The following is a 107,500-nucleotide window of genomic DNA, read 5'->3' as shown; positions in this document are numbered from 1 at the left end:
TAACACCTAAGATCGAAAAGGCGGAATAGACGGCCTACATGGTCAATGTCAACGATTTATTACAATGATATACTAAGATTTTGCTTTATTTCTGCTCCATAAGACAAAATATTGTCCTTTACGCTTCTTCATTCTTCAATTATCGAGTTCAATACTCAAGTTCAGCTCCACTCAAGACAGTTTTGGATCAATTGAAAACAATTAGGTCCACTGCAGTTTCGTGTGAGTTGATATAGCGAGTATTATGATTAACTGAATTATACGGGCGTATTTAGATCAGTCTCTACTTATGATCTATAGGAGGAAAGACTCATAGATGACGTCTCAACAAACAACATTTTACTTTTTATTACATGAAATAGATAGATTACATGTTGCCTCGCATTCTTTCTCTTCCACTCCCCATAATGGTGAAGACGACCACAAAGGCCTCTCAATCGTCATCAGGTATATTTTTGGGCTGTTGTATCTGTTGTAGTCCCTCTATCTACGTCCAGGTCTAGCCGGCTGCCTTTACTCGCCTCGTTCCGTTTCCGCTTTCCTGACCGTAAGTCATACGAGTCCGTCGGACGAGGGCTACCCGAAGCGGTTGACCAGAAAAGAGTCCACAATCTAACCTGCCGGTCGTGATGGAATTGAAATGGGGAAAGAAAAGTTGCTTTCCTCAGTGCAGAAACTCTACCTTCCCCAAAATAACAAATGGGGATTCTTCAATTCTGACCCCACTGAAGACATTTTCGGATAAATTGAGACCAATTAAGTCCAAGGCAGTTGTGTGTAAGTTGATATAGCTAGGAACATGATAAACTGATTTATACGCTCGTACACGTATTTCCATTGGTTCCTACTTATGATCTATTGGAGGAAAGACTCATAGATGACGTCTCAATTAACAACCTTTTACTTTTTATTACATGAAATAAATAGATTCCATGATGCCATGCGTTTGTTCAGCAATAGATTACCGAAGACATCAAAATATGGCGAGAATATCAGTGACGCAAGCGCACTCAGCTGCGCCTGAGGCTACTCTTTTGTTCTAATCCCTTTTTACATCATCTCTGATATGACTTTTTTATGAACAGACACATGGCAACATGAAGTCTTTTTGCATGGCAACCATAGACACTATCCTAAAACCTGTGTAAGTCGGTAATGACACAATTGAATATTCGGAGAGTTTCTCGATTAATAAAATAGAGGGCAAAATTACTGAATGCTGATTGGTCAATGAAGAGGGTATTTTTTTCTTAATTTTGCTTGGGAAGAGGGCAAAATTACTAGCTCATGATTGGTACTCAGGTTGCCTAGCAACAGCTTATGCTATCGAAAAGTTGTTGGTGAAGATTTTCTGTAACAATGGCGTCTCGTTTCGAGATAGTTGACGAGGAACTTGATATCGAAGAATTAAAAGACAAGAGTGAAAACGAAAACACGAGGAAAAGCACGGAGTACTGGAAGAACGTTTTTAAAAAGTGAGCGAATGAAAGAAACTTCCAAGCAAATTTAGAAAAGTACGAGAGCAATGTCCTCCACCGAACACTGGCGCAGTTTTATGCCGAGTTACGAAAAGAAAACGGGGATGAATATGAGCCCGACTGCCTGAAAGTAATGCAGGCATCATTGGAGAGATATCTCAAATCAAAAGCCTATCCAAAGTCCTGGTATCTTTGTGCAAAAATAAAATTTCATTCAGCTCATTCGTGCGTTTGTGGCCATTGATTCTCTGTCGCGAAGCGACGGGGGCAATTTCAGCAACTTCTGAAAACACGCGTGATATTAATCCTTAATTTTACTCGGACCCATGTGATTACCTATACAAATAACTGATCGAGCTTTGTCATGGTTTCAAAGTCAATTTTTTTTTTATCAAAATAATTTTAATTTCGTCAAAAAGAAACACGTACTGCCATAAGGAAACGAGTTGAAAGACTTGAGGGCGATCAGATAAAAGAGTGGAAGAACTTGTTATATTTGATGGGTAAACTATTTGAGGTGGAGGCGAACCTAGTACAGGGAAAACTTGCAATGGGGCGAAACCTCCAGATACTATTTACAACTGAATACAATTTATGAAAGAGTAATTAAGACTGCAATAAAAATTGAGCATAATGATTCAAAAAGTCGTTGGCAAAAAATAAGAATGCTTCAAGAAGCATGTGGTACATGAGGTAATAGGGAAGACAAGTCGAATGGCCGGTCAGCTAGGCAGCAGTCGCCTCGAAAGAACTTGGTGATGGAGAGTTTTAAATCTGATGCAAGTTTTATACGGACTTTTCTATGGCGCGACTGAGAGGGGAACGCGGTTGGTCTGAGGACTGTGATTGCTAAAGGACCAGTATTTATTTATCTCGCCTGCGGTGAGCGGGGGTAGAAGATTTTGGGTGATCACATGGTTTTCAGGGGAAACGGAAGGTGCTCCGGTCGTCGCTATCAGAGTGTAAAGGGACTGTTGATAAGGGTGAATCGTTAGAATACTAGAGAGCCTTAGGGGAGGGATCAGGGAGATTTTATTGTGACATGCGACATTATCAAAGTTCTCCGAATCCCCCCCCCCCCTCCCCGCGATGGAAAACGACTGGTAACGATCACTACACTGCGTGGTAGGTATAGAGAGTCCATCAAACTGAAATTGTTTGACAGTATGTTATCCGAGGTAACGAAAATTTACGCCACTTAGGAATTTGTGGATAATTCATACATAAAGAACAAAACCTAGATGAAGATGCGAGAATCATCTGAAACACAAGTCATTTCACTCTACCGCTCCCTGTAATTAGAGCAAGCCACCTGCACGTTACCGTTTGTGAAAGTGTTCGACATGTTTAGCCATTTTGTTATTATTTTGCATCGCCAAAGTTTCTCACTAAATGGCTTTGTTCGTGTTTCTTTTGTTTTGTTTTTTTTTCTTTGACGGTGTTTGTTTTGTTTTGTTTTGTTTTTTTTCCAATCGAGTCATCGCGATCGCCCATAAGGTCAATGAAAAATCCGCCATCCTAAGATTAAGGTGAAAATAAGTCGTCTCGATCGGACTTGATACAGAAAAAGAGAACATCAGAGCCATACACAGAACATCAGCTTACATCAATTCAAGTCTGCCTGCAGGAGGTAACATTTAGCCTAAAGATCCCTTCTAAAACATAAAGAAAAGACTCTTCGGCGAGAGAAAATAGTCGCACTCAACATAAAGAATTATTTAAAGAATTTCGCACTGGTTGGCCGATCTTTTGCTCTATTTGGCTTCAAAAAAAATCATGTATTTTTCATGCCAAATTTAATAATCGTATTTCTGAAGAAGACATTATGGGAATTTGAAAGAAAAATTTTGCGTTTTTTTTTTTTTCAAGCCACAACATCTTGACAAAGAAGGACACGAAAGATCTCTACTTTTTAATTTACCTTGGATAAAAGTGCTTTCAACATGTTAGAGAAATTTCAATGAAATCTATAAAATGCAAGAGCTTCACTGTTCGGAAGGACCGACACGACATAAAATTACCCAGCATGCAGCAAACCCCTGCTTACTTCCCGGGGCACAATTTTTATTACACCAAGACATCACTAACTTGATGATTTTCGTGGTAGGCAATAAATGTTCATTTGCATCAGTTGACGACGAGAAAATTTCACGCCGTCAGTGACTGCAGCTTTACGTCTTTATTTATGGTCGAAAACACCAAGTAGATGATAGGAGATGTGTTTTGACAAAAAGCTATTCATAAATGTAAAATTTCAAGGTCACCCGTCAGACAACAACCAGATAAACATACTACACATTTGCGGCCTTCGCTGCTTTTCCAAGTTTATCAGCCACGAGGGCAGGCCACTTACATCCTCGCGATAATTCCGCGATCAACACTTGCTAATGTGTTTTTTTTTATTATTATTTTTCGAGAGCTCTTCTGTCATGTCAAAGACTCTGTCAACTTTAACCACGAACTAGGTTATACTATAGAGGATAAAAAGTGGCCACATTTTTAGAGTCATCTTATGACAAGACATGATCCTTTGGCAATGGAGCAGCAGGTATTCGCGGAGGCTTCAGTCATTGTTGCTGGCTGTCGCCAACAAGTCCGCCTGCGGCCATTTTCACCCTTGGATGCGGTAAACAAACTTCTTTGTTCATTTCTCTTCTTTTCGTGTTCTTGCCTTGGCAAGTTAAATTTCATTCAACTTCCTCTTGTCTCAAGAGGGGAAAAGGCCAAGATCACGTCTTAATGTCGCGACAAATGTTCCGCTATGTGTTAATAGCTCTGCTTGGGTTTCGGTGTTTTTCAGCCGTCTTGATCACGCAATATTTCTATGCCGGGGATTTTCTCTAGATCTTGCTCTAGCAACGTTTATAACTGGTTTTATTCACCATTAGTAACTTCTGTCACCGTTACGAATTTTGCATACAAAGTCGGCTCAAAAAGCGCCTTTTTCAGATGTTCGTTTTTTTGTCAGCCGACGAAGAAATCGTTTACTTATCTACTCGTCAAAAAAATAAATACCCGTATCTCTCTGTTAGACTTTCCGCGCTAGTGTTTAAATATCGTATCTCTACGCCATGGGGGCGTATTGTTAAGGAAAATGGCCTAACGTTATCGCTTTAACTTCTCGCGTTTCTTCCTGAAAACTGAAAAATTACCATGCAATCTGTGCGTATATCTTTTGACGTACTCTATATTGCTCTTAAATTCTAGTTTCCTTTAATACCGGAATCTCATTTCCCCTTCCGTGGTATAAAACTCCATTTAATCGAAATTTGTTAATATGAAGAAAAACTAAGCAATAAATTTGTTCCTGCTTAAAATATTCCGGTTTGTTGTCAGTGATGCGTAAAAAAAGGCAGGCTTTTCATGATTAGAAAACTCGGTAAGTTTGACGAAACGGCGACCCTTAATGCGTCGAAAAATCTGGAGAAAAAAATATTTCCCCAGAGAAGCTTTTCGCATGGGTATGATATAGATTTTAAGATGGGCCCCTTCTTTCAGTTTTCGATTTGTGTGTGTGTGTATGAGTGTGTGTGTTTTTTTTTCGCATAGCGTTTAAAAGGACTAAAACAGATCAGTCTTTCTGATAATTAAGGAAAGAAGATTATTGAAATTTAACCGAAAGAAGAGAACACGTTTTAGTTAATATCCTCTTTGCGGTTGAAATCGAATACCAGTTTCGAGAAGGAATTAGTATGATTTTCTTTTTCCTGTTCTAAAGTGTCCCTGAAAGACCACCGTTCTTTGTATTCTTTGTGAAATGTGTTTCAGCTTGGAGCCTGATGATTTCCTGAAACTACAAACGCAAGATGAATTCAAATAAAACGGTGTTCTGCGTTGAGAACATCCATTGGAAAAGAAGATTTTGGATGGAATTTCTCCCTCGAGTGATGCTCGCACATCATGAATCATGATTTCCGATTTTTCTTCAAAACCTTATCGAAATTCTTGTCATGCTTACGTGGAAAATTCCCGTCTTTTATTTCTCATCAGTACTAGAGCGATTAATGTTTGAATAATCTCCGAAATGTTTATGGAAGAATTATCTTCACTTATGAAGTTTTTAATTTTATTTTGGAATCTTCAAATTGCTGATGACTTTGATCGTTCGTCGTAAAATAAATAAGGCATTTTTCTTCGTCCTCTTCATAATTAGCCTGTACAGTTTAGAGACGAAGTGTAAGGGAAATTTGCAACGATTGGAAGACCATATGAAATGTGAGTTTGTGATATGTTTTCTCAATGCCCTTTCATATTTTCAGCCAGCGAACATCGAAAGCGCGCCTGCTAACTCTGTCAGAATTGCTGCTCCAACTGAACGATCAAGTTATTACACATACAGACAGCTATATTTCTGTGGGTGCAAATTTGTGCATAGTATTAATTATTGAAATCGTCCAACGCATTGTCGATTGAGACTCTTATGTTGAACTTTTGTTTTTCTTTCACGTTGTAAATAGCTTTTTAGGTGTCTAGCTCGTTACAGGAGATCCCTTATCGAACTGGAATGTCCACATCTTGACCTCAAACAAGATTATGGACAAAGGATTAGCATTAACACTTTCAAAAGCATCGAACCGTTAATAAAAAAAGACTTCATGCGAGGAAGAAAGCCAAAGGTCGAAGACGGTGGGGTTGAAAGACAAATTTGATGGGTTCGTAAGCGTCGTCAATGTGAAATGCTTGCAATATTTCTTTCGTGATTTCTGTGCTGTCAAAAAAAGAAAAAAACCCCAAGCCACTTGAAAGTCTTCCATTTAGCAATGTCGAGTATTTTTGTCCGGTTTAGGCGGATTCTCGAGTTACGTCGGCTGTAAAATGCACGCCATCAGAGTTCAAGGCCTTTGGCGGAGCACTTTCGCGCCTTCGATAGGGAAAATTGGAAAAGTTTTTTAAAAGCTTGAAACAGACTCCGTGCCAAGCTGTCAAGTAAAGGAGGGAATTTTAATAGAAATTTAGTTTCTTGACCATACATTGCGTGCATATTAAAGAACATGAGCTTTTCGCCGTTGACAAGTCGGCAGAATATCAAAACATTGGTTATCGAAAAAGTCTGACATGCTCTTTCGTTAAATTGTCAACGGGTTCGTTCGCGTTCACGCGAGGATGCCGCGATCGCGAAATGGGTTGTAAACAAACCCTCAATAAGATTGTTTACGCCGATAGAATCGAGTATTATATCGAACTGCTTTCCGCGGTTTAAGTAGCTAATGTTTACATCTGCCATCTGCTCACATCTTGAGCGTAAGCGAATAGACATCCTGGTTTAGTTAAAAGGAAACCTGTATCAACTATCTTAGTGTTATTGGTTCCACTGTTTACATTCCGCGTGAAAGATGGAGGCCACAGAAAAGAAAAAATCTTTTTATTATGCTACCATCGCGCGCGCGAATTTCCCCACCAATTTCCAATTTGTGTTATTAACTCATTCCTCTGTTAACATGTGAAGTTATTTCGCTTGTCGGCGGTCCTTGTTACAATATGCAGGGTATATTAAATAGCTAATATAGCTTTTGATTAGTTTTGCATTGTTATGGCTGCAGTTTCGCTTTAGGAAATTGTGTATATTATCCATGTGGATTTTTCTCGTGGCGCTTAACGCGTTTGTATTCTAAACTGTCTATAGCGTCGAATCTCATGTTTTCCCTTCTTTTTGAATCTATTTGGTTTGCTCTTTGACAAGTCCTGTCGAGGATGAGAAAAAATCCTTCTTATTGTTCTCGGAGAGCATTAAAATTAAATAGTATCTTCGTATTCCCAAAGCGTGCCGTGGTAATTTTGGCGAGCAACGTAAAACAATTTTAATAACCCATGCCGCAAAATTAAAAGACGCTTTGAAATGTATTCGCTACAGCTGGAGGCAAAAGGCTTAATGAGATAGTGGAGACCAAATAATTTGTCGTCAATAAAATTCCGCGAGCGAGAAAGAGCCCTCAGTGTTTTCAGCAAAACATAAATATTTGGCCTGCTCCAAATTCTACACCACGCCCTGAGAAATTAAGCTGTTGAATTTTTCATCGTGTAACATTCTATGTTTCTAAAATTAATGCTGGTGCTTGTTCAAAACCAAAGGTTTTGTTTGTTATAAAACGGTCGAACCGGTTGCTTGAAAGAAAAACATTCACTTAGAAAGCTTTTAGTCGATCTTCGAATTTGATAACAAACTCCGCAGGGAGCGAATGCGAATAGAATGGAAAAGCATTAAGTTCTAAAATTATACTGGAGTCCCTGACGAGTGTTAAAATCAAAATGAGCATGCTATATTTTGTTGTATAGATTGTTTTCTCGCTGTTCTTTGTTTCTAGACGTGTGGTTTTTCCACACGACGGGAGTCTTCTGCCGTATCGCTTTCCATTCAAGCCGTGGCATAGTTACACGCTTTCCTTAATAAGAATTTGCCAGCTTGAATTACTTCCTTTCATTCGCAAAAGCAGAACACCTTTTTATTTCTTCAAAAACTGTTTTGAAATCTTTTGCGAGAGAAAAAAAATAATACGACTCAACCAAGAAAGTAATGTTTACAATCAAAAAAGCTCCACAATGGAAAACTGGATTGTTTTTTCGGTGTTTAAAAAAAATAAAAAAATCCAAAATTTGGGTGTCAATTATTTGACACGAAGTCTAATGAACAACTGCCTCGCTTGCTCTTCGGCATTGTGAATATTTTCCTCGACATAAAACCACACTGTAATTCATTCTCACATAAAGCGTGAAAGTCAATCATCTTCAACAAACGTGTAATTCGCCGTACACCGTAGCAATAATCATTTTTTAATCGTGTAATATGTTTAGGTGAAATTAAATTAACTTCGCGGCCAGTGAAATGAATTTGCCAAGCGTGGTTTCTGCTTTATCGTGTTATCTGCTGACTATTTCGAACTACAGGAGGCCCTGAAAGACGATTTGCATAAAACCCATCCAGTTCTCGCTTACATTTTAATGAAGTTGGTTCACAAGAAATAAACCCAATAGCTATCACCCGTTACGTTAGCATTGTTAAAAGCTACTGTCCGTTACTATGAAGGCGAAGGATATTAAACGCACAAGGGTATTAACGAAAGTAAATCGCTTTTTAGCAGTGCATTTTGCTCTCGATTGAAAACGTATTGATTCGGACGGACAATCGCCTTACACGAATTAAAAACACCATTCATTCTCCCTTTTAAAAATTAAACCTTGCAAACACATAAGACAAACAGTAAACGAAACCCGACTGCCATGTCAAATTTCATCTTTTTTTCTCTTTCGTGTGATATGTTGGCGTTTACTCAACGTAAGAACGATTCTCCATTTCAGGTCATGAAAGGGAAAAGTGTGAGACCATTTTTCATCCAAGATATAATTATAATGATTCGATGGACACCTAGGTTCGTCGGAACAAAAGGTTTAACAGCATTTTCTGTCGTTTGCGAATTACAATTCCATTATCTGAAAAAATAGTACTACGTTTTGTTTGCTAACCGAAATAATTGGCTTTTGCATTCAAGCTCCTCCTCGCTAACAAACGCAATCAGCGAAATACGGAAAGTGGCGAAAAACATTTTGGTGTGGGATAGCCGGGTAAATTTCCCCAAGAAATACGCGCAGTTTGGCCGTAGTTTTGATACAATTTTGACGCTGCGAGAGTCACTGCCCCGATGGGAAATTTTAATTGGGGGGTTCCACGTAAATTAAACGTGATTCCAGCCTTTGTTAATGTTTGTTGTTTTTTGATTTTTCCATTGTTAAACTGTGTTTCTGACTCAACGTTGGCTCGGTGGATGATTGATAGGTGCTGTACATTATAAATTAATTAACATTGTTTGGTGCGTAACAATATATCAGATGATCACACCCGCGCTTCGGGGAGAGAAGAATAAGCTTGCAAACAACGTAACGGTCTTAGGCCAACGACGGACGGGCAGTCAGGCAGGCAGGTTCGCTAAGCGTGAATGCGGTTAAACGGATTCAACGAAACCGTTCTCATCAGTAGCGCGTTTTTACCTGCCCGTTAAGCGTTCTGCGTCTTCGTTGACTGCCTGGTAAATCAAGAGAAGTTTTGTGTTAGCGTGAAATAAGTGGTTTCCGTGGTTTACAGAGGCTGAATATCCGTGGGGCCAGCGCAGCTTTCAAAATGCCCAAATCATTTTTGGTGAAGAAAAAGAAACCTCGACGCGCCGAAGACGGTGAGGTTGTTGAACCCGTGGAAGCCGTTAGGAGCGAAGATACCACCACAGGTAAGACCGACAAGATCACAGCTTCTCTTAAGACTAAAATATTGTTCATTCCTCATTCTACTTGACCCTTTGACAAACGATTTTGTTCGCAGTTTCTTTCTAACATTTCCTGTGCCATGTTCACCGTTATGAAGTGTCACAAAATTACAGGCGCAGATGTTGCTGGTCGAACGGTGCTATAACGGAACAACCCTTTTTATTTTACTCTAAGAAAACTGTCGCCTTCTTGAATCTACGTCTGCAGCCACGAATTGTTGCGTTCCGTCGAGAAGGGACTTTTTAAAGGCCCGAAGTATTTTGCTTGCGGGGTGCCCTGAAAGCAACTTTAAGAACAATGGTGATATGTTACTACAAATAGTAAACCGATGCTTATCACCAGAAATCACGGCTTTGGCAATTGGTTTCCGTTTAAGAGCTTTTTACGAGCGCAGGGAAAAAGTGTGTATTTTAGCGACGTAGATTTGATTTTTTGTGAGGTTGAATTCGTTGGGGAAGTTTTGAACGCGCGTAATGAATTCCGGTTTTTTCTCGAGGCTTACAATTGAGGTTAAATGCAACGGACATTCGATAGGGGCCGTGTTTTGCCCACAATCTATTACACGGTAATGTTTGGACGTCTGTGAGCACGTAAAAACACACGCTGCCTAGTCACGAAAAGTAATTCGAAAGCTTTCACTGATTACATTGTGTACACTGGGCGCAGAAATACAAAGCAAATGACAGCCGTGCGAGGCGCCGAATTGATTTCTGCCGCTTAGCTTACTAAACAGCAGCCCGAATTGAAGATAAGTGTTATGGTCTCGTTGCAGAGATAATCAGGAAAAAAGAATTCAACAATACAGATCATTGATTCATTCATATTCAAATTTTACACTGTGTAGTGATAAACGCCATTTCACAAAAGAACTAATGGATACATCAATTGACATACAATAAAGATTTTGTGTAGCGTTTAGAAAGCAGCGCGTGGCTATCCGTTAAACAAAATTATTTTGTCGGCCGCTTTTCAAATGCAAGCCTTTTTCTCGGCTTGATTCGATGCCCGTTTGCGTGAATTTTTTCTCGCGCTCGCCAGAATCGTTCATGAAAATCAAGCGCTAGAAATAAACCGATCCGGTCGTAACAATTATGTTTAATTTAAATTTATGTAAATTCCCATCACTTAAAATGCGAGATCTTTCAGATGCTGTCCATTTCTCGTGGTTTTTGCAAATGACGTGTAAACCGATTCTCCACTTGTCAATTTCACCCTGTTTAGACGTATTATTTCGAAAACAAAAACTCTGCCGGTCGGCACATTTTTTTGTTTGTGCTTCTACATTTCCACGCCTTTCTAAGCAGCTTTCCAGTGGTTGGAGTCGGTGTAAGACAAGGCTTCAAACACTTAACTCGAGAATTTTTAGTCGCAAAAGCACCGACATCTTAAAACGTGATCATATAGCCCGTCAGACAAGCATTTTAAAAGGCACATTTGCCGTGCGAGAACGGGGCAGATGTTCCCATTTCTAATTCGTACTCTTTTGGCCGCGAACTTGACAGAAAGGCTACTTAACCCCACTGCGCAAATACATTTCGATCAAAGCTTTTCTTGAGAGGAAACACACTTGAACGTGGCCGGCCAGCTTAGCTTTGAGAACTTCGGTGATTAACGCACGCGTCCGAGCCGCCTCACAGCTGCGTTACGAAGGTACATCGTGCAACTTTCAGTTTCGTAGGAACGCATCGGTAGCCCTCAAAATTTTCACGCGTATGGCGAGCAGGTTTTTTAGGCGCGTCAGTTTACCTTGTCTATTTTGAGGCTCTCTGTTAATAGAATTTTAATTTTCACCACGGTGTTTGTTAAGGTTCGTAGTAGGTGATGGATTTCAGTTAATAAACCACTTTGTGATCGAGAACATAGCATGGCTTTTAATTCAATAAATTTCCCCTTTCTGCGAGGTGTCCAAATTAATGAAATTAGAGTGACTCGAGCCAGCTTTAATTGAGTAGAATAAGAAGACAGCGAGCTGAAAACGCCCGAGCCATCACTTCCAAGTTTGTTCAACAAAATGCAAGTTTAGAAAATTACTGCGAGAGAGCGGAAAGATTTGCTTATTTTCCTTCCTGTGTTGTCACTTCGAAACGTAATCATTGCCTTTGTCAATCGCGATAAAACAGCAAGACCACAATATGATTTTATGGATTTACTGTATAGACAAAACTCGCGCACTTTATAAAATAAAACGCTTTGTCTTGATGTTAGAAAACTCGACATTTCATAATATTTCTCCGGTTGTTTGTTTACCCGACAAACTTGTCTTTAAGTACCCCCACACGCTCTTTGCCTTCCTCGTTAAGATTATACAACCATTTTTACACTCTTGTTTTAAACGTAATTATATATTTCCTTTTTACTTTGTCTTTGAGTATCGATGAAGGTGTAAAGATTTTCTTCCGAGTATCGAATTTTATCTCATGGACGAATAGTCAAATGAAGGTTTACTTGTGTATCAATGAGTACTCTCATAAGAAATGTAAAATCTTTGGAAGATTAAACACATGAACATTAAGAAATAAATCTGTCTCTTGAGCATTTTTTTTCTTCAACAGAGTTTGCCAGACGTAGCTAATACAATTTTTTCTTCACTCTTAAAATTCACAAGTTTGATTCAGATATATTTTTCAGTAGGGTTTCATCGTTACTTTCAAACTGTCCCATTTCGTTTCCCCTTCATGATCAATCGGATCGAAACCTTTGGCGGTAAGTCTCGAATTTCTATTCTATCACCTCTGCCACAGCGGATAACTTTTATCGGTGACTGAAGCAAGAAGTTGTACAATTTCGTTTTCGATTCTTTTACGAAAAAAAATCGAGAAAAACCCGGTGTAAATTGTCATTGTGAAAAGCTCTCTAAAGAAACTTTCTGCCGATGACGCGATTTAGCGTGCTTGAGGCTAGTTGGCGATTTGAGGACGAATGTTTTCTTGGAATTTTCGGTTACATGCATATGGGAATAAATTGTCTCGAACTTGACTTTGAACACAGAACTTATTCAACTAACCAAACCCTTCTTTAAGAACTGTTGTCACAAATGTGCACTTTTCTCCTCGACATTGCACTTAATTTTAATGTGTACCGAGTACCATATAGAAAGTGACTTTTATAGTTTTATGTCAAGAATGAAAATTGGTTGGTGTTCGTTTAAAGAAGAGCCATATTGTTTGTGAAAACTGGGTATCGAATGTTTTTTGTGGTTTCGACGCAGAAGTGAAGTCCGCCCTTTTGTGTCAAAACTGCTTGTTTCGAAAAGCATTTTTTATCAGATATCATTTGATTGGAATTTACGAAACAACACCAAGACGGATCGGGAAAATTAGCTACTTTAGATTTTGACAGTACACGGGGTAGAATACTCGTGATACCGCATTTCTCGCCAACCACAAAATGTGATATTCCCAAAACGTGGCATTGAAATGTGATACGATTTTGGCAGAGGTTTTTGTCTGCGTTTAGTGAAAATTTGTTTCATTCTCGCGCCCACTTTTGAAATTGATTTTTTGTTTCGGTGTTAAGAATTTCACAAGTGTTAAGTGTCGAGCGGGTTGACTAGATAAAATAATAACGAAATATCGCTAGACGGTTTCCTTATTTTCCGGGTGACTGGATTGTCTTCTTTATTAACAGAACACGTGGGAAAGCTTGTTATTCGATTGTAAATTGAAATTAAATAAAAATATTTGTTCCTTCCCATTTTAGCAGGTTTCTCCGTGTGTTTAGAAAGTTAGAGGAAAAAGAAACAATTTCTAAACTTGTTCAATTTTTTTTATTTCTCTAATATGTAATCTTTGAAACCTTTTCTGCAGATGCAAAGACTGATTACTTTTAAAACACGATTAAATTGCCCTGAGATCTGAAAAACCAAAGGTGTTGAAAAAGCTACCCGTCGATAGATATAGTTAATTTAAACTGTGAGCTTATTAAACCCGTATACGGACAACTTGTTCAATTTGCAAATGCGGGTATGCTTTCTTGATTTTGACATTTTTTCATGCTTTCTTTAGACAACACCCTAAAAAAGCTCTTATTTGTCTCAAGTCTTGCCTTGATTGTGAATATTTTAAGAGCACATTTCTTTGCCTTCTTTCATCCTCATTTTGTTTATATCTTGTGAGTTTCTGGAGTTATTTTCCGGGCCCAATGATTCTTTAATAAACCATGTTACTTTAGGGTAGGAGTAAAAATTTGTCAAATTGCAACAGTGTTCTCGAACGAAGGATTTCTTTCACGCTTGATGTAATTTAGAAAGCTTAGCTATTAACTAACTGCCGTCGTGGTGTTATTCATGATTCATAACTTCTCAAAAACATTTTTTTTGTTTGAAAACTCCCGCAGTTTTCTCTAGCGGTGAACTACAGTGAATTCCATGAACGACGAATATAACGTGTGAAGTGTTTTTTTTTTTCTGTTTTTCTTTTTTTCCAACCTCAGATGAAGAACTTTCTTTGCCAGGGGAAATGGAGATGGACGAGGAAGAAAAAGACAAAGAACACCGTAAGGAAAGTTTATTGGACAAGGAAATAGAGCAAGAAATGGCAACTTCTGTTTGTAAGTTTGACGGTGAAAGAAATTCATTTGCGGTCCAACCAGTTGAAAAGATAGACGCGAAACTGGAGCGATCGAGCGGCTGTAACGATATTTATTGGTGGAGTAGTATAACCTCAAGATACGAATTACAAAACCTTCCTCCACCTCCGAAACTCATCAGCTCTGTGCCGCGAAACGGCTTTTCAAAAGTGAATCATTCTCATCCAACAGAGCACGAGCGTTCTGTCATTTCTCTAAATCAAAGACATCATTTTCCACTGACAGCGAACGGTTTTGGCGTCGTGAACTTCCACGAGCATCGGGTCCCGTCCATAGCCGAATCAATACCCGTTCGTGGATCCTTGGATGGGCTTCGAGAACTGTCGCTGAACCTTCGGCATGTTTCGGAAGGCCGTCGTGATTCCCCGTTGTGTCCGAGTATTCCACAGCCGGTATCCGCCCCGCAGTTTAATGGCAGCCATTTCTTTATTCACAGTCACCCGTTTTTAACTTCTCACCAGCAGCAAGAATGTCTAACAAATCTGCAAAACAAGGACCAGGTGAGGAAGAGCAGCGAAAGCGAGGAGACGAAATACAAATGCGAAATTTGCAACAGTTCGTTCACCCTTCAACGTCTCCTCAATCGCCACATGAAAACTCATTCTTTCTATAAGCGGTACCATTGCCAGTTCTGTACCAAAGGTTTCAATGATACCTTTGACTTGAAGCGCCATATTAGGACGCACACAGGGATAAAGCCGTTCAAATGCAGCCGCTGTGATAAATCTTTCACGCAACGATGTTCTCTCGAGGCGCATCTAACACGCGTTCACGGCGTAGTACACAAGTTCGGCTTCCGCGAAAGACGCTCGAAGCTGTTCGTTTGCGAGGACTGCGGCGGCACGTTTACGGAAAATTCCGATTTTATGAAGCATCTCCACGAGTTTCACCCCGAGACTGAAAAAATCATGAGAGCAAGAAGAAACGGGGGATTCGTTCCAAAATTAAAGGGTGACTGTTAGTGAAGGTACGGTAACCAGAGATAACAGGCATCAGAAAGCACTTTTTTAGCCATGGATTACTTATATCAAAAGATACATTTTAACAACAGCAGTCTTAATGAAAAAAAAAACATATGGTGCAATTTCTTTCATATTCTCGTTATTCTTCGAACGCCAGTGACCAAGGGTCTGTTTTACTCATAACTCGTGGCTTTTCAGGAAAAGGGAATTTCGTAGATTTCAAATTCACTAGATCACAGCAATCACAAAAAAAGAATGATTATGCAGAATCATTGAGACTGCGAACTTCTTTGATCTAAATATAAACGGCAATCGTATACACAACTTTGTTCATTTACATCAATATGAACGGCTCTTAAGAACAGAAAAAAAAACCTTCGATTTTAGGGCTTACCAGATCACAGCAATTTCAAAACAATAAGGGTTTGAAACACCAGAAGACTGGAAATTTATTACAAAGGTGGAATTAAATTCGGGAAAAGTACAACACAAGGCTGAAAAACTGAATTCAACTTATCTTTTGAAGGTATCGATGAAATTTTTTTCTCTCAAGAAACGTTTCTCTTCAGAATTACACGTTCTCCCTATGTGACAATTTTTTAACAAGGCTTCACTGAAATTACGTACGTTGGTTTGTGTCGTTCATTTTTAATGAAAATATGATAAATTCCAGCTTCGAAATTTTCCCGTTACGCGTTCGCCCTCGTGTTTCGTTGAATTGTAATTTTCTGGTAAGTTGAGTCGATAAGGACCTCTGCAAGTTGAGTTTTCCTAGCATAGCTGTCTCTAATATTTTTAACTAACTCTGTGACCATGTCCACCTTGGTAATGATAGAGGGAGTTGCTTATCTGATAACATCCAGATTATCACTAAAAATATAATACCTAGTTTTCTTTAGTCGAAAACATTAAAAAGTTCTGCCTTCTATCTAAGAATTCTAAGAATATTCTATCCCAGAAATATCAATCGTATTTAGGAGCTTTGTGCCATGTTATGGACGATATTTGTATCTGAGAAACAGATGTATAAATATTATTCTAGACTGAAATACTACATTAGTTACGCTTTTATGAATTCATAAACATTCGCTGCGTTCATTTACTGCGCAAGCAGTTCTTGTAATTATTCAAAACGAGTTTTCCATTCGTTTCTTCGCTTGTGAAATGCGCTTCTACGTTGCATAACATGTCTTGTAATCGAACCACTTACATCGACATAAATTTTTATTCGTGAAACATAAATTAGAAAATGCATTCAGTTGAAAGGGATGCTATATTTTCAACAATTTTCTCTAACGTTTTGTTCTACATTTGTGAATGCACCGAAAGCTTTCTACTTGGGCAGCCACTGAGTTGGCAACTCCCCAGCCTCTTTTAAATAGGCTCTACAAGCTGACGCCCTCTAGGGTGAAGGGGAGGGTTTGTCGGAGAAATGACAGTTTGGTGATTTATATGAGTGGCAAACGCCCGTCTTTTTCTGACCAAGTCGAGGTTAGTGCACGTGTCACCTAATGCAAGAGTGAATGAACTAAAGAAATCGCTGATAAGGGATGGCAATTTATTTCAGTCTTTCAAAAGCGAAGTGAGTTTCTCTAGCTTTGATTGAAAATCAATCGTAGGGCAAAGACCATCTGCCATTCAGTGCAACGTACGAGCCTTAAATACAATATTACTCAGAACTGAAAGGGGTTGTGTCATCTCGTTGTCGTGGTAACGGACTGGAATCCTTCGAGCGACAGTTTTACAGCTGTACTCTTTCAAATTTCGAATTATAACCGGTCGATTATATCTCCTGGTTCGAAAAAAAAGAATCTCAAACCCTCGCGCTTGGCAGTTTTGTGTGCGCCTTTTTTTATTTTCGCAGCTTCACTGCCTTTGAATTACTAATTCGAGCGCCAGAAAACCGTCAGCGACGCAACTGAAGCAATTCATAGCAATTAATTTCAAAGAATTACACAGCGGTCTGACACAATTCCTTGAAGTTATGAGACTCGCCCAGAATAACATCTTCTTTCAGCTACTGAAAATAAATCATACATTAGAGAGGCAAGCTATATCCATGTTCTTTCCAAAAGACGCAACACAAATAATAATAACAATAAAAATAATAAACATAAAAATATGGAGCTCATTTCTGCCAAGAGTAACTAGCATCTAATTTCTCCTTACAATATCACCCTCGAATCAAACAATAAGGTCACGAGAAAAAAGGAAGAGATCACCCACTAAGCTCTTGATTATCAGACAAGTTCTCCTGATCAATAACTTAAGAAATGTTCAGAGAACAGTATAGAGAACATGCATACTGATATTAGGTTGTGAAGGGTAAAATATAATGTGAGGGTTGAAATGTGTACGCTGTTCCAACGCCTGCCTGTGGTTAATGAGCGAGAAGTAAGAGTCTGCTGCATGGCTAAGATGTCTCTACACAGACTCGAACTTATCTCCGTCACAGAAGCACATGGCAAGGTAACGCGTTGCTGCAATTTCTCTAGTTATCGATGCAAGTCCATGCCAGGTTACCCAAGATTTTGCCAGGTTTCCCTAGGTCTTCTGCTGGATCATTTTGTGGGGGAAGCTCTGTGATAAAAAAATGAGTGTTTTCGTTCAAGAACCGAACCAGATCTCATTGCTAACTCTATAAACCCTATGAGTGACCAACATCTCATTTCTCCTCACAAAATCAGCCCTGAATCAAATGTTGCGAGAATAAAGGAAATCATCACCAACTAAAGAAGCTCTTGATTGTTAAACAAATTCTCCTTGTCAGCACCTTAGGAAATGTATAGAGGACAGTGGGGAGAATATGCAAACTGATGTCAGGGTGGAAAGGGTTAACAGTACTAAAACTTCTGTTGACCTTGTTGCAAAATGTTCTGATGATAAATCTTTTATCAACCTGCACTTATGTGTAAACAAAATTAAGTTTTTGCCTCAGTAGGGCTTTACAGTTATTTCTTTGTATTGGGCTGGTTTTTTCTTCTTTCCGCCATCTTACAAGCTGATTCTACAAACAAAAATTGCGTTATAAAAACACATGTCAACGTTGTTTAATCAGCCGTGAAATCTTGCCGCTAGCATTTAAACAACACCAGAACGGACGAAATTTAAATTGATTTTTATTCAATATTCTTTACTTTGTAGCTGGACGGTGTTAGTCCAGCTATACTTCTGATCGACTTTTGCAGAACTGGGGCAAATATATTTTCCACATAAACCTAAATCCACTTCTTCCCCCCCTCCCCTCCCTTCTCCCTCCCCTCCCTTCTCCCTCCCCTCCCTTCTCCCTCCCCTCCCTTTCCTGACGAAAAATTACCAAGTTACTAAACAGACTGTGTCATTCGCAGCTAGATAGCGCGGGAAATCAGACAACTAAGTAAAGCAGATGTCGTGACTGTTCTCTGTTCGAATTAAATCTTGGAAAACATTATTTTATCAAAACATGCGTAAGGACCCTATGCATGCTAATCTCCTGCTAGAACTTGTTCCGATTAAAACTATTTCTTTTCCAGATTAGAGACCCAGTTTTATACCAGTTCTCTGTTTCCTTCTCCAGAGAGGTCGATTATTCTCTGACTCATCAAACAAGGCTAGTGGTCGATCGTTCAGTAATTCCCTTCGACTTCTTTTGTTCTCGAAAATCCTGAGGTCAAACTGTGATGCAAAATATAAACAGATTAAGACACTGTTTTTTAACAACAGAGAGAACCAGGAGTAAAAATATCACTGGAATTCAAAAAATAATATTCCGACCGACTCGTTGTCTCGTAACAGTCAAGCTTGATAAGCTGTGACGTATCGTGATGACGTCATAGTTCATACTCACATCAGCAAGGGACATTTTGCTTACGTACAAGCTTTTTAAAAAAAACATCTTAAAAACCGCTTACGTACAAACTTTTAAAATATCTCATACACCGCAGTAAATAATATCCAATTTATTTTTAAATCCTCATTATCTTTTAAATTCGTTTAGGTCGAATGAGCGGCAAGGGACATATTTAGAAAGGTTCGGACACATGTCGGGAAATACTGAGTATTTTCAGAGCTTGTTCATTTTCGTATGCCAAATATCTTTTAAGTTCATCTGTGCCTTCATGACCCAAACTTAAGTCTTCGAAAAATTATTTGGGATCACAGAAATGAAGAGTGAGTAAGCGCGTCATATCTATCGTTTCCATACACTGCATTTTGTCTATTAATCTTCCATTTTAATCACTATTGTTAACCGTTTTGACATATTCCAAAGAAAACTTGTATCTGCATCTTCTTTTTCTAGTGACACTGATTTAAAATCTTACATCCAGCTCAATGCCTACGGCTTTTCCGTTTAAAACACTCAGCAACCCTTTAAATATAACAATGGTTCAATTACTGAAAATTATCTACTACTTTTCGAGACGACTGTTTGTTTTATTATGCCAAAGTTACTATTAATTATTCCAGCTTCATTACCTATCATTAATACAGAACTCAGATGACATATTTTTTTCAAAAGTACATCATATTTATATTGAAACGAAATATAAAGAGGAATTTTCGATGTTCGTCCTTCTTTTGCAAATTGAAAATCATTTTTCTTAGTTGTTTTACATCTCTGCAACGCATAAAAGGCTGAAGGAAACAGACATACACTCGGAAGGATTTGGACAAGATTGGATACTTTCTTTGCCTTCAGTTTTACCTCAACTAGGCAGCTTACAATCATGGTCTCGGTAATTTAAATATATTCGCCCTGGTCGACGTGTCTCGCAACATAAACAAAGTGCAAAGTGCCAATATCAAATTCAGTATTGCTCTTTCAGAGCGAACACTTGAACCTTATCCCTATTTAAGTGAGTTTATACGCGCGTGTGACTTCTTATATAACAAGCTAAGGCCTCGGAGAACTCATCAGAACACAACGCAACTGAAACCAAATATCTGTGCATTCTAATTAATTCATGCCAGACAAAAACAGCTTAAAGTCAAGGCAACTGAAACAAAATATCTGGGCATTTTAGCCAATTCGTGATAGACAAAATCATATTTTGTGTCAAGTCAGAAATTCCATCTGTTCCTTCATCAAAGTATTTCTGGGATGGTATATGTTGTTTCAGCGACTCTGGTAAATGTCGTTAGAAACAAACAGAAGATATATTAGTGATAGGGAAAGTGCACGATACATAAGAAAAACAACCATTAAAAAAACGCCGATCTGATGTAATAATGTCATTAATATTGCCAATATTTCCATCATCAAATCTATTTTGGTTACGGTTTTTCCCTTTGAATAGTGCGTTTCCTTGATGACACATCCTGCCTCGGCCCCGGGATCTTTCGGGCGTGAAAATCAAGATGGCGGCGAGGCAGTCGGGTCACCGCATCGATAACACAGCGGAAGAATAAGAACAGTTTTTGCCATTAAAGTGAGACTGACAACAACAAGGACTTGCTTAAAAAAAAGTACATGTCTTTTTGTCTCCTCTGTACCTTTGCTAAAAATAGGTGTCTGGTTGCAAGAGTTTCTTACTCTATATTTGCCACTTCGGAAAGGAAGTTGTGGACTGAGTTTTTCTCTTTGAGAGTCTCATTTCCCTGATTCAAACCAACAGTTTCATCTTTATTTGTAACGGTCTTGAGAAAACTGTGTGCCAAGAAACTACCATCATTCCTAGTTAGTCAGGTGATTTATACCTTCTTTATCTGAGGGCTGTATTCCACTCGATTTTCGTAAAGATTTGTATCGATCGTAACCCAGTTTTGTTTATCAAATATGGGTCATCTCCTCTCTAACCCGCCCGGCTTAAAAACGGGAGAATATGAAAAAAACAAGGAAATGACTGAAATGTTGTTCTGCAGGAAGTGTAATTCACGCCGTTATCCTTAATGTTATGATATGTGATGTTTCTGTAAAACTTCAACGTCAACAGGAAACTTAAAAGATCGAGGAGCACACAGGAACATAACTCAAGAAAAGCGGGTAGTTTTTTCGAATTCGAGATAAACTCCCTAAAGAGGAGACTGGTTATATTTAGCCTAATGCAACATTAAGCATATCATAGGGAGTTGTGTTGTGGAATATCCTGACTAAGGAAAGTTTGAACTTGAGTTGAGATTAATTTTTTGCCAAAAATTGTCGCCTGCAAATGTCATATTTCATTCTCGGTATGTATTCGGCAATTATGCAGCAAATATGCATGCCTTTTGACACTATTTTATCAACTGTAAAGATTAAAACACTAAGAACTGAGTGAAAATCTAAACTATACTTCTACAAACCGAGCATTGTTCGGTAAAAGCTTTTATTGGTAAGATAAGGAAGTTCAATGTGTATCAACTGCGAATCAGAAGTGAGTACGAGTGCTCCATAGCTGGTCATGAATTGCCACATACAAGAGTTTCTTTTTAAAATTGGACACAAGCCAACTCGCTAACTTCTGCAGCATAACAGAAGTTCATGAACTTAAAGTATTTCTCAGTAAAATTGAATTCAATTATTTCAAGTTTTCAAACCCACATTTTGGTATCTTTCATCATTGCAAACAAGAGTTTTGTTAGAATTCAGCACGATGTAGTGGGTAATTCAAAGACCAGAGACAAAATACAGCGTGCATAGTCTAAGTAAGCGCAACACAGAACCGAAAGTGAAATAACAAATGGAAAAGATCTCTTTAATTTCGTTCATCATAAGCTATGCGGGACACCAGTCACTCAGAGTCATCAGTATTATATGATTCATTTGTGACGCGGGAAATGGCAATATAAGAAAGAAAATAGAATTTATGAACGGAAAATACACATACATCTACTAACAATTACTGATTCAGTTTCGTCCGGACCGATATCAAATGATGATGTGATAACAGCGAAGAATGATAATAAGTATATACAGGTTCTTGATCAAAGCAGTATTTCTTATTTTTCTTTATGTCCAGTAGAGTCTGACCTTCGCCGAAATACTCTTCGGACTGCGGACCAACTTTTGGTACGAAGGTGTCACGAGAACTATGTAAGTTTCTGTTTGCTGTGTTCAAAAAAGGTACTTAATAGCGCAAAGAATGTACTCATTAAAAGAAAGTCTTTTGGCGAACTTTTACGTGACTAAACATGCTCCATTTTTCTGCTTGCGATAAATTCTACTTCCTCTTTTTCTTCTTAGCTGGAGTGACACGCATAGCCGCAATTAACACAGCGTTCGCCTTCCATTTTCCCTGTAGCTGAGATAAATATCACTCTTTCCCAGGCTCTGCGAAACACTGTTGCACGGCGCACTTTGACGCATGCCGCCGGCGCATTACACAGGATTTGAAAGCGTAACACGCTGATCATTATCCAAGGTAAAAAAAAAAAAAAAAATGACCTGAGTTTATCCGAACACACACACGTCGCTATGTGGAGCCTGTTTTTTTACCACAAGAAAACTCTTGAACATGCAGGCTAAATATCGACATCAGTATTTGCGTCTTCCTCTAGCTATTTAAAAACTAACAAATATATATTCGCATGCCTTAAATCTATGCAATGTTTCCTGATTTTCACGGTTCCCTCGCGGTGACCTATGATTTTTTTTCTTCAATTTTCTAGTCTGCAAAACATATTTTTGGCAAGTATCGATGTTCGCGTTATTTTCGAATGATATTGATGAGGTTAAGTTTTTGGCTGGTTTTGCAGAAAGACGAATCCAAAAACCATATGGTGTTGAATTCTATCCCCTTTCTATTCCATAGATATAATAGATAGAGGAGTTCAATTCATTTGCCACAAGAGAGGACAGACAAAGAAAACCTGTGATGTCCCGCTAAGGATTCAAACTCAGTTTGAAGCTTAACCATCAAGCGACAGGAAAAAGACATGCAACCGTTAAACGTGCAAGTGATATACTTTTTCGGACGAGGCTAGACGAAAAAAAAGGCGTGTTTAGAAACATTTTTAGCGCGCAAAAATCCCATGTTATTTTACCTATTAAGCCATACGTGACACATACTTAATTCGAGTAACGATTACGATTTCTGGAGGGAAATGTTGGGGCTAGTTCCTTTATAAGACAAGATTAACTCCTGGCAGACCTGGGCATGCCTACGAGTTACTTACCTTGAACTACGGAGTAGAAATACCTTTCCTCTTTGCATCCGTTTGTTGCATTTTGTGTTCAGGCTGCGCACTATTTAGGTACCACTCAGGCTTTCAGCTCAAATTTGAACACTCTTTCACTCGCAAATAAAGAAATTTGCTGAGAGAGATCAATCGACGAAATTAAGATTATCAAGTTCTACATGTCTCCAAGTTCTCATTATTCCTTTAAGTGCTATATCAGAGAAAGAGAAATTAAGACTTAGACAAAAATGATGAATTTTCATGGTCTTCTTTTTCGACGAATATCAGTTAAGTATCTTGAAGGACAACAAAAGAAAGGATATTAAAGGAAAAAATAGAATTTTCATCCGGCCACCTTTAGCGCAAACACTTCCTGTGACTTTTGCCGTAGGCCATCTATGCTCTCATTGTTTTGATGAATTATAACATTGCATGTCAGTTTTATTTTATTGATCGAGTCGAATTACTTTCTTATCGAGTATTCCTTTATATATTGATTGCTTTAAGACAAACTATGGTAATAGCAAAATTTGACATAACTGAGCGTTGATCGAATACTTTTTCATTTAGCTCTGAGCCATGTGACAATCGACAGCGCTTCTCTTCGAACTAAGCTAAATCTTTCACTCACGTTATCATGAAGGGGTAAATTTAATCCCAAAATTATGTCCTTCCCCTCCTCACTTAAAAATAATTGCATGCATCACTTTCAAAGTGTTAAATATATTTGTGATCCTAAATAGTGTAAAACTTTAATTGAGAATGTCTGGGTTTGTGATACTGTATTTAAATTGTATATGTCAAGAAAACAATATCGATGGATGAGCTAGTAACTACAAAACTATATATAAATTTGCTCTCGATCGATTTTCGCGCTTTAGGTGAAAGCCTAAGCGGTTTTCAATAATGGTAGTTTCATGTGACTTTGTTATTTTTTATGGCATAATTGCAGATCGCTTTAGATTGAATTTCTACTTGATTTACATGTAAAATTTCGTTTTGCTTGATGGAGTTTTAGCGTTTTGTGTAATCAATATAAAAACTTCTCATGAATGTTTCGTTATAACAATAGCCATAAACTGATGCCCGTGTTTTCTTTACCCAGCTTCGAAAACAACATTAAGTCTTTCAATACCCGTGGAGTTAAGCCGTTTCTAAACTACGTTTCATCTGACGCGATGGTATAATGGTATTATTCATGGCCGTCGGACTAAATTTACTCGTGCAGTCTATATTTAGCGGCAAGCTCCTTTACTGGTCCGACTGAGTGGGTGAATTGACGCAAATCACATTGCGGAAAATCGTCATATATGGTCTCGGATCTTGTTTTCAATGGCAAATCAAGACACCATGGCCTCTCTGTTTATCATCGAATGGAAAAAAATAATATCGTGGTCCGATTTACTTTTAAGTGGAATTAACTCTATCTGGTACAAAACGTGTTACCAACAGGTTGTGACAATGTTCAAATGCTTAGAATTTTCGATTGAAAACACGCCAATTTACACTTCTCGTCTAACGCTGCCGCGAAAACTCTTTCTCGCCTCGTTGCCTCAAATCACTTCCGCTGAAAATAAAATTGCTATTTACAGCTCGTAACAAGTGCCCAATTGAACTGCCAAATTAAATGACAACACCAATATAAAGGCCCTCAGAGAGACGTGTATTGTGTATTGTGTTTGTTGACTTCTTGGACTATTGTTCGTGCCAAGAGCGGACAAAAGACGTAATCAAAAGATACCATGATATCAGGGTAATAGGCCGTAATCCCTATCACATGACCCACTGAACGCTACCTAAAGCGAATGAGCTATAAATTTACTTCGCACCTCTAACGGTCACAAATGGTCCGCACCATCGCACAGACCAGCACGTGTCTCATAAAGCTCCTCGTTGGTTTTTCGGGCTGAAATTTCATCAGCGTTGAATTTTAACGCGATTCAACTTGTCAGGTTCGAACTAGAGTTGGTTGTTTCGTTGTCTCGATTTTTGGATTGGTTTCTTCTGAGAAGGTCCTTGTGATATTGCCATGCCAAAGTCGTTCCTCGTGAAAAAGGCGAAACGCCGACTCGACGAAGCCGGAGAAAATAATCTCACGTCCTCTGGTGAGTAAAGTATAAAAATATATTTTTTCTACGGTGGTAGCGAGTTTCGATTGATCATAATTCTTCTGGTACAATGTATTTAGAAATCGCTTGTGGTAGGTTGTAATCTTGCTTACAGATTTTTTGTTACACCGTTATAAATTTGTTTGTTGCGACCGATTTCTTGTACTCAAAGCGGGGAGTATTTGCTGAACGATTATTTAATCGTATAAACATTTCGATCCGCAATCTTTTTTTTACGCAACGAGATGTTTTCTAAAATACGCATGCTGAGGTCTTGTTTTTCCTCGAGGGCAATAGGGTCACGAAGGATTCAACTTTGGACAATAGCGACATGTTTTTCTTCTTCTTTGTTTCGTATTAGTCAATAGCTGGCAATTTTCTGCCACAAATATCCAAGCTCTTTCGATTTTAATCGCTGAAGCCACTCCAAATACACGGAAATCTCGTTCTCATCATAATTATTTCAAGGGTATCGTGGAATCCAATCATTACTAAAGCGCGCTACAAGTCCTTAACAGGTTGTGCTAACACGGGCTTTTTGTATTCTGTTGATGAAACAAAAGGCAAGCGCTTGCCAAAGAACATAACTGAATTGCCACCCCAGGGGCTCACATTTTATTATACGCTAGTGGTGGCATAACCGCGGATCGTCACGAATTTATTATTTTTTTAATTCTGCGATATTTTACTCTGCACGCAAATTGGTTTGGGAGAAATTGGAAAATTGCTTCGGTTAAGAGTTTTCTCAGATCGATCGGGTTGACGGATTGCAAACCTTTGTAAATGATCGAGACAAAAGTGAAAATTGGAGATCTATTCTTCGAGTTAATTGACAAACGAAACTTAATAGTTCTTTTCAATGGGCTTTCATATTCAAATGCGAAATAAAGATGGTTACATAAAAAAGTTAATGGAAATTGCTATTGACATCTCGAGGTTCGCTTTGTTTGCTCACGGATGTTGCACGCGTCTTTTTAAGGCTTCAAAACGAAGCAAATCAAATGAAAGCCTGTCTTCTTTTTGTTCTACTCGAAAACCGTAATTTACGCTAAATGAGCAATTTCATTTTCTTTGCAGAGACTTGAACCGGAAACTTGGTCTCGCCACAATGAATTATCATTTGGAAGACGATGAAATTTTGAACTGCAATTAAAAGCAATTGCCTGAAGTGTTTAAATTTATCGGGAATTTCATATCAGTAAACTTGCGCGTAATTCTGAGTGATGTAACGTTATTTTGTCTCATAGGTGGCGAAGAGTTGAATTAAAACCGAGAATCATCCATACGCAAAACAATCGCGTGTTTTGGGATACAAAGCAAACGGGCGGGAGAGTTAATCCTCTAGGAAACCTTGTTTTCTGAGGGGTTATCTCTGACATACAAGATTTAGCCAAATTGAGGTCACAGGGGCAAGTCTACGAGAAAAACTTCTGCTTAAAATTACCTAGGATGTCACGAAATTGCTACATAAACACGAAATGCTTGCCAGACTTCTACAGCTGGTTCGGGCAGCGACATGACAGCGTTTTGTTTGGCCACCAAAAGCACACAGCACTCTCAAACTAAACAACTTTTAGTAATTTCCGTTTCTTGCACTCACTGATCACAAACCGTTCAGTTTCAACTGAATCATTTCTGAAAGTTTAATGTTTAAAAGGACCATGTATATATATATATATCTAACATGTTCGTTACACCCTTTTGGCTAAATTCGCGAAAACATCGCATCTTTCCTAGGCATAATCCGCTTTACTGCTGAAGTTGTTTTGTCAGCATATTGGGCGTTATTCGGCTGACAACAATTCAACCTAAATTTACATTTTCGTTTCAATTTGACAACGTTCAATTTCTATTCAGATATCATTCTGATAGGAAGTGCACACCTGCCTATAGGATAACGCGTTTTACTGTGTTTTCATCAATAATTCATCTTCGAAGTCAACAGATAATAAATTGGGATTTTGTTCACGAAAGAATTTATGTATGTTTGACAGTCCGTCAATTGTTTTTGTTAGCTAATCTGCCCCGTTACATTTAAGAAGTGCCGCGTCATTCTTTTAATTACAATTCACTTAAAACTTGAGATAAGCAACAACAAAAACATCATGCATGCTCAAATACCAGAGCAAATTAATCGTACGAGCGATTATTAAAGCATTTGGTCCCTAAGCGCTTGCATTCAAGTCGAGATTTAAAAAAGAAATGTCTCAAGGAAGTTTCAATTTCGCTGAAGCGCAAAGCGCTGAGTACTTCGAATCCCGACTCGCAACCTTATCAGGGTTTTCTAGGGTTCCGCTCTCTCACTCAATTTCTCAAAGGTCTTTTTAAGAATGCACGCACTTTCGATCGACTGAAAACAGTTTTGAAATTCAAACATTTAAAATATTAGTAAATTAAAAAGGAAGGCACTTGTTTTTGGAACAAAGAACCACAATTCTTCTCATCTTAGGATTTCGAATTAAGAACACTTGGGGCCCCAAAAACTACCGTGGCTTTCGAGAAACGGGCCCCTCTATTGAAGAATGTTCCTCCAGGGCCCTCGGTAACTATTAATGGTAAAAATTTTTGTTACAGACAAACGAGAGCCAAGTCATGATCAGTCTCCCACAACAGTGCGCTCCATGTTGAATCACGGGAAGCACGAAGAGGACACACAGAGAACGTTACACCACATCATCACAAAGGATCCACCTGGAGAGATGATGGATGCTGCCAGAAACGGTTCCGCAGTTTATAGCGGAAGACCAGCTGAAAGGTTAGCGGAAAATTGGCCTCTCGTGCCCCACATGTTTTTCTTCCCACCTTTGCCAACACAAGGTAATTCTCTCGCCGAATGTTGTGCGCCTCTAAAGGTGCAAGTCTTGCCGCAGAACTTGTTCAAAGATGGCCACTCTCCACCAAATGAACAAAGCAGAGAACGTGCACACAGACTAAACATGATCGACGAAAAGATACCAAAACATGTAGAAATACTAGGAGCAATCAGAAATAGTGAAAGCATCCCGCCTTGGCTCTTAGATTCTGCGCCAGCGTTTTGGAAATCAAGACTAACTAATGGACCACTCTATCATCTTTCCAATTTCAATTTTCGCGATTCGAGGACGAACGGAGAGCGTATTGAAATGAACCCTCTTCATTTTCACCCTTTTGAGAAAGCGGTTCTTGAGTCAAGGAAGAGAAAAATTGTGGATACTGAAAGGGAAATCTTGTCGCCTCAAAGTTATTGGCATCTCGAAACATCTGATCTACCTGCGGCCAAGTGGAAAAAATGTTGGAAAAGCCAAGAACACGGAGAGGGGAAACATCAAGAGTCAGATAAAGATAAAAATAGCGGACAGGAAAAGAAGTTGAACCAAGCGAGTAACATGCAACATATGGAAGAGTCAAGAAAATTACTGGGCAAAGTGGTCACAAATCGTATGGAATCTGAACACAACCCCAGGAATATTAAACACCATCAAGATCCTAAAGATTGGCGCATTGCTGTGCCGAGCAGATTGGCAGACGGAATGTTCAATTATAATGATCCGTGTTCGTTGTGGGGACAGAATGCAAGTGTAACAAGCTCTATGTGGGTTCCTGACGTATTAAAGACTGCACCAAAGGAAGATATCAGTGGAAATGCGACTGGATCTAAAGGAAATAAATTCAGGCCGTTCAAAACAAAGAGGGAAGGAGAGGTTTCTTGTGCAGCCAAAGAGGAAGCTGCGGTCTTTAGTCAGAAGGAAGCCAGGAAAACTTTCCAGGCCAAGCTGACTTCTGAAAACCAAGTGGAGTGGTTTAAAAAGGGCACGCCTAGTCCAAAACTGAAAAAGGAAAATTCCAATGACAACAAATCTATGTTTAGTTTCTCTAACGACGAAGATCGCGTTCGAGATTTTCAAAGGAATTCGAGGACAGAAGAACAGATTTCTAAGGATGAAACAAGAAGTTCACCAGATCACAGTACTATCAAAGAGGTTAATTTGCATAAACTTGTGACACTTGGGCACGAGAATATTGATTTATCTAGACGTTTTAGCCCGGTGGAAATTAAAGATAGGAAATTCTCTCCTGTTTCTTTCGGATCTCCAGAACGAGTAAGCCCTAACAAAGACGCGATCGACTTAAAGAAAAGAAAAGACTCTGACTCTTTGCAGTTCCACCAAGACGTCAAAATGAACGTTGTTGAAAAGTCAGACGACAAGGTTTTTTCGTATTCCTCATCGCTTTGGCTTCTCAGCAAAGAATCCTCTAGAATACCACAGGGGAGTGTTCACCCAAAACTACCTGTTATAACTTCCAGCCCTTCCTTTTGGATGACGAAAAATGGAGGGTTTGGTGTTGAAAGTCAACTTGGACTCTTAACGAGCAAACCTCATGAAAATGCCAAAAAGGAATCCCCGAACGGGACTCACATCCATAAATGTGAAATATGCAATAGTGCCTTCCCCCTTCGACGCAAGCTCAACCAACACCTAAAAACACATTCATTCTATAAACGTTACACCTGCTCCTACTGCGACAAAGGTTTCAATGACACCTTTGACTTGAAGCGTCATGTAAGAACACACACTGGAATAAAACCATTCAAGTGTGAGCAGTGTGACAAGTCGTTCACTCAACGATGCTCGTTGGAGGCACATCAGACACGGGTCCACGGCATCGTGCATAAGTTTGGCTTCCGCGAGAGACGCTCGAAGATGTTCGTTTGCGAAGAGTGTGGAGCCACGTTTAAAGACAACCAATCAGAATTCATGACCCACATGGCGAGTATGCACCCGGATCGTGAGAAAGGTCCATGGATGAACAAGAACACAAACCTCTGTTCACGAGTTATTACATTTTGAAACACTTCATTATTCCTATTATTATCATCATGATTATCATTGACACCATCTTAAACATAGCTAGAACGCGCGCGTTTTCTTAAGTTATTATTCCTCCTAAACTCCAAGTTCTAGGTTTCTTCACGGAGGAGGGAAAGATCGTTTAATGATATAAGTTTCCTGTAAACAATTTATGACGACGTCCTCGCATTAACTGATCCAGACAGATAGATAGAGATAATGTTCTCTATGCATTTTTTATACAACTGAAAGCGGGGAACTGAATTTTTTTTAACAATTTGGAGCATCTTAGGCTAGCGATCATTTGTCCTCCCCTGGGGTGGGATGGGTGGGAGGGTGGACTGGCACGAATGGTTACTATGTTCCTTTCTAGTCCTTCCCCACTACAAAAAAAACTTAATGCAGTGAAAATGGACTAAACTAAATTTCTTCATTATCATCACAGAAAGGTTTGATTAAGCAGTGTTGCTTCAAAAATAAATTAGATGCTATCACGAGTCACTTTTAGGGGTTACGTAGTTGAACGCACCAGCACCAACGATACAGAATGTCATTCGCATCGGAAAATCAAACTCGAAAATCGAAACCTGGGTAGCTTTTCAACTGATCATATCAAGTTATCATTTAAACAATTTCGCATTATAGTTAAAACTTATGCTCGAGTCTGTTTTCGATTTATATGACATTAGAGATTTTTCAGTTACTCTTTCACTCTCAAGATCATAACATAAATTATTCTTATTGCAGTTCTATTCTATAAATATATAATTTTAATAAGTCAGTATTCCCTCAACGAGAGAGCTTCCCATTCTTCTTTATAGGAGAGAACAGATCTCGAACGCTCTTGAGAATTAACGAGAATAGCAAGTAGGAGCTGATTACCTTCGATTAAGTCACAAGTTGAAAATGGTTTTGACGTACGTTTGTGCTGTTGTAGTTATTCAACATCCAACCACATTTTTTGAGCCATATTTTAAGAGCGAATAAAGATGAAATTAACGATGGATCCATAAGGAAGTCATGGATATTTATGTCTGGCTCGACTACTCAATCTAACATACCATGAAATGGCAACATTGATGGTGTTGAATTATATTGCAAGTTGGTCTGACAACTTATTTTGGGACGAAAATTGTTTCCGCTAAAAATGGGGAGCATCACTTGGGATAATTTGCAGCTGCCGTTAATACAATTTTGAGGAGTAAAGCGGGCAAAAAATATCGCACAAGACCCGGGGGGTACTCCCTTATAAGGGCTTAATGGGGACGTGCGGCCAGCAAGGGTATGTTTTTCGAGATTTTTGTCTTAAACAGGGTATCAAATTTATCATTTTTTGTCTTAATCAGGGTATCGATTTATCAATTTTTGTCTTAAACAGGATATCTTTTCTTGGAAGATAAACAGCAAAATTTTTATAAGCTCTAATTTTAATTACTATTGAATTCCGTTGATCTTGGTATTGATACCAGGCACATTAAATGTCTTAAACAGGGTATCAAAAATCGGAATTCTGTCTTAAACTGGGTACGAAAATAAGCGCTATTTGTCTTAAACAGGGTCATGGTATGAGGGGCCGCGCCGCACCTCCCCACCCAGGAATATATCGAGTACCCCCCGAGGACACAAGAGCAGGTGGTGCCTGGCACAAGAGAGTAGTGGATTTTGAATGATTTCTGTATTTTTGCCGCCTGAAGATGGAATTTCCGACCACAAAAACTAGTCATAAACTTGAACTTTGAAAATGCGGAAAAAGCGAGATAAAGCTCAACACTAGGGAGCCTTAAAAGAAAGTTATCTAAAGAAGATATATTGTCCGGACAAAAGACGGACACAAAATCGTAGCTACCCCATCGAATTTATGTCGTGTTGAAATAAAACGGATTTAGCCGCCACTATTAATGCAGGCTTAACTTATCCAGACATTTCCTTTACATTTCAATTGAAACTCAAAACAAAACAGTTATTGCGTGCGCGATATCCAGAATTTTCAAGATCGCAGTGAGTGTTAATATCCGCTCGTGGCTGGCGTCACTAAACAATCCGAACACCTTCCCAGCTTTCCATCGTCAGTGTTCTAAGTACGATCATGAAAAAAGAAAAAAATCACTAATTGTTTATCATTAGCTTCCTGTTACCCCGAGTGGGAAAATGATGTCGATCTGACAGCAAGATGAAAGAGGTTTCGTGGATTCCATAGGTCATCATTTTCAACTTGAGAGAGAAGGAAGTTTTGAATCTATCAGAAGTGGTCCGTCAATATTCTGAACTTGAAATTGTGACATGTCGTGACATCGGCAGACTGAAACACGTCGCCGAATTTTTTTCATTCGGCAACCTGCGCTGTTATTCTCTAATTCCACTTCCTATTTGTTACTACGCTAAGGTGCTTTATCGAGTTTTTGGTCGCCATCTGGCAAAATTTTTATATCTGACTATTTGTAGCGTTCTCTATCTTATCCATTTTGTCCTCTCGAATCAGAGGTTCAGGATTTAATGGTTGCGATGACAAAATCATAAACGAGTCCAGCACGGAAGTTTACAAGGAGATTGCTCACCAACAAACGCCACGTAGTCTATATTTAAAAGGGAACATTCCAATTATTTTAATACCTTGAAATTTATTCTTTTCTAATTATAGTTGACAATTGCCACACGTACAGAAACTTTTACAAAGACGTTTTGATTTGACAACTGCTCACACTGTTTTGAAATCAACGCATGGTAACTAAGTGGCTTAATCCTGATAGAAGCTGTTGCGTACGCAAAGTGGCCGATAAGTCATCGATCAGCTATTTAAAAAATCCATCATAGCAGAAATAATGAAATAATAAGTTAGCTTATTACCCCCCGTTACTGATTTAAAAACCCGTTAATCTTATTTTATGTGTTAGCTAAAGAGGTTATTAAGGTCGCCGCCTACTTTGGCAATAGAATTCTGATAGAATTTCGGTAAGATTGCAAGACTCTAAACTTACAGATCGCAAGGGAAAGTTTCACGGCCACACAACAGTTGACTACAAAGACAAGCCGAGGGTTATTCACGAGCGCTAGAGACGAGTCTTGGAAACAAATCGAAATAGGCTTGCCGGAAACCCGAATGGTTTTCAAGTTCATCGAAATGTAACCCTTTTCTCAGTCTGCCAAAAATTTCGCCAATCCCAGCCCGTATCTCGCGTTCGGTGTTTCGTTGGCATTGTTCAGCAATTGTTAGACGTTTCAATGATATGGAAACAAACATCAGAAGTATATAAGCAGCACCAACTTCTTATTTAAAAGTTATATTTAAAGACACTTTGTTATTATGATAAAAGTCGAAGGTCGGTATTTGGATTGTTCAAATCGAACTTGGCACATTCAAGCATTTTTCTCTCCACTATCAACAATTCGTTGTCTGATGTTGACGTACGAGCCCAAAATAAATTCCTTATTTAAAAATGAATACAACATGACATCACCAGACATCTCTTCCGCCTTGACAACAGTTAAAAATGTGATACTGTGGTGTTGTTGAGATAAAAAAGGTAGTGAAAGCATTATTAGCCCAGCTTTTATTAGTGTTATCGCCTCTTCATCCGTTGGATATCATTAATCTCCCCTTAACGGTGCCAGCTTTACTCGCTATCCGGCCTAAATGACAAGGGGCCATTTCCTAGGTGTTTGCAGACAGATTTCTAAAATAACTGAGATGATATGCGCGTTTAGATGAGAGTATTAAAGTTTTAAACACGGTTGTGACGTTCAAGATTGGCACCTATTTTCAGAAATAGAGGAATCCATATTTTATTAGTTAGTCAGTAATTTAGTTAGTTAATTAGTTTTACACTTGCTGAGTTCATATCATTGTAACTAAACACGTTTTTTGTTTAGAGTGCTTAATATAGACTTTTATTATTATTATTTTCGCGTTTATAAAGCCTTATCTTATCACGAGGAATGTTAGAAGAGTTCTCGATAGTAAAACGACCAGTCAGTGTTTATCGTCTGAGAGTTTCGAAAGATTTTGGGTGATCACATAGTTTTGATAGGGCACGGAGGGGGAAATCAATCGTCACCAACAGAGAATTAAGCGGGGGGACTAAAGAATTTTGACTGCCAATGGGGGAAATCATCAGAATTACCAGACAGCCTTTGGGGGGGGGGGGGGTCAGGTACATTTTATTGCGACACAAACAAAATCCTCCGACCTATCTCCCCAAGTGATAAATAATGACCGGTCCCAAAGTGTAAAGAATTCTCCTAATTCCCCCTTACCCAAACAAATAGTGTTCAAACACGGAAAAAGTCCTTCATTGATTCAATATATAACACCTTTTAAATGCGAGTATTCTACAAGAATTCGAACCTCGTGCCTGCTGAAGTCCCAGCGATGCAATACCAACTAAACTTCAACGAACTGGGTGAGCTAGGCCATACGCAAGATTAACATGCACCAAGCATGTAGCATGCTTGCAAGACATTGGAAGTGTCGTGTATTGATCTATAGACAGATAAAGAAAAAAGGATTGACCGCATAATCTAAGGGCCTTAGGTTGGAATCCTCGTGGAAACTCAACATTGTTTTTTGTCGCACGCTCGTGACAAAGATAAACTTGTGGGTCAACTACCTTTCTCTATTAGGGTTTACCCAGTGTCTGGGTGCGAGAGGACAGCCTGAGAGAGAAACTGGGCTTTAGGTCGGCCCAGGCTCCTGCTTTGTTCTGGCGACCGATTGCTAGAGGGAGTCTGGTGATGAAAGACAAAAACTTAATCTGCAGCGCGGTCAAATATTGGTACTTTGATAACTGAGAGATCAGTCTCGCCAGAACTTGAGATAAACCAGTAAATGGAGATTTTAACGGCCACAATTTCAATGCGGTAGAGGGATTCTACCGCAACTATTGTATTGTCATTTGAACAAAAATATTTTTCTTTCACACTGCCTTTTCATGGAAATCTAAATAAGCAATGTAATATTCATACACATTTAAATAGGAAATTCAAGCAGTGTTTACCACCTTCACAAAAATAGTACGCTTTACCCAAAAATAATTCATATACAGTATTTGTTCGTCTATGTACACACACAAAACCCGTTTCCCTGCCTCGGGACACTTCGTTCAGGGTTGCTTACAATAAGAATTGCTCTCTTTAAAACTAAGTTTTCACACAACCTCGTTCCCAGGGTTTCTCATCTTCCCGCCCCTTCTCTCGCTCCAGGGGGCAGGAAGATGAGAGACCCTGGGAGCGAGGTTGGTTTTCACATCGCTTAGGAACCTTCACAACTCCAGTGCCATTACTGACGTCACTTAACCATTAACTCTCAGCAGTGACCAAGACAGAATTTCTCCTTACCATATCAATTGGTACAATATTAAGCCAACATGTTAATGAGAATAAAGAAATATCAACAAGGGGATTTCTGATTGATCCAGTAAAAAATTCTCCCAACTAACACCATAAGAATTGTATGGCAGACAGTATGGAGAATTACGAATCAGATCTTGTGAGTGAAAGGGTGACACAAAATGAATCAATTGCATTAGTGCGCATTTCGACTGAGTGTCGTAAAGCATAAACCAAAGTAATCACAACAGAAGAAAGGAAAATGCCTTAAGGAAAAAAACTCAAATTAAAACCGGCCACAACGCCTATATCGCGGTAAAAGGTCGGAGACGAAGTCATCCTCTAATTCCTCGTCTTTCCTTCTGTTCTCTCGCAATATGGCGCCATAAGAAAAATTCTAGCTTACGGAATCCCTTATTGCAGAAGTTCTCGCATATAGGGTTTTTAAAGCAGTTTTCAGCCGAGTGTCGAAACACCAAAGTAATCCCACCAACCAATTAAGACAAAGGTTTACGTTATCACTAGCCAATGAGAACTCAAAGTGAATCAAGCAAACTGCTTGAAGCCCGGGAAAAAGTGGGCGACCAAGTCCTGATTGGTTTTAGTTTTGCATCTGATTGGTTGAGAAAGGCGCGACCATTCACAGAGTAATAAAAGCAAAACCAATCCTTTCTCGATTACTTTCAACACTCATTTTAAAATGGCTCTGATACAAGAAACGTATCGAACAAAATTAAATTGTGTCGATCAGTATCTAGGACCAGAGGAAGCAAAGATGACAAAGGAACTAAATCGAACCCTTTGTTTTCGCTACGTTTTTCTCTGAACAAAGAACTGTGCATGATCAAGCCGTATAGGTGTAAAGAACGGAAACCTTGCATAAATGACTCCGGCAACAGAAGACTAGCACCTTGAAATTGGTTGCTTCAGACTGAAATCGTTTTCACGAATTACAAAGGGTTTTCCTCGAGAGTTCTTCTTGAATACAAGCTGATATCACTCTTCAAGGTCTCCTTCGTAGCGAATTTCTTGTCTTGTGAGGTCTCAACCGCGCCACACAGCCCTAACACGGATCACGTGACCCTTGCGTGATTATGTAACGACAAGCTTGTTGCCATGAAGATACTGCTGCTCTCACTCGAGCTCAAGCTATTCCTTGCAGAATAGAACCCTGAAATGGTCCTTTTACTTGCGTTTAGCTTCTTTAATCCTTTACTTCAATCAGTGCACCTGGCCATCTGAAAAGGAAGTTTGACAGCGATTTAAATAATACCGGCAACAATGAAACGTTGATGACTTTTCCCGTAAACTTTACAACATACACAAGCAGTGACAAAATTGCTAAAACAAATTAGTTGCAACATTGCAAGACACACTACACAGCTATACAGTGTTTTCCGAAATTTTTAATGTAACCGTATCCTACGTTTGGTTTTAATTACACTGGTTCTCTCTGTGCATGCTGGGATTGTCCTGAAAAATCGCGAAAAAAACTCCCCTTGTCAGAAACTCAAATTCAACACGATATTTAAAGGGATGTTATTTATTTTGTCTCGGGCGGAAGAAAACGAACGATCTGGGTCTCCCACGAAGACTCGAGCCTCAGACCTTTGGATTCCACCCCACAATGCGTTGCCACCGAGCTACAGAGAACTCTCAAGTGAGCTAGGCCGTCGCGAATTTGTAACTCGCGTTTTCCCGCGTTTTAAGGCAATTTGCTTGTTTTAATTCTGAGTTCTTAGCATGCAGCTTCTACTGATATTTTCTTTCACTATGATTGGCCGCCGTGATTATTATGGTTTTCATTAGTAACGACACCTAAACTTTTACACCCTAACATCAGTATGCATATTCTCCATACTGTCCTTCATACGTTTCCTATAGCACTGACAAAGAGAATTTTGTCTAACAATCAAGAGCTTCTTGAGTTCGCAATCATTTCTTTTATTCTCAGAACCTTATGTTTGATTCGGGGGGGGGGCGATAATGCGGGAGAAATTAGATGCTTATCAGTCCAAGGTTAAACACGAAGGCGCGCGATAAAAGGAGCCTTAGGTCCCACTGGACCATTTGTCAATCAACCGTCGTGTGATGTAGAACTCTTAAGAGTCAAGTCAGCTTGAGCTACAGCTACTCCAAAGCAGTGAACAGCGGGCGCATTCCTCAAAATTGTTTTATGTTTTCGTCACAATACAAGAATTTTTGAGATTTGTATTTCCTTTCTCCAATGGAAACTTTCTTTATTTGTGGCGGTAAATTTGAGATCGAAGTAGGTGGTTCGCACGTTACCTCATGCCACCATGCTGGTGGAAGTAAACAATAGATATCTCATTAGCTCCTTTTGTTCGTCTACCAGCAATTAAATTTGACCCGCACACGTCAACGGTGAGTGACAAATGAGCCCAGGTCTTCCCAGGGAAGACTTCCTTATATAGCGCGCCTTCGTGTTTAAAGGGTTCAGAATGCGCTCTAGCAATAGACCCAGTACCCCTCAGCCAACATAACAATACCAGTAGTTTCACGTATTTCGGCGACTGACTCATAAGTCCTGGGCCGAGTCCACTTACTTGGTTCTAATACAGTGTTCCACTTCAGATGGTTCTTCACCGAATTCGTCATCGGGGCTGAACACATCTCTCGTATCTGAGAAAGGAAGACTTCAGTGTTGACTGACACAATCATCGACTCAGCTGGATACAAAAACTGTGTTTTTAAGGGTAATTAAAATTATCTTAGAGGAGATTGTAATGCAAACATCATTTTCAAAAGTGTTGATCGTAGGGGATTTAGGGCTTGAAAACACTTTGGTACCTATAATAAATACACTTTCGTCGGCACCATTGTTTCTTTTAGCTGATCCAGTACAGTACAACAACTCAAATCTCCTTTCGAGTTTCCTTTGAAAAGACAACGAGAAAACCAAATTAGCAAAAGACATACAAAGAAGCCATTACCTCACCGGTTTTTACTTTTCTATTGAATACAAACAGCTTCATGAAGTACTGCCAATTAAGAGTACATTAGCATACATCTAATAGCGCTCTATCACAAATACAACAATCTGATTGGCTGCACTACACGCTACCTATCCCATGATAGGTGGTGAGTGAAATGAGCGGTAGATCAGAATGCGGTTGTAGACAAAATAAATAAAAACTACGAGCCTGTCTGGTTGTCGAGTTTTGGACGACTAGTAGATTTATGCGGAAACAATTGGAATATTCGGGATTCGCCCCGATCAACTAACGCGCGATAGAAATCCCGACTCAATAATCTAAGTTTACAATAGATTCAAGTAAATCCTGTTGACCTCCACCCCTCCCCGCCCTCCCCTCCCCTTCCCCTTCCCCCATTCCCTCGCCCCTCCCCGCTCCCCACCATTAGGAAATGATTGCTAGGTAATCCATTCATGCATTCATAATTTATAAAGAGGCGAGACACCGAGAGAAGAAAGCGTCTTGCCTCAGAATGAGGCACAACAACAGCAGCCGAGGCTAGAAACAGAAATTCAGCGCCACGACGTATAACAACGCCACAGGTCCTTCTTATGGAAATGACTGAGTTAGAGTTAAAAGTGCTTTCCGATTGAGTGGTGCACGACAAAAAACCAAAAATAACCATACAAAGAAAAATGTCATCCACAAGATACCAACGAGAACTCAAAGTAAAAGCAAGCAAACTACCTAGAGTCACGATTGTTTGCAAGTTTTCATTTGATAAGCCGAAGCGAGAGGCTGGCGTGAGTTTTCTCTAAAACTACTCATAGAGAGTATCGAAGCTAATAGTAACGCTCAACTTAAATAACTTTTCTGCTAGCCATTAAGGATACTTTTATCTACTACATTTAGCTTCTACAACTTGTTTGAATTTAAAAGATTGATAAGCCCTCGACTGACCAATCATTGACGAGTTCCTTGTTGAGTGAGAACAGCACGCCGTAACGTTCACCCGTCTTCACCACCCAGACTGGAAACTTAGGAGTCTTGAGCATGCTGCCAACCTGGTCAGTGGGACGAAACACGTTATGTCTTGTATGCACCAGTAAACTGTCCCAATAGCTAAAGGAGCTTTGAGATGACATGGCCAAATGGTGTACAGTAGGTTAGAACCTCGCTAACTCGAACTCGTTAAACTTTCGTACTTTAAGTTCGATTAAGAACTTTATAATAACAGGGGCGGATCTAGGGGGAGGGTGCAGGGGGGGCGCAACCCCCCCTGAGATGACCTGCGGCTTTCTAATACAAGTGGTATTCTGCTAGTACAATTTGTTAACGTCCGGTCACCAGTCAGTTACGCCATTCTTTCGTGGTGCACCCCCTCCTCAAAATAATCCTGGATCCGCCCCTGAATAAGGACTATAACTGAGAAAACGTTATCTTTCCGACCCAAATATCTATTACAGAGCGAGTTGTGGTAGTAAATTGAAACTAAAAAAAAAAAAGAAATGAAAGTTATCTAAAATACACAAATTACAAACAGAAAAATGAATACAAACATAGCGAAATGGAAAATAAAATACTTACGTTAATAAGGCCTTGTATAAAAATGCAATAGCAAGTAACTGAATACTCCTAAAATAGAGAACTGCGACAAGCGCGACTGAGGGTAAACTGAGTGTAAAAAGCGATTACGCGAAAAAGAAACTGGCTTTAAATACAAGAGGACAAAGGGAAGTAAAATTAGTGCGAGTCAACGGGGATTTGGAGTTCGAGTTAGCTGATAGTAAGTGATTGGAAAAATGGGGTCAAATCCGAGGGAAATCAGATCTTGCTCGAGTTAGCGGGGTTCTACTGTATTATCATATTACCTGAAAAGATTTGGGATCAAGATGCTCTTTCATAGATAAAAATCCAATTTCACTCCGACCTTTAATGCCATTTAGCGGATAGGACTGTGTATAAGAAGAGAAAAGTTACTCGTCAAGGGTGGGTTTTTAGAGTTTGACATATCCGTTGTAAAGCAAACATGGCAGAAGGGAGTCAGAACTACTTAAACCTTGAAACCCTTAGAGTGATCAGCATCTTATTTCTTCTTACTTTAATACCCCTGAATCATTCATTAGACTGATAAGCATGTAATTTCTCCCACAGTATCGCCCCCACCCCCCCCCCCTGAATCAAACATAAGGTCATGGGAATAAAGGAAATGATCACCAACCTAACAAGCTTTGATTGTTAAATAAATTCTCCTTGTCAGTACCAAAGAAAGTGTATGAAGAAAAGTATGGAGAATATGCACACTGATGTTAGGGTGCAAAGGGTTTAACCCAATCGAATGCTCAGGCAGCTGGTAATAAGATTCGCCCATATCCGTTGTAACACGGGAAGTTACGATAATTCTTCACTAGGCAAAACTATTATTTCAAAGCTTAATTTTCTTCAGAGGCAATTTTATTTAACAGCTAAAATGGCATGCTCCGGTGCCCTGTACTCCTCAGAGTATAGGGAAGTAGCGAGGGTAGGGAGGGTAGGGAGGATAGCGAGGGAAAGGAGGGTGGGGAGAGTAGGGAAGGTAAGGGAGTAGGGAGGGTAAGGGGGTAGGGAGGGTAGCGAGGGAAAGGAGGGTAGGGAGAGTAGGGAAGGTAAGGGGGTAGGGAGGGCAGGGAGGGAAAGGCGGGTGGGGAGAGTAGGGAAGGTAAGGGGGGTAGGGAAGGTAAAGGGTAAGGAGGGTAAGCGGGTAGGGAGGGTAGCGAGGGAAAGGAGGGTAGGGAGAGTAGGGAAGGTAAGGGGGTAGGGAGGGTAGGGAGGGAAAGGAGGGTGGGGAGAGTAGGGAAGGTAAGGGGGTAGGGAGGGTAGCGAGGGAAAGGAGGGTGGGGAGAGTAGGGAAGGTAAGGGGTAGGGAGGGTAGGGCGGGAAATGAGGGTGGGGAGAGTAGGGAAGGTAAGGAGGGTAGGGAGGGTAGCTCTACTAGCGGCGCGATGACAACTGATCAGATGATGAGCTCGGGAACAAAACAAACGATCACAAATCAGTTTTCTTCCCCTTACCAGTTTTCGTCCCCTTTTATTGAACTCGATATCACCGTTGAAGACATTAGCGGCTGCTCTGCCGGTGAGCATCAAGTTAACCATGGCCTGTGTTGTGAAAGACAATAGCAGTAACACTTTAACTCCCAATATTTGGTTGCTAATTCTTCCCTCTCGCTGCTACATATTTCCTTGTAAATTAGTTACAAGAATTTGGTATTAGATCAAGAGAACAACTTTTAGTATTCTATGTTTGCAAGATAATATGTAGATATTATAGGGAGAAGTTACAAGTTAATTACTTCTGGGAGCTAAAGGGTGAAACCAAACAGATTAGGAAAGCAGAACAATTTCTTACGTTCACGAAATCAAGCATTGAGTTCCTTTGATCAGAAGAAAACACCCTGGGAATCTTGGAAGCGATTTGAAAAAGATCCATGTTGAACTGTTTGCGCGAACTTCCTACCTGAGTGCACGAGTCGTGAAGACCCATCAAAGTGAAATGTGGGTCTCCTAGATCCTCAGTTACCCTATAAATACAAAGATTAGAAATGCTGAGTAAGTTGGAAAAGTGCTGGCTACGTGGTTTAGGTTCACGCGCTATACTCCGGATCGAGGGATCTGGGTTCGAGTTCTGGTCGGGTTGATCTGCTGATTTATTGCTGGGAAGAAAATTAAATCCTAGGGGGTAACCTGCTGTGGGGAGTAGCATTCCATCCAGGGGGGGGGGAGGGGGGAAGAGAAACACCGCAGTCGTTTCATGTGCCAGAAACTGGGATAGGCACCGGCAGTGGTGGGCCGCCAGACTCTATGATTTTTTCTAACAAGGTTGTGACGTGCGTTTACTCCTGGTTTTTAGAGCAATTTTCAATTGAATGTCCAAGTAATCCGAGATCTCTTTGGTTTTGCTTCACTTTGCTCTGTGATTGGTCCAGGGAAAACTCGCACCATTCTCTCAACCAATCAAATTCAAAACTGAAACCAATCACAACTTGGTCATCCGCGTTTCCCCGCGCTTTCTCAACCAATCAAATGCAAAACTAAAACCAATCACAACTTGGTCAACCGCGTTTTCCCGCGCTTTAGGCAGATTGGTCGTTTTTACTTTGAGTTCTCATTGGCTCTTTATGGTATTTTCCTTTCTTATGATTGGTCGTTGTGGACGTTGGTTCTGGTCTTGCGATACTCAATAGAAAACAGCTCTAAAAGCACGCGTGTCTTGTTAAGTGACAGAATGTTTACAACACATCCATGGCGTACCTTTCAATTGATCGGGACAGAATGACTGAATACAAAAACAGAATGCAACCATTTCCGTTTGTGCTTTCAAACTACAAAAGAAAACATTAAGATGTTAACAGTTTAAGGACGACTGAAGAGCAAAGCACAGACGAGAAAGAGAGAAAGGGAACGGGAATCGCAGAGGGAAGTAACGAACGTAAAAGCTGATCGAGAGGGGCGAAGTAGCTCTATGCTGGTTTACGGTTACTCCGCCCTATGGACTGATCGCCCCTGATCAGATCACTTTTGCGAGAGTCAGATCGCTCCAACAAAGAACTTAGCCGGGTCGCTCTACAAGAGGTGTTAAATACCAAAGAAACTAAAACAAAAAAAACCAATGCTTCCCCGGCGTAAACACAAACATCAAGTAAACATACCTCCCTCAATTTTCCATAAAAAAAAAACTAGAATCAGACAGTGCGAATACTTACAAAAGACAAGTGCTTCTTGATGAATCTTTCCAGATGGGAAAACTCGGTAAATCTGAACTGATGAAGCTATAAAAATTAAAAAACTCAGATCAGAATCTTGTTTCCTTAAAATCCTTTAATCTTTAAGATTTTGTGAGCAATGACAAAACTTTTTGCGCTTTCGTTGCCTACTCAATACCCAAAAGGCTGGTGGCCATAATAAAATGAAACATTCTGAGTGGTAGAGGTCAGAGAAGCCCTGTTCTCCCTGAAGGATTACTCTAATTCTATACTAGACTATAGACAGTCTCCTTTTTGACAAAGTTCGTCGCGCGAGTCCAAAATCCAGCGGGAAAAAAAATGGTGGCTGGCGCGCTGCGAAGAAGTCTGGACGTGAGGCGCACAAACTGTAGAATAAATGAAATAAAGATATTCTGATAAAAATTAAACCGTAAGTGCACCTTTTCCGTTAGCTGATCTTCTCTATAGTCATCCATTGTTGCCCAGGTACACTCGCCGCACGGCCTGAAATAAAACGTTTATCGACCACAAGCGTTCACCATTTCAATGTGAAATTGGAAAACGGAGAGATGCGTACCGAGTGTCTACCCACTGAAAGCTGAGAAACTGGACGTCAGATATATAAATTTACTGATAGAGCACCTTTCAATCGAGTTTCGCACGTAATCCGGGGTTACCCCGGTTTAGTTTTGCTTTTGCTCTGTGATCGGTCAAGAAAACTCGCACCACTCTTCCAACCAATCAGATGCAATACTGAAACCAATCACGACTCGTTCAGCCGTGTTTTCCCGCGCTTTAGACGGTGTGCCTGTTTTTACTTTGAGTTCTCATTGGCTCGTAAAAGTTCTTTCTTCTCCCCTGATTGACCGTTGTCAAGTTTGGTTTTGGTTTTACTATAATCAATCAAAAACCGCTCTATGCCGACCCGTGAACGACTTCTCCTTGTGTTCGAATCCCCATAGGGAACTCTGCCTTTGTTTTTTTCTCGTTGTCCCCCGTTCGTGACATAAGGAATAAATCTTTCATTACAACTTCTAACACTCACAGTACCACCGTTGCACGCTGTTGGCCTCCTGCTTGCCAGAGGATCTTCGTCATGGCTGTAATTAGCGCATTCTGACGTTCAGACGACATGGGTCTCAACATACTACAGGACAGAACACCAAAGAGCCAGATATCACACCCATTCAAGCATTTCTCAGCATTTCTTTATACGAGTAGATCGAAACCCTGGCAATGCAATTTTATTTTTATTTTTCAAAATAGCTATTCTGATGGTTCAAACAAAATTTCACCTTATTTCGTGACACTGCATAATCGCAATTCGACTAGTTACTGGCAGTTATCTTCGTCACAGTTTGTGGTCAGAGCAAAATCTGACCTCAGTTTTTTTTAGAGTTCGTTGTTCGGAATTCACCTCCAGGTTAGCTCAGTGGATAGACCGCTGGACTGCTGTGCGGGAGGGTCGAAGGTTCAAGCCCCGGCCGGACCAACACTCAAGGTCTTAAAATAATTGAGAAGAATATGCTACCTTTCTATAACATCAAGAAATGGTTAGATATTCTAGTCTTCTCGGATAGGGAAGAATAAATGGAGGTCCCGTCTCCTACAGGGTTAGAGGTAGGACACGTTAATTTCCCACGCACGAGATTACTGTGTGATGGATGTCCCATGCTCCCCTGGGGTGGGATGGGTGGGATTTATTGGGTTGACTACTCGCATGGTTTGCATATGTTCCGTTCTAGTCCTACCCTACTGCGGTAATGCAGTGAAAATGGTTAGAAAAGAAAAAAAAATCCGTGCTCACATTCGGGGAGCCACTTTAGTCTGAGAGGGTTGGTTGAATTGGAGCTGGCTTGCGTTTGTTTTCTGTCACACATTTTTCACTCATCTCTTTCTTACAAGCAGTCATTCAGAACATATCGTTTCCAGGTCGCCAAACAACCCTTAGATGTGTAAACATAGTCTCGATATGCATCTGGTACACACAAAACGATTCAAACCAGTCGATAAGATAAGATGAAATGCCAATCCATGCGGAGCAATTGCCAATTTCCTTACGGCAAAAATCATTTTTAATCCACCAATGATTTCAGTGTACTCGCGGAAATACTGACCCCATCTACAGCCTTACCTTGAGATTTTAAACCCCATCTGATTAACTTGCGTTTAATTTATTAACGTTATAGTTACCTTTTCACGTGTTCAATGGATGGCTGGTCGTACAACAAGAATCTCAACAGAAATCCCTGCAAACATGCCATGATCCCGTCAGGCCCCAACTACGGAAGCGATTGCGTAAAATACATTAACGATAGCCTCCGTTTGGCGTGAAAATATGCTTGAATATTTGTCGGAACTGCTAAACATTTCTTAGCCTGCTTGAAGGCGGTAACTCGTGTTTTCAAGCACGAGATTCAGCGCAGCGAATATTCGGTCGCCATATTGGACGGATGGAAGATCTGAGGTGAGTGACAGAGCGAGGGGAGGGGGGAAGGGAAGAAATTACTCTATATAATACATTGGGCCATGTTGTTCATGAGAAGATTTAGTTGATCTAGGCCTCGATTTTGTGAGAATTAGTATTTTTTTAATAAATCTTTTTTTTTTTTTTTTTTTTCAGTTTTAAGACAAATTTACTATTCATATCGTTTTCTTTCAAATCTGCCCGATAAATGAAAACTAAAAAATCCCACAAAAATTTAGCTCCCATATATGCTTTACACACGGAAAGTCAAACTCCAAAACAAGTTTACATTTGAAGCTCAGGTTAGCGCTAACCGTCTCACGAACAATCAGCCCCCTTTACCTCCAAGCTTACCTTATGGAAGCTTAGAGCGTAAGACTTTTGCGAAAAGAAGTTGATGTGCTGTCTTCTCCAGTCCAAGTTGAAAGACGTGTACGGTGTTCCAAATAATAACACACGGAGGGCCTGGAAAATGATTAAAAGGACGTTTAAACCTCTCCACTCCAAAGATATAACTATCAAGGCTCTGCGGTGACGGTCGTACTGTTCTTAAAATTTCAGCTCTGAGAAATTGGTGGTAAATGAAACCACATCCTCTCTAGTTAACATTTTTCTTCAATTTCATCAACTTTACAGTTGGAAATCATTATTGATAATTACTTTTTGGTCACTCCTGGGGGTGAGTACCTATTGAGGACCCAAACTAAAACCAGTCTTCAAAGCAGAGGCAACCAACGCGAGTAGAATTGGGGAGAGAAGTCTGAGCCGCGCACTTTTTGGAGGCGACTGGGGATGAGTCAGACCCGACCCCAGCCTGTACTGACCTATTTTGCGCCCAGAGGTTCTAACAACTGAGCTACAGGGAACTCGATGGTAAGTTTGTCCAATCAGACAACATGGAAGTAACACGTGGGGCCACTGAGAGCTTAAAACAGAAACAAGGAAAAAGCCCGAAAGGGCGGAAAACACGAGCAACGAAGACGCGTTTGGTTTGAGTTTTGAATCAGTTGAGATTTTTGAATCAGAAGGTGGCGCAAGATTCTGGAGTTGGCACAATGCGAAGTCCAGGCAAAGAAAGAAAAAAATTCCGGATAACTTGCGGCACTCAAATGAAAAATTACTTTATGTGAAAAGCGCCAGAAATTCCCGGGATCGGTTATGTCGCAAGTGTTCTATGCGGAGATTAATTATCGGGGTGTCCCGAATGGATTCAAACTCCAAAGTCAGCGGGACTCACTCAAATTCGTCATAAGCAGCAATGCCTTTAGCATGTCTTACCTTAGCTACCTCCAATGTGATTGGTTCCCCACCCGGCACAACTGGTTTGACGGATTCTGTGGCGCGTTCACTTTGCAAAGACTTTCTTTGACTGGAAGAACTTTGTCTCTTAGGGAAGGATGGAGGGAGTAACGGTCCGATCTCTGCCGATCAAAGGCAAAGGAAAATAATTTGGTAAGTTTAAGGATTAATATAAGAAGACGTCTTCATCAGAAACCAGTTTGAACCCAGGTTCCTGCGAATAGAGCTATAGTCCTTCTTACAGTTTTGGCTTGGTGGCCAAGCCTTTGAACAGGAGTGAGGCTAAGGGTGACCTTGTTATGATACAGATGTTGCTGCTTTTCAAATGCAAATTTCTTTGTTATCATGCTAACTAAATACTGGTCTCTATCACAAAAAAGTCAACCTCAGCCTCACTTCAAATCAAAGGCTTGGCAACAAAGTACAGAACTGTAAAATGGTCTATTGCAATTGAGAGTGTAATTTGTCAATCTATGTCCCCATTCAACAATCTAACAAATCTTAGTCGATGAAGACGACCGAAAAAGCAAGCGAAAAACGCGTGAAAATGTACAAATAACTGTGGAGATCCTTTTCCTGACTTCTTAACCTCCCCCGCTTTCCAACCTGATCTGTACCACAACAAAGTATTCAACAGTTTTCTCCAAAAACCGCCTTTGAAGTTTACTTTAACTTACATCTCATTATGTTCTATTCTACCTCTTTGTGTTAAACACTTAAATGACTCTCACCCAAAGTGGTCAAACAGGTAAGTCTAATAACACTAAAATCTCAGTCTCTTACGTCAAAAGAAAACTAAGTAAAAACTCGTGCTAATTACCTGATGATTGCTCCTTTACGAGTTCCTGTTTAACTTCAAGTTGAGGACATTTTTCTCCTTTAAGTGCAGGATGCTCCTGTGAAAAAATCGCTTTAAATTTGCCATCATAATCACTGAAAACTTTAAAATACTTTACTGATACTTTTTCAAAGTAGAAAAATCGACCCTCTCGACCACACCTTTAGCACTTCGTTACATAAGACTTTGAACACTTTCAAACTTAAGATCTCATTAGTAATTTTCCTTACTGTGTCTGTCATACAATTCTCGTGAAGTAAGTTTGGAGATCAGTATTGGATCGAATAATAATTCCCCAATTGATACTGATATTTAAATTCTCATCACTTGTCTGTTTGATAATGCAATTATTTTCTGGGGAAAGAGTCTGTCATAATCGAATTTAAGGGTAAATATTTTGATATTACAGCATTTTAGTTTTCTGGTTCAACCTGAGCTATTCTTAAATTGTTAAGTTTAAAACCATATAATTAGTCACTTACCAACGTTTCAACTCTGTTTCGAGATTTGACAGATGTTTCTTTTGGCGTGGGTGCATGGAAGCCGGCTTGTCTAACAGGTTTAACTGGTGTGGGTTGGATGGATCTGGCAGGCTTGACTGGTTTCTGGTCCAAAATTTTGCTGCGTTCTCTCCCGTGTCTTGCACACCTATGTGAAGTACCTTTATCTTCTTGAGGTATCGGAGGTGTCAGCACATGGCCAGCGTCTGGGATTACAAAAAGAGACCATGATCCAACTCCCTAATCACCTCTTCTTTTTCACACACGATTGGGTCGTAGAGTCGCAAAAGATTAAGGACGTTAAGCAGTTAGGATGGCAACGCCGAGGAAGACGTCGATAAAAAAATTAAATTGCATTTTTAGCTAGAATTTTACCAATGGCTGGATGTGTTTTCCGTTTTCTTCTCTACCCCAACCTCAGCACAACGCATGTGAGCAGCATTGAGTTCGAATTGGAAACTTAGATATTTTGCCGTCGGAGTTTCTATTCTAAGACCACGCAAATTCTGGTGAGTTCACATTGTTGTTTTGCCGACCATGGTTGGGAAATGTACAAAATTTAAAAACGCACGTGCTGAGCCTTTGTTCTGCTCATTAAATATTTTCTTTTACCACGTCCTCGTCTGTAATTATACGAGCGATTGTGTGAAAGTTTAAATGGATGTAACATACAATTCTATCAATTTCCACTCCACTTGACAAGAAAGCTATCAGACATACAGCCTTTACCCATGTCAATATCTTCACTAACATCTTCTTGAACATCCTCTAGCTCTAATGAGCTTGACCTTTTAAGGGTCAACTGAAAATCAAGGCAACAACACAATATCAAATCAGAAATTAGAGTGGAAAAACCATTACAGTACCCTTATCTTAAAAGACACAAATGACTGACCGGTTGACTGACTTGCTGACTGACTGGCTGACTGGCCGACTGGCCGACTGTCTGACTGACTGACTGACTGGCTGACTGGCTGACTAAGTGGCTGACTGACTGGCTGACTGGCTGGCTAACTGACCGACTGGCTGGCTGACTGACTGGCTGACTGACAGACTGGCTTACTGACTGGCTGGCTGACTGACTAGCTAACTGACTGGTTGACTGGCTCGCTGATTGACTGACTGACTGACTGACTAGCTGACTGGCTGGCTGACTGACTGGCTGACTGACTAACTGACTGACTTACTGGCTGGCTGATTGACTGGCTGACTGACAGACTGGCTGACTGACTGACTGACTGGCTGGCTGACTGACTGACTGACTGACTGACTAACTAACTGATTGGCTGGCTGACTGACTAGCTAACTGACTGACTGACTGACTGACTGGCTGACTGGCTGACTGGCTGACTGGCTGACTGGCTGACTGACTGACTGGCTGACTGACTGGCTGACTGACTGACTGACTGACAGACTGGCTGACTGGCTGGCTTACTAACTGGCTGACTGACTGGCCGACTGATTGGCTGACTCTCTGGCTGACTGGCCAACTGGCTGACTAGCTGGCTGGCTGGCTGACTGACTGACTGACGGACTGACTGGCTGGCTAACTGACCGACTGGCTAGCTGACTGACTGGCTAACTGATTTGCTGGCTGACTCACTAGCTAACTGACTGGTTGACTGACTGGCTGGCTGACTGACTGGCTGACTGGCTGACTGACTGTTTGACGGACTGGCTAATTGACTGGCTGACTGACAGACTGGCTGACTGACTGACTGGCTGATTGACTGGCTATCTGACTCACTGACTGGCTGGCTGACTAACTGACCGACTGGCTGGCTAACTGACTGGCTAACTGATTGGCTGGCTGACTGATTAGCTAACTGACTGGTCGACTGACTGGCTGGCTGACTGACTGACTGGCTGACTGACTGGCTGATTATCTGACTGACTGGCTAATTGACTGGCTGACTGACAGACTGACTGACTGGCTGACTGGCTGACTGACTGACTGACTGACTGGCTGGCTGGCTGACTGGCTGAATATCTGACTGACTGACTGACTGGCTGACTGGCTGGCTGACTGGCTGACTATCTGACTGACTGGTTAATTGACTGGCTGACTGACAGACTGACTGGCTGGCTGACTGGGTGGCTGACTGACTGACTGGCTGATTGACTGGCTGATTGACTGGCTGACTGACTCACTGACTGGCTGGCTGACTTACTGACCGACTGGCTGGCTAACTGACTGGCTGACTGACTGGCTAACTGATTGACTGGCTGACTGACTAGCTAACTGACTGGTTAACTGACTGCCTGACTGACTGACTGACTGACTGGCTTGCTGGCTGACTGACTGGCTGACTGACTGGCTGACTGACTGGCTGATTGACTTACTATCTGACTGACTGACTTTCTGACTGGCTGATTGACTGGCTGACTGACAGAGTGGCTGCCTGACTGACTGGCTGGCTGACTGGCTGGCTGACTGACTGACTGGTTGACTGGCTTACTGGCTGACTGACTGACTGACTGACTGACTGGCTGATTGACTGGCTGACTGACTGACTGACTAGCTGGCTGACTGACTGACTGACTGACTAACAGACTGGTTGGCTGACTGGCCGGCTGACTGACTGACTGGCTGACTGACTGACTGGCTGGCTGACTGACTGGCTGATTGACTGGCTGACTGACTGACAGACTGACTGGCTGGCTTACTAACTGGCTGACTGACTGGCCGACTGATTGGCTGACTCTCTGACTGACTGGCTAACTGATTGACTGGCTGACTGACTAGCTAACTGACTGACTGACTGACTGACTGGCTGACTGACTGACTGACTGGCTGACTGACTGGCTGACTGACTGACTGACTGGCTGACTGACTGACTGACTGACTGACAGACTGGCTGGCTTACTAACTGGCCGACTGACTGGCCGACTGATTGGCTGACTCTCTGGCTGACTGGCCAACTGGCTGGCTGGCTGGCTGACTGACTGACTGACGGACTGACTGGCTGACTGACTGGCTAACTGACCGACTGGCTAGCTGACTGACTGGCTAACTGATTTGCTGGCTGACTGACTAGCTAACTGACTGGTTGACTGACTGGCTGACTGGCTAATTGACGGACTGGCTAATTGACTGGCTGACTGACAGACTGGCTGACTGACTGACTGGCCGACTGACTGGCTGATTGACTGGCTATCTGACTCACTGACTGGCTGGCTGACTAACTGACCGACTGGCTGGCTAACTGACTGGCTAACTGATTGGCTGGCTGGCTGGCTGACTAGCTAACCAACTGGTCAACTGACTGGCTGGCTGACTGACTGACTGGCTGACTGACTGGCTGATTATCTGACTGACTGGCTAATTGACTGGCTGACTAACAGACTGACTGACTGACTGACTGGCTGACTGACTGACTGACTGGCTGGCTGACTGACTGGCTGACTATCTGACTGACTGACTGACTGGCTGACTGGCTGGCTGACTGGCTGACTATCTGACTGACTGGCTAATTGACTGGCTGACTGACAGACTGACTGACTGACTGGCTGGCAGACTGGGTGGCTGACTGACTGACTGGCTGATTGACTGGCTGATTGACTGGCTGATTGACTGGCAGACTGACTCACTGACTGGCTGGCTGACTTACTGACCGACTGGCTGGCTAACTGACTGGCTGACTGACTGGCTAACTGATTGGCTGGCTGACTGACTAGCTAACTGACTGGTTGACTGACTGCCTGACTGACTGACTGACTGGCTGGCTGACTTGCTGGCTGACTGACTGGCTGACTGACTGGCTGACTGACGGACTGATTGACTTACTAACTGACTGACTGACTTTCTGACTGGCTGATTGAATGGCTGACTGACAGAGTGGCTGACTGACTGACTGGCTGGCTGGCTGGCTGACTGACTGACTGGTTGACTGGCTTACTGGCTGACTGACTGACTGGCTGATTGACTGGCTGGCTGACTGACTGACTGACTGACTAGCTGGCTGACTGACTGACTGACTAACAGACTGGTTGGCTGACTGGCCAGCTGACTGACTGACTGGCTGACTGACTGACTGGCTGGCTGACTGACTGACTGGCTGATTGACTGGCTGACTGACTGGCTGACTGACTCACTGACTGGCTGGCTGACTAACTGACTGACTGGCTGGCTGATTGACTGGCTGACTGACTGGCTAACTGATTGGCTGGCTGACTGACTAGCTAACTGACTGGTTGACTGACTGGCTGACGGACTGGCTAACTGAGTGGCTGACTGATTGGCTGACTGACTTGGTGACTGAGTGGCTGACTAGCTGACTAACTAGTTGAGACACTGCTCAAACAAAGTATCTCTCAAATTTTTTTCAAAGTTAGAGAGAATTTAATATATGTGAGAAATGATTTGAGCATAGCCACCTGACTATACTTGCAATTTAGATTACAATAAATGACAGAAAGAGTGATAAATGAAATCTTAGTTAAACGTAACTCTTCTATCTATTTCCCTTTGTCCTGGTCTTTTAGAGGGACCTGAAGGCATGAAATTTGAAACTCTTTGAAACATGATTTCCAGAATTCTGGGACATATTTGAATAAATTTTTTAGCTGGACATTCTAATTGATATCAGAATAGGTGCAAAAATACTTATTTTTTGTCCTTGGTCATAAGTTATAAAATAGCTGGCTTAAAATGGTCTGACAGCTGGCAGGTTTCTGCTGCCTTCTGGCTTCTAATGAGTAGTTATTTGTGGCTATCCCCAACTCCAGATTTTTCAAGTTTCTGAGTTCCATGTGTAAGCCAGATAAATAAAATAGTTCCACAAAACACAATTTAACTTTTGAGATAGCAATTTGTAATACGGTAGACAGTCAACTGTACTTACAGTCTTTGGCACTGGCTTTGCAAGGCTGTAACAAACACCAGAAAGAGCAAAATTAGCCCCGAATTGTTAGCACTAAGCTATTGTATGAAATACATATATGAACTGCGGTTATGAAACGTATATGTGCACGATCCTTCGCAGTAAAGCACTATTTAAGCAATAGTGAAAATCAGACCTGAAAAGAATTCAGGCCTGTACGGGATTCGAACCACTGACCTCTGCGATACTAGTGCAGCGCTCTACCAATTGAGCTAACAAGCCAACTGGGAGCAGGTCATCAAATTAATTCGACATAAACCCGTAGATGATAAATCGTGCACATATACGTTTCATAACCGCAGTTCATATATGTATTTCATATCTTTGTTGTTTGATTTATCATCTACGGGTTTATGTTGAATTAATTTGATGACCTGCTCCCAGTTGGCTTGTTAGCTCAATTGGTAGAGCGCTGCACTAGTATCGCAGAGGTCAGTGGTTCGAATCCTGTACAGGCCTGAATTCTTTTCAGGTCTGATTTTCACTATTGCTTAAATAGTGCTTTACTGCGAAGGATCGTGCACATATACTAAGCTATTGTGTTGTTAGAAGTAGACTTGTATATCCACAGAACACATAACCAAAAAGAAATGGCCAGTTGAATCCCCAAAAGCCAATGCGAGCCATACTTTTGACTCCAAGACAAGCAATGTGGTTTAGTTGTCATATCATTCTATATCTAATGACTATTTTATGATTTTAAGTTTCCAAATGGTGACTGAAAAAAATTCAGCTTGGAGTACCAACAGATAACTCCAGCAATTTGTTTAATTTTCAGTTGAGTCAAATTAACCTGGGACTGCTTTACTTTCATTCTGTGATTGCAATTTATTTTCCTGGGCTCTTCAAGCAGTTTACTTATTTTGACCTTAAGTTCTAACTGACTCCTTGTAATTTATGCAATTACTTTTGTGTTACAGCACTCAGTCAAACAGGGCTCTAAAAGTCTCCTTAAGAGATAACTGATAACCATTTAAACTCTTGGTAGAAGACTTGGTAGCCTAGCCTAATGGTTAGTGGGCTCCAGACTTCTATTTGAGAGGTCTGAGTTTTGAAACCTGGCCTGGTTCATTGTGTTGGGTTCTTGGGCAAAACACTTCACCGTCTCAGTTCCTTTCTCCGACCAGTAGTATAAATGGGTACAAGTGAATTGTCAGGGAAGCCTGACAAAAATGCTGGGAGATAACCTTGCATTGGACCTTGGACTGGCATCCCATCCAGGGGGGAGTAGTAATAATCCTAGTTACTTCATGTTAAGGAATCTGTAAATAAGTTCAAGCTGGTTGGGCCAACATGCTCAGCTACAGACTGGGGCGGGTTTGGGACTTGGTCAAGGGGGGTTCAGAGAATTGTCTACTGAAAATAGACCCTTACGGAAGGTCCAGTGGCATACCTACCCCCTGTGAGATTTTGAAATTAAGGTCTTTGGAAACATGATTTCCAGTGTTTAACAGAATGATCTGTGGGGGTTCAACCTAAACCACCCCTGGATCTGCTCCAGACAGACTTTACCTTATTTATCCCTTTAACTCCCAAGATCAGATTGTTAATTGTCCCCTCTAACTGCTACATCTTTCCTTATGAATTAGTTATGAGAATTTGGTGCTAGATCAGGATAACAACTTCTACCTGATAAGTTTGAGTATTCTTATTACCTGTTTGCTGGATAATGTATGGATATTGTAGGGAGAAGTTCATGTTAATCACTTCTGCGAGTTAAAGGGTTGTACTTTTGGGGGGAGAGAGGTTCTGTGAAACAAGGCTTGTGTCAGAACCTTCCCATTTGGAAATCTGGCTCCTATCAATGGCTTGGCTAGCTTAATTTTGCTTATCCTTGGAAATAGTCCATTTTACAGTTGCGTGCTTGGTTGCCAAGCCTTTAAACAGGAGTGAGGCTAAGGGTGACCTCGTTATGTTACAAATGTTATTGCTTTTCAAATGTAAAGTACTTTGCTATCATGATGCTAATTAGTTACCGGTCTCTATAACAACAAAGTCACCTTCAGCCTTGCTCGAAATCAAAGGCTTGGAAACTAAGTACACAACTGTGAAATGACCTGTTATATGTAGGGGATCTGGACTGAAGGGATGCAATAGCTTGTACTTGCACATTTGATCATATGTAAATGCAATTTGCGCACTACAAATATTAAACTATTATTATTATTATTATTACTTTGTACTATGTACTTGTCATGTACAACACCCTTGGCAGGTCTATAACTATATTTTTCTTCTCTATGATTGGCTGATGTTTTCACACCTTTTGTCAAAAACTTTTGCCCATCTGTCCAGCATATTGTTGGTTTCCTCAGCATTCCTGGACATGCTAAATATATGAAAATTCAGGTTAATATGTGAGTAACATGAAAATATGTCACATGTAACTGAAGTGTGAACTTGGATCATGTTTCTCTAAAAATTAAATTTGCAACATTTCAGTTGGAAGTAACTCGGCACTGAAGGTCTCAAAAAAGTTTAAAACCAATTTTTGCAAAGTATTTCCAGCTAGTATTCTAGTTAGTCATCATTATTATTTTTGTTACCTCCATTATTGCTACTAACATCATCAAGATTATTGTTATCATTATTATCATCATTACTAAGAAGCTTTTGATGAGTCATTCTCTTGCAAAAATAACTTAAAAGGTTACGTGAGCTGCAGTGGCGAAGGCTGTACTTGGCACATTCATACACAAAGAGAAAAAATTCACTTCACCTTTACTTGTTCGTTGTTTTTTTTTTTTTTAACTCTCTTCCAATTTTAAATGCACTCATTAGCATTCGTTGACAAAGTGGCTCTCAAATTTGTAACTAGCCCTCTTTCGTTACCCCCCTGACCTAGCTAGCTAGGAGAGGTCGAAAGCGGATGTTGAAAGTCCAATTGACTAGCACGATTCTAATGAACGTCTTCACACGTATCTGAGAGAAAACAATGATCCCTCTGAAGTTTCCAGTTTACATCACCTTGATGCTAATTTTTTCAACTTAAAAACTTGGATAATAACAATGACATTGCAAAACGGAGGCGTGACGTCCGCCATTTTTGTTCCTATGCAACTTGTTTGTCATACCCAGGTCTTCTCAGGAATGACAGAGCTGAATAATGAAATTACGTCAGAGGGTATGCGGTCAACAACACGGGCTCAAGTGTCCTCGGTCTAAAATTCAAACCCGAGGAACTCATAATTCCAGAGTTTTTAAGGAGAAGATTAATTTTTTGAAATTTTTAGGGGGTGTACCAAGTTTTTGGAGGTTGTTCTGTAAAGAAAAGCGGCAGGGAAAACGACGCCTCGAAGCAACAGAATAGGAAATCAACCATGCGAACGACTCAAACTCGCGGCAAAACCTAGCGCATGCGTCTACGTTATTCAACTCTGTCCTCAGGAATAGCTATGGCAACTTTGTCCATTCAAGGGATCATTGGGGTTTCCATTGGGGAACGAAGCGGGGATCAGTCATCACCAATAAAGTATGATAGAAAATTGACTGCCCATTAACTCCCACTGAGGGAGCCAGGATCATAGAAATATTTCAAAGCCTTGGGAAGGGGGGGAGAGTTAATTTTATTATGAGACAATCAAAATCCTCCAGTCCCCCACCCCCAGAGGCGAAATCTAATGAACAGTCAATGAATTATTTCTCACAGGTTTTAGCAAGAGAAAATTGCAAACGATTCTGCGGAAAGGGTCCCAATTTTCCCCTCGGTTTTCCTTAACTATTACCAATTGGAGATAAATGTGACTTTTTCTTGGAAATCGCAATTTTTTTAAGTTTCCCCTTTATAAGTAGTAAAGGACACAGCAGGTGCAGTTTAGATAGCGTGACCCGGCTAACCTCTTTCCTCAAATGACACAAACCGCGATCATGAATAATAATGAACAAGTACTCATGCTAAACACTTTTAATCCATATATGAATTTGCCGGTACTCTTTATCCGATGTTGCTAGGAGTCTTGTTTAAAGAAATATATATTGGCGGTGAATTTTTGGGGCGAGCCTGTCCAATGAGCCGATACTATTGGACGGTTAGAAAAAGAAGCGACGATTCCCTGAAGTAATTCCAAACGGTGCACCGGTCTGGGAAAATATCATAGATAATAATTAATGATATAGATATTGAGGCGATTCGACGACGATATTTGTTCCTCGATAGCCAACGTATGATTTTAGCATCACATACTTAACAAGTGCAAAAATCGCGACCGCGAATTTGCGTCAGCATATTAGTGTTCCTAAATTTTTTAGAGCATTTTGACACTATTTATAACTTTGAAGCCTGAGGCTTTACTTCTCAGAGGAGGGAAATGGAATGATGATGATTAAATTGATAGCAGCCTCGTGGGAATAGCACATGCAAGTTAAGCACAAATAACTTTGTCTCATTCATCGATTTCGAAAAAGGTTATGGAAAATTCATCATTTTGATGCAGAAAAAAATTCTAGTAATTTCTTAGAAATATTGTTCCCTTCTCCTTACCACTCAAAACCCTTAAAGTTAAAATGAAAAATATGTAATTGTAATTGCATGGATGATCGGTATTCATTACTAAAAAAATAAATAAATAAAGAAGAAAAGGAAGAACATGAAACGGCATAACATTATCATTTTGTGGTTCTAGGTTATCTTTTCAAGCTATCTTTGAATTGTTATTTCGTATTCAGTCGCTGGCAGCTATAAAATCTTTTCCGAGTTATTCTTATCTGATAAATAAGATAGAACTAGTCAATTATATTTCAAATTAGTAAAGGCTCATTAATCCGGTGACAACACAACTGAACATAAATATAAAATAACACAACTTTCATTTGAGCTACCATGGCGACAATGAGTCAAAAAACAAATTGAACAATCACAAAATTCAAAACAGCTGTTGTACAAATCAATCAACCCTTAACACCCTAGGATCTGATTTTTAATTCTCCCCTTTAGCTGCTTGACATTACCATGTAAGATTAGTCATGAGAATTTCGTGTTAAATCAGACTAATGTCTGGACACTATGGAAAGAAATCGACGTGTTAATCACCTCTGGGAATTAAAGGTATATAGATATGAAACTTGAATTAAACAAAATGACAGTGTCTGACTCGAAATGTTTTACAGTGTTCCCAGAAAAATGCCAGGGTTGCTAACAGGGTTCTTTTGAACAGAATTAACCAATCACTTAACGATAAGGAACCTATTCAAATTTTTAGTCCAAAGCCAGAAAAGATGACAGAGAATTGAAATGGTTTTATTGAGCTATTTCCTGTATTTAGTTTCATGCAAGTGACCTTGGTAAGCATAGTTTCACTGTAGATGTATGGAAACAATAATTAACTTTCAATAATGCTAACTCATCGTCGTCTATAACATAAGAGTCTTTTGCGTTCTTCTAAATTAATTGTGAAAATTCGAATCACGCTAATAGATATCAAAGATGAGTTACTTTTCGTAGTATTGTTTCCGGTGTGGTAAAAGAACCGAAATCCTGTTAGAAAATTATTGAATCTATATTAACATGCGTGGATAACAATCTATTTCCGGTTTAAGTGCCTCCAGAGACCTTGAACTTCGCCGTTCGCCGCGCACGGCCAAATTAAGCCTTTTTACTTCCTTAGCTTATTACAAAAGGACAAGTTGCTGCACGAGTACAGTTGTTGTGAGTACACTTCAAACTGAGTGCGTAAGTTTGTTTTTCGCTGAAACGCGATTTTGTGATATGTCAACTGATTACTACATTGAAGCTCTGGTAACATTAGATCAGTTTGGTTTCAGTTCAGAATGGCTGTATCGATCGAACGAGTTTCATTTTTAATTAATTATGGACTCGCAGACATTTTAAACTCCGGAAGGATATATTTGCAACAATTTATAGATTAGATACAATACACGACGTTAAGGTTTACTTTATTTAAGAACATGCCACTCGGACAAGACAATCGTTAACCTTTTCTGTGATAGAAAGACAAGAACTGATAACTGCGTCATGCGTGCGTGTCTTTCGTGAGAAGGGTTTCGAGTACAGAATTATACAACAAGTCTTTTCCGTGGATACTTTCATTCGAAGCGATTCTTGACACAATAAAATTGTTGTCTAATTCTGTACTTGAAACCCTTCTCACGAAAGACACGCACGCATGACGCACGTTCAGGCCTGAACCGACAGAATTGGGACCTGTAACAAAGCGTGGTTCTTGCAAAATTAAGACAGAGCGTTGAATAGGTTCTGAGTGGAGCGGTTTCCGATATTTTACTTGTTTTCCCTAAAGTTGTTTTTCCCGTTTAGTTTTCCTGCGAAATGGTGATTTCAAGCATCTGTTTCCGAAAGAGAAAATGAGTGCTTCAGTGGCAACCATTAAAATGTCGCAAAAATTTCCGCAGACAGCCGAAACCATGCATGACTGAGGACAATTATGGATTTCACGAAAATAAGAGATTTTGCGTTTCTCGTTAAGTTGCTATATTTAGCGCCTTCTCGGAAAATGGTTTTCAGAAACTTCAAAGCCACAACACCGTGTTTATTAGTTTACAACCAGTACCGTCCTAACTTGAGCTGCAAAACCTGCTCGTACGTGTTTATCAGTACTCACCCAATATCAGTTGTTTGTATTTGAATTGCAAAAAATAGTTTCTCCCTGGGAATGGTAAATATGGCGAGGTTGACGTCGCACAATTTCTGTTTTCGCACGCGGTAGCGATAAACAAAGGCAGAAAAGGGTATTCAGGAAAGATAACAGTCAAAGATGACAGAAGACTGGTGAATGAACTATTGGTTTCATGCAGCTGAGATTGAAATATCTTAATCGCAGTGTTTACGAATTTACCATCGGCAAATTTGCCCTTGGTGAGGTTGTATCCGGTTTTTGGTAAATCAAAAAGTCGCTAAATATTTACGCCATTTCCTGAATAAGACTCGACTGCTTTCGGTGATCGGCTTTTTAAGCTCTTTGTGGAAAGAACTGAAACAACAAGGCTTCTTGTAGTTTTTGTTCAAGTTTCCGGTTATTTATCAAGCAAGTCGATAAAAGATGACTTTCTGAGAGAAGCTAAGGTCGTTGACCGCGTGCTTAAATGAATAAAACAAAGCTGGAACTCTTGCCATTTTACACGGTTCAGGATTTTGTTTGTCCTCCCAATCGTTTGCTTGTTTAGAAATATTTGAGGTGTTTCGGACAGTACTCGTATGAGATGGGCGCGGTTCCTCCGTTTACCGCAGCTATGCACACGCGGACGTTTACGTCCGCGGCGCGCATGCTCGCTGTCAAACTCCCTGTTGGTACAGTATGTGTCATGGTCGCGTGCAGAGAGAACGTTTGACCCATGCTTTGAAGAAAAGTGCGTTTTTTTTTAATTTAAACGCGTCAAAAAGTCACCATAGAGCATAAAATGAATGAAGCATTCCTCAACAGATCGATCCAACCTCCTACACATCTTCCCAGGTTTGTGCTGAAATATTTATTTGAACGAAACAATAGTCAAGTTTCTTAGCATGACAGAAGCGAAGAGATATGCTTCCGTCAGCAGTGACCGAGTCGAACTTCACAGAATCTTGCCTTTGTCTTCTCTCAATCGAACTGTGAAGCGAGCCAAAAACTTATTTGATTAGCGTCCATACATAGTGTTGGCGTTTGTAGCAAATTAAATTTCAATTTCGGCGTTTCATAATGACCCGAAATAACACTGACGGTTTATTTTAAAATTCTGAGGAAATTATGCGTGGTTGTCACGTTCAAAGCAACGCCGGGTTCGGAATTGCCAAGATTCTATATTTCCTTTCTTAACTCTCAGTTTTACTTCAAAGAATGGATATTTAATTCTTTCAATGAAAACAAAAGGCCTAAATCTTATCAATGCAGTCTTTTATTTCTGTTTATCCAACACGTTGGCCGACTGCCTGAAGTCCGTGACAAAGTTGTGCTGCGCTCAATTTTGTGTCGAAATTGTTTTTGGTAACAAATTTTAAGCAGCACTTTAGACAGAACAACACCCTTTCGTGATACGTGCGAAAAGGCGTGTAAGGGAAATCACAACAAAAAACAAAGTCCTTTAGATGGAGGAGGTTTCAAAATTTCTTTGACGGATTGAATCGCCATTAAAAGACAGGAAGTTCAGTCACAGTTCCTTTTATCGCTTTAAAAGAAAGCAAGCATTTTAACACACGTGCGTGGGTTTCGGAGGTAACTACTGCAATTAACAGTTTTGATTCTGTTTGACGAGCTTCCTTGATAATTCGAAGATCAATTTCCCCTGAGAGATAAACTTCGTTGAGGGTTGAATTTAGCGCTTCACTGTCAGGACGGCGTAAACGTGGGTAATTCTTTGTGTGTTTTGTCACTGAACAGTTGTGCCTGGCCGCGATTGAACCTGTAAAGTTTATTTCTGTTACGCTCAGCCCACAATACCGACAATTACAATCATTGTTATATTGCGGGGGCTTTTAGAAATGTCGAGAAAAAAAATTCAATGAAAGTATGTGTTGGTGCAACAAAGAACGATGAAGTCATCTCGGAATTGTTACTTCTCTTTTTCAGATCAAGGCTTTGAATAGCTTGAACCAACTGTTTGATAATTGAGTTAAAGATCTCTATATATATTTGGTTTAGTTAGAAAACTTAGATATCTCCTCAAATTCACAAAATTTGCGAACTTCAATTCACGAAACAGGCTAGCTTGTTTTTGTCGGATTTTCTTAGTTATGGGCTTCCGGTAGCATTCTGCTATGAAGTGGGAATGAAACTTGCCAACTGTTAGCGGAGGAGAAATCGTTTTTTTTCTTTAAACCTGTCTGAGCAGATCCCCGTCAGGTTCCTTTGAAAGGCTCGCACTCTGGGAAGCTTTACGCAACTGGAAGAAAGAGATTTCACAAGAGAGTCAACTGTAGTTAAAAATTTAATGTCAGACACTCTTCTCACGAACAGTTTCAAAAGCGATTCTAAGTTATTTGCAGGAAGAAAATGAAGCTCAGCGATAAAAAAGAGAAAGGTCTGGCATTGTACCTCTCATGTGAATGCATTAACTCTAGAATGGAGGGAAGAAGAATTGATAGACCCACTTTGCCTGTTGTATTTCGTGTTTTCGTGATCACCAGTTCAGTCAACACGAGAGTTCCACATTTGCAGCACTTTTTTTTTTCCAAATCTCGTGAGCATGAGAAAAATAAACATCTTAGGAAGACACTGATGACAAGGCAATCACGAATAAAAGCTAACATTGGGCACGGGAAGATCGAAACATCATCAGGTAGATCTGTAGGAGGTAAAACTCAGCGCGCATTTTTGATTTTGTTTAGGCTTGCATGATGGGGTGTTTTACCCTTTCCGTAAGAGACTCCGGTCACGAAATGCATAAACCTGGTTCTCCATAAGCACGAAAGGAAACATTTGTTAATCTTTGACGAGTTTCTTCGATCAAATGGGTTTCCAAAGGACGTGCGAAACTTTTTGCTGTGGAATTTTTAAGTGAAAGTTTTGTAGTCGCAAATTCAGATCTGCTTAGAGAATGCCGGCAGGATTGCTCTGGTAATTTTTGATCAGAAAAATACAATATAATTTTTCTTCGCTGAATACCTATATATATATTTCAGCGAGCTGAAGAAGTCTACAAGCTAGTGTAAATGCGATTGGATTCCGTAGTGAAATATACGCGTTCACATCAACGAAGTCTGTGACTGTCTCAAACCTAAGAGGGGTGCGCTTGTTTACAGTATTAGTAAAATCAGGAGATAGCATGTTTATTGATACACTCAGCGGAAAAGAGAAATGTCCAATTTTGGTATTGCCTCACCTTTTAAGGCAGTGATAATCAGCGAACACAGGTGACTGTAATCAGCAATGAAAATGTTTGCTAATTAAGATTTTGCCGATCGGAGATCTAAGATCTCGAACCGATTCACGTTTTAGGAAAAGAGAGGGACTTCATCGGCTCCTCGCAGAGCCGATAGCAAGTTCACGATGAACACATTGTATAGTTTCAACGGAACAAATAGGGTCTAAACAACGGCTGGGTTTATGTAAGAAAGTTTTACCTCCCACGGAGGAAAATTGCTTTAGGCCCCGGTTTTTTGGTTTATGCAAAAAATGCACGAAAATGTAGAGACACGCGAATGTCTTTTTCTCCGAGAAGTTGAAAGTTTGGGATGTCTACCATGACGAAAAACCCTCTTGGAAATTACGAGTGAGTTATTTCCGTGTCAATTCGAACGGCGGCATGAAAATTTTGTCGTGCCGGTTGTCAACTGTGTCACAGCCATTGTGTTACCACCTCTAAACATTTAAATCAGATGCGGTTGCCTTTCTTCGATTCCTTATTCTTTGACTGGACAGCTGGAGATCGAGAGAGCCGACCGTTTGATGCGGTTTTGTGGCATTTGACCACTCTCTTTCTCGGCCCTCTGAAGCGGAAAAGCGAACAAAGGCCTAACACTATTTTAAATCACTCTTGGTGATGACGTAATCGCGCGGGCTGGGGCCAAGGTGCACGATCCATCACGTACTCGCGTGATGCGTCACAAGCAGCTGAGTCACGAGTCTTAATTCTCGACGAATAAAGTATATTTTCCCTTTTATTTCCGAAATAACAAAGAAAACTTACAGAATTAATGTCTTTATATCATTTTCCGTGACTATAGCCAGAAATTAATGCGAATTTTACTTGCGCCATGACCCTGACCTCGACAAGTAATTGATGACTCATTGTTATGTAATTTGAGCCCGCGCTGTTTTCGTGGAAGTGAGCATGCGCAGACTTTTGTTGCCAAATACAAATTCCCCTAACTGCTAGAAATATCGGGAAAATCGCGTTTGCATCGTTGGCTCTGCCGTATAAAAAACTTTTTTCATCCATGATTTCCACCTTTCCTTGGTAGGTATTTGTTTACTGATAAGGACACATCAGAAGGACTCATTCCAAAGATGATAGTCCCAGTCATGGGCAAAGATCCTCGATGGTTACTCGTCGAAGTTTGCAGGGAATTTCAGCGTGGAAAGTGTTCAAGAACAGAGGACGAATGTAGATTCGCCCATCCACCCGCTCATGTGCTCATACAGAATGGAAAAGTCACGGCTTGTTTCGACTCTTTGAAGGTATCTACGTTTTTCTCTTAGAGGGGATATTTTTGTGGGAAAATGGAGTGCTTGCGGTGTCATTTCCGCGCTTTATGGCCATAATCTTCAAACTTTCTTTTGTTGGTAGAGATTTTCGAGTACTTGTTGCGTCGGTCACTACGAAACAAGTTTTTTGCGGGTCTATAACTTTCCCTTAAGTTTGCGAGCGTGTTATGACTGCGCTTTTCCGAAAAAGTACGTGAAGGAATGATTTTCCACGAAAAATTTCACAAGAGTTGTCACAGCGATATTTTTTCTTTCACAATAAGTAAGGTTATATAGGCACTACGATTTTCCGCTGCGTTTGGCTTATGCAACATCAACAGTTCAATATTTTTAAGGAAATGAGATGTGTTTCTCTTAAAACTACTTCAAACTTTGATTGTGAATCGTCTAAGTGGCTATGCCAGTGGTCTAAACTATGTTTGTGGCTCATTTGTTTAACTGGACCAATATTCGTTGCTAAACTGCGTAAAACCGGCGATGAATACCATGTTGTGGCATGTTGTGTGGGTGTCAAAATAGTTAAGAGTTTGCTATTTCGTGTGCCATGAATCCAGAATTTATCATTGCGTGTTTAGGTTTCGTTAAAGACTCGTGGACTCATCCGAGTAATTGTTGATTAAGTTTTCGTGACCGATGGGCAAATTCGTGAATCTCCTTCTGTTCGATTTTGTCTTTCAACTGTTGAGAACAATTAAAACACGTCAAGTTAAAATTGATCTGTCTTTCTGCTTACGAAACGAATACACGGGTTTCCTATTGACAAAATCGAAGCATGCAATTTGTAAAATCTTTTTTCACGTTACGTGAGTTTCAGGTCGGAAACGCAGCAAGTGGATTCGATTATCAACATATGGGTTGACACATTCTTTGTTCTTTTCCTCTCGACTCACGATATTGAAAGAAAGGTTAAAATTTACCACTGCGTTCTTAACGTGTACTGAAATTAAAAGAAATTACGTAATTTGCGAGATAATGCACGCATTTTCGTTGGCAAAAATGTTTCGTGAATTTTATATCCTCTCTCAAAGATAATAAAATTGCGTGCCCGGGGTGAAATCTGTTTTCTTGTAATAATCACGCGATTGTTGATTGGATCATTAAAAAGTTTGCTTTGAGTATTGTGAGCATCACTGTTTAATTTCTTGTTGCACGCGGTTTGCGTGACAGAAATTGAAATTTTCCCAGTATTGCTTCAGTCCGTGTTCTTGAGACAAAAGAAACTTGACTCGTGTTTAAAACTTCCTGTGCCATCGATTTTTGGAGTCGTTCTCATTTGGCAAAAGGGATTTCCGTGTCGGTGTAAATCCTTTGAGACCTTAATCTTTATAATGATAAAAAGAAATGGTTATATATCTAATATAAATGTGGGCTATTACTCATATGAAATAAATTGCCTGATTACTGTTGAATATTGCTGCATGTTGCGGTGAACGATTTTGAGCTTTGTCTGTGATTCTTTTTCAAAGAAATATTTTGGTTAGTGCTTCCTGAAATGTGTAGCTTTTAAGGAAAATTTTGATTGATTAGTTCTATGTGGAGTTTTATCCTTCTTTTTCTGAGAGAATTTCAGATTGTTCTGGTAGCAGAAATTATCTGATGGCTTCACTATGATAGAACTAGCTTTTCAGAAGTTTTGGGAGCCTTTTAAACCTGCCTTGCTGGTTTTTTTTTTTCTGACAACAATGATGTCAAGTTGCCAACATTGTGAAAACTTTAACTGTATAAATTTTTTGTCAAATTCAATCTTTTGTTTAGCTCACACACAATGACTTGTCATTTAATGGTCCAGTGGACAATCTCTAGTTGACATGCATTTTTCAAATTCGAGACAAGTTTGAAGCTTTTTGTCGTGTCTAGTGACAATTTACATGTCATTGAAGAGTACTGTTAGGATAAAACACATTTTAGCAGTTGCTCTCTATTGAAAATAAGTGGCCAAAGAGAGACACCAGTTTTGCTTGTGATAATATTTGCGTCGCAAGATGTTTAAATTCTGCACTAACAATGGGTAATGAAAATTTAAAATGATTTCCTAGTACTTCTTGGTGTCTGTTCACTAATAATAAAATTTTTCAATAGATGCAGTGAATTGTAAAATAATGTTAAATTTAATGATGTCGTTAGGAAATTAGGAGGCAATTTTTAAACAGGGTGTGCACAGTCACAACAGGCTCTTGCTTAAGTTATATTGTTAAGGAAATGTTCATTTATATTGTGAGAATTTTTATTTGCATGTGTTAAGGCATGCTGTTTAATTATTGTAGTTTTAAGCCCTCTTGTGTCAGTCTAAGCAGGTTAGGTTGTCTTGTTAAGGTTAAGCCTCTCCTGTCTGGTCTGAATTTGTGAATGGGGTAACAAATATCTGAGGTACCCAACTTGACTGGAGTAAAGAGCAGGTTGTTATGTTTTCACCTGTGGGGTGGTTAATCTCAATATTTAAACTAATTCAAATTTGTCCCATTAATTCATGGGAGGGCAAAAAAAAAGAGGAAGCCAGACTGTGGGTGATATTGCACTGGGTTGACTTAATGTCCCTTGTCTAATACAAATTTAGTGATTCTTGATGTCAGTGCACATTTTTAAATTGAGTAGACTTCAAAGGCATGCAAGTTTTGATTTTTGTCCATCTGGCCTTGTTTGTGGCCTTGTTTTGTTTCTTTAACTCTTTTTACCTATTTGTAGCTTTTACCAGAGTGGTTAGCAGTAAGTTAATTACAAGATTGGGCTTGCTAAAAAAAGCTGTCAAGTGTCTTTAAGAGAGATATGCTAAGCTTCTTTAGAGCCACCCAGATTAATCTGTCTATATTGCATGTAGTAACTAACACAGACAGGCACTGTTATACATCAGTGAAAGTTCCAAGGTTAAAAGCAAATCTTTTAAATGGTCAATTGTGATTGAAAGAAAATTACGCTTTTCAACCTTTATTTGGAACAAAATGGTGTTGAGTCCCATTAAATTTTTCCATATTTATATATATGTATATATATATATATATATTTTTTTTTGATTCACACTGATTTGCAGACTACATGTCTAGACAACGTTTATACCAGATTCTTTTTTTTTTTTTTTTCAGTTTGTTAAGGTTAACCTTTTATTTTGTGTAGTAATGGGATTAGAACCCCCTATCTATGGTGGTAATCGCAAAACCTTTTTTTTGTTTTGAAACATTTCATTTGTGAACATCCTTTGATTTATCCCTTAGACAGAAGTAGTGTCATAGAAAAATTCAGGACCTGGAGATTGATGTAAAGAATTATCAACTTACACATGCATGCACTGGTCATTCTAAATTATAAGCCAAGACTATTGCAAAGATAAAGTTTAAAAGGAACAGGAAGCTAGTCATTGACACACAAGAAGAATGCTTTATGAGGCTAAAGACACTCAAACCAACCAATAATTTCTCAGGAATTTTATGCTTTGCACATTGTGTTTTGACATTTAATATTTGTTATTGTTTCAGGGGCGTTGCCATAGAGAAAAGTGCAAATATTTACATCCCCCAAAGCATATAAAAGCTCAGATGGAGAACAATGGCCGTCTTCTACAACAACAGCAACAGCAACAACAGCAGATAGCTATTCAGCAGCAAGCCTTTGCTCCAATTGCTCAACAGATGCTGACAAATCCCTCATTTGTAAGATACTTTCTAGATAAATAAAGTTATTGCATGGAAAGAATAAATGCAAAATTAAGTTCTTGTAATGTCAGGCAAAAGGGTTTGAAAATGATGTACCATTTTTGAGAGACAATGTATTTAAAGAGAGGTGTTCAGGAATTCTCACAAAATTGTTGAACAAGAGAAAACCAGCCCTTTGTCTGAGAAGGAAATGAGAGATAACATTCAGTACTTGAATATGTTCTTTGCAAAGATCATGTAAAAGTAATTGGAAAGAAATGTATATCTCATTCAGAATTGTAGTATTTTTTCTTGCAAGCGGTGCAGAAAATTCTTACTTTGTGGTCTGCTTAATAAGTGTCTGATTGTGTCTTGAATTCTTGTTTTCTTTGTTTTAACAGTTTGAGAAAGGGTAATTTTTAATATAACATCTGAACCCAATTCATTTCAGATATCAGCATGGCCATTAAGTGTTCCTGCATCAAATGGAACATATCTTCAACATCCTGTTGCTTTTCTGCCTGATGCATCAGCCCTGGCTCAAAGTCCCTCGAGACGACTAGACAAGTCTGACAAATTGGAGGTCAGAGACCTTAAGTTTTTCAACTATTGTATATTAACGTAGGTTAATATATTAAGACAGATATCAAGTGATATCTTAAGTCACTACATTGTTTCAACCCAGGAGAAACCATTGATCAGTAAGTCTTACCCTCATTGTGAGGGCTGCCCTGAAAAATTTTGTGCAACAGGGATTGATATTCTGACAGCTAAAGGGGAATTTGTCAAGGGTCAAGGCTGAAGTTGCAGTAGTCAAAGTCTTACAGCTGATAACATGGCAGCAAAACTTAATTTTCTTCAGTTTTTGTGAGCAAGACATATAAACCCTAACTGACTTTCATCCTCTCACTTCACTGTGATGGTGACTTCCACTCAGTTGTTAAGACAGAAAGAAATACCACTGACACCAATCCTTTTCAAGACTGCCTAGACTGCTTTACATGATCAGACTACATTACCACATTTTTGCACACAAAGACTTTATTTTATGGTTGTACATGTATGTGATTAAATGGGCCTTATCTGGCTTAAGACTCTGAAATCACTCTCAGCGTTACTAAGCAAAATAAAAACAAATACAATTGAAACACTAAGGGTATCGTGGGAAAAATAGCATTAACATGAATCATTGATAAAATGGAAAAGTACTTATAGAAATTCTCTATTTTTATAAAGCCATCACTTTCACTTTCATAGCATGATTTTTAATGGGAATGTTTACTTTCTTTTCAAGGTGTGCACAAGCCATCACTTTCACTTTCATAGCATTATTTTTTTAAACTGAATTGTATCTTCTTTTCAAGGTATGTCGAGAATATCAGAGAGGATCATGTTCAAGAGAGGAGTGCAGATTTGCACACCCTCCTCCACATGCGTCTATTGATAGTACAGATGGTATGATCACAGTTTGTATGGACTTTATGAAGGGAAGATGTCAGAGGGAAATGTGCCGATACTTTCATCCGCCAGCGCATCTTCAGGGGAGAGTCAGAGCTGCTCAACAGCAGTCAATACCGGTGAGTAGTGTGGTCTTCATTTTTAACAAAGAATTATTAAGTTTCAGTTTGGGAGGTCAGAACCTTGTACATGACAACTGGCTCAAATGTACTCATTTTTGAGTTGATTGACACATAATTTGTTTAATTTGCATGAGTGCATGGCTTTGTTTTGCATGCTTGATGAATGTGTTTCAAAATGGTGTAAGATAATCAGTGATAGTGTAACAGTAAACCATGTTCCATTCCCCAAGGATGGGATAATCTTTTGATGGCTTGAATGAGATAAATTGATAAAACTGAACACCCAAGATTTTGGCCCAATAATCAAATTTCTCAGATACACCAATGTATATAGGAAAATGATGTAACTTAATTTAAGTAACTGGCCACCATCATCAAATGAAGCAAATGTTACTTAATTGTGCCTTTAGAAAAACAAATGCGTAAGATAATTTGTGCTTTAAACTGCAAATAGCGAGACTTGTAATATTCTTGTTAGTTAAATGTGTAGTTAAACGTATAATACTGAATCCTTTGTCAAAAATTATTTACATGAATACCACCCGGCAAAAGTAAGCTTAAGCACAAGTGTGTTAAATTCTACTGCAGAAAACTCAGCCTTGCTCAATGCTAATAGAAGCCAGTGTTAGTTAAGATAACAGCTGAGCAGCTTGCATACAATTTGTATTAAGAAGATGATTGAGAACTTAGAATCGTCTGATCCAATCTGATCACCGATTGAAAACTCTATTGTTGTTATTTAGGAAGTGGTTCAACAGTACAACTTGTAGAATAGGCAAACCTGCAATGCAGAATGCATTAGGTGCACAGTACTTGACTTGCATGCATGCATGCATGCTAATGCAACTATTTGAGATGTAGGTTTAGTTATACATAGTCACATAAACTATGCATCAAGCCAGTGATTGACATCTCACAGCCAAAATCAGCAATTGTAAGGCTAGCTTAGGTGAAGAACCAACTGTTCTTTTTTTTTATTATTTGTCATCACAACATTAATGCATAGATCAAAGTAAGTGAAAATGTCTCAGACAACCAGACCTACATCATAATATTTTGAATCATTTTTATGGTGTTTCGCTTGAAGAACATGATGGAGACATTAGAAAAACACAAAAGGGGCAATTATAAAGCAAGAAAGGACAATTAGTGCTGCTTAGGTTGCAGCAGATTCAAATCAATTGATGGTGATTAATTGGAAAACTTTTGGCAGAAGATTTCATGGTGCACAGGTCATGACATAGCATTTTTAAAGTGTTAGTTTCAAGTGCTAGCCTTGGGTTGCTGTACTGTAGAGATGTTGAATCCTAACTGCTTACGCCTGTCACTGTGCATGCTTGAGGCTTGTGAAGTTTAGCAGCAATTTGCATAAATCATGACTTGCATTTTGCTTGTCTTTTTTCATGTGCCGTTGCTGAAATTGCTTACATCATGCTGCTGGCTGGCTGGCATTCCTTTTGTGCTTGCACACCGCCTTTTGCTGACTTAGCTGGAGGGTAGCCGCAAGAGGCCACATGATACATTGACTGAACTGGTACTAAATTGCCTTTTGCTTTTGTAGGTCCAAGCAGGCTATAGCTACTACACCTAGATGTAGTTTTAAGCACCTGGAATAACATCTTTCAATAGTGTTCCAAATGTCGTTTTCCAACCCTTTTTTTGTCTCCTCCCCAGCTCAGGTGTGATTTAGTTCGCTTTAGGGCTCTCCCTAATAAGGGAGCACAGTGACACTGAAGCAAGCCTTCACTGTGCACTCAAATTGGCTTCAAAGCTCTTTGTTTCAATTTCAGTTATTTTCTCGTATGAATTTACTAATCTCCATGACCCAAGCAATGTTTGAAACCAATTTCATATTTGTACTAAACCGGCCCAATAAGATAGACCTCTGCCATAAGTGCTCATAGCTTAAAGGTTGGACCTCTTATTACTCAAAAGTATTTAGAGGTTAATTGTTTGTCCATTGTAAATATTCTACCTGGGTAGTTTTTTTTTTTACTAACAACTTCCACTATGGTAAGGAAATAGGTCTTCTTGTGTATGAATATCAAAATGTCAATGGAGCATACCTGTATATAGAGTGGTTTGAGGACACAATGACCATTCTGTTGGTTAATTCCAGATGGATGGGTCGTTCAGTGACTTGCTTACAAACTGTTGTTGGTTATTGTGAAAATATTGCATTCTTGGGACATTCCTGTTCATGCAGGAGTTTATAAGCACTGTCTCTCACATTATGTAGCTTTTAAGGTCAATTTGACTTTTGATGGAGTAACAAGATGAATACTGCACTACAACTACAGGTTAAATCTGATACATCCGCCTAATAGAAAAGCAAGGATAAACAATTATCTTTGCAAGTCACTTACAGTATGTCAATTACAGGCACTGTTATGAGTCTCGTAACTGCCTCTGAGTAAAAAAAAATATTTGTTATAACAGTGTCAAAATATCCCTAATCTTTGGGTTGGGGCATGTTCAAAACTGATGAACTAACTGTGCAGTTATTTGTCCACAGACTTTTGGGGAACCATTCAAGAAACAAACTGCTCTGGAAGTACCCCTGGTCATGCCAGGGGCAGCAGCTGCTTTACCTTCCTTTAATCAACCTTTGGGGTTGCAGTTCACATCTCTTATACCAACAAGTAGGTAGAACATTTTGTTTTCAGGTATTTCTTTTAGATGGGGGAGGCACTGTTGCCAAGTGGTTAAGGTGCCAGGCTTTAAATCCAGTTTTCATGGGTTCAAGCCCTTCACCCTGCTGCTCACTAGATTTGTTCTTGGTTTTCCCCTGTTCAATGCATTGGTTGCACTTTGTATGTAGCCAACTGGTCTGTCTCCAATCAATCTGGATTTTTTTTCATTAATTTATTCACATTGATCCTGATTAGCCTTAAGCCCTGTTGGGGAAGTGGTGAATTTTCATACATATATACCTGGTATAGATACCAACATGTACATATATATATATATATATATACGTACTGAGACAGGATCTTGTTTGGTGTTTCCACTTGAAAAAGTGGCTGTCATCAAGCTAAATTTACATGTATTAAAGATATTATGTGACCATTTTCAGTGCCACTACTTACACCAGGAATTCCTTTGGTTCAAACACAAGTACCACAGGTAAATATGTTAAGTTATTCACCAAACTAGAGGTCATTTACAGAGCACTATGAGAACAAAATGATGTCAGAAAAAATGCCATTTGAAATGTTCAGTTTGTACACCTGTGATCCCAATGAAAGGGGATATTTGAAATTAGCCAGAGAAGGCATCTCCCCCTAAAACTAAAATGACAAAACAAAACAAAACAAACTAACAATCACAGAGATTTTTTGGGGTTTTCATGCATCAATCCATTGAAAGCATCAAATATTTGAGGGAGAGCTAACTTTCATTTGAGGCAACAACCCAAAAACAAATGAATGGTTCATTTTGCTCATAGCTGCTTTTAACAATATGTAGCTAGCTATTTGTATCAGTTGTGATTTAATTTCTTCTTGACTAAATTTGGTGACATTGTGGTTGTTGTATGTTTGCATGACATTCTTGAGATATTGTAATGGTGTAGACATGCATGGTTAGTTACAAGTTTTGGGCCAGTTGGCTCATAAGACTTGAACAGTTTCTTTAGAAACTACTCAAGCTTCCTTGTTTGCCAGGACTGTAGGGCTAGCGAGTCATGCTAACAATGGTGTTTCGTTTCATGTTCCTTGTTTAATAGTGGCAACAACAGGTACAGCCACAGGTGTTAGGCTATATGCCTGTGGAGTCAGCCGCGACACCACCACCTCCTCTAGCTCCTCCTCCTACTCCTCAAACATCCTACCAAATCATTGACCCTCAGCCTGTCCAGTCGATGGACGTCCAGTACTGGAACAACTACACGTTAACTTCCGCTCCCACCACACCCACCTTTGTTATGTCGCCCCATGCCATGTGATCCAGGGGCGGTTCTTTTTGTATGTACTAAGGGTGTGTGTGTGTGATTGATTGTACCGGGTGAGGGCAACAATGAAGTGATAGAACACGAATTTAAGGAATGGGAGACTGAGACATAAAAGGTTGTAAGCAGCGGCTTTGTTCTAAGCAAGAAACAAAGCTGGTTGCCATCTCAGAGAGATTTGCATGTCCAGGATGCAAGGCAATATTAAAAGACTATTCCAATCAGTCTTCAAGAAGACAAACTTTATTCAGAGGAGGAGATCAAGATAACTCTTGCGTTCTTTTCTGAAAAATGGCCATTGTAAAGGACAGCATGGAGGGAAAAATCGAATGAAACCTCAAGACTGTTGCAGTACCATTAATGATCAATAAATATATGACAACAATGTGCGTTATTGTCAGCAACAACCTTATCTAAAAATTTTTAGGTCCTTGACCAGAAATAGAGATAAGCATTTGAAAATAACAAGCAATGTTCTTCTTAGATTTTCATAATTCCAGTTTAAAAACAGTGACAGAAAGAGAGTTACATACAACCACTCCATTGTTGGTTGTATGTGAAAAACTAGCATGAAAAGACAGAGGAAATATTTTATAAAATTGAGATTGAGTTGCAGCTTCCTAAAGCTCTGTGAGTGTTTAGTGACTGGCATGAGACAAATAGAGATTGTTGCTTAACACTTTCAGGGCTTTTGGTCCCTGCGGATAGGTGAAACTTTTATTCTTTATTTGTTACTAGAGAGAAAATGTTATCTGTTACATTCATTGATTTATTTTGTACATTCTAGAGAAGTCAATCAGGGTTTTACTCATTCACATATTTGCATGTGTAATAATTTTATTTGGGAATGTTATTTACTTACCCTACTCTTACTATTTAACTTGAGAAATTGTTTTGTATGTACTTAAGAAAGATAGAACATATAAATGTATTTTGTAAAATATCAGCTGTGTTGTCAAGTCTTGGAATGCAGCAGATCTAGATGAAAAATGACAATATTTGTACTTTAAACTATCTTAATTTAGGTAAGAGGAGTCACAGTTTGTTGACTGACAGAATAAACTTTAAGTGCCTAAAGATATTATTGAGCATTACAAAGTAAATTCATTTAGCTGATGACTCTGAAAGAGATGACAATCTACTTCCATCGGAAATTTTGTTACGAACAACAGAAAATGAACTTTAACAAGAATTTAGACAGCATTTCTACAAACCGTTTTATTAACTTATTTTGCAATAGATGTGAAATGGATATTGATTTGATTTTTGTGAAATGAATGAACTAGTGGCTGAGCCATTGTGATAAAGACGAAGTTAGATTTATTAGAGTTGTTTTATCAAATATAATTTTTCATAATAGAACTTTTATTGCAAGACAATTGAGAGAAAAGACATCAACAAATATAAAACTGTTTTGGTTGGATTCTTATGTGAAAGTCTTGCAGCAAAAGTTTCATTTTCATAGCATCAAAATTACTTTTTGTAGGAAAATTGTTATTTATGTGTTTATATGTGATTGTAGAGTTGAATTGAATCATATGTTGAATTAAAGTTTGTCTATGTTGTCTGTTGGTGTTAATTATGTGTTAATATCATGATTAAACATCCATTTTGCTATGATTTTTTGTGACCCTGGCAAGTGCAACATTCTACTCGTGTCTGAAAAAGGCATGTAACATTGTGAGCAAATTTGACTTGGAATCTCATTTTGTGAACATTGTATTTAGCTACAAGTGTTTCTACTAACCTTTCCTTGTTAAAGTTTTAAAAATTTGAGATGGAAAAAGCAAGAAAAGTAAATTTAATTTTGTAGGTACGATAAGCATGTTGCACCCCTTTTGATATTACTTCATGTCTTTAACTAATTGTAAAGGTGATGTGTCTCCTAACCTTCCTGTTGCAGGAATTAGGTATCCCCTGTCAAAGCTGCAGCGTGCAAGCTTGCTGCAAAATCCTTGCTGCTTTCTCACCTTGGCTGGTTTTCCCTAGTGCTTGCCAAACTTCCGATTCTCAGCACTTTTACTATAGCCCATTTTGTGTTTTCCAATTGACTTACCCATCCACTTTTCATCAGTTATAAATTTGTGTTAGTTAAGAAGTATATCTTTATATATCTTAACTCAATTTTTTTTCTTTTTCACTACTGGCACAGTTTTGCTCCTGACTAACTGACACCAATCAATCAATCAATCTGAGACCCTTTGTTTTTCCCTTGACAGCACTCCAATGGGTTGCCAGTTTGTCGGGACTTTGTCTCTGGCCAGTGTCACAGAGAAGCCTGCCGCTATGCCCACGTTAAAGACAGTGAGCTCTCTTTCTTGTGTTAACACTTAGCTGGTTAGCCCCTTCAGCCCAAGTGATAATATTCAATTTCTCAAAGTAAAAAGGGAAAGAAATTTGAAAAAAATTTTTTTACTTCAAAATTTCTTCAGCATTTAATTTATTGGTTTCAATCTTTGTAAAATTCCCTTGTCCAAGCTGTGAGAATGAAATATTGAGCAGTGTGCAGAAGGGGCTAAGCTGTGCTTAAGACCTCTTGCCTGGCAGGCTCCCACTCTATGCTAAATGGCTAGGCTGTGCATATCAGGAAAAAGAATGCATTTATTTAGTACTTTTATTTCACTTTTGCTGGTGAGGCAGCTGCATTGGGGCAATGTTCATTGTACTAGCTGGTCTCCAGACTAAAAATTCTGGGTTAGGGTGTTGAAGGGATCATTGTTCTCTGCTTAGGCAAGATACTAAGCTTCAAGAGTTCCTCCCTCTACCAAGCCAAGGGTTTCAATTCTAGCTGGTTACGTGCAGTTTGCTGCTGTTCATGAGACTCCATACTGCTGTCTGTTAGGCATGCCAGCTGGCTTTCGCGTTTGGGGTTTCACTTTGTGCATTCAGTGGGAAACATATGGCTCAGTGGATAGTACACTTAAATTTTTTTTGAGCTTTTGACAGTGACTAACATTTGACAACTTAAGTTAGTCACCATTCCAGACAAAAGGGTCATAACTCAACATAATGAGTCTAGCCAGAGCGGAAACCCCTGTTGCCAACAACAGCTTTTTTTCAGGATTATCAGTTACCTGCAAGTTCAGACTTAATAATCAACTGCATGTCATCCCTGGGTTCAAATAATTTACTCTACAAGTCAGTGCTCTCCCCCTACCCTCCTCCTATATGTAACCATCCTTGAACAAATATCAGCTCAGTTGCTTCCTTGTAAATCAAGATTAGATATATACTCCATCTCTCTTTGCAATATATGTCCAAAGTTACTTTCATCCATGGATTTTATTGAGAGTTAGGGGAAAACAGGAGAATAACTCTTCCCCAGGCCACTGATGTGAGATTCCTGGGTTATTACTACAGATAACCCAATCTTCTTCTAAATTGTTTTCCTTATTCTCTTCTTTACCTCATCTCTTGAAATCTATTTTCTTTCGGAATTTCCAGTAACTTTCCTTTTGTCCATGCCTTAAGATAATAGGCTTGCATACAAGCTAAGTTTCTGCATCACAGTAGTTTGTACACTTTCCACAGCATCAGCCAATTAGGAGCATTATTTTTAGTACCTACTTCACTCTCCATCATGATCACCACCACCATTCTAGGATTTTGTCTGGTTTCCCTGACTCTTGGGAGGTCATGAAAACATGCTTTACCCTCTGATACCCAAGAGTGACAAGCATCTAATTTTCACTTACAATATCTGAGGCAGATCAGGGGTGGTTCGGTTGAACCCCTAGATTTTCCCTCAGAACGCTGGAAATCATGTCTCCAAAGACCTAATTTTCAACATCTCAGACCCCTCCGGAGGGGGACAATTCTCCAAACCCCCCTTGACTAAATCCTGGATCCGCCCCAGAATATCACTCCTCAATCACACATCAACATCACAATAATAATGGAAATATCATTTCCAACTAAAGAAGCCCTTGATTATTGAAAAAATTCTGCTTGTCAGCAGCTTAGAAAATGTATAGAGAACAGTTACTGATATTAAGGTGAGAGGGGTTAAAAGTGTCTTGACTGGAAGGGGCTTTGACCCAAACCCCTAATCCATTACTCATTGTGTCTTAACCGTAACAACTAAGGTATTCCATCTAGCTTTTGTAAAATTACAATTAGTTGTGTCAGGGTTTTTATATCTGCCAGTACTGTAATTCTTACAATCAGTAAAAAAAAACAACATCAAAATATAATTTCTGCTTTTGTGCCACAATTAATATTCATATATCCATGTGAAAATGATTGGAAACTTGAATTGAAACCAGTAATTATATTTCAATGTTTGGTTTCATAAAGACAGGCGTGTAGCTCCTTTAAGCTAGTAAACCCAAGCTTACAAACTTTTCTTGGAATATTTTTTTCTTAGAATATATATATATACCTTCCCTGGCCACACTAAACTTACGAGGGATGGAAGAGGCTTACAAGCCAAAAATGACTTACCACACCCCTGGAAGACACTCCTGTATTAATGTTGGCATGCAGAGATTATAGGCAAGGGGTGGAATATATTGGGATTATGAAATAACTGGATTTTCCCTTTATTTGTACTGCATTTGACATCTTTCCCTCTGATTTGTATCTTTCATCGTTCACAGAAAATGTAGAAGTTGTGGATGGCAAGGTAACTGTGTGCCGTGATGCAGTAAAAGGAAAATGCATGCGACCCAACTGCAAGTATTACCACCCCGAGGTTGGGTCCTCTGGTGTTGCCTCGTCAACAAAGTCAACAAGATAGGACCAGCTGGATAGGCACCTCCAGTCCAAGGATGTTAGGATGGAGGTGAAATTTGGATGAGAGCCATTTTATTTTTGGTAACAGAAGAATGTCTCTACTGGTTATTACCAAAAAATTCTTAAATTCAGGGGAGGTCCCCCAAAGTAACCTTTTGATTCACTTTTGAGCGCCATTGCTAAGCAAGCATTGCACATAATTACATGACTTGGATTCCAGGTTTGCATATAATGCTGTGCCTGTAGAGATGCTAGAATAATAACTAAAATTGCTTATCAAAAACATGATAATGCTGAAAGCTTGCACTAGGCACTAGGCCAAAAACAGTAGAGGGAGGGTAAAAATTGCATAATGTAATGGTTGCCAGAGCTTGTGTTCGGCACCTTGGGTGTCAGATGTTTGTCATGTATAAAACAGTTAGAGTGGCCTCAGTGTGAGTAGCCAAGCTGCTACAATGAGCCATTACAATGGTAAAATGATTCTGAATGGTTTCATGACTTACAAAAGAAAAAAAAACCTCTGGTTTCTAGGAAGCCTGGGTGGTAAGGGCACCTAAGCACATGGGTGAACAGCAAAGCTAGGTTACCTGTGCAGCTGGGGACCCTTATGGCTAAACAGCTAGCAAGGCCAGGTTACCTTAGCAGGCAGGGCTACCTGTGCCACTGGAATCCCAATAACAGAAGGCTATTGGTGCAGCTGTTAACTAATGGGCAAGTAGGCCAAATAATTGCCACATTTATGACCAGCAACCTGTAGCTTGAATAGTACATTGAAAGTTAAAGAGAATAAGTTGTGCCATAATCTAGCCTAAAACAAAAAATACAAGTTGGTCAAGTATTACAGGTTGTGGTTGACTTAATTGTTCCTTGCCCAAATGCTCATGATGGTGCACTAGCTGGTAAATGCAATTACCTCTGTGATTATATGAGTTTTTGCTGGCATGCAGATGTTTGTTATTTCCTTATCAGTTTGAATTTGCAGAGGAAATAAAAAATATCTGGCTGTTAGCTATTAATGTATGTTTGTTATTCAATTTGGTTTTCACTCTTCAAGGAAGACCTTCAGAACTCAAGGCAACTGGCACACAATTTCACATAGAGTTTGCTTATTATAGTTATTTGGTTATATCAACTAAGTTGATAATTTAAATTGGCCACCGTAGAGTTAAAAAGCTGATGTTTTGAGTAAATAATAGCCTTTTGTCTGAGCAATGATGAAGGGCTAACACTCGAAACGTCAGCGTTTTAACTCTTTACTGTGGCCAATTTACGTTATCTGTACTAAGTTGAAACAACCAAATTACCTTGTTACCCCCACTGATGCAGTACCACAGTTTCTTTAGAAACTTACCCCCTTATTCATTTGCTTCTTATACTCAGGCATAAAAAGTTCATTGTGTGAGCTTTCAAATTTACAAGTGCAACTTTTGTAATCATTTTCTTGATCAGAAGGCATAGAAATTTATCATTCTTTCCTTTACCAACTGATATTTTTCTGACCTTGATTTTTTTATTCCCTCAGTGCAAAATTAAAGATGACAGTTGCATTACTATTCATGCTTTTGCGTGTAATGCAAATTGCACAAATTAGATCGAATTGCACTTCCATGTATTTTTTTTTTTTAATTATAATTAATGTTTTCATTTAAGAATTATTATTGTTTTAGGACCATTCAAAATTGTATTTAAGTGCCATGATGGACAAGAAACACACCAACAAAAGTATATAGACTGAATGAAAGACATCAGATGAGTTTAAAGAGTACTTTTTTAATATAGAAAGAGGAACAGAAACTGGTTTTCTGATTTTTTTAAAAAACAAAATGTTATTCTTTTGAATGGAAAGGTCTTTAAATACAAACAAAAGAGAGTTATCCAGAAAGCTGCTTTAGAACTGAAAAGTTTGTATCAATATATCATGAATCCACTCATTTGATAAAAGGTGTTCTTGAATGAACTTGACATCATTTCAGAACAGTCATTGCACTGGACAAGGGTTTAGAATTATCCTACAAAGAATTCTTTTGTAGATCTGAGTAGTTTAAAGTTATCGTGAAATTTTTCTTTCACCAAGGGAAAAAGGAAAGCATGTTCACAGTGTGGTAATACTGAAAAATGCTTCAATTAATTTGAAGTGCCATCCTCTATGTACCAGAAGAAATTACTTTCTTTTAGCACAATTAAAGCTAAACTAGGTACCTTTAAAACTCACTTCATTTTAAGTGTTAGGATTATTCTTTTACCAAACTGGAACCAGGAAGCAATGTTTCTGCAAATATCCTCAACTGTTTCCACCACCAATATGTGCAATGATCTTATTCTTTGTAGTAAAAATATCCTTGTTCATTTTCATGCCAAGGCATAAAGAATTGGACAACAACTTGTTTTTATTACTAGCTGCATTCAAAGTTTGTACTATAGAACTCACTTCAGCTGGACTGTTTTTTCTGTCTTTTCATTTCCATCTTCTGTATAGTGATTATGTATACATAAGCATGCATGAAAGCCACTAAGAGAGAAATTAGTCTCTTCTACTTAATCCTTAATTCCCAGAATCCATCAGGGTTATAACTAGCAAATGCCTTGTATTGATTTTGGCCTCTTTTTTGGCACCAGTATCACTCGGTAATGAAAAAGTGAACTTCTAATTTGTCCAAGATTGACTTGTCTGAAGAAAAATGCCACGGAAAATGCTTCAAAGAGCATTTGTGAGCCTCTAGATTTCAAAATTTTCTAGGGGGCATGCCAGACCCGAAACTTGCTTCATCTTGTTATGAAGTCTGGCTATGGCCCTGTTCATACATTATTCTGCCAACAGGTAATGAGAATACTCAAACTTATCAAGTATTTCATCCTTCTTGCTGCCATACATTTCTTTGTAAGCTTGTTATGGCAATGTAGTGTTGATATATCACAGACACATTAGCACACTTCAGCAGATACTGCTAAGTTTGTTAATTCACACAACATGTTTACTGGATATTGTAGCACTTGATGGTGTTTGGAGAAGCTTCATGTTAATTTCGATCTTCATGGAAATTTGGATCTTAATCAAATGATACTTGCTTGATATTAAACCAAATCCTCAGAAATGAATCGAAAAGGAATTATGCATGACAGCCACTGTAAGAGAGGAGATTTGACACACATTCAGATCTACTTTCAAAATGTTAACCATATAACTCTCAGAACTGATAAACATGTGACTTCTCTCTGCAATATCCATACATTATCCAACAAATAGGTAATGAGAATACTCATGCTTATTAGGTAGTTGTTACCTTGATGCAACACCAAATTCCTGTTTCTAATTTGCCAGGATATGTGTATCAGCTAAAGGGGGAATTATCAACCAGATCTTGGGAATTAAAGAGTTAAGTGGTGGAACTTTTAGAATTCATAAAGATGATTTAACAATTATTCGCCGAAGATGAGGTGAATATCATCGAATAATCCCCGAGACGAAGTTGAGGGGATTATTTGACAATATTCACCGAACCTGAAGCGAATAATTTTTTTAGTATAATTTCAGAGCTGAACGACAGAGAAATTTCAATAATAATAATATTTTAGTAACATTCATTAACATTTTATTTTAACATTTTATATAAACCGCATGTAGCGGTTTATATAGCGTCATATAAGGAACTGCTAGACCAACCAGATTGCTGGAAACTCTTTGCTCAGCTCTGAAATTATACTAAATTGCAAATATTCTTTAAGGCTAGTAAGCCATGGAAAATGTTAAAGAAAAGGGGAATACGAAGAGAATTTATTTTTGTATCTGTGCTTATATAGAGTATAGCAGCAAAGCTTCTATGCGGTGCCTGATATTGCTGGCAATAGTTTAATGCTTTAATCCATTTTAATATTAAATATTACTAAACTATCACTGTATCATTATAATTGTTATTGTAAAGTGTATTCATGATATTGAGAGTCCCAGAGGTGTAAAAGTACAGTGCATGCCAAAAATGTAAGAAGATTAAAGTAACATATTAATATTTTATTATATTTATTTAAAGTTCAAATTTTGTTCCACTTATTTTACAATTTGATAGTTTTATTGGTTTAGATTTGGTAAGGAAATATGATTTGGGCACAATAAATATATCAAGTAAGGTTAGTGTGGTCCCACTTTAAAGGTTAAAGGAGAAAAATTTAAGATTAGAAGATGTAAATGAATTTTAGAAAGTTTAAAAAAGATGATTTCCTTATAATCTCATGGTTGAGAAACAACTGGCTTGCTGGGAATCTGACACACCTTTAATTCTCTCCTTCATCAGAGGCTGGTCTATTTCATCCTCCAATTGTTGTAATCTCTGCAAATTCCCTTAATTTTTAGAAACCTCAATTTCCATTTGGTATTTGCCAGCCTTTGTAAACTCTCCTGTCCCACATGCATGTTAATGTTACTAGAAAAAACTCCTGCTCATTGTCTTTTTTTGATGATTATTAGTTATCATGTAGTTCAAATCAACCTGAGAAGATTAATAATGGTTGTGTTAAAAGACTAAGCACTATTGGATCTTAATCAATAACAGATCAAGAGCATGCTATTATGTAGCTGCACAAGAACTGGTTAATTACAAGGGGTGGCAAAATAGTGACATCTAAGGCTTAAGAGAAGTTACAACCTTTGTTTTATAAACTGTAAAACCTAGACAAGGCAGTTTTGGTGGTAAAACATCATCCTTTTATGGTCAATGAGTAAAAATTTCAGGAGATCTAAATTTTTTCAAGGTACCATTTGCTACCCCTTGTAAACTTGCTGGATTATTCTCAAGAGAAGCTGCATATGAGCAAAGAATAAGGGTGCTCTTTAATCTTAGCCCTTCAAGAAAATAATTCTATTAAAGAGAATGATTATTGTTGTGTAAAAGTCAGAGGTTTGTAAAATTATTATAAATTATTATTTCTTTTAAAAGGCAGCACCGGATTTTACAGACTTTCTTTCATCCTTATTTATATGTTAAGGTAAATATACATGCCCTGGAGGCTGTATGAGAATCATGTTGTGTTTCTTGGGACAAATAAATTTTTTTTCATCATCTTGAGATTCTGTGCTAGTCTATTTTGTACAGCATTGTATAAGATACATTAATAATCCTTGTTGCTACCCACCTCCTAGCTTGGTTATAGACTTATCCTTTCCTTCATTAGGAAAGTTATGGGAAAAGGGTGGTTGGGAGAAAGAAAAAAAAATGCACACAGAGCTTACTGTACAAAAAAAAACAGGACACACCTAAGTGGATTGAGTCTTACAGGATATGTGACCTGTACATGTGGGTTCTTTTTTCTGGTTGCTTTAGATTTGACTACAATATTTGTACCTCATGGATTGGACTCCTAGCATTTTTCAGCTCTCCCTGACAGTTAACTGATACTTATTTATACACTTGGGAGAAGAGAAGCACTATGAGACTAAGTGATTCACCCAAAAATATAACAGTGACCTGATCAGAGCTTAAACTCTTAACTTTTTTGTTCAGTTCTATGCACAAACCACGGTGCCTTGGCATCAAAACGGAAGGATTCCAGCCTGTGTAGGGAGAAATTGTGTGATGAGCCTAAGATCATCTGTGGACAAGGCTCTATTTCTAAAGTATAACCCTGAAAAGATTTTATCCATGGACTTTTCCACCCCATTTTGCAAGAAAGGTTGGCTAAATATTGTGAACCTTCAGATTTTCCTGCATTGCCTCTTTTAACTGTTTGTGTTTATGGTTTATGAGGGTTATAATGACCTTATGGTATGAAAAAGTAGTGCTAGTGTGGGAAAATAAACAGAAAAACACATTTTCATGATGGTGTGTAGCTAAAACTAGGAGCAATTTGTTGTTAAACTTTTTGAACAGTGAATCAATTTGAGTGTAAAATTGTACAAACTGTGACAAGCAGTGACTTTTTACACTCTTTCAGCACCAACTACAAAATAATATAGCTGATGAAAATATAGTTTTCCTTTAAAACCATCTATTCATTTGACAACAAATAAAATAACTACGAAATTGTAGTCCTCTACCTTGGGATTTCGACATTATTTACAATAATTTGTTATTAGTAACAAACTTGAATTAAAGATTAAAACATTTTGAGAACTATATCATTCTTTAATGCATTTAATTCTGTGCCCTCTCTACTTACTTTGGGCTTGTGATTTCAATTCACTTACTGAAACCTACTCCACATACACCACAAAAACCAATCAGAGGGCAGGATTTAAAATGTACATTATATTTCCAACATTTATAAAAATCAACTGATTAAATAAGCCACCTAGACTGGACATTTATGGTGGTTGCTTATTGGCGGTTCAACTGTATGTGCAACAGAGTATCACCAGTAAATTTATCTACGAAGGAAAGAGCACAGAGTGTGAATTATAGGGCATTGAAAAAAAGTGTCTCAATTGGTCCTTTGTCTAGGTGGTGCAGGTTTTTACAGATTAATTATAAGAAATTTGTCCTTACTTGCCTCGTGTCTAATACATCGACTACAATCTGGGAGACCTAAATATACATTTTTTCTAACACTTCTTTGCATGTGTGGTTTTGTAGTTCTCTAAGAACTTATCTAAGCTAGTTCATAAGTGTAAGACTTAATTTCTCTAGTCATTAGTTGGTGACCTTCTTGTAAGTGATGTGCAGATGGTTTTGGTGTTCTGTGTTGGTTGTTTCCATGAAACACTCCATTTCCAGAGTATCTGGATCCTTTAACCTGAATATCCTTTCCACCTGGAAGCAATGAAATAATCCGATATAATTTATCAGGTTTACGACAATCATTATGAATTCTAAAATCCTTCAGACCATTAAAAAAATTCATTAGGCGAAATTACTACAACTATGCTGGTGCATGCTGGAGGTATATAGAAGTAATATACCTCCATACAATTCTTGTGATGTTACTTTGAAGAATTTTGAATTGGATCAACTAATAATCACTTGAACTACTATTTCTTTACAACTAATAATCCACTAGTTGATATATATATATCTTATTAACCAAGCGCGAGGGCTGTACTGGGAGAATATCGGCCCGAGGTCTTGACAGTATGGACCAAACGCAGTGAGGTCTGTAAAAAAAAGACCGAGGGCCGATATGTTCTTCCAGTATGGTCGCGAACAAGCTTGGTTAATAAGAAATTTCTTATACGACTGAACTACAAAAGGGACACAAGTGCGGTATCATTCGGGACCATTCAGGACAGTGCCCGGTCCAATACTTAGAGAATATTGACCAGCAATAGAGCATTTGGATTGGTTGATTTTAGTTATTGGCCCTCTGACTGCCGGAGTCGTGTAATAATTTCCTTTATTACATCCATTTTGAAATCACTGGTGGTCCCTGTAATCTGATTGGCTCTACTTGGTGCAATTTATTCACGAATTGCACCATTTTCTTGCTCTAAATCACATCATTTTACGCTTGACTAAGTTTTTGACACATGACATCAAAGTCTTTCTGTTTTGCATACAAAATAAAATGTAAAAGCGTTTCCGGTTCTGCTTTTTATTTAAAAACCGGCTCAGTACTGCATCAATAAAATATTTGAATTGACCAAGTCCTGTATTTGGGCAATTTCAAAATGGATGTAAGAAAGTGGTAATTGAACCTCGTGTCATGCAATTTTGGTCTGAAATCATACTTGTGTTTTCAAATCAAACTGGTCCAGCGTGCTCAATCGATTTTGAAATCACTCATATGATTTCAGCCCAAATAATATACATGAAAAAATTTCTCAGTTCTGATTGGTTAAGATCAATGCAGTTTTCAGTTAATTCAGTGCAGAAGAGAGTTAATTCAGTGCAGAAGAGGGTTAATTCAGTGCAAAGAAAGAAACAAACCAGACATTCTGATCGGTCAGAATGATTGGTCAATGTCAAGGTCAATGTCAAGGTCAATGTCACTTGCAGGGTTTGAATAAATTCTTTTTGCACTTAATACGCGCACTTTTCTTCTGCATAGTTATGAGAAGCTACCTCGTATTTTTTCGTGTATATTATTAATACATAATCACGATTTTCTCGTGCAATTTGGAATAGATAAGCACTTGTAAATTTTTTCAAAGATCACAAATTACACTCCCCCTACAGCCTCATGCAATTTTGTTAGTCTTTGAAAAAATTTACTTGTGCTTATTTATTCCAAATTGCACTCGAAATCATGTGATTACCTATACAAATTGCACTTCACTCAGTTCAATTACCATTATTTATTCTCCTTACTTATCTGTTTCATATTGTATTGATATCGTAAGGAGAAACTTTGTCTTGGTCACTCATGACTGTTAAAGGGTTGATGTTCATTCTTCAATGGGTCCATACTTTCTTGTTTCTTTACTTAACATGTTACCACACAAATGCCAATTATTGTTAATCAGTTTGTGATCACTTGTTTTGACCTGCCTGGTTGTCATGATTGCCACATACAGCCTGCTAAAAACAACTGTAATTCTACCTTTAAATGTCTGTTCTGACTTAGAAATAAATTCAATGACTCTTCTTTTAAAAACAGCAGATCAAAAATAATTTTTTTTTGGCAAATTCCTGAACTAACTTTTCAAGGATTTGAGCTTGTTGCATTGTCCTTTTAAGCAACAAATATGAAATCATGATGTTTTAATTCACCATATGAAGTGTTATTGAAAAATAATTTGAAATAGTTTTCAGCTTCCTTCACACTTGCATTTGAGAAAGTAAAAAACATTTTAGCCTTCAAGTTATCACCAACAGTAAGTTTTAGACATTTTAATTTGATTTATTTTACCTTCTGAACTTTTGGGTCGGCACCAAAACTTGCTCTTCCAACTGAGTGAGAGACAAGATGAATCTCATGCCCCTTAACCTCGCCTTCCTCGACCTCAGCCAGACCTGTAAATGAAAAATCAGTTGCGACATAGACAGTCTTTCTCCCAACATCTTACCATACCACACCCTTTCTGTGTGGTCTTAACCCTCTCCACCCTTATGTTAGGGTACGTGTTCTCTGCACTCAACTGTCCACTATACATTTCCAAGGGTACTAACATGGAGAGTTTTTTTTCAACATTCAAAAGCTCCTTAGGCTGGTGATCCTTTGATTTTTTCTCATGATTGCAATGTTTATTAAGGCTTAAGGAAACTTTACTTTGATGTTATTTCTGAGAATTAGGTTTTGTGACAACGATAGGGCAGTTACAACAGTGAAAGTGAGAATGACCAAGTGTAGTGGGGTTGGGCAAATTATCATCTCCTCCTGACCCTCCCACCCTCAAATGTTTGTTTTCTCCAGCCATCATCAGTTTTACCAAATGCAACATGGTCCCCAGTTATCACAACTTGATCAGATTATTGAGCAGTTGCATGTAAAAAAAAAAAAAAGGGAAGTATCTGCTATACAAGTTAAATTTTACATAGTTTTACATACCTATATTCTGTGCTATGATGAAGGCCAATGATGATGTTTCTGGTTTTATTTTGAGAAATCCAACTTCCTGGTGCATCGGAACTCCTTTTTCCAGATGCCATGTTCTAGAGCTTAAAAATGTATCATTGGAAACATCTTAATGTCACCATTGGAGAAAGGCACAGAGTGAATCTTGATCTCATGTTTAATTCAATCTTTGTTCTAAAATAATAATATATCTAAAAGTGATTTCTATTGAAAATTTAATTATTCATCAAGAGGCTGAGGCATTCCTCTCCAAACACCTGTCTTAGTTTTGTTCTTGTTGACTTTATATTAAAAGATCACACCATAATTATTACGATCAATTGTCATAGGAGCATAAGGTTTAAGGGGTCACCAGGAGGGGTCCCTATTGATATCAGCTATGACTAACAAACCTTCCCCCATGTGTCAGTCAAAAAAAGACAGAAGTGTTTATTAATATGGAACATTGGTTAACAAGCCACAAAATTGGAGCCAAGAAAAATCAGAAAAATAATTTTAAAAAAAATAGCTTTTGCAGGGCAAGACAATTATTCTCAGATCAACTTTGTTACAATACTGATGTGAGTTATTGATCAAAATATAACAATCCAGCTGGTCTCATTTGCTCTTCTCTATTGAGAATGGGAACAACTGGTGAACACTCTTGACAGAGGTGGAGAGAAATAGGGAGGGATGGGTGGGTGAAAACTGTCATGAGAAGCTGTAGAAAGGTAAAGTGCAAATGAGACCAGATGAATTGGTCAAATGCAGTCACTACTGCCACAAAACTTATCCACCGTATGCAATTGAGAAAGGATAGTGAATGCACATTGGATCCTCTAGACATTCGTTCTTGTGAAAGTGGAGTGGAAAGGTCTCCTCTTGAAAAGCAGCAACCGGATTTTCCAGAATTAAAACAGTTTTACTGTATGAAATGTACAGTGCACCCTGTAGATATGTTACATTTGTTGTTCTAAAGCAGTTTTTATTAGTATTTTGACTGTAAAATGCGTATTTTACAAAATTTTGACCATTGTTCTTACTTGTAAGAGAGCATCGGCTGTTCCACGTGATCAAAGATGATCTCTTCACCGTACATGAAAGGAGAGATCGTTGGATAGACGCCACAGCCTTCACCTTCCCACTTTCCAATAAGCCAAGAAACCTTGTTCAGTGCACCGTGCAAGACTGGCTACAAAAAAAAAATTGCCACGTAATATAAGTCTAATACAGTAAGAGAAATGTCGATTACAGCATAGGACCGCTTAACCAAACATGTATATTTTGTTTGACCAACGTTTTGTTTTCATCTTTTTTGTCCGTATCTTTTGATAACAAGAAACACCAGTAGCAAAAAAGTAATTTATGTTAGATTTCCATAATAATAAAAATAATTTAAAAAATAAATACTTGATCGCTCAAAAACGTTTTTGAAAGTTCTTTCGTGGAGAAACATAGGAAACAAATCTCAGCTACCTGACAGCTAAACAATTGGTTCTCACGATTTCTACAATAGCGACGCCTCAGTTTTAAAAGAGAATACAAAACAAACTAGATAAAGTATAAAGCTCACCTTTCCTGAATTATCTGAACTCATCGTTCTTCTGGACAGTAATTTGAGGACAGGGGACGTGCGACCGACACAAGTTCGTGGAAAACTTCTGCACGCTGTATGCATAAGAAGCACTCCTCCTCGACTTTTGTCAGCGAGCGAATGCCTGTATTTCACCACTGGTGGGAAAGAGTACCATATAACCCCATACATCAATTATGCATTCAATTCATTAATTATGTATGTACCCCATTGTTTTTAAGACAATGACTTATTCCCATAGGCTTAGCATATATACATTACTAATAAGTACTTACTGCTTCAATAAAAGAGAAATTGATTGAAATCGGCTTTTTCGTCTCCATTCCTTTCTCACGTTCTTCTCCCTTCTCCCCTTTGTTCCCAATTCCCTTCTCCTCGCTTTTTTTTTTCTTTTCTTTCCTATTTACCCTCTTGGCAGTTCTGCTGAGCCTCGAACCATCGCTCCTAAGACAACGAATTATTATCAGACCATTATCAAACCATAGCCTTACCACTATGCTACGCAAACCAGTTAGGAGTTCCTCTCCAAAAGCTACTTTTTGTTTTACCTTTCAGTTAAAAAAATTTTCATAACAATATGTGCATTGATAGAATGCACCAAAGGTTCCCTTTGCACTAAAGAATGCATTTCTTCTTCTTCACGATTAGCCAAATACCACATAGAAAACAAAATTTATTCATACCTCTTTCTAATAACATCAACGAAAGAAGAAGATAGAAAGAAAAACAACAACGACTCCGAGATGGAGAGACTGAATTTTATTCGACTTTCTCGAGTATTATCGGATCACGACCGGTGCATACAGTGGTGTAAGGATCACAACCTGCTTGCGACATCGGTAAAATGTCCTCGAGCTGGGTGCAGCAATGAACTTAGCTGGACGCGACGTGCTTCATCGCGAGACGGGTACGAGTGGCGATGTTTAAAAAAGGGTTGCGATGGAATGGCTTCAATGCGCCGGAATTCACCAGTGCGCACACACAGGGCATCGAAAATACATGATGGGGAATCAAGCGAGGTTTGCCCCAAACAGGAACATCCAAAGGACTTTTCGATGGCTACCTACAAGAATATATGTGGCGTCAGTACTACGGAAACGATCCCTTTGGAAGCATTATCGAACATATCGCCCAACTTTATGAAGTCCAGAAAGACTAGACACAAAGGTTTCTTTGAATCGCTGTATGCACCGGCCTTCACGAACAATTATCAACACTAGGACACGAAAGGATAATGAAAGAATCAACCAAAACCACAAGAACAGGTAAGACACAACATTTATTTCAACTTTGCATTGACAAACCTCAAAGCCTGACCGTAGACTTAACTTTATTTTCCGGCCAATTTTACGCTTTCAAAGCGAAACTGAACATTAAATTATATTTCAAAAATAAAAACCTCTAGAAAATGCCTTAAATTTCTCGTTTTGCAAAGCCAAAACGCGCCGAATTTACCCTGCTTTAAAAAAGACTTAGAAAAAAAATCCAAATTTTGAAAACAAAGACTACTGGTCTCTGCGGAGTTCTATTGTTATCGCTGTTGTTTTCATTGAACAAAGACTGAATGCATAATTAATGTATGGGGTTATATGGTACTCTTGCCCCCCTGGTGTTAGTAAGCTCTTTTAGAAAGATTTTCTGGCTGTTGCCTCTACCTCTTTTTGGATCAAATCGAAATATGATAAATACATACGTTTCTTTTTTAGTCCAGACGCAAAGACAAAGGTAATCCCATTGTCACGCATCGTTCATTCCGGTTCTTCAAAACAAAAACAGCTCATAAGAATACTTGAACCGTCTTAGGGCCTCTCATGTCATGCTCTTGGTAGAGGTTAAAATGAATCATTCAAAATATATTTTTTTCAATTTACTCAGAGATGTTTTTTGGAATGGTGAATTGTTTGTAAGGTTTAATTTTTGTGGGGGCTTCAGCTTTTACTTTGCTACCATCGGCGGGGTTTATTTGTCTGCGTATCGGGATCGCAAGGTCATCTGGGAGGAATTGTGTATTGGCCGCACCCGGTGGTGGTAGGAATCAGTACGAATTTATTTGTCGGGGGAGGGGACTAGTATGCTCGTGGGAATCCGCGTCGTAAATCGGCCATTTTGGGGCTGTCTCATGCGTACACTATGCAAGTTCTGCGTTTTTGCTTCCAGTATATATTGTTGGTGTTTCGAAGGTAAGTTTCATTCTTTAGCTGTTCTTTATTTTTTGCTTCAGCGTACCAAAATTTTTTAACCATCGTAGTTAAGCTTAAATTTGTTAGCGACTGTAAAGTAAGTGTCAAGCCTTCCGAATTTCGGCGATAGCCTCGAAATTCCTGTGCGCATGTTGTTAGTGTTTTTAAATATTAATCTTACTATTTTCAGCTGTTGCAGCAGTTTCTCGTCATAACTGCAATTCTTGGAGTCAAGCTAACCAGCGTAGCCTTAATAGCACGAAGTCAGTGCGGGCTGTGCATTTTTGCACTTCAGTTCAAAAGAGGCTTTTACGTCTACGCAAGCCCACGTTTTTTACTCGGCTTGATCCTCACTGAGGGAGCACTTTATAGCACTGATATAGCTACTGAAAATTCACTGATAGAGCCCGAAATAGACGCTGAGAAAGAATACTGCATCGAAATTTTCGCTCACATCTCCGGCGACTGTTCGACATTATATCATGGGGTCCATCTCAATTGAACAATATCGGTCAAGGATTGGCAGTCATGATAGCTTTGTTAAGACAAAGGCTGTTTATCACGTCTGATAGGACGATTTTGGAACATAACGTTTATGATGTTGTATTTAAATGTGTTTTACTTACCAACGTTGAAGCAAGTGGTTGGGCAATACAAAATGAGGAACGAAGTGAAATTTTGGGGAAAGAGTACCATCTCACCCCCTAGATTATATATGCTTTCAACCATTAATTATGTATGTACCCCATATTTTTTTAAGACAATGACTTATTCCCATGGGCTTAGCATATATACATTACTAATAAGTACTTACTGCTTCAATAAAAGAGAAATTGATTGAAAGCGGCTTTTTCGTCTCCATTCCTTTCTCACGTTCTTCTCCTCTTTAATTTTTTTCTTTTCTTTCCTTTTTACCTTCTTGGCAGTTCTGCTGAGCCTTGAACCATCGCTCCTCAGACAACGCGTTATTATCAGACCATTATCAAACCATAGCCTTACCACTATGCTACGCAATCCAAAAGCTACTTTTTCTTTTACCTTTCAGTAAAAAAATTTCATAACAATATGTGCATTGATATAATGCACCAAAGGTCCCCTTTGCACTAAAGAATGCATTTCCTCTTCTCTACGATTGGCCAAATACCACATACAAAACAAAATTTATTCATACCTCTTTCTAATAAAATCAACGAAAGAAGAAGATAGAAAGAAGAACAACAACAACTCGGAGATGGAGAGACTGAACTTTATTCGACTTTCTCGAATATTATCGGATCACGACCGGTTCATACAATGGTGCAAGGATCACAACCTGTTTGCGACGTCGGTAAAATGTCCTCGAGCTGGGTGCAGCAATAGGGACCTTAAGAAACCACGACGGCGACGGCAACGAAGACGTGGAAAAACAAGAGATCTAATTGGCAGAACAATAGCTCAGCAAGTGCGTTTTGAAACTTTGTACATTTCTTAGCCGTCCTATGCAAAATAACAACGTGAAATCGCCAAAATTTGCGTCGTCTGCGAACCGAAACCGCGACGGCATTTTATTTTAATTTCCATTTCGAACTCAACGGCTACTTTATACGTCATGCTGAAGTTGAGCTGTGGCGCTGTCTGAGACAGTAAGCTCCTGCAGCAATTTTTGAAATTCTAACTAAGAGTATAAATTCATTTTTTAATCGAAGTCTTCCTTGGCGTCACCGTCCTGGTTTCTTAAAGTCCCTAATGAACTTACCGGGACGCGACGTGCTTCATCGCAAGACGGGCACGAGTGGCGATGTTCAAAAAGGGGTTGCGATGGAATGGCTTCAATGCGCCGGAATTCATGGTTTTCTGGTAGCAGAGTCTCCATCGAAAAAGTTTTAGCCCTAACCTACGCCTGGGCGCACAAATTTACAAATGCTCAAGCCGTGCACGAGACCTCACTTGACGACGAAACTACGTCAAAAGAAACGGTAGATTGGTATAACTATTGCCGAGAGGTTAGTACTAACAGAATCATGAATCATCATGCGGGGCCTATTGGTGGACATGGTAAAACTGTAGAGATCGATGAGTCCAAGTTTGGCAAGATGAAGTATCACCGAGATCGCGCCATTGAAGGAAAGTGGGTATTCGGTGGAATTTGCCGATAAACTAACGCTTGTTTCCTTGTTCCGGTAGAGGGTAGGGACAAATATACACTTTTACCCATCATACGCACTCAAATATTGCTGGGGAAACGCGTGATGAGCGACTTATGGAGAGCTTACAATTGCCCAAATGACGAGGGCTATGATCATCTCACAGTAAACCACAGCCTAAACTTCGTTGACCCAGACACCGGTGCGCGCACACAGGACATCGAAAATACATGGTGGGGAATCAAGCGAGGTTTGCCCCAAACAGGAACATCCAAAGGACTTTTCGATGGCTACCTACAAGAATATATGTGGCGTCAGCACCACGGAAACGATCCCTTTGGAAACGTTATCGAACATATCGCCCAACTTTAGGAAGTCCAACAAGACCAGATACAAAGGTTTGTTTGCACCGCTGTATGCACCGGCCTTCACGAACAATTTTCATCACTAGGACACGAAAGGATAATGAGAGAATCAACCAAAACCACAAGAACAGGTAAGACACAACATTTATTTAAACTTTGCATTGACAAACTTCAAAGCCTGACCGTAGACTTGACGTTATTTTCCGGCCAATTTTACGCTTTCAAAGCGAAACTGAACATTAAATTATATTTCAAAATTAAAAACCTCTGAAAAATGCCTTAAATTTATCGTTTTGCAAAGCCAAAACGCGCCGAATTTACCCTGTTTCAAAAAGACTTAGAAAAAAATCCAAATTTTGAAAACAAAGACTACTAGTCTCTGCGGAGTTCTATTGTTATCGCTATTGTTTTCATTGAACGAAGACCGAATGCATAATTAATGCATGGGGTTATATGATACTCTTGCCATTATAAACTTATTGGTTTTCGCAAGCAAGTTAGAACCCAACGAGACCTGTTATTGTAGCGATTTCAAAACTAACTCAACTCGTTTTGATTTTGAAAAAAGTAACATGCCACAAGATATCATCTAAATTCACTTAAATTTTAAATTCCTGAATATAGTAGTGTCAACAATGCCTGATGAAATAAGTATCCACCAATTTCAACTACATCATTCGTTTTCTCCAGTACATAATTCAGTAACGCAACGCAACTCGTAATTCCATTTCAAAATTTGATAAAAGTGAACAACTTTTGCTTTCATATAAGACAATTTCTACAACTGCAGTCCTGTGATAATTTGCGTATCAGAATTATATCTAATAGTTACCTCCTAAAAGTAAAAGCTTTTCTGCCACGTCGGTTTCTGACAGCGAAGAAATCTCTCCTTCAAAGATGCTGTTCAAAACACTTTGAAATGCCGTTAAATTGACTTGCTCGCCACTTTCAAGTTGGATAACAATCTTTGCACAGACTTGTTTAGTAGAATTACTAGATCTCATAGTGTATCCACACCTGTCACAGTGCACTATTTTTCCCGCCGAGGGTTGGAGAAGTCGTTTTGAGCAATACTTATTTAAACAATGAATAAATGTTTCAACTGCCTGAACTGAGTGAATATTTGACACTTTCACCGTTACTTAATTACAGTCTACTGTGTTCAGATCTTCTTCGGAAACGAACACCCTTGAAAGTGTGTCATCAGCAATAATTTCTGTTACTACTGAACGTACAGTAGTAGAAAGTTTCTTCTTTCCAAACCAAGAACGCACTTGAACAGGGGCGATACGATAAACTTTCCCGTTTTCAATCATTGGAATATGCTGTTCCCATATATCTACAACTATAGTTCCAGTGGAATCTGCAAACGTAGTCTCCGCCAATTTCAACTCCCTCGCACCAACCGTTGAAATGTCGCCAACACGTACTATTTTTCCGCTCAATGTGACATTCTCCCATTCATTGGTAGACTTAGTATGTCTTCAATTGAAACGGGCTGCGTACGCGCCGGCATCAGGCCCTCTTTGAACTGAAATGAGTACTCAGTGTGTCCAGGTACTGATATCTTGTTCATGTTGTTTATGACTATCTTCTCGCCATCTGAAGTGTAGATGAAGCGTTGAATCTTTACAGGCGTACGACATTTCTTGCAATCCACCAACAGCGGCCTTTTGTGTTTAGAGTACAACAACGCTTCTTGCGGCTCTTCATCTTTCGTCTGTAACAGCAGTGTAGAATAGTCAATAGTCCTTTTTTTTGTCACGTTTTATCGGAGACAACTGGTGAACATAGCCTTTAATGGCTTCGTTGCCTTGAAAGCCTTGGCGATGTAGTTGCTTCAGGGACAATTCTGCTTGCTGTTGCCTCCATTGAACTTTCCGTGCCCTTCACTGAACTTACCATGGTCTCCATATTTGAACTTGCAGTGCTTTTCGTTGAACTTGCTGTGCTTCTCGTTGAACTTTCTGTGCTTTTCGTTGAACTTGCTGTTCTCGTCGACGAACCTGATGAATTCCTGGCATTTGCTGCGCTCCTGGTAGTTGACGGAGACCTGACATATTTGTCCGCCATCGTGACTGTTTTTTACTAAACTTGATCCATGCCATGCGGACGCATTTTTCATATATGATGTGACTGGATCGAAAATTTTACTCATCTTTGATTGGCTAACCTAACCTTGACCAAAGTTCAAATGGCATCTGTTCTGATTGGTGCTTTTCGATCCTCACCGCTCCAGCGACGACTCTCACGTTTTTATTTGCGAGCCCGAAGCTGACTTTTTACATTGCGATACTGTTTTCGCGAAGCGTTCAGAGTCTAAACATTTGAGCGCCAGATTTAGTTGAGCTGAGAACTATCAGTTAGAATGTGTTCGTATACTATAGAAGCCTTTTGTCGTAAATACTTGCGCGTGTTCACAATAGAGGTCACAGTTTGACAGGAGACAACAGCAAAGTTCTCCGAGTTGTGGGTTTAACCATGAGCTATCATGGATTGTATATGACTTCTATATTCCCCTTTTAGCTTTTTGGCCAGCTTCAGCGAACAAGCTGGGACTGAAAACTCGACTATAACACACTACGCTATAATTAACTCTTTTTTTGCCAACGTGACGTTAAGCCAACTTTGGTAACTCTCTGTGGAAAGGTCCAGTTGGTACCCCAAGTGCCTGCAGACACTTACAGGACCGCTCCCTTACAACAGCTCTTCATTGCATAGTTTAACTAACAGTTCAAACAGGGTTTCACAAAAATGGTGGTAACTGGAGGTGTTCTCAGTAATACAACAGTAGTTCCAACAAGAGCTTGCACCAGTAATTGATAGCCCCCACATGTACGCATTGCGGACCTATTTTTTGTGTTTTTCTGAGGAGCAATTGGTGCCAGAATTTTTATCACCTTGCAGTGAAGGGACAAGATATTTTTGAGAATTTCAAATGGAAAGTTGGGCGGGATTTCCTGATTATTGGGCCCCTCAGAAATATCTTCTGTTTATTGTGGGAGATGAAAAAGGTATCTGCACAAAAAAAAGTGATGCTTTTATTCCTAGCCTTGTGTGACCGAGGCAGGTTCTGATGTTGTTATTTGAACAACGAGACAGACTTATAGCCGCAATAAAATCTATTTATACAGTAGAAAAGAAATAATACTGATAAAAAGAAAGGGTGATTGCAAGCAAATCCTCAGTAAAATAGGTCACTAACTTGAGGTTACATGTATTGGAGTTATTTTTTTTGTGACCGAGAGGTTCTGAGCTTATAAGTGCTGGTCTTGACACTCTGAACTACTGAGTTAAACTAACTGTACTTCTTTTATAAGGAATCGAACAATAGCAGGAAATTCTCTAAAATTTTGGAAGTTAGGTGTGATCATTCTAAAGGAAATACATGATGCAAATCCTGTGTGTGTGATAATTTGGTTATCATAGGAAATAGTTTCTGAAGATGTAATTCTAAATTATAACAAAAAATATTACAATGTCATGCACCATTGTTAGCCTGGTCACACACTCCCCTGCTTAACACTGTCGTCCTCGACATGTAAACTTAGTGAAAAATTAGTAACCTAAATATATATTCCATATAATGCTAATAAGGCAGTTATCACTAAATATACTGAAAGTTCATTGACTGTAATAGTTATGGAACTTGTTACTGCAGTTCTTGGTTGTTTGAATTTATTCCTGTGTTTTCCAGCCGTTTTCCTCTTTGTTCGTCTTGGTGGTATAGGTGCAGTTTCTGATTCAGGGTCCACTGTTCGGGGTACTGGTTCTGCTGAAGGTATTGGATCTGAATTAGGTTGAACAATTGGTAATTGTTCCTGTGGGCAAACATGGTCATTTGTGACTGGAACTATAGGTTCTGTTTCACTTGGAGTGACTGTGGCTGCTGTTGGGCTTGTGTATCCCTTAGGGAGAATTAACACAAATTCTTCATCTGCATTGTCTTCTTGGTCAGTTGCAATATTGGAATCTGTTGAGAAGGGTTTGACAGGTTTAGGTCTATGGTCGTTCTGTTCCTTGCTAGGACTGACTGTGCTTATCCTCAGGTTACTTCGATGCACTTTCTTAATTTCAACGGGACTATCCACAGGTTCCACTGTGTAAACTGATACAAGGCTGTCTTTTGGGACATTGACAACTTTGTACAGAATAGAATCCCAAGCATCTTGAATCTTGTTACGTCCACGTACATGATTTCTTAGGTACACCAGTTGTCCTTTCTGGATTGAGATGTCGTATTCTCTGTCAGAGTGTTGTTCATGTCGCTTCTCAGCCTGTTGCTTGAGGTGCTCCCCTGCTCTTTGGTATGCATCTCTCAGTCTTGCCTGTTGTTCAGTTAGTCAATCAGCATGGTTTTCATCAACGTTTTCATCTTCACCCAGGAGTAAATCAATTGTAAGTCGAGCTCCCCGTCCAAACATGAGAAAGTGAGGACTGTATGTTGTAGATGAATGCGGTGTAGCATTGTAAACATACAACAACTCTGGTAAGTATTCTGGCCATTTACGCTTCTTTGCTGGTGAGAGTTCTAAGCAGGTCATGCATTGTTCTGTTGAACCTCTCGCATTGTGCATTTCCTTGTGGGTGGTATGGGGTCGTTCGTGTTCTCTTGATTCCATAAAGTCTATAAAGCTCAGCGATAACTTCACTTTCAAAGTTTCTTCCTTGGTCTGAATGAATTCGGAGAGGAATTCCATACTTAAAAAACCATTCTTTTACAAGGACTTTAGCTGTTGTAGTGGCTCTCTGATCTCTTGTTGGAACTGCATATGTGAACTTTGTGAAGACATCTGTCATAACAAGGAAATTCTCCCTTCCATCTGTTGCTGGTTCAAGGACTGTAAAGTCTACTGCTAAGATTTCAAGTGGCTTGGTTGCCAACAGGCTTCCCATAGGTGCTCGAATCCTGGGATTTGGCATCTTTGCGAGAGTACATCGTTCACAGTTCTTGATCCAACTCTCCACATCTGAATACATTTTGGGCCAATAACATCGTTCTCGAATCAGTTGAAGGCTTCTCTCTAATCCCTGATTTCCTGTATCATCATGCAGGCTGGTAATGACTTTTTCTCTCGGAGTGGCTGGTAACAGGAGTTGCTTCAGTTCTCCAAGTTTGGGATCCTCAACAGTTCTGTATATCAGACCTTGGTCTCTTGTAATTCTATTCCACTGTCGTAACAGGGTGACACACTGGTGGGAAAGTCTTCTCCTCTCATCAAGGGTTGGTTTTGTGCCTTTCTCCCAGAACTTCATAAATTCCTTGATTGTAGGTCTGCCTTTTGCAGGTTGATAAGCTCTTCCTTTGTATGAGTGGGGAATGATGTTGTAGAAATCACTGTATCGTCTCTAAGTAACTTTTATTTTCATCTGATGTTAGATTGACTGTGGATAGATTAAGGTCTGGTTCATGTACGGCCATTCGTCTCACTTCTATTGGGATGGGTGTTGTTACAATTGCATGACTCAGGTCAGATGGTACAGGAGTTGCCATGGTGACTATGGACTCTTATATGTAATAGTTCATCTTCTCTTGACTCTTCTGTTTCGTCTGGCACTGGTCCATGAGGTTGACGTGATAAAGCATTAGCGTTTGCATTTGATCTTCCACTCCTGTAATTGATAGTGAAGTCAAATAAAGCAAGCTGAGCTGCCCATCGTTGTTCTAAAGCACCAAGCTTGGCAGTTGTTTGCAAGTACTTCAGGGGGTTGTTGTCAGTGAAGACTTCAAATTTTGAACCAAGCAGGTAGGTCTGGAATTTCTCAGTCACTGCCCATTTAAGAGCTAACAATTCCAGCTTCATGGAGCTGTAATTTCTCGGGCTCTTTTCCCTTGGCCTCAATCTTCTACTTGCATAGGCAATGACTTTGCGCTGACCATCCTGGTCTTGAGACAGGACTGCTCCAAGTCCAACATGACTGGCATCTGTTTCCACAATAAATAGTTTATTATAGTCTGCAAAACCTAACACTGGTGCACGAATCAACTTTGTCTTCAATGCATCAAATGCAATTTGACATTCTGAGTTCCATCGCTTCATGAACGGGACATTCAATATTTTTTCTAATTTCAGCTCGTGCAAACAGTTGTTCACTAATTGGTGAAGTGGTCCAGCAATTCTTGCAAAGTCTTTGACAAATCTTCTATAATAGCTGCAGAATCCATGGAACGATCTAAGTTCTTTGACAGTCGGTGGTTTCCACTCTGATACAGCTCGCGTGTTGTAATACCATCAGATGAGATCTGGTGACCAACATAAGTGACTTTGTACTGGAAGAACTTACACTTCTCTGGTTTGAGCTTTAGGCCATGTTCTCCGAGCCTTGTGAAGACTCTGTCTAGTCTCTCAATGTGCTCATCAAAGGTATTAGAGTAAACAATGATGTCATCTAGGTAGACGAGCAGTATTTGGAATATGTAATCGTTCAAACAAGTCTGCATAAGCCTTTGGAAGGTGGCAGGACTGTTAGTCATTCCCATGGGCATTCTGTTGTATTCAAAAATTCCAAACGGCGTCGTAAAAGCAGTCTTGTGTCGGTCCTCCTCATTCATAGCGACCTGATTGAACCCACTTGCCAGATCCATTGTTGAAAACAATTTTGCATTACCGATGGCATCAATTGACTCTTCAATTCTGGGTAAAGGGAACTGATCTCTGATTGTCTTGGCATTCAGAAGTCTGTAATCAACACATAGCCTCAAGGAACCATCCTTTTTTCTAACTAACACAATAGGGGCAGCATAAGGACTGTAACTTTCTTGGATGATACCATTATCCAGAAGCTTTCGTATGTGATCCTTTGCCTCTTGAAACTGGTTTGGTGGGATTCTACGGTACGGTTGTGCCACTGGTACCTGATCTATGGTTGGGATCTTGTGTTTGACTGTCTCTGTGTAGCCAAGATCATTTTCATCCTTTGTGAAGACGCTTGCATGCTTCTGAAATAGGCTCTCAAGCTTGTTATTTTGTTTATGGGTACATTCTACATCTGATAAATCAATTGGGCACACGGAGGGTTGTTCTTGCTTGTTTTCTGTTGTGGATTCTCTGACAAACACCATCGCTTCATTGATTGATACTCTTTTGAAGTCGATGTTGTTTTTAGTATCCTCAACATCTTTAACCTCGTGAAGTACTCCTATCCGAGTGTGGGGTTGAAGCCAAACGTCTTCGTCGTTTGGCTTCAACCAATCTTCAAAATTCCTCTGCGTGGGATCATGACTCCCAAGGCTTCAACGTCCAATTCTAGATACCCAACGTACGGTATCGCTAGTCTATTTGCTGCGGTTAAATTCAACCAATGGCCAGTAGGTAAAAGAGTTTTACCTTGGGGGCGAAAGTGGTCATTGAAAAATTCTTCTGTAATTGTAGATACTTCAGATCCTGAGTCTAGAAGGCAAGGTACGTCTACTCCACCCAATCGTACTGTGACCACTGGGCACTTTCCAACTGCCTTTTCGTATATGGTTGACATATTCTCATTTGAGCCATTGTTGTCCCATCTTGTCACTTGGCTCCTTGTGACAGGGGGAGTTAGTTTGGCGACTTGTCAGGTTGCAGTTTACCTTGTGGTGGGCCTCTCCTGACAGCTAGGTTGTCCTTAGTTCGGCAGTTCCTGGCAATGTGTCCATTGCGGTTGCATTTGAAGCAAACAACATTAGAACGCTGTCCACTCCATTCCTAGGCTAACTGTTGGGTCCTTGGCTGCTTGAGGTCTCTTACTGAACTCGTTAGTTCTTCTAAGGAAATCTGTTGCTTTAGAAGGACATCCAAAACCTTATCCATAGGGGGGGGGGTGGTGGAACTAGCGTGGCACTGAGAGCTTTCAGGTGCAGCAGTCAATACTTCTTGGGATAGCGGGGTTCTAGGCATAATTCGCTGTGGTCTTTCTTCCTCTTCTGACCAGCGTAGTGCCTCCTCCCTCAAATCCAAGAATGAAGGGTCACGCTCCCTGATGAACTTCTCCAGTTCTTTTCGAAGGAAAGTGTCCCTCACATTGTCCACAAATTGGTCTCGCAGGGTCCTCTCTGGGTCAGGGATTGCTATTGGATCTGCTTTTGTCGCGTTCTTGAGTAGTTCATTTAAGGAATACGAGTATGCTCGAAGTTTTTCACTTTCCTTCTGCTTTCTCTCATAGAAAAGCTTTGGGAGTTGGGAGCTTGAACGTTTCTCCCAAAATGCCTGTGTAAGAACATGCAGGAGGAAGTCTGGGTTGCTTCTTGCTGTACATTCGCACCTCTTCCTTGGCTGGCCCTTCCAGATGAGACATTATGAAATCCACTCTCTCGGCTGGTGTCATTTCTCTCTCCTCGAAAGTAGTCTTCACTTCTTCAATAAAGTCCTCAACTGGCTGGTCACCTTCTGTCTTCCTTCCAGTGAAATTTTTTATTTTCTTATCTCGAGGAATGACAACAATCTGCTTCTGTCCATTCGTACTAGGTGTCGATGGTTGTGATGATGATCAATCAATCAATCAATCAATCAAAGTTTATTGTCTAACGTGAGGCATGGTTGCCCAATTGCCCGAGCCAGAGGCTCATGTATAAAACGGTAGACTATAAATTAACTATAATTAAAGGTATATTATTAGAAGTACTTAAAACTTTAAAGGTAAAAATATATAAGTTTAGAGTACGAGTGATAATTGTAAAATTGTAGGTGATTAATATTGATAGTTAAAAGAGTCTAAACATTATGTTCGGTGAAAGATATTGCAGTAGATGAATATGAATAAGAATGACAATGTATGTGTACGTACAATAAAAGTCAACTACATGTATTACATTTACAGATTGGTCCTAGAGTGCTAAATTCGAAATTCTTAAGTTTACTACAAAAATCGCTAAGCGTAGATGCTGTTTTAATTTCTCTAGGTAAACTGTTCCAAAGGTGACTAGCTTTATATGTAAAGGAATTATGATACGATCTATTATCATACCCTGGTTGCACTAGATTTACACCTTTATTCCTTAAACTATATCTAGATTCCCGCAATTTAAAAAAGTTTTTAATATATTCCGGACCGTTCCATTTCATACATTTAAAAAGTAAAACCAAGGAAATATAAAATCGCCTATGTTCTAGAGTTTTCATGTTGCTTTTAGCTAAGATTGTATTGTAATCAACATTATTGCCGAGATTAAGCAAAGTTTTGAGTGCGTACTTATTGACTGACTCAAGTTTAGAGCTCAGTGTTTTATTTATTTCAAGCAATAGCGGACTACAGTACTCCAGGTGAGGAAGTATGTACGCCTTATGGAGTGATAGGGAGACATCTACAGGTATAAGTTTTTTGAGTCTCCTGAGGGCACCAATCTTGGCATAGACCTTTTTTATGACACTCAGAATGTGATCAGCAAATGTTAACTTGTTGTCAATTGTGACCCCAAGGATTTTGAGTGAGTTAGATAACTCGACTCTAGAGTCACCAATGATAAATTGAGGGTCGTAAGCAATATCTCCGATCATCATAGCTTGGGACTTTATGTTGTTGACCATAAGATAATTACGAGAAAGCCAAGACAGGAGGATGTCAATATCATGGTTCAGGGAAATTTCCAAGAAAGTGATATCGTGATGAGATCGATAAGTTGTCGTATCATCGGCATATAGACGCAAGGAAGCGATCTGGCCAGCAAAGTTTAAGTCATTCATATATATATTAAAAAATAAGGAAGACTACCTTGAGGCACACCACATTGAACGGGAAGCCAATCAGAGAATTTGCAATTAAATTTAACTCTTTGCTGTCGCTCGGTTAAGTATGACTGGACGAATCTGAGGGCGTCATCATTCAGACCATAAGCACGCAGCTTGGCTAGGAGCAAACTGTGACACACAGAATCAAAAGCTTTGGAAAGGTCAATGGCAATAGTTCCAGTGACTTTCTTAGAATCCAGGGCTAGTCTCCAGTCGTCCACCATTTTTAGAAGAGCAGTGCAACATGAGTGTCCACTTAAGAATCCAGACATATTGAGAGAGAAGTGGGTCTTGAAAGCATCATAGAGCTGATCATACATACCTTTCTCAAGAATCTTGGGAATGGACGACAAGATACTGATTGGTCTGTAGTTTTCCACAAGAGAGCTATCATCCTTTTTATAGGCTGGAGTAACATTAATTAATTTCCATTCCTGTGGCCACGTTGAGTTAGCAAGGCTGTAATTAAGGAGCTTAGTCAAAGGCCCTTTTGACTAAATGACGCTGTAGCAGACTCTTTCAGGGCTTGGAGTTGGTTCATAGCTTCTTTATACTTCTTGGTCAATTCTTCTAGGTCTTTCTTCAACTGCTCAGCAGACATGATGATTCACTACTAGTGCTGTTATTGCAATCACCCTTTTTTATAAAACTGGTATATATATGTATTTTTTAAATTGGTTCTTGGCTTCTTTTGTACCCTGCACGCAGCGCCAAATGTGACCGAGGCAGGTTCAGACCGCCGCCTGGTTAGCTCAATTGGGAGAGCGCCGGACTGCTGTGCGGGAGGTCGAGAGTTCAATACCGGCCGGACCAACACTCAGGGTCTTAAAATTAACTGAGAAGAATATGCTTCCTTTCTTTAACATCAAGAAATGGTTAGATATTCTAGTCTTCTCGGATAGGGACGAATAAATGGAGGTCCCGTCTCCTGCAGGGTTGGGGTAGGAGACGTTAATTTCCCACCCACGAGATTACTGTGTGATGGATGTCCTCCCTGGGGTGGGTTGGGTGGGTAGTTACAGGGCCGTTCTGAAAACCACTTCTGTGAGAACGCACCCTGTCTAAATATTATTATCTATCTATCTATCTATCTATCTCTATCTATCTGTTCTGATGTTGTTATTTGAACAACGAGACAGACTTATAGCCACAATAAAATTTATTTCTACAGGAAAGTACAAAAGAAATAATACTGATAAAAAGAAAGGGTGATTGCAAGCAAATCCTCAGTAAAATAGGTCACTAACTTGAGGTTACATGTACTGGAGTTACTTTTTTGTGACCAAGAGGTTCTGAGCTTGTAAGTGCTGGTCTTGACACTCTGAACTACTGAGTTAAACTAACTGTACTTTTTTTTATGAGGAATCGAACAATAGCAGGAAATTCTCTAAAATTTTGGAAGTTAGGTGTGATCATTCTAAAGGAAATTTATGATGCAAATCCTGTGTGTATGATAATTTGGTTATCATAGGAAATAGTTAGGTGTGATGGTGCGACTTAAAGGAAATTTATGATGCAAATCCTGTGTGTGTGATAATTTGGTTATCATAGGAAATAGTTTCTGAAGATGTAATTCTAAAATTATAACAAAAGATATTGCAATGTCATGCACAATTGTTAGCTTTATTATCACAGGCTTCAAAACAATATTGCAAGTGTGATACCAGGCTATTTCTTGACAAAGGGCAGCACCCGTACACAACATAGGACATCATCCCTCAAGTTACTTAACCGCGCCCTTCATTCTTCTTTGAGATTTTGTGCCATTATTAGTTTTGCAATTATTGGTAGTCTAAAAAAAACAACAACAAAAAAGAGAAGAAGGCTTAAAACATTCTCCTTGAGTTATTACTTCTGTCAAATAAACTTGCATAATTATTTAAATTATTTAAGTTGTGTAACTAAGTTGGCACATTCAACCTTCACAACTGTGGATTAATTTCATCAATCTTTCATATCGATACACTGAATAAATTTGAACATTTCACTAACAGCACTCATAACAAAGTACACAACATAAACAAAATTAATTTCTTTTTAACTGGCACTGATTAAGTAATGCATTCAAATTTTGAAACAAAAACTCAACTTACAATGTTTCAAAGTTGCATATTAACGAATTTCATATTAGACAACAGATCTTTTTTTGTGCTACTTATGCACTAATGCTTTTAAACTAAATGACACCACTAACTCGACTGGTAGATAAACTGCTACTAGCGTCTTGGAATTCATTTGGTGAACTTTACAAAACTTTACTATGTTTTCAACAACTTTACTCATGCAGCAGTAAACAAGACTAAATGATTACTTCATTCTGTAACAAAAATAAGACAGAATGTATATGTAAACTTTCCTCGCTTGCGTTCTTGGTTTGGGTAGGGAGAAACAGTGGCAGATACAGACCTTGGGCTGGAGGGGGGGGGAAGGATTGTTTTTGTGTTTATATTTTACCCAAAATAAAAGGGGGGACTGGGCTCTCCAAGCCTCTCCCCGAGAACCACCTCTAGGAAAGCTCCGTTAGGGAAGAGGGGGGGGGGGGGAATGGTTACCCTGGAGCAGAATCTCTGGTGTTACTTAAAGCAACTTAGGAATCATTCATATCTGTGCTACAATTTACCAGTACTGAACATATTTGGACACTGCATGTTCAGGTCAAGCAGGTTTGATTTCATGTAAACTCTAGACTAGTACATACTGTAGGCCTGAAATCAAGAACCATTCTAAGAGATTGTCAGTAGCTATAAATGAAAATTTTAGTTATCCTCCACCACTTTGTTGAAGGCTTGCTCAGCCTGCTCAAACAGGTCTTGAAGTATGTTTTGCAAATGGACCGCCTCCTTTAGATCCCTCCGCAATGTTTTCAAAGTCTGTATCGACAAAACATATGTTCCAGCGTTGGCCGCTGTGAGGGTCATAAAGAGAACAACACTTGCTAATCCCAAGCCTTTAGTAAAGGAATTCAGTTTGTCCCATGTGTGGAAAAGTTGGAAACCTTGTGTCGTGCCTGTTGCAAAATTGACAACTCCATCAGCTGCGGCGTAATCAGCCACGAGATCAACACGCTGTATTTGGCCATCAATCTCGATTCGCAGGTTGCTGATTTGTCCAAGAATTGAGTTGAATTGCGTGTTGATTACTACCATTTTCTTGGGAATTTTGCAATTGTTTGGATCTCTCTCGCAAATGTCCACGAGTTCTGTGACTAGCTGTTCCATTCTTTGGAGTCTGCCGGATATCCTACTGAACTCATCACGGTTACCTTCAATGAGATTTGATGCGCTGGAGATGGTCTTCCAAGTCATGTAGAGCTTCACAAATTGAGATACTGCAATGAAGGCTGATCCATACACCATATCTGTGATTGCCTTGTTGCTCTCTTTCTTCTGGAAATCTTTCACTGTGTTTAGATTCTCATTTTTGATCTTTTGGTGATCGGTGATTTTGTCCTCTGCAATGCGCTGCCACAGTTCTGTCAACGAGAAACCAGACCGATTCCAACAATGCTCTAACATGGCCTCTGAAGCATTTCTCTTTTGACAGTCAACAGCACTATGGATGGCCTCTTTACCATCTTCTGTTACTTTTCCAAGCATTTCTTCGATGGTGTCAATGTGCTCTCCCAAAGTGTATATCTCCCCGACATTTTTAAGTGATTGGCGAAAAGACCATCCACTCTGACAGAGATCAGCAATGTACCCGAGTATTTTACCCATGTTTCCTTTTCGCTCCTCCTCAGGAATTTCATTATGCATCTTCTGTACAGCAGCAGCAGCATCATCATCCATGCTCACCGATTACGAGCAATCTTGGAAATGAACAAATTTCGAGAATCACCTTCATTAATTACAGTTCACATGGGGAA

At 39.4% G+C, this 107,500-nt stretch overlaps 6 protein-coding genes and 2 pseudogenes across 15 annotated transcripts in view; 4 read left to right on the top strand and 4 right to left on the bottom strand.

Moving 5' to 3' along the window:
* The first annotated feature begins 9,441 nt into the window (after positions 1-9,441).
* Positions 9,442-16,563, top strand: LOC111330615 (uncharacterized). The gene is made up of 2 exons (XM_022935501.2): positions 9,442-9,691; positions 14,160-16,563. The coding sequence occupies exons 1-2, from the start codon at positions 9,589-9,591 to the stop codon at positions 15,275-15,277; spliced, it is 1,221 nt and encodes a 406-aa protein (XP_022791236.1). The 5' UTR covers positions 9,442-9,588; the 3' UTR covers positions 15,278-16,563.
* An 8,413-nt stretch (positions 16,564-24,976) lies between these two features.
* On the top strand, positions 24,977-31,296 carry LOC111330621 (uncharacterized). Of its 2 annotated transcripts, none has more exons than XR_015990072.1 (2): positions 24,977-25,458; positions 26,539-27,990. XR_015990072.1 is itself a non-coding variant. In XM_022935513.2 (2 exons), the coding sequence occupies exons 1-2, from the start codon at positions 25,383-25,385 to the stop codon at positions 30,288-30,290; spliced, it is 2,331 nt and encodes a 776-aa protein (XP_022791248.2). In that variant the 5' UTR covers positions 25,045-25,382; the 3' UTR covers positions 30,291-31,296. The 2 variants fall into 2 exon arrangements, 1 of the variants encoding a protein (XP_022791248.2); XM_022935513.2 differs by lacking the exon at positions 26,539-27,990 and adding an exon at positions 28,036-31,296 and having other exon boundaries at positions 25,045-25,458.
* A 3,833-nt stretch (positions 31,297-35,129) lies between these two features.
* On the bottom strand, positions 35,130-56,341 carry LOC111330604 (inactive ubiquitin carboxyl-terminal hydrolase MINDY-4B). Of its 5 annotated transcripts, none has more exons than XM_088728211.1 (20): positions 55,996-56,341; positions 55,540-55,605; positions 53,238-53,262; positions 49,123-49,195; positions 48,376-48,599; positions 47,877-47,951; positions 47,035-47,181; positions 46,111-46,221; positions 45,483-45,571; positions 44,335-44,436; positions 43,730-43,793; positions 43,290-43,355; positions 42,838-42,908; positions 41,936-42,107; positions 41,599-41,685; positions 40,420-40,503; positions 39,509-39,612; positions 38,424-38,509; positions 38,180-38,255; positions 35,130-36,850 (listed from the first exon to the last, which is right to left on the bottom strand). In XM_088728211.1, exons 2-20 carry the CDS (start codon positions 55,602-55,604, stop codon positions 36,817-36,819), a joined length of 1,755 nt encoding a protein of 584 aa, XP_088584337.1. In that variant the 5' UTR covers position 55,605; positions 55,996-56,341; the 3' UTR covers positions 35,130-36,816. The 5 variants fall into 5 exon arrangements, with proteins under 5 accessions (XP_088584337.1, XP_088584335.1, XP_088584336.1 ...); XM_088728209.1 differs by having other exon boundaries at positions 56,244-56,320; XM_088728210.1 differs by having other exon boundaries at positions 47,035-47,177; positions 47,876-47,951; positions 56,244-56,319.
* A 3,981-nt stretch (positions 56,342-60,322) lies between these two features.
* Positions 60,323-83,312, top strand: LOC111330598 (muscleblind-like protein 3). Of its 4 annotated transcripts, XM_022935478.2 has the most exons (10): positions 60,325-60,700; positions 64,126-64,342; positions 67,837-68,010; positions 68,444-68,575; positions 69,357-69,569; positions 71,062-71,106; positions 72,088-72,214; positions 72,649-72,698; positions 75,741-75,825; positions 78,120-83,312. In XM_022935478.2, exons 1-10 carry the CDS (start codon positions 60,648-60,650, stop codon positions 78,257-78,259), a joined length of 1,236 nt encoding a protein of 411 aa, XP_022791213.1. In that variant the 5' UTR covers positions 60,325-60,647; the 3' UTR covers positions 78,260-83,312. The 4 variants fall into 4 exon arrangements, with proteins under 4 accessions (XP_022791216.1, XP_022791213.1, XP_022791215.1 ...); XM_022935480.2 differs by lacking the exon at positions 71,062-71,106; XM_022935479.2 differs by lacking the exons at positions 75,741-75,825; positions 78,120-83,312 and adding an exon at positions 73,300-75,088.
* On the bottom strand, positions 82,905-89,413 carry LOC148727372 (peroxynitrite isomerase THAP4-like). The gene is made up of 5 exons (XM_088729121.1): positions 89,246-89,413; positions 88,716-88,864; positions 87,667-87,776; positions 87,028-87,131; positions 82,905-84,992 (listed from the first exon to the last, which is right to left on the bottom strand). The coding sequence occupies exons 1-5, from the start codon at positions 89,348-89,350 to the stop codon at positions 84,873-84,875; spliced, it is 588 nt and encodes a 195-aa protein (XP_088585247.1). The 5' UTR covers positions 89,351-89,413; the 3' UTR covers positions 82,905-84,872.
* Positions 89,414-92,677: 3,264 nt separating this feature from the next.
* The window catches only part of LOC148727367 (uncharacterized), a 30,204-nt pseudogene continuing 15,381 nt past the window's right edge, over positions 92,678-107,500 (top strand). The window contains exons 1-2 of the transcript XR_015989204.1: positions 92,678-92,773; positions 93,132-94,065. The product of XR_015989204.1 is annotated as an uncharacterized LOC148727367 (transcript). The remainder of the gene's footprint in view (positions 92,774-93,131; positions 94,066-107,500) is intronic.
* Positions 101,247-104,633, bottom strand: LOC148727371 (uncharacterized; annotated as a pseudogene).
* The window catches only part of LOC148727370 (uncharacterized), a 2,860-nt gene continuing 116 nt past the window's right edge, over positions 104,757-107,500 (bottom strand). The window contains exon 1 of the mRNA XM_088726505.1: positions 104,757-107,500. This exon is cut by the window's right edge and continues 116 nt beyond it. Within this exon, the coding sequence (XP_088582631.1) occupies positions 106,392-107,423 (1,032 nt within the window). The 5' untranslated portion in view covers positions 107,424-107,500 and the 3' untranslated portion in view covers positions 104,757-106,391.

Source organism: Stylophora pistillata, chromosome 7 (genome assembly GCF_964205215.1).
Source record: "Stylophora pistillata chromosome 7, jaStyPist1.2, whole genome shotgun sequence".
Lineage (NCBI taxonomy): Eukaryota > Metazoa > Cnidaria > Anthozoa > Scleractinia > Pocilloporidae > Stylophora > Stylophora pistillata.
Note: the sequence above shows the minus strand (reverse complement) of the source record. Positions and strands in the feature narration are given on the sequence as shown.

What these genes read in the sequence shown, in the direction of transcription:
- LOC111330621 (XM_022935513.2), top strand. Translation starts at nt 25,383, where the DNA reads ATGCCAAAGTCGTTCCTCGTGAAAAAGGCGAAACGCCGACTCGACGAA. An exon ending in AAATAATCTCACGTCCTCTG is followed by an intron (nt 25,459 to 28,035) that starts GTGAGTAAAGTA and finishes TTTTTGTTACAG; the next exon opens with ACAAACGAGAGCCAAGTCAT.
- LOC148727372 (XM_088729121.1), bottom strand. Translation starts at nt 89,350, where the DNA reads ATGCATACAGCGTGCAGAAGTTTTCCACGAACTTGTGTCGGTCGCACG. An exon ending in GTTCAGATAATTCAGGAAAG is followed by an intron (nt 88,865 to 89,245) that starts GTGAGCTTTATA and finishes TTTTTTTTGTAG; the next exon opens with CCAGTCTTGCACGGTGCACT. An exon ending in CATCATAGCACAGAATATAG is followed by an intron (nt 87,132 to 87,666) that starts GTATGTAAAACT and finishes TTTCATTTACAG; the next exon opens with GTCTGGCTGAGGTCGAGGAA.
- LOC111330615 (XM_022935501.2), top strand. Translation starts at nt 9,589, where the DNA reads ATGCCCAAATCATTTTTGGTGAAGAAAAAGAAACCTCGACGCGCCGAA. An exon ending in GAGCGAAGATACCACCACAG is followed by an intron (nt 9,692 to 14,159) that starts GTAAGACCGACA and finishes TTCCAACCTCAG; the next exon opens with ATGAAGAACTTTCTTTGCCA.
- LOC111330598 (XM_022935478.2), top strand. Translation starts at nt 60,648, where the DNA reads ATGAATGAAGCATTCCTCAACAGATCGATCCAACCTCCTACACATCTT. An exon ending in ATGATACATTGACTGAACTG is followed by an intron (nt 71,107 to 72,087) that starts GTACTAAATTGC and finishes ATTTGTCCACAG; the next exon opens with ACTTTTGGGGAACCATTCAA. An exon ending in CTATGCCCACGTTAAAGACA is followed by an intron (nt 75,826 to 78,119) that starts GTGAGCTCTCTT and finishes CATCGTTCACAG; the next exon opens with AAAATGTAGAAGTTGTGGAT.
- LOC111330604 (XM_088728209.1), bottom strand. Translation starts at nt 56,320, where the DNA reads ATGGCGGACGTCACGCCTCCGTTTTGCAATGTCATTGTTATTATCCAA. An exon ending in CAAAGCCAGTGCCAAAGACT is followed by an intron (nt 49,196 to 53,237) that starts GTAAGTACAGTT and finishes CTTGATTTTCAG; the next exon opens with TTGACCCTTAAAAGGTCAAG. An exon ending in GAACACTGTATTAGAACCAA is followed by an intron (nt 36,851 to 38,179) that starts GTAAGTGGACTC and finishes CTTCCTTTTCAG; the next exon opens with ATGGCCAGGTGCACTGATTG.